The sequence below is a fragment of the Salmo salar genome, chromosome ssa11, assembly GCF_905237065.1.
Source record: "Salmo salar chromosome ssa11, Ssal_v3.1, whole genome shotgun sequence".
Taxonomy (NCBI): Eukaryota; Metazoa; Chordata; class Actinopteri; order Salmoniformes; family Salmonidae; genus Salmo; species Salmo salar.
Genome location: NC_059452.1, coordinates 41,241,655 through 41,385,833, shown reverse-complemented (window position 1 = coordinate 41,385,833; position 144,179 = coordinate 41,241,655). Strand labels below are relative to the sequence as shown.

The window sequence follows — 144,179 nt, the reverse complement described above, 5'->3', positions numbered from 1 at the left end:
GGGTGGTTGATCATCTGACTGATAACCTCATTCAGGGCAACTCCATACATCAAATGTAATTTGGACTCAGAACTAACCATTCTACCGAAACAGCCAATTGCTATTTTCTGGAGTGCGTTAAGTCTAAACTGGACATAGGTGGTGAAGTCGGCGCAGTCTTTTTCAATCTTAAAAAGGCCTTTGATACTGTGGATCATGAGGTCCTCCTATCCAAACCATCCTCCCTTAATGTGTCCACTGAAGTCATTAGTTGGATGTATTCCTATCTGACAAACAGAAGTCAAAGGGTTTGTTTGGGGGACACTCAGTCAGGCTCTCTTTACTATAGCATTGGGGTCCCAGAAGGGTCAATACTAGGTCCCCTTCTGTTTACCATCTATATAAATGATCTCCCACTTGCTAGCCCACAAGTTAACATGCAGATGTATGCAGACGATACAGTTCTGTACGCACACTCAAAAATTAGACAATTGGTTGTTAAGTTAATTGAAGCTATGGTACATGTTTCTAAATGGATGACTAATACTTGCTTGCATTTAAATATCAACAAGACTGTTTGTATGTACTTGATCAAGATGGCGCTGGAAGAAATGGCAGCCGTTTTACAAGCCCCTAACCAATTATGCTATTATGTATTTTCTTTTTCGCGTTATTTGTAACTTATTTTGTACATAATGTTTCTGCCACCGTATCTTACGGCAGAAAAAGAGCTTCTGGATATCAGGACTGCAATCCCTCACTTTGGATTAGACAAATACTTTTTATTCAACAAGCAGGACACACAGGATGTACTTCAGACACCCGACAAGGCCAAAATCCCCGTCATTGGCAGGAGAAAGAGACGCAGGTATAGAGGACACAGGGTGGGGTGCCTCATAAGGATCTGCCGACGGTGACTGGAAATCTGCCCTTACCATCAATATTGCTTGCCAACGTACAATCAATGGACAAAAAATTAGACGAGGTACGATCATGAATACCCTACCAACGGGACATCAAAAACTGTAATATCTTATGTTTCACCGAATCGTGGCTGAATGATGACATGGAAAACATTCAGCTTGCAGGATATACGCTGCACTGGCTGTGTACCGACTGTGTATATTTGTAAACAGCTGGTGCACGAAATCTGAGGAAATCTCTAGATTTTGCTCACCTGAAGTAGAGTATCTCATGATAAGCTGTAGACCACACTATCTGCCAAGAGAGTTTAAGGATCCTGGGACTAAACACCTCCCTCTGCAACTGGATCCTGGACTTCCTTGACGGGCCGCCCCCAGGTGGTGAGGGTAGGTAAAAACACATATGCCACACTGATCCTCAACACTGGAGCCCCTCAGGGTGCTTGCACAGTCCCCTCCTGTACTCCCTGTTCACCCACGACTGCGTGGCCAGGTACGACTCCAACACCATCATTAAGTTTGCAGACGACACAACAGTGGTAGGCCTGATCACCGACAACGACGAGACAGCCTATACGGAGGAGGTCAGGCACCTGGCCGGGTGGTGCCAGAATAACAACCTCTCCCTCAACTTAATCGAGACAAAGGAGATGATTGTAGACTACAGGAAAAGGAGGACTGAGCACGCCTCCATTCTCATTGACGGGGCTGTAGTGGAGCAGGTTGAGAGCTTCAAGTTCCTTGGTGTCCACATCACCAACAAACTAGAATGGTCCAAACACTCCAAGACAGTCGTGAAGAGGGCATGACAAAACCTATTCCCCCTCAGGAGACTGAAAAGATTTGGCATTGGTCCTCAGATCCTCAAAAGGTTCTACAGCTGCACCATCGAGAGCATCCTGACTGGTTGCATCGCTGCCTGGTATGGCAACTGCTTGGCCTCTGACCGCAAGGCAATACAGAGGGTAGTGCGTACGGCCCAGTACATCACTGGGGCTAAGCTGCCTGCCATCCAGGACCTCTAAACCAGGCGGTGTCAAAGGAAGGCCCTAAAAATTGTCAAAGACCCCAGCCACCCCAGTCATAGACTGTTCTCTCTGCTACCGCATGGCAAGTGCCAAGTCTAGGACCAAAAGGCTTCTCAACAGCTTTTACCCCCAAGCCATAAGACTCCTGAACATGCAATCAAATGGCTACCCAGACTATCCCTGCCCCCACCATCCCCTCTTTTACGCTGCTGCTACTCTCTGTTTATCATCTATGCATAGTCACTTGAACTAAACATTCATGTACATTATACCTCAGTTAGCCCGACTAACTGGTGCCCCCACACATTGACTCTGTACCGGTACCACCTGTATATAGCCTCGCTACTGTTATTACTGTCATTTTACTGTTTAAAAAAAAAATCTTTACTTATCTATTGTTTACCTAATAGCAATTTTTTACTTAAAAATTGCACTATTGGTTAGGGCTTGTAAGTAGGCATTTCACTGTGAGGTCTACACCTGTTGTATTTGGTGTACGTGACAAATAAACTTTGATTTGATTTGATTTGATTCTGTAAGAAATCCATTGATTGTTCCCAACAAGCTGTTCTTGTTAGTGGAGAGAATCTGAAAGTTGTGTCTAACTTCAGGTATCTTGGTGTCATTTTGGACTCCAACTTGACATTTAAGAAACATGTGAAGAAAGTGTTTAAACACGGTTAAGTTTGGATGATCCAACTCTAGGTTTATATGACCTTTCCTTCCTCTGGAGGCCCTGCCTCCTGCATGCTATGATCTTCTCACAGCTGAAATATTGCCTCACATGCTGGTCACAATCAGGAGCTCCCATTCTGAAACCAATTCAATCACTCTACAAACAAACACTTAAGATTTTTGATAACAAACCAAACAATTAACGCCATTGTCATATCATTTACAAGCATAACTTATTTAGTCTGGATAGCTTGAAGCAGTATGTAGATGCAAGCCTTGTCTTTAAGATCCTGCATGGTCTGGCCCCTCCACCCCTATACCAGCATATCATGCTCAAGGAAACCACCTTCAGGATGACAAGGGCAGGAACTAGAGGGGATTGCGTTATCCCTCTCGACACAGTAAAATCGGCCAATCGGTTTTCTCTGTTAGAGCTACAGTATACTGGAATACAATGCCCATGGACTTGAGCTGCACGGATTATTGTACTTTACATTTGAATTGAAAACATGTCTAAAATCTATTTAAACCTGTACACATGAGTTATCTGTGCTTCCTCATATGTAAGACGACAGTGTTGTTGTTGTTACTATTATATATTATTGGAGGTAATGTATTAGTATTTGGTATTATTTTAGTGAGTATGTGTATTGTGACTGTGTAAAGGCCCTTAGCAGCCCTGGGACTACGGGTAAAATTAGCTTTTGGCTAACCCCCGGCACATTTACATGTATGCTGCATTATTGTAATATTGATGTTGATTAATGTGCATTGTCCCCTATAAATAAATAAAATAAATATAAAATCATGCGTAGAATTCTGTTTCATCTTATTAAGGGGCGGCAGGTAGACTTGTTCTGCCCCTGAACAAGGCAGTTAACTCACTGTTCCCCGGGAAGTCATCATTGTAAATAAGAATTTGGTCTTAACTGACTTGCTTTGTTAAATAAAGGTTAAATACAAAAAAATGTAAAAATAAGAATGCAAATGCACCTACCAGCATTACAGTACAACCCCCCCCCTACACATCCAAACACATGCATTGTCACACACACACACACACACACACACACACACACACACACACACACACACACACACACACACACACACACACACACACACACACAGACATAACCAGTCCTCCCTCCCGTTCACCCACACACACCCTCCCGGCTGTGTGTGGTGATCTCCCTCAGACAGATAGGTTGGCTTGGCGGTAAGGACAGCAGTAGCAGCAGCCTCAGATGTGGGATGTGGGGGCCTGCAGGAATGTTTCCTGCCTTTGAAGAGCCTGCTGTCTACGCTCCACAAATATCAGATAGCCAGAATGAAGGGAATGTGTCTTCACACGCTGCCATCCGGCCCTGTTTTATTAAGGGATCCTGGCCTGGCCGTTTCATCCTGCTCCCTCTGTTGTTTCTGAGCTAGGCGGAGGATCAATAGGACTGCAGCATACTGACGAGTCTGGACTGGACCCTCTAATGAGGAGGACTGGTCTGGACCCCTCTAATGAGGAGGACTGGACCCTCTAATGAGGAGGACTGGTCTGGACCCCTCTAATGAGGAGGACTGTTCTGGACCCCTCTAATGAGGAGGACTGGTCTGGACCCCTCTAATGAGGAGGACTGGACCCTCTAATGAGGAGGACTGGTCTGGACCCCTCTAATGAGGAGGACTGTTCTGGACCCCTCTAATGAGGAGGACTGGACCCCTCTAATGATGAGGACTGGACTGGACCCCTCTAATGAGGAGGACTGGACCCCTCTAATGAGGAGGACTGGTCTGGACCCCTCTAATGAAGAGGACTGCTCTGGACCCCTCTAATGAGGAGGACTAGACCCTCTAATGAGGAGGACTGGACTGGACCCTCTAATGAAGAGGACTGCTCTGGACCCCTCTAATGAGGAGGACTAGACCCTCTAATGAGGAGGACTGGACTGGACCCTCTAATGAGGAGGACTGGACCCCTCTAATGAGGAGGACTGGACCCCTCTAATGAGGAGGTCTGGACCTCTCTAATGAGGAGGACTGGTCTGGACCCCTCTAATGAGGAGGATTGGACCCCTCTAATGAGGAGGATTGGACCCCTCTAATGAGGAGGTCTGGATCTCTCTAATGAGGAGGACTGGACCCCTCTAATGAGGAGGACTGGACCCCTCTAATGAGGAGGTCCGGACCCCTCTAATGAGGAGGTCCGGACCCCTTTAATGAGGAGGACTGGTCTGGACCCCTCTAATGAGGAGGACTGGACCCCTCTAATGAGGAGGACTGGACCCTCTAATGAGGAGGACTGGTCTGGACCCCTCTAATGAGGAGGACTGGACCCTCTAATGAGGAGGACTGGTCTGGACCCCTCTAATGAGGAGGACTGCTCTGGACCCCTCTAATGAGGAGGACTGCTCTGGACCCCTCCAATGAGGAGGACTGGACCCCTCTAATGAGGAGGACTGGACCTCTCTAATGAGGAGGACTGGACCCCTCTAATGAGGAGGTCTGGACCTCTCTAATGAGGAGGACTGCACCCCTCTAATGAGGAGGACTGGACCCTCTAATGAAGAGGACTGGACCCTCTAATGAAGAGGACTGGTCTGGACCCCTCTAAAGAGGAAGACTGGACCCCTCTGATGAGGAGGACTGGACCCCTCTGATGAGGAGGACTGGACTGGACCCCTCTGATGAGGAGGACTGGACTGGACCCCTCTGATGAGGAGGACTGGACCCCTCTAATGTGGAGGACTGGACTGGACCCCTCTAATGAAGAGGACTGGACCACTCTGATTAGGAGGACTGGTCTGGACCCCTTCTAATGAGGAGGACTGGACCCCTCTAATGAGGAGGACTGGACCCTCTAATGAAGAGGACTGGTCTGGACCCCTCTAAAGAGGAAGACTGGACCCCTCTGATGAGGAGGACTGGACCCCTCTGATGAGGAGGACTGGACTGGACCCCTCTGATGAGGAGGACTGGACTGGACCCCTCTGATGAGGAGGACTGGACCCCTCTAATGAGGAGGACTGGACTGGACCCCGCTGATGAGGAGGACTGGACCCCTCTGAGGAGGACTGGACCCCTCTGATGAGGAGGACTGGACCCCTCTGATGAGGAGGACTGGACCCCTCTGATGAGGAGGACTGGACTGGACCCCTCTGATGAGGAGGACTGGACTGGACCCATCTGATGAGGAGGACTGGACTGGACCCCTCTGATGAGGAGGACTGGACCCCTCTGATGAGGAGGACTGGACCCCTCTAATGAGGAGGACTGGACTGGACCCCTCTGATGAGGAGGACTGGACTGGACCCCTCTGAGGAGGACTGGACCCCTCTGATGAAGAGGACTGGACCCCTCTGATGAGGAGGACTGGACCCCTCTGATGAGGAGGACTGGACTGGACCCCTCTGATGAGGAGGACTGGACTGGACCCCTCTGATGAGAAGGACTGGACTGGACCCCTCTGATGAGGAAGACTGGACTCCTCTGATGAGGAGGACTGGACTGGACCCCTCTGATGAGGAGGCCTGGACTGGACCCCTCTGATGAGGAGGACTGGACCCCTCTGATGAGGAGGACTGGACTGGACCCCTCTGATGAGGAGGACTGGACTGGACCCCTCTGATGAGGAGGACTGGACTGGACCCCTCTAATGAGGAGGACTGGACCCCTCTGATGAGGAGGACTGGACTGGACCCCTCTGATGAGGAGGACTGGACTGGACCCCTCTGATGAGGAGGACTGGACTGGACCCCTCTGATGAGGAGGACTGGACTGGACCCCTCTAATGAGGAGGACTGGACCCCTCTGATGAGGAGGACTGGACTGGACCCCTCTGATGAGGAGGACTGGACTGGACCCCTCTGATGAGGAGGACTGGACTGGACCCCTCTGATGAGGAGGACTGGACTGGACCCCTCTGATGAGGAAGACTGGACTGGACCCCTCTGATGAGGAAGACTGGACTGGACCCCTCTGATGAGGAGGACTGGACTGGACCCCTCTGATGAGGTGGACTGGACTGGACCCCTCTGATGAGGAGGACTGGACTGGACCCCTCTGATGAGGAGGACTGGACTGGACCCCTCTGATGAGAAGGACTGGACTGGACCCCTCTGATGAGGAGGACTGGACTGGACCCCTCTGATGAGGAGGACTGGACTGGACCCCTCTGCTGGAGGCAGTGTATTTCATTCAAATCCATGAAATCCAAAGAACAATGCTTTTGTAAAGAAACAAAAATAAAATGAACTTCAGACTATTTCAAGCATTTCTCGTCGTATAGATGAGAATGCTGTTGTGCCTACAATAGGTACCTACATTCAAAAACAAAATATTAGGAACACCTGGTCTTTCCATGACATAGTCTGACCAGGTGAATCCAGGTGAAAGCTAGGATCACTTATTAATGTCACTTGTTAAATCCACTTTAATCAGTGTTGATGAGAGGAGGAGAGGTTAAAGAAGGATTTTTAAGCCTTGAGACAATTGACATGGATTGTGTATGTGTGCCATTCAGAGGGTGAATTGGCAAGACAAAAGATTTAAGTGCCTTTGAATGGTAATAGGTGCCAGGCGGACCAGTTTGAGTGTGTCAAGAACTGCAACGCTGCTGGGTTTTTCACGACCAACAGTTTCCTGTGTGTATCAAGAATGGTCCACCACCCAAAGGACTTCCAGACAATTTGACACAACTGTGAGAAGCCTTGGAGACGACATGGACCAGCATCCCTGTGGAACGCTTTCAAACCTTGTAGAGTCCATGCCCCGACAAATTGAGGCTGTTCTGAGGGCCAAAGCGGGTGCAACTCAATATTAGGAAGGTGTTGGTAATATTTTGTACACTCAGTGTGTGTACCCATAAGGAATAATACTTCTCATATATGGTATCTAATTTACTTTAAAGCAAAGTGTCATCGACAAAAAGCTCCTCCAACAACCTCCAGTCTATCCCATCCATCGTCCCGTGACATCCAGGGGCTCTCGTTACTGCCCTCTGCCCAGGAGAGGAGCACTATCACTGGCCAGAGTGCAGCGTCTATCTCCCCCCATCCCTCCTCCCCCAACACAGCATTACTTAGCCCTGACTCAGCGTCTCACAGGCCCAGACGCTCGTATTGAACGCTTTTTATCGTGGCCGCACTTTTCCCTCGTTTGAAACAATATATCCTGACTGTTGTTATTGATTTTAGTGGATTGTTCTCTGCTAAGCGCTCCTTCGAGCCCCCGCCGCTATATTAAGCAATCATTCCCAGAGCGGATTACACCCCTCCCATCCATGCAGAATTGGTTTGGCTCTAATGGGGGCCGGTATTAATCCAAGTGTTAATTGATTGGGCGGCAGAAGAGTCCAAGACGGGGGAGGGAGGTGGACATTACCGTCAGTGTGTCTGTTGGGAGCCAGTGCCAAGGAGTAGAGTGCTTAGCTGGAATAACAAGAGATGTCTCTGGTCACTCATTGTCTCTGTCTACCTCTGATAACCAAGAAGAAAAGTGGAGGCAGGCTACTGTACAGACACAGGAGCTAGACTTCCCCAGACGAAAAGAAAAACCCTCACAATCGATCACGTACAAATCCCCTGGACGCAAAACGAAACTTATTCAAAAATATAGATGTGCCTGAATTGATTCCTCCACCGACCCCAACTTTTATTGGGTACGTCTTTGTTTTTAATACGATTTGACTTTATGCTCTGGGGGCCCGTATGAAGTATGTCCCTTTAAATCACCAGGGGCCTGAGAGAGCACTGCAAATGATTTCAGACATGGCTGCTTTTCAGATCAGTTGGGCCTGCTGCATTGAATTCCTGCTATTTCCTCCCTCGTAGCTGAGACCTCAATAAATCAGCACACTTTAAAGGAGGACAGTACATGTTGGGAACATAAACCACGCTGTAGTCACGCATATTTAAATATACAAGGGGCTTGTGTTGCTGTTGATTAGACCACGCATCACAGACCGCCGCCCCCAAGAAGGTGGAAGAAATGGCTGCTATTGGAGAGCCTTTAATGGTGAAACCATCTGTCATGTGACTCGATGGCATTATCCGATTGCCTGCGCCGTGCAGACGGAGTGTGTTTATGCAAGAGTGTGGGCGTACGTGTGCATACGTGTGCGTGTGGGTATGTGTGTCACCACCAATTATTTGCGCAGTGTGTGTATCTTGGAATGATTTGCATTGTGTGTGTGTGTGTGTGTGTGTGTGTGTGTGTGTGTGTGTGTGTGTGTGTGTGTGTGTGTGTGTGTGTGTGTGTGTGTGTGTGTGTGTGTGTGTGTGTATGCACATGTGTGTGTGTGCGTGTTGCTCTGATCAGTAGCCAGCAGTGTGGACAATATGGCCGGTTCAGCAGTGTGCTCGGCTGCACAGCACAGCAGAGCTCTTTATGGAAATCACCCTGGGGTAAAGCACCATTCATTCACAGCATCAGCATGACGCATGGCTTCCTTCCTCTGTCACATGGATGATTAACACTGGCTTGGTGCATTTACTTCATGCAGTGACAGGAGACACACTGTATGCTAAGGAAGAGGAGGAAGGCCTCAGCTGTAACCTAGTCATGGCTGGTTGAAAGGCATCCATGTGAAAATTCTCTGCCTCAAAAGGTCCGAGGGGATGCACACAACGGTCGGGCGAGAGAGAGAGAGCCCCAGCTTAGTGTCGATAGATCACAATCTGCCTCCTGGCTTCAATTATACAGTATTGCCTCTCTCTCTCTCCCTCCCTCTCTCTCCCCCGTCTTCCCAGTGTGGAGTGGAGTATTAGCGCCGAGCCTCATCATGTATGCAGCACGTAATGGCTTCTCTGCGCCTGCACTGCATAGATTAGCACCGCGGGCCGAGGGGAGCTAGCGCTGCGTTGGCACAGCTTTATGAGCGGAGCCATGATGGATGCTGGCCGCGGTGTCATTAGTTGTGTTCTGATGTGAATTCAGCATTAGGCCTGCCGGAAAATCCCCTAAGCATGGCTCAATATCCTGTTATCATAGCGTAGTGGTGGGTCATGTGTTTCCTCCAAGGCCATGGCGCTATAGCTAGCCAGTCCCTGGTGCTAGCCAGGTCTAATTTGGCTAATGGTAACAATATCTTTATACTTTTCATCACCGCTAGCTAGCTAGCATTTATTTTATTTCGGGACTTGTTGTTTTGTTTATTTACACACACACACACACACACACACACACACACACACACACACACACACACACACACACACACACACACACACACACACACACACACACACACACACACACACACACACACACACACAAAGCCCCTTGGGTTAAATGCGGAAGACACATTTCAGTTGAATACATTCAGGTGGACAACTGACTAGGTATCCCCCTTTCCCTTTCCTTTCCCTCCTCTTCTTTTAAAGTGAAGCACGGTTTGTTCTGTTGTAACACATGTAGGCATGTCTCTTCCTCTCCATAATTTGCCATCGAAGTTGGAACAGTGCTCTGCAATTAACAGCAGAGATCATTTACATATTGGCGTAGCTAATTTTCATAATGTTTTCTTTATTATCGGAGAAAGAAATTAACCCAGGAATATATTTACATAGCTGCCGTGAATGGTAACAGCTTGCTAATTGCCTGTTAGATGATTAATAAGCTTACAGCAGATGCTAATGAATCGTGCACTCACTGTTTCAAAGGTGCTCACACGGCGTGCTGGTGTTTTGGCGGCTTAATTATGGCAATGATTATGTACTTCTGCTTTCAAGCAAATACCATCAGACATTCAAAAAGATATCAGAGTGAATGGAGGAGTCGTCATTTTGGAGTGTTGGTACGCTCGGTTGGTGAGGAGTGGAAATGAAGGTCTTCAATGTTCTTTCAGATGGAGGAGGCAAAGAACATGTTATGGACCTGAAGGGATCCAACAGTCAATAGTTGAAGCTGAATAATGTACATTTCATAATATTGCTGTTTTATTTCTAGAGTACATCTACACTGACATTATTTATCAATTTACAGAACGATACACGAGGATGTAGCTCACTAAAGTAAAGCGGTGATGTTAGGTTACTGTAACGGCTGTCTTTGGAAGAAGAGGACCAAGGCACAGCGCGGTTAGTGCTCATCATGACATTTATTTGAATGAACACTGAATCAAAAAACCAAAGTGCAACAGCTAAACAGTTCTGTCAGGTAACAAATTACTAAACAGAAAATAACCACCCACAAAACCCAAAGGAAAACAGGCTACCTAAGTATGGCTCCCAATTAGCGACAACGATGTACAGCTGTCCCTGATTGAGAGCCATACCAGGCCAAAACAAAGAAATACAAACACATAGAAAAAAGGACATAGAATTCCCAAAACCCCAAAACACACAGAAAAACACCCCCTGCCACGCCCTGACCAAACTACAATAACAAATAACCCCTTTTACTGGTCAGGACGTGACAGTTACATCCTGGCTACTTGAAAATGAGACTAAGATATCCCTCAGTTTAGCAAACAAAGTGGTAGTGGACTTTATATATGAACATATCGCCATGTTAATGGGGTAACTCTGTCTCACCTCGTAACTTAACAACACCCTTATGCTTTAGTGGAATATTTCCTCATGTACATTACATGACCAAAGGTATGTGGACACCTGCTCGTCCAACATCTCATTCAAAAATCATGGGCCAAAAATGCTGCCATTAACAGCCTTCACTCTTCTGGGAAGGCTTTCCTCTAGATGTTGGAACATTGCTGCGGGGACTTGCTTCCATTCAGCCACAAGAGCATTAGTGAGGTCGGGCACTGATATTGGGGGCGATTAGGACTGGCTCGCAGTCAGCGTTCCAATTCATCCCAAAGGTGTTCGATGGGGTTGAGGTCAGGATTCTGTGCAGGCCAGTCAAGTTCTTCCACACCAATCTCGACAAACTGTTTCTGTATGGACCTCGCTTGTGCACGGGGGCATTGTCATGCTGAAAAAGGAAAGGGACTTCCCCAAACTGTTGCCACAAAGTCGAATGCACAGAATTGTATAGAATGTAATTGTATTCTTTAGCGTTAAGATTTCCCTTCACTGGAACTAAGGGGCCTAGCCTGAACCATGAAAAACAGCCCCAGATCATTATTCCTCCTCCACCAAACTTTATAGTTGGCACTATGCATTGGAGCAGGTAGCATTCTCCTAGCATCTGTCAAACCCAGATTTGTCTGTCGGACTGCCAGATGGTGAAGCGTGATTAATCACTCTAGAGTCCAATGGCGGTGAGCATCACTCCAGCCGATGCTTGACAATGCACACGTGTCAGCAACGGGTGTGGCTGAAATAGCCGAATCTATTAATTTGAAGGGGTGTTCACATACTTTTGTATTTATACTGTATCTGCATTCAGCACTGTGTTTAAAACATATATATATTTTTCACCTTTATTTAACCAGGTAGGCCAGTTGAGAACAAGTTCTCATTTACAACTGCGATCTGGCCAAGATAAAGCAAAGCAGTGCGACACAAACAACAACACAGAGTAACACATAAACAAACGTACAGTCAATAACAATAGAACAATCTATGTACAGTGTGTGCAAATGTAGAAGAGTAGGGAGGTAAGGCAATAAATAGGCCATAGAGGCGAAATAATTACAATTTAGCATTAACACTGGAGTGATAGACGTGCAGATGATGATGTGCAAGTAGAGATACTGGGGTGCAAAAGAGCAAGAGGATAAGTAACAATATGGGGATGAGGTAGTTGGGTGTGCTATTTACAGATTGGCTGTATACAGGTGCAGTGATCGGTAAGCTGCTCAGACAGCTGATGCTTAAAGTTAGAAAGGGATGTATTAAGACTCCAGCTTCAGTGATTTTTGCAATTCGTTCCAGTCATTGGCAGCAGAGAACTGGAAGGAAAGGCGGCCAAAGGGAGTGTTGGCTTTGGGGATGACCAGTGAAATATACCTGCTGGAGCGTGTGCTACGAGTGGGTGTTGCTATGGTGACCAGTGAGCTGAGATAAGGCGGGGCTTTACCTAGCATAGACTTATAGATGACCTGGAGCCAGTGGGTTTGGCTACGAATATGTAGTGAGGGCCAGCCAACTAGAGCATACAGGTCGCAGTGGTGGGTAGCATATGGGGCTTTGGTGACAAAACAGATGGCACTGTGATAGACTACATCCAGTTTGCTGAGTAGAGTGTCGGAGGCTATTTTGTAAATGACATCGCCGAAGTCAAGGATCAGCTGGATAGTTTTACGAGGGTATGTTTGGCAGCATGAGTGAAGGAGGCTTTGTTTGCGAAATAGGAAGCCGATTCTAGATATAATTTTGGATTGGAGATGCTTAATGTGAGTCTGGAAGGAGAGTTTACAGTCTAACCAGACACCTAGGTATTTGTAGTTGTCCACATATTCTAAGTCAGAACTGATAGAACCCCCTTCTATCAGTTTCAGCAGGAAAATACCATCAGGTTATGTTGTTAGCCCTGGGATAAGAGCCTCTTTAGCCCTGGGATAAGAGCCTCCTTAGCCCTGGGATAAGATCCTCCCTAGCCCTGGGATAAGAGCCTCTTTAGCCCTGGGATAAGAGCCTCTTTAGCCCTGGGATAAGAGCCTCCTTAGCCCTGGGATAAGAGCCTCCTTAGCCCTGGGATAAGAGCCTCTTTAGCCCTGGGATAAGAGCCTCCTTAGCCCTGGAATAAGAACCTCTTTAGCCCTGGGATAAGAGCCTCCTTAGCCCTGGGATAAGAGCCTCTTTAGCCCTGGGATATGAGCCTCCTTCGCCCTGGGATATGAGCCTCCTTCGCCCTGGGATAAGATCCTCCCTAGCCCAGGGATAAGAGCCTCTTTAGCCCTGGGATAAGAGCCTCTTTAGCCCTGGGATTGGAGCCTCCTTAGCCCTGGAATAAGAGCCTCTTTAGCCCTGGGATAAGAGCCTCTTTAGCCCTGGGATAAGAGCCTCCTTAGCCCTGGGATAAGAGCCTCCTTAGCCCTGGTATAAGAGCCTCCCTAGCCCTGGAATAAGAGCCTCCTTAGCCCTGTGATAATAGCCTCTTTAGCCCTGGGATAAAAGCCTCCTTAGCCTTAGGATGAGCCTCCTTAGCCCAGGGATAAGAGTCTCCTTAGCCCAGGGATAAGGGACATTTTAGCCCGGGCCTAAGCGAGTGTTCACACTTGCACATTCTAAAGTGGGCTAGCACCAACCTTAGCCCAGGGCTAGCTGGTCCTGCTCCGGAGCAGGGTTAGCAACGACTTTTCGGGGGTTAGGCCCAGAAACAAGGTGCCAAAATAGCTAGTGTGTAACAGGGTCAAGAACAACAGCTGCACTTTCACTTAATTTACATATGCACGTGATGCCTACCACTCTGTTGTTTACCTGAGAAGTCAAAACATTGTCCAAGTCAACAGGAGAGTTTATTTCACAGAAGATAATAATGTCCCTAGAATTTTATCAGAGTTTAGAATGACAAAAGTATCTAGCTAATTGTCAACTAACAGTGCGCTCATGTCTCATCACTGAGCATCCCAAACAGAGCCGTTGCTATGGATACTTACATGTGCAGAGGAGCGCATGGGGCAACTCAGGGAGCGTGGGACAGACAGAGACAATCAGCTATTTCTAATTTCGAGTTGCGCAATCGGACCTGGTAGGGTAGTGTCGTGTCTTTGGGCACCATTAACCTCTCTGGGCTAGGTGGCACCAAATCGTCCCACCTACGTAACAGCCAGTGCAATCCCGTGGCGCGATATTCAAATACCTTAGAAATGCAAAACCTTCAATTTTTCAAACATATGACTATTTTACACCATTTTAAAGATAAGACTCTCGTTAATCTAACCACACTGTCCGATTTCAAAAAGGCTTTACAACGAAAGCAAAACATTAGATTATGTCAGCAGAGTACCCAGCCAGAAATAATCAGACACCCATTTTTCAAGCTAGCATATAATGTCACATAAACCCAAACCACAGCTAAATGTAGCACTAACCTTTGATGATCTTCATCAGATGACAACCCTAGGACATTATGTTATACAATATATGCATGTTTTGTTCAATCAAGTTCATATTTATATCAAAAACCAGCTTTTTACGTTAGCATGTGACTAGCATGTGACTAGCATTCCCACCGAACACTGCCGGTGAATTTACTAAATTACTCACGATAAACGTTCACAAAAAGCATAACAATTATTTTAAGAATTATAGATACAGAACTCCTCTATGCACTCGATATGTCCGATTTTAAAATAGCTTTTCGGTGAAAGCACATTTTGCAATATTCTCAGTAGATAGCCCGGCATCACAGGGCTAGCTATTTAGACACCCAGCAAGTTTAGCACTCATCAAAGTCAGATTTACTATAAGAAAAATGTTATTACCTTTGCTGTCTTCGTCAGAATGCACTCCCAGGACTTCTACTTCAATAACAAATGTTGGTTTGGTCCAAAATAATCCATCGTTATATCCAAACAGCGGCGTTTTGTTCGTGCGTTCAAGACACTATCCGAAAGGGTAAATAAGGGTTACGAGCATGGCGCAATTCGTGACAAAAAAATTGTAAATATTCCATTACCGTACTTCGAAGCATGTCAACCGCTGTTTAAAATCCATTTTTATGCCATTTTTCTCGTAAAAAAGCGATAATATTCCGACCGGGAATCTGCATTTAGGTAAACAGACGAAAAAAAATAAAGCATTCGGTCGACTCGGGCACGCGCCTAAGCCCACAGTACTCTGAGCGGCCACTTGCCAAACGCGATAATGTGTTTCAGCCAGAGCCTGCCTCGATATCGTTCAGCTTTTTCCCGTCTCTGAGAGCCTATGGGAGCCGTAGGAAGTGTCAAGTTAGAGCAAAGATCCTAAATCTTCAATAAAAACAGCCTAGATGAAACACATCTTGTCAGACAGGCCACTTCCTGCATGGAATCTACTCAGGTTTTGGCCTGCCATATGAGTTCTGTTATACTCACAGACACCATTCAAACAGTTTTAGAAACTTTAGGGTGTTTTCTATCCAAAGCCAATAATTATATGCATATTCTAGTTACTGGGCAGGAGTAGTAACCAGATTAAATCGGGTACGTTTTTTATACGGCTGTGTCAATACTGCCCCCTAGCACTAACAGGTTAAACTGAAGACATGTTTATCAAATAACTCCCTGTAATTATTATTACGTGAATACACTGATTAATCGTTTAACTGTAATTAACTAGGAGATCGGGGCACCAAGGAAAATATTCAGATTACAAAGTTATAATTTTCCTAATATAACTTTCCTATATTATAACATTATATATTATATTATAGTATAGGCCGATTATCTTCTGGTTTAAATGGTGTATTTTACCTCGCGTCCAGTCTCATTCCAAACGTCGTAAATTGTTGTATCTGCACGAATCCAGCCTTTACTAAATCATCCATACATCAATTGTCTTAAAATCATTTATTTACTAAACTAAGTAATTCACAGAAAGCATATAGTAGTTATCGTTACAAAATGGTAGAGGAATGTGCCCTAGTGGGCTAAACCGGCATGGCGGCTTGTTAAACAAAAGAGTAGTGGGGGGTCAGCAGAGAAGGCACAACAGAATTGATAAATATTAACAATTGATATGCTAACCCTTTGCACATGAACGCTCACTCATTCGGGAACAATTGCAATCAATATATATTTACGCTCAGTGTGTCGTCGGGATCCTTGTTGGCGAGTTTTTGTCCTGTTGGAGAGTTTTGTCCGCGTTCTCTCTCTCTCTCGGTTAGAATGGATCTTTCAAAGCGACATTCATTAATGTCGTTATAGAATGGATGTTTCGTCGGTCTTCGCGCTCAATGATACCGAATTTCTAGCTGCAGATTATTAATTAATATCAAAGACTTGTTATCATTCTGTCGGTATCGATAGTCTAAAAGTTTAACCACGTGGTATGGTTAAAGTTAAGTAGAGGGATGCATGGTCAAACCTATTGGCCAACTCGTAATGGAGTGGAGGCCTGGTCTGTTGAAAGAAATTCTGGGTGGGGGTTTTATACTGAACATAGAAAAGCCTGTCACATGATGCCTTGTCCTGTCTGTGTCCCTGGGGGCGTGCCGATGACTTAGTTAAGCTTTTGAACAGAAATACAATTCTCTCACATTAACATCAGTACATAGCATCTCAACATATTCCAAATAGCTTTGTCCTTATTAATACATTTGATACAACCATTTAGATGTAAGTCCCATAGCTGAGGCTATTATAGAAACATTATTATGGTAATATGGCAATATTGTCTCTCATGGGTTTCATAAAATTGTACCAAGCGGACCAGTTCGTAGCTGGATTCTTCACCGATCTTTTATACCTTCTCCAGAACATAAATGTCGTTCGGTTCTCCAATTCTGTGAGGTGGAAGAATCCTTTGTTCTCTCCATGAAAACACTCTGTCTCTTTACTTGGGCCTGTTAGGCAGGACATTCCCTTTGGAATTTTTGACCGCCTTCACACAGCCTTGTGTCAGAAGTATAGAGGTCGGGGGATGGTGCATAGAAAACCCAGAGGGCAACATCATAACAGTAGGTAGGGCCTGAACATTGCAGGCATGGGCAGGGCTCGGGCTAAAATGTCATGACCGTGCAGGACTCTAGATAGAATGTAGCATTGTTCAAATCAAATCAAATCAAATTGTATTAGTCACATGCGCTGAATACAACAGGTGTAGACCTTACAGTGAAATGCTTACTTACAAGCCCCTAACCAACAATGCAGTTTAAAAAATGTGAATAAGAATAGGAAATAAAAGGAACAAGGAGTTAAAGAGCAGCAGTAAAATAACAATAGCCAGACTATATACAGAGGGTACCGGTACAGAGTCAATGTGCGGGGGCACCGGTTAGTCGAGGTAGGTAGAGTTATTAAAGTGACTATGCATAGATAATAACAGAGAGTAGCAGCAGCGTGGGGGGGGATGCAAATTGTCTGGGTAGCCATTTGATTAGATGTTTGATCGATACCATTTGATCAAAACGTAAATAAATATCACCTGGGAGCATGAGCAGCAGTGTGCAGCATTTTCCTTTCTGTTTTCCAGGAGTTTGCCTACAACTCCAGCACCTGCGGAAAGTACCTGGATGTGTGTACGTTCTTCAGCTTTTGCAGCTGGAGTCTTTGACAATTTTTAGGGCTTTCCTCTGACACCGCCTGGTATAGAGGTCCTGGATGACAGGAAGCTTGACCCCAGTGATGTACTGGGCCGTATGCACTACCCTCTATAGTGCCTTGCGGTCAAAGGCCGAGCAGTTGCCATACCAGTCAGGATGCTCTCGATGGTGCAGCTGTAGAACCTTTTGAGGGTCTGAGGACCCATGCCAAATCTTTTCAGTCTCCTGAGGGGGAATAGGTTTTGTCGTGCACTCTTCACAACTCTCTTGGTGTGCTTGGACCATGTTAGTGTGTTGGTGATGTGGACACCAAGGAACTTGAAGCTCTCAATGTGCTCCACTACAACCCCATCGATGAGAAAGGGGCGTGCCCGGTCCTCCTTTTCCTGCAGTCCACAATCATCTTCTTTGTGTTGATCACGTTGAAGGAGAGGTTGTTGTCCTTGCACCACACGGTCAGGTCTCTGACCTTTTCCCTATAGGCTGTCTCGTCGTTGCCCGTGATCAGGCCTACCACTGTTGTGTCATCTGCAAACTTAATGATGGTGTTGGAGTCGTGCCTGCCCGTGCAGTCATGAGTGAACAGGGAGTACAGGAGGGGACTGAGCACGCACTCCTGAGGGGTCCCTGTGTTGAGGATCAGCATGGTGGATGTGTTGTTACCTACCCTTACCACTTGGGAGTGGCCCGTCAGCAAGTCCAGGATCCAGTTGCAGAGGGAGGTGTTTAGTCCCTGGGTCCTTAGCTTATTGATGAGCTTTGAGGGCACTATGGTGTTGAACACTGAGCTGTAGTCAATGAATAGCATTCTCACATAGGTGTTCCTTTTATCCAGGTGGGAAAGGGCAGTGTGGATTGCAATAGAGATTGCATCATCTGTGGATCTGTTAGGGCGGTATGCAAATTGGAGTGGGTCTAGGGTTTCTGGGGTAATGGTGTTGATGTGAGCCATGACCAGCCTTTCAAAGCACTTCATGGCTACAGATGTGAGTGCCACGGGTCGGTAGTCATTTAGACAGGTTACCTTAGTGTTCTTGGGCACAGGGACTATGGTGGTCTGCTTAAAATCTGTTGGTGTTACAGACTCGGACAGGCAGAGGTTGAAAATGTCAGTGAAGACACTTGCCAGTTGGTCAGCGCATGCTCGCTGAACACGTCCTGGTAATCCATCTGCCCCTGCGGCCTTGTGAATGTTGACCTGTTTAAAGGTATTATTCACATCGGCTGCGGAAAGCATGATCACACAGTCATCCGAACAGCTGGTGCTCTCATGCATGTTTCAGTGTTATTTGCCTCGAACCGAGCATATAAGTAGTTTAGCTCATCTTGTAGGCTCGTGTTAATTGGCAGCTCTTGGCTGTGCTTCCCTTTGTAGTCTGTAATTGTTTGCAAGTCCTGCTACATCCGACGAGCATCGGAGCCGGTGTAGTACGATTTGATCTCAGTCCTGTAGTGACACTTTACCTGTTTGATTATTCGTCGGAGGGCATAGCAGGTTTTCTTATGAGCTTCCAGGTTAGAGTCCCGCTCCTTGAAAGCGCAGCTCTAGCCTTTAGCTCAGTGTGGATGTTGCCTGTAATCCATGGCTTCTGGTTGGGGTATGTACGGTCACTGTGGGGACGACGTCTTCAATGCACTTATTGATGAAGCCAATGACTGATGTGGTGTACTCCTCAATGGCATAGGAAAAATCCCGGAACATATTCCAGTCTGTGCTAGCAAAACAGCCCTGTAGCTTAGCCTCTGCTTCATCTGACCACTTTTTTATAGACCAAGTCACTGGTGCTTCCTGCTTTAATTTTAGCTTGTAAGCAGGAATCAGGAGGATATAATTATGGTCAGATTTGCCAAATGGAGGGCGAGGGAGAGCTTTGTACGCGTGTCTGTGTGTGGAGTAAAGGTGGTCTAGAGTTTTTTTCCCTCTGGTTGCACATTTAACATACTGATAGAAATTTGGTAAAACAGATTTAAGTTTCCCTGCATTAAAGTTCTTGGCCAATAGGAGCGCCGTCTCTGGATGAGCGTTTTCCTGTTTGCTTATGGCCTAATACAGCTTATTGAGTGCGGTCTTAGTGGTAGCATCGGTCTGTGGTGGTATGTAGACAGCTACGAAAAATACAGATGAAAATTCTTAAGGTAGATAGAATGGTCTCCAGCTTATCATGAGATACTCTACCTCAGGCGAGCAAACACTCGAGACTTCATTAGATATCGTGCACCAGCTGTTGTTTACATAAATGCATAACCCGCCACCCTTGTCTTACCAGACGCCGCTGTTCTATCCTGCTGATACAACGTATAACCAGCCAGCTGTATGTTGATAATGTCGTCATTCAGCCACAACTCCGTGAAGCATAAGATATTACAGTTTTAATGTCCCGTTGGTAGTTTAATCTTCCTCATAGGTTATCGATTTTATTTTCCAATGATTGCACGTTAGCTAGAAGAATGTTAGCTGAAGGCATGGGGGGTTTATTAGATCGCCTACGAATTCTCAGCAGGCAGCCTGCCCTCCGTCCTCTTTTTCTCCGTAGTCTCTTCACGCAAATGACGGGGATTTGGGCCTGTTCCCGGGAAAGCAGTATGTCATAAACGTCGGGCTCGTCGGACTCGTTAAAGGAAAAAACGAACATAAAAACACAATCGGTTAGGAGTATGTAAAACGTCAGCCATCTTCTTTCTCCGGCTCAAACGTTGCGTTTTTCCGTTAGACCAGGGCTTCGGGATACAAGTGTGAATTCTTAGCCAGGGGCTAAAGCTTAGCCCAGGGTTAACAAATGTGTGTGTGAACATGGGATAGTCTAGCCCAGGGCCAGTCTAAGCCTGGGGCTAAGAAATATGCAGTGTGAAAGGTCTATAGAGACTTCCCTTTAAATAGCAGCGAAACAGGAAATAGGCTACCTGACTTCAGAGGGGGGACTGTAGAACTTCTAAAAGAACACAGCCAGGATTACTATCATCAAGACAAGTGAACAAAGCTAAGCAAAGGCACGGATATCCTAAAGCACAGATACCCTATCCTGTGAGTAAGGCCAAAGCCTCTAAAATAGAATCTCGCTTTAATTTAAAGGAGGGGAAGGCCAAAGCCTCTGAAAAACACGCTTAAGAATTCAGCCTTTTCTTTCCTCCAAACAGCGCTATTGTATGTTTATTCCTTAGCACCGTATGATCATACCCATCCTAATAGACAGATAAGATATTATTTAAATAAGGTATTATCATACCCATCCTAACAGACAGATAAGATATTATTTAAATAAGGTATGATCACACCCATCCTAACAGACAGATAAAATATTATTTAAATAAGGTATTATCATACCCATCCTAACAGACAGATAAGATATTATTTAAATAAGGTATTATCATACCCATCCTAACAGACAGATAAGCTTTGATTTATGGAATAAAAGGAGACTTGCTGTTTGTGATGAAACTAATAAATCCTTCAATCTGATGTTATGCATCACTTATCCAGGCTGTATCACATCCGGCCGTGATTGGGAGTCCCATAGCATGGCACACAATTGGCCCAGCGTTGTCCGGGCTTAGCCGGGGTAGGCTGTCATTGTAAATAAGAATTTGTTCTTAACTGACTTGCCTAGTTAAATAAAGGTTCAATTAAAAAATAAATTTTTTTACAAAATATCTCGTGCTGTTTCAAAGTCTGAACACACACGCACATGCGTACACACACACACACACACACACACACACACACACACACACACACACACACACACACACACACACACACACACACACACACACACACACACACACACACACACACACACACACACACACACACACACACAGCTCCTCCCTCCTCTTCCTTTAAAGTGAAGCACGGTTCGTTCGTTTAACACCATGTAGGAGAAATATATTCCTAATCCCATCTCTTTAAGGCCTTTTACAGTACAGTAAATGGCTGTGATTAAATTGTAGAAGGCTCTCAGTGCGCCTGGTGATTAGCAAGACATTGTCTTCCTAAAACCCAGAGCTGCTGCTCATTTAATTGTCCTTATGATTCATGGGGCTATGCTCTATTTATTTAGCTGCTTAACTAAAACAAAAAGGCTGCAGTTCAACTCTTAGTGGAGGCTCATGCAGTATTGAACAGAGTAAAGGAAGCCTACACGCAGCGGCAGTAGTAGAAGTAGTAGTGCCCAGGGCGCTTCCCTCAACTGGCTGACAACAGAACATAGTGTGCAGAGCCAAGTGCAGGCCTGTGTGCTTTCCAGGGTGTGTGTGTTGGGAGAGAGGGGGGGTGTTTTGGGGGAGCCATGTTCAATGGATGTCTGGGCCAATGTTCTGAATAGCACAACTTTCAGTCTATGAATAATTCCCAGTGTTGATGCTTCTACTGTGTTGCTGTTTTCTAGCCCACGCAGATTTTCTCCTGCTGCAAAGTCAAACTGGGCCTAATGGCATTCACAGGGTGATGTGGAATAGAGTCAAACTGGGCCTAATGGAATTCACAGGGTGATGTGGAATAGAGTCAAACTGGGCCTAATGGAATTCACAGGGTGATGTAGAATAGAGTCAAACTGGGCCTAATGGAATTCACAGGGTGGTGTAGAATAATCAAACTGGGCCTAATGGAATTCACAGGGTGATGTAGAATAGAGTCAAACTGGGCCTAATGGAATTCACAGGGTGATGTAGAATAGAGTCAAACTGGGCCTAATAGAATTCACAGGGTGATGTAGAATAGAGTCAAACTGGGCCTAATGGAATTCACAGGGTGATGTAGAATAGAGTCAAACTGGGCCTAATGGCATTCACAGGGTGATGTAGAATAGAGTCAAACTGGGCCTAATGGCATTCACAGGGTGATGTGGAATAGAGTCAAACTGGGCCTAATGGAATTCACAGGGTGATGTAGAATAGAGTCAAACTGGGCCTAATGGAATTCACAGGGTGATGTAGAATAGAGTCAAACTGGGCCTAATGGAATTCACAGGGTGATGTAGAATAGAGTCAAACTGGGCCTAATGGAATTCACAGGGTGATGTAGAATAAAGTCAAACTGGGCCTAATGGAATTCACAGGGTGATGTAGAATAGAGTCAAACTGGGCCTAATAGAATTCACAGGGTGATGTAGAATAGAGTCAAACTGGGCCTAATGGAATTCACAGGGTGATGTAGAATAGCAGGTAACAGGTATGATCATCTTGTGACGTCTAAAACCATTTTGTGAAGTTATTATCCATTTACTTTTCCAGGAAAATTACCATCGAAACTGTATGCTGTGATTCTTAACCAAGTCCAATGACAAATGGCCTCAAATGTCATGCTCATTTTTTACTGCTGAGGAGACAATGGGTGAAATGGACAGAGTCCTATCTGGACCAAGCAGTTAATGAGCTAATGCATTGGGTCTGTGTCCTTTCTGGACCAAGCAGGTAATGAGCTAATGCATTGGGCCTGTTTCCTATAGCCTGTAGACTAGCCAAGCAGCTGCTGATTGCTGAGCCTGAGGCCCTCCCACATAAATAAAATACTACAGTTTACTATAGAATACTGCAGTACTAACTATAAAAGTCTGTAGTAAACTGTAGTATACTGTAGAATACTATACTACACACTGCCTTGATCATGTGTTGTACAATGTATAGAATTGTGTAGTATACTGTAGAATACTATAGTAAATACTACAGTATTCTCAACCCAAAAAACACTGTAGTAAATACTACAGAAATGTCCGCAAAAACACTACAGTCCGCAAAATCGTGACATTTAAAAAAACTATAGTCCATACTACAGTATTTAATTTGCATATACCCTGTCCATTCCAAACCCCTCCCTCATATCCCAATTTGTGCCACATATAAATGAGAACCCTATATAACACGTAAAGACCATATATTGTGTTCCCTATAATTATAGAAATGGGCAGAAGCTCTGAACTCTCCGTTCAGAACTCAGTCCTACCTACAGGCTGTTTTGGTGTTTCTCTAGAAGGTTTCCTCAAGGAGAAAGATGCCCACTTCTATGTCAAAGATAATAAAACAAAAACACTATAGTAAATACTACAGTAATGTCCCCCAAAACACTACAGTAAATACTACAGTATACTACAGTCTGCAAAAACACAACATGTAAATACTACAATATATTACAGTCTGCAAAAACACTACAGTAATTAATATAGTATATACTACTATTTGTTTTACTACTGTATTTATAGTATAGTAAACTGTAAATACTACAGAATACTGAAGTAAATACCACAGTAAATACTAGAGTATTCACTTTAGTGTTTTTGCTGACTTTTCCTTGAGGCTCCCAGTACTACAGTAAAGTCTGCAAAAACACTACAGTATTCCTACCATAGTTTCCTGTGGGCTGTTTGAACCAATGGGAAGCAGCTAGCCCTGCTCTCTGGGATAGTAGGAGTCCTGGGAGAAGGCAGGTTATGAATATTTGATGCTAATCCTTTTTTTTATCACAGAGTTGAGCACGGACTGGCATCACATTGATCTTCTATTATAATCCCAGATTAAAGGTCTGCTCCCTGAACAAGCGGTGGATTAAAGGTCCATCTGACTGCACTCACTGAAGAACAGTTTGTCAGACACATGGAGGAGACTGAAAGACCCTCCCCTGCCCCAGTAGAGGAACATGCAGACAGAAACACATGTTGTGATGTCACACACACACACACACACACACACACACACACACACACACACACACACACACACACACACACACACACACACACACACACACACACACACACACACACACACACACACACACACAGTAACATACACACACACACACACACACACACACACACACACACACACACACACACACACACACACACACACACACACACACACACACACACACACACACACACTCCCAGTAGCTGCTGCTAGCAAGGAATCTTTGGATCCTTGTCTCAACTCATTAATTTACAAAAGTTGGCCAGAGTCTGCAAAATGTTTCTCATGAAATATTAACGTCAACAAATCTTCAAGGGGATGTACGAAAATATAATAGTGGGACCAATTAAGGACAGTGCCTGGAGTGATGTTTTTACAGCTTATTCCATCACAGGAGATGTAGGTCACATCTCTTTACATGTTAACTCTAGATTGGGGGCGATCACAGCTTGTGAAACAACACATATTTTATATTAGAAGTACTCCCTATCTGAAGTGTAAATTATTTTCTTATTAAATCTAATCTCACCAGCAACAAAGCACCTCCACACACATGTAGGAGAGCGTGCATACACGCGCGCACACACGCACGCACGCACGCACGCACGCACGCACACACACACACACACACACACACACACACACACACACACACACACACACACACACACACACACACACACACACACACACACACACACACACACACACGCTCCTGATGCTCAGATCTGTGCTCCTGTATTTGTCTGTTTTTTGCTTTCTGGCTCCTGCATTATTCATTTATTTATTCAACCAATAGCTGATTCTCTCAGCCGTTTGTCTGCCTCTCTCTTTAAGTGAAAGTGTGCATTAAAAACGGCATCGTCTAAAAACAAGTGTGTCAAGTGTTTCATCCTAGCACATAGGCCTCTCTACATTTAATCTGGGAAGCTTGCAATTTCTATTTTTAAAGCACCTTTAAAAGGATGTGGTCCTGAATCATGACGGTGCACGATATGGCTTTGTGCGTCATAAAATAGCTTTAAGTCTGTGATACATTTGTGTGGTTTGGGAATTCATTTTGGGGGCTAGAGATCAGAGGGCTTTGTGAAGTGAAGGCCCAAAATAAGGGAATTTATCCAGTTTATTGTTTTGAAGTAATCCCATCTGATGTATAAAAATCACTAACAGAAGCCTGAACACGGTATTTATCTTGAGCTTGCTGTCACAGTGCTTTGATAAAATAATCGATGCACTCGATCTATTGTAGCCTACATGACAGAGCTGAATGGATTTTAGAAAGTCATTAATAACATCACACAGTAGATACATTTATGATGATCAAAGGACGCAATTGTATTGCCTTACTACTGTCTCTCCTTGGAGAGTGACTGGTGATTAAGCCTATGTCAGGACCATAGAAATAGAAGTACTGGAACAGAGATTCCCCATTCAAGTCAATGCTCTCTGATGGGTGTACCAGCGGCCATATTGAGTGTAGCCATGAATGCATCAGTCAAAATGCTATTTGTCCCTTCTAGTGATTCTATTGATCATGTGCAGTGTCTATTTTGTATACAGCAGTACGATGTGCCTAAGGCCATTTTTCTCTCAGGGACATATCCTATCCTATTTCTAAGGCCAGGACCACCTGAGGTTAACTCACTTGCTGTGTCTGAGTTGGTCAAGTAAACACCAGGAAGGAAGCTCCACGGGAGGGGAAGGCCCCAATCACGCAGATAGTTATACAGCTAAATCCCTTTTCCAGAGGCATTCCAAATAAGCCTTAGACATTGTTTATCTGCTATTTAAAGAGGAATTGACCCGTATGCGGAAAAGGTCTTTGACAACACTGTAATTCTCATTACTTCTCATTAGCTCTGCGGTGGGTATCGCCACTTTAATCAAAACGTGCATCTATTTAGATGCGCTGTGCGCTTAAGTCATTTATTTTCTTGGCACATTCCTGTACTGGAAGCCAAGCCATGGCACATAAAAGCAGATCATCTGTAAAGCTCCCTAAAACCCTGTCGGAGATGACTTTAGCAGGCTAGTGCTTTGTCAGACACAAAACAGGTCCTTGAACGAAGAACTCTTGTGTTAACGTGACACCAAGTAGGAATTTGTGAAATTGCATAAACATTATTGCAACCCATAAAATGAAGACTCCACTTGTTGCTTACTCCCGACTGGCTTTGGTGTGTATGCAGAATGGAATATATCATGATGTAATATAATTATTTCTCCCTAATTATAAACATCTGGTTATGAAGTATGCGAGTGACGCTAAACAGCTAAGTCTGCAAAAACAAACAGAAAAGTGTCTGACAGCGGTGTTTATTCCTCTCAGTATTAAAAGGCTCTGAACAGAGCTGGAACAACGGTGTCGGCTTGGCACTGGGCCTATTGTCAGACTTCCATTGGTAAGGGTGAATGATTGGTACATTTCAATCTTAATTGCTTCGAAAGATGAGCCAAGCTTAGGGTTCATTTTCCTCTGGCTGTGTGGCCTAATTATAGATATCTGGCTGGCAAGACTCCTCATTTATCTAGCCTCCTGTCTCCTAGACAGTGTACACCGCCCCAGAAGATCAATGTGGTGTTAAGATGGAAAGCCTCAGTGATATGGAACTGATGAAGGGAATGTGTGCACAGGAGCTGGGCTCGGGGAAAACTCAAGCCCCTGGTGAGAGCTGTCAGCAGGCCCGGAGACAATACTCTGGTAGGACATACACACTAAAGGTCATGTAACTGATGTTGTAGAGTCTGTAAGGATGGTGTACTGTATCATTCGCTATCCGCCTAGTGTATCTCTGCTCACGCGGGACACCCCTATGGTAGTATGGATAGCTATAGATAGAATGTGGTTTGTTGTTGCTGATGTTGGTTGTTGGGTCACAGTGATGTAATGTGTAACCAGATGGATAATAACCAGTAGAAGTGGATAGACTGTGAAAAGAAATGGCCACATTTCATAAACATTGTTAGCTACCACTTCAAACTTCTTATCCAATATCTGGTTACTATTTTGTGGTCTTTTAACATGCTTCACTAACATGATAGTTGCTATGTAATAGATTGACCCAGCAATATCACGGCAAAGACATTTGATATGTAAATTAAAATAGCCATTGGGGGTGAAAGAATTATCTGAAACATGACATCAAGGTCTCACTGACAACTGGAAACCTCTCCCAAGACTCCCATCCCTACCTGACCCCCCTTCCTGTCTCTCCTCAGGGACCCAACTGTGTGACAGCCAGGGAAAAGTGTAAGTGTGTGTGCAAGCTAGTGTGTGTAAAGCCTACTTGGCTGACTGTCAGGGTGCAGCCGCCACGGTCACTCAGAGTTGAACCAGTGTTTTCATTAGCACTCTGCCACTAGGCGGCCATTAGGGAGCCTCTCAGCACTCCCAGAGATCCCTCATGTTGTCACATTCCATTTGGAACACTTGGATTTGAATAAATACATGTCCCCCTAGCGCGCTCCCCTTTCGGGATGCTGTTATTTCTTGGTTAGTCATGTTATTGCAGGGATACACTTTCCCTGTGACTGATTACTGCAACTTATAAACTCCACAACTTGCTAAGGTATTAATCCACTGTCATGCTCTTTCTTGGCTCACTCCAGGCCAGACATTAGGCTGTGCAAGCTGCTTTGCCTCATAAAACTCTGACATTTTGTTGGCGGAAGAGGTTACCCGGCTGGACACTGTGCAATCAACTGTGAACTGGTTGAACGGACTACAAACCTCCAAGCCCTGGAACATTGTTGTGGGGAAACTGTGGTCCGTGAACACTGCTGTGTCAATTAGAGAGTCCATCCACTTACTCGGATGTCGTTTTTTGGGTTTGTGCGCACCGTCTCCATTAAGCCGCGATGGGAGGACAATTATGTCAGCTACATTGTGGAGGACACAGGGTTCTGCCATACATCCATTACTTTGATTTTTTGCTGCCTCAAGGGAGGGAGGGGAAATGGAAGAGGAGAGAGTAGAGCGTGGATGGCATGCAGGCAGGAGTGACCTTGTAAACATCCTCGCTCCAGAGCAGGGTGAGGTTACATTAGACGCCCATCAGAGTCTAAGTGGCAGGTGCCAGAGACGGGCTCTTATGTCTGTGTGCCGGCGGCACGCTGCCAGGGCCCTCTGCCCTTGGACCGATGGTGAACGCTGAGTGTGTGTTGTGGAAGGTAATGGTTTCCCAGCGCTTGCTTGTTCATCCAAAATCCCTCTTTAAAGGACGAGGGAGATTAAGAGGCTCTCGGGTGTCGTACCTCTCTCAAACCCGCCGACCTTTTCCCTGATTGACCCGTCAACGGCTAGCCAGTCAGGTAGACGGTTTCCTATTAGAAGGTGGTGCTGGAACCGGCAACTTTAACAAATGAAGACAAAGGCTTTTTGGATGGATGCCATTTTCTTTTCTCTACTCTTCTTTTTGCCAATCTGACTGTGGAAGGCTGGCGGACGGGCCTCGCCACATCTCAATCTGAATGTCCTAAGCAGAAGCAAATGTTCTGGAACAACAGCTTTAGAAGGGGGAAATGGGATAGAATACTTCTGAGCTGAGAGGTTTTTGTTAAATGTTCGAGTGTCTCTTTGGCTCATTGGAGGTTCCGGTCGTTGACTTTCGTAAAGCTTTTCGCTGCAGCTCATTTGCTTTGACGTTTTGGGATGATAGAATGTCTCCAGGAGGAGGATGGGCCCAGATTCCTCTGTGTGTCACTGGGGAACAGAGGGCAGAGAGCAACAAAAAAACATACAGCTTTATGGGGACAATCAGTCCTTGGTTTTGACCTGGAAGATGCTAAGGTAACTGGGGTGACACAATTCATTGTGTGATTTGTATGATATGATATGAATACACAAAGTCAAAGATGAATGCATAAGGCTCCTATGAAATGGTGTCTGGAAATAATACTTTCTTACTCATCCTGACATCCTTGTTGGAAAAATAAATGGCTGAGCTGGCTGTATTCAGAGGGAGACAGTCCCAGTCGGTATTAGATAGAACGTCGTGGCCCCGCCCGCCTGTGGGGCAAACAACCTGTGGTTACCTAGGTTACCCCATTGTCTCACAGCAAAATCTTGAACTTTTTCAAATGCAATTTTCTTGTTGTCGGCTTGTTTTAGTAAATTACAAAGCTGAATTTAAGAAAAGTACAACATGTCTAAAGATGACTTTTCAACATTGCCTCCTTCCGAGTGTTGTCACTCCTTAGAAAAATGTAAAAATGTCCTGTGACGCATTTTGCAAAATGTCTGACCTCAGTGTTGCATCTGAATCTGAAATTTCAGGGTTTTTATCTTGTTCATATAGTTAAATTATTATTATCATGCTCCTCTTCATGGCGGTCCCAGCAGCCATGTGAGTGAGGGCTAGCTAGCTACCGACTGGAACATTAAGCTAGCCAAGAACAACAACACAAACAAATGGACTATACAGCTACAAGTAGTGAGTGGAGTTACAAACGGAATATGCTAAACAAGTTCAACTTCTTACCTGTGATGAAATGTTTTCCACAAACATAAAGCTATGTGTATCCTACTTAGACACGGGGTCTCCACATTTCCCACTCTCCCACCCCGATTAGCCTGAAGCCACAGGGCTCTTCTCGCAGTCCCTATTTCCCTACGTGGGAGCATTTTGAACCGTAGGTCGTGATTTTTTGACCTGGTTACATGTACATTTAACAACACAGCAGCTTTTCAGCATGTTTTGTTATTTCTGTATAACTAAAAACAACGACGAAGTTGGCTCTTTTACAATGGGGGTCAATAGGAAATAATATTTGTTTTCCCGAGTTTGAGGGCGTGGTTTGGGAATTACTTATTATTCCGTGAATATCGACTCTGAGTATATGTTTGGTCTGCTGTATTCAGAGTGAGATATGTTTGGTCTGCTGTATTCAGAGTGAGATATGTTTGGTTTGCTGTATTCAGAGTGAGATATGTTTGGTCTGCTGTATTCAGAGTGATATATGTTTGGTCTACTGTATTCAGAGTGAGATATGTTTGGTCTGCTGTATTCAGAGTGAGATATGTTTGGTCTGCTGTATTCAGAGTGAGATATGTTTGGTTTGCTGTATTCAGAGTGAGATATGTTTGGTCTGCTGTATTCAGAGTGAGATATGTTTGGTCTGCTGTATTCAGAGTGAGATATGTTTGGTCTGCTGTATTCAGAGTGAGATATGTTTGGTCTACTGTATTCAGAGTGAGATATGTTTGGTCTACTGTATTCAGAGTGATATATGTTTGGTCTACTGTATTCAGAGTGAGATATGTTTGGTCTGCTGTATTCAGAGTGATATATGTTCCGTCTGCTGTATTCAGAGTGATATACAGGCCTTTCAGAAAGTATTCACACCCCTTATCTTATTCCACATTTTGTTGTGTTACAACCTGAATTTAAAATTGATTACATTTAGAGTTTTTGTCACTGGCCTACACACTGGCCTTTTTAAAAACAAATTAATAAAACATTAAAAGCTGACATATCTTGAGGCAATAAATATTCAACCCGTTTATGGCAAGCATAAATAAGTTCAGGAGTAAAAATTGGCTTAACGAGTCATTAAAGTTGCATGGACTCTGTGTGCAATAATAGTGTTTAACATTATTTTTGAATGACTGCCTCATCTCTGTACCTCACACAGACAATTATTTTATAACTTTTTTATTTCAACTTTATTTAACCAGGTAGGCCAGTTGAGAACAAGTTCTCATTTACAACTGCAAGCTGGCCAAGATAAATCAAAGCAGTGTGACACAAACAACACAGAGTTACACATGGAATAAACAAGCATACAGTCAATAACACAACAGAAAAGTCTATATACAGTGTGTGCAAATGAGGTAGGATAAGGGAAGTAAGGCAATAAATAGGCCATGGTGGCGAAATAATTACAATTTAGCAATTAAACACTGGAGTGATAGATGTGCAGAAGATGAATGTGCAAGTAGAGATACTGGGGTGCAAAGGAGCAAAAATAATTAACAGTATGGGGATAAGGTAGTTGGATGGGCTATTTACAGATGGGCTATGTTCAGGTGCAGTGATCTGTGAGCTGCTCTGACAGCTGGTGCTTAAAGTTAGAGAGGGAGATATGAGTCTCCAGCTTCAGAGATTTTTGCAATTCGTTCCAGTCATTGGCAGCAGAGAACTGGAAGGAAAAGCGGCCAAAGGAGGAATTGGCTTTGGGGGTGACCAGTGAAATATACCTGCTGGAGCGCGTGCTATGGGTGGGGGCTGCTATGGTGACCAGTGAGCTGAGATAAGGCGGGGCTTAACCTAGCAAAGACTTATAGATGACCTGGAGCCAGTGGGTTTGGCGACGAATATGAAGCGAGGGTCAGCTAACGAGAGCATACAGGTTGCAGTGGCGGGTAGTATATGGGGCTTTGGTGACAAAACGGATGGCGCTGTGATAGACTGCATCCAATTTGCTGAGTAGAGTGTCGGAGGCTATTTTGTAAATGACATCGCCAAATTCAAGGATCGGTAGGATAGTCAGTTTTACGAGGGTATGTTTGGACGCATGAGTGAATGATGCTTTGTGGCGAAATAGGAAGCCGATTCTAGATTTAATTTTGGATTGGAGATGCTTAATGTGAGTCTGGAAGGAGAGTTTACAGTCTAACCAGACACCTAGGCATTTGTAGTTGTCCACATATTCTAAGTCAGAACCGTCCAGAGTAGTGATGCTAGTCGGGCGGGAGGGTGCGGGCAGAAATCGGTTGAAGAGCGTACACTTAGTTTTACTAGCATTTAAAAGCAGTTGGAGGCCACGGAAGGAGTGTTGTATGGCATTGAAGCTCGTCTGGAGGTTAGCAAGGTCCCTCAGTCGAACAGTGAATTTCAAACACAGATTCAACCACAAAGAACAAGGAGGTTTTACAATGCCTCGCAAAGAAAGACCCCTATTGTTAGATGGGTAAAATAAACAAAGCAGACATTGAATATCCCTTTGAGCATGGTGAAGTTATTAATTAGACTTTGGATGGTGTATCAATAGACCCAGTCACTACAATGATACAGACGTCCTTCCTTACTTAGTTGCCGGAGAGGAAGGAAACCATTCAGGGATTTCACCATGAGGCCAAGGGTGACTTTAAAATAGTTACAGAGTTTAATGGCTGTGATATGAGAAAAATTAGGATGGATGAACAACATTGTAGTTATTCCATAATAATAACCTAAATGACAGAGTGAAAAGAAGGAAGCCTGTATAGAATAAAAAATATCCCAAAACATGCATCCTGTTTGCAATAAGTCACTAAAGTAAAACTGCAAAATGTGGCAAAGAAAATAACTTGATGTCCTGAATACAAAGCGTTATGTTTGGGGACAAACCCAATACAACACATCACTAAGTACCACTCTCCATATTTGCAAGCATAGTGGTGGCTGCATCAGGTTATGGGTATGCTTGTAATCATTAAAGATTGGGTAGTTTTCAGGATAAAAAGAAACGTATGCTGAAGCTAAGCACAGGCAAAATCCTAGAGGGATACCTGGCTCAGTCTGCTTTCCACCAGACACTGGAAGATGAATTCATCTTTCAGCAGGGCAAAACCCTAAAACACTGGAGTTGCTTACCAAGAAGACAGTGAATGTTCCTGAGTGGCCGAGTTACAGTTTTGACTTAAATCTACTTGAAAATCTATGGTAAGACCTGAAAATGGTTGTCTAACAATGATCAAAAACTATTTGACTGAGCTTGAAGAACTTTGAAAATAATATTTCTGTATTTCATTTTCAAGAAATGTGAAAACATTTCTAAAAACATGTTTTCACTTTGTCATTATGGGGTATGTACCACAACAAAATCTGGAATAAGTCAAGGGGTATGAATACTTTCTGAAAGCACTGTATGTTTAGTCTGCATGTCCCTCATTATCCTTTGAGCTGAGGCTTTTGTATTAAACCCTGTCTACACAACACACACACACACACACACACACACACACACACACACACACACACACACACACACACACACACACACACACACACACACACACACACACACACACACACACTAGCGTTCAACCTGTCACATTGTTGTTCAGATGCACATTTTCTCCTTGGCAGCCGGTGACTATTCCGTGCGATGTTGTGGCCTAGCTCTTACTAGCGTCGCCTTGTCCCTCGACGACAGAGCTGAGCCAAACAGCCAGGCTAAGTGAGAGAAAGAGACATCCCTCATTGTGAAGTCGAGTCACACACAAACAAGGAAATAGGCTGGTTGTGTTCCAACCTGGAAATAATGGAAAACTGCTCTTTCAATTTAGCCATCCCAAATTTATTTTTTTATTTTTTTCGCCCAGGGCAAAGCAAGGTAGATGGCTTGGAAGTAGTCTGACAAAATACCCCTGAAAAATGGAACCAGCTATAAATAAACAAGCTGCAATATCCCGTGTTATGAATATATAATTTCCATCTTTAATAACTGGCTAGGTCCAGGGGATTATCTACAAATGGCTTGGCCAGCTCTGGTATTTGTGCATAAAATTCCTGTTGAATTATTAAAGCACCTGTAGACTGGCATCTGCTGCAATGACAGGTGATGTGTTGTGGTAGACTGATTTTGTGGGCTGTAGACTACCGTTTGGTTTTGTAGATTCACTACTCTGCTATTTCTACTTATAGGTTCAATGTTGTGGACTTTAATTTAGATACACTATTGTAGACTGCTATTTAGACTGCTATTTCCTCTGTTCACTACTGTTGACTGACTCTCTGTTTTGTAGGTTCACCAGACTACTACTTCCTGTCTAGGTTCACTGCCATTACCTCTGATAGGTTCAGTATTGTAAACTGTTTCCTGACAGTTTCCCCTTGTAGGTTTGATAACTGTCCTGATGACCAGACAGTTTCCCCTTGTAGGTTTGATAACTGTCCTGATGACCAGACAGTTTCCCCTTGTAGGTTTGATAACTGTCCTGATAACTGCTCTACATATGATGGGCTTGATTTCATGTAGACTTACAGAACTTTTTCTATGAGCAGAAGACATTGAACATTTGTATTTTTGTTGAAAATATGTTAAAATGTCATTTATTTCAATGTCTTGGCCTCACTGGGATATAAATAACTTTGGTGAAACCAATACATTTACTTGAGAGGGGTTGAATGGAGCTGAAGGGTGGGACTAATAACAAGATAAACAATGTAAAACATACAGGGTCTGTAAAATGTATATAGGTTCAGAACTTTTGTGAAATAGCACAGTTACAAATAGAAATCAAACTGGATGGACAACAGAAATAGAGGAAGGACTAAAAACAAACAAAAACTAACTATTGTAAAATAGACTGTGTCTGTAAAATGTGTATAAGATGAATAAATTGAAGGTAAAAGCCGAAGTGTTTATTAGTTTACTCCAATTGGGGGAAGGGTGGTAGGGTTTGCGGGGAATAATAATAAAGCTATATTCTTTTAAAAAGTATGTATGTCTATATAGGTATGTGTATGTATATATGTGTATATGTATGCATGCGTGTATGGATATATTTACCCAAAAAATATATGGGGGATTGGAAATGATGCAGACAATTACGTTGATGGAAGCAATATTCTTTCCGCAATATTAAGCTGATCCACCCCTAAAAATGTAAATTAAAAATAAAATTAAAAACATAAAAAAATATTTTAAACATAAAAAAAAAATAACATTTACTTTCATGGCTCAAGGCACATTTTCATAACTAAATGGACACAAATCACTGTGTGGAGGAGGTAGGTACTATATTGTTCTGAGTCAGCCAATAATCATCCAGGTCTGACCTCAAACTGAAAGTATGTGACCTGTGCATGGTGCCCACCCTTCTCAGAATAGACTGCTGGGTACAGGATGTGGCATTCTAGCTGTATGACTGTGAACGGGTGACTGCAAGGCACAGTGGCCCGTTGTGCCCACACCTACATCTTCCTCATGGAAACTACCGCTGTGCTTCGATCATTATCGCTCAAACTTCCCCGCTAGCTGTTTGTCTTTTGGTCTGGGTTCTCGGTGTTCTGTTCAACTACCTTGCTTTCCTTCCCTTGGAATCTCCTGTCATCGCTAAATGGTTGAGCCGTATACACTTGTCTGCTTGTTCAAATCACGACTCACTCCTCCACTTTCTATCTCCAGACAGGCAGACAAACCAGTGTGACGTCTTGTTTCCTCAGTAGCTAGGTATCTCCTACAGGGGGCCAGGAGCTAGGTATCTCCTACAGAGGGCCAGTAGGTAGGTATCTCCTACAGAGGGCCAGTAGGTAGGTATCTCCTACAGGGGGCCAGTAGCTAGGTATCTCCTACAGAGTGCCAGTAGCTAGGTATCTCCTACAGGGGGCCAGGAGCTAGGTATCTCCTACAGAGTGCCAGTAGCTAGGTATCTCCTACAGGGGGCCAGGAGCTAGGTATCTCCTATAGAGTGCCAGTAGCTAGGTATCTCCTACAGAGGGCCAGTAGCTAGGTATCTCCTACAGGGGGCCAGTAGGTAGGTATCTCCTACAGAGGGCCAGTAGGTAGGTATCTCCTACAGGGGGCCAGTAGCTAGGTATCTCCTACAGGGGGCCAGTAGCTAGGTATCTCCTACAGAGTGCCAGTAGCTAGGTATCTCCTACAGAGTGCCAGTAGCTAGGTATCTCCTACAGGGGGCCAGTAGGTAGGTATCTCCTACAGGGGTCAGTAGCTAGGTATCTCCTACAGAGTGCCAGTAGCTAGGTATCTCCTACAGAGTGCCAGTAGCTAGGTATCTCCTACAGGGGGCCAGTAGCTAGGTATCTCCTACAGAGTGCCAGTAGCTAGGTATCTCCTACAGGGGAGCAGTAGCTAGGTATCTCCTACAGAGTGCCAGTAGCTAGGTATCTCCTACAGAGTGCCAGTAGCTAGGTATCTCCTACAGGGGGCCAGTAGCTAGGTATCTCCTACAAAGTGCCAGTAGCTAGGTATCTCCTACAGAGTGCCAGTAGCTAGGTATCTTCTACAGAGTGCCAGTAGCTAGGCATCTCCCTACAGAGTGCCAGTAGCTAGGTATCTCCTACAGGGGGCCAGTAGGTAGGTATCTCCTACAGGGGGCCAGTAGCTAGGTATCTCCTACAGGGGGCCAGTAGCTAGGTATCTCCTACAGGGGGCCAGTAGCTAGTTATCTCCTACAATGGGCCAGTAGGTAGGTATCTCCTACAGGGGGTCAGTAGCTAGGTATCTCCTACAGGGGGCCAGTAGCTAGGTATCTCCTACAGAGTGCCAGTAGATAGATATCTCCTACAGGGGACCAGTAGCTCGGTATCTCCTACAGGGGGCCAGTAGATAGATATCTCCTACAGGGGACCAGTAGCTCGGTATCTCCTACAGAGTGCCAGTAACTAGGTATCTCCTACAGAGGGCCAGTAGCTAGGTATCTCCTACAGGGGGCCAGTAGCTAGGTATCTCCTACAGGGGGCCAGTAGCTAGGTATCTCCTACAGGGGGTCAGTAGCTAGGTATCTCCTACAGGGGCCAGTAGCTAGGTATCTCCTACAGAGTGCCAGTAGCTAGGTATCTCCTACAGGGGGCCAGTAGCTAGGTATCTCCTACAAAGTGCCAGTAGCTAGGTATCTCCTACAGAGTGCCAGTAGCTAGGTATCTTCTACAGAGTGCCAGTAGCTAGGCATCTCCTACAGAGTGCCAGTAGCTAGGTATCTCCTACAGGGGGCCAGTAGCTAGGTATCTCCTACAGGGGGCCAGTAGCTAGGTATCTCCTACAGGGGGCCAGTAGCTAGGTATCTCCTACAGGGGGCCAGTAGCTAGGTATCTCCTACAGGGGTCAGTAGCTAGGTATCTCCTACAGGGGGCCAGTAGCTAGGTATCTCCTACAGAGTGCCAGTAGCTAGGTATCTCCTACAGGGGGCCAGTAACTAGGTATCTCCTACAGGGGGCCAGTAGATAGATATCTCCTACAGGGGACCAGTAGCTCGGTATCTCCTACAGGGGGCCAGTAGATAGATATCTCCTACAGGGGACCAGTAGCTCGGTATCTCCTACAGAGGGCCAGTAACTAGGTATCTCCTACAGAGGGCCAGTAGCTAGGTATCTCCTACAGGGGGCCAGTAGCTAGGTATCTCCTACAGGGGCCAGTAGCTAGGTATCTCCTACAGGGGGTCAGTAGCTAGGTATCTCCTACAGGGGGCCAGTAGCTAGGTATCTCCTACAGAGTGCCAGTAGCTAGGTATCTCCTACAGGGGGCCAGTAGCTAGGTATCTCCTACAGGGGGTCAGTAGCTAGGTATCTCCTACAGAGTGCCAGTAGCTAGGTATCTCCTACAGAGTGCCAGTAGCTAGGTATCTCCTACAGGGGGTCAGTAGCTAGGTATCTCCTACAGGGGGCCAGTAGCTAGGTATCTCCTACAGGGGGCCAGAAGCTAGGTATCTCCTACAGGGGGTCAGTAGCTAGGTATCTCCTACAGTGGGCCAGCTTGGGCACAGTGTTAAATCATTCCATGGCTCTATTCTAAAATGAGACATAATAACCTAGTAACCATATATGGTCATATGAGAAAATAAATGTAATGTTATGTACAGTATGATTACAATTCCATTGTGGGACTATAATGTTGGGATTCTGACTGATGTTATAGAGAAATAATCAAAGATGTCTGGTTTATGTTGACAAAGTATTAGTTTTGATAAACTAGTAGGCCTATGCAAACCATTATAGACAGTATAATCCCACGGCAGCCATTGCAATATGTTTTGTATACGAGAGACTGTGCCCATACTAATAATTGAAGTCATTCTGTGTTTGTGTGGCGCTCAGTCTGTTTTCAGCTCATACGGTTAGCAGTCAGTTTCAGTTTAGCGCTTACACCGTGTGCTTTTCCCCCTAGCACACTACAGATTTACATTTCATTGAGAGTAACCTTTCAGAGCCCACTGAAGTATAAAGGAATGTAATGAAACAGAGCTACATTTATAGCCACAACATTCATATTCATTAGCAGCTAGCATTAACTCATCACACCTGTGACAGACCAGTAAAGCATGTTTTATGACTGCAGTTTACAGTGGACTAACAACGCTAGCTAGGCTAGCTATAAAAAGCCCCTGATATGAGCCAGCCAGATGAGCGCAAGCCGTGAAGGGCTAACTGTGCAACATATTGATTCACCCCAGTGTCCTATTGATTTGTGATGTTTTCGTTCCATGAAGGGCTGCTAATCGCTCTTCTATCTGAGGGGACTAGCCTATCTCTTACCTCTTGGCTCCTGCTATCGATAGCCTACTATAGAGCCGGCTAGCATTAAAGCCTAATCACTGCTAATAGCATTGAATTTATACTTCCTGTGTTTGTCTTTGGCATCATTGGTGGCTGGTAAAATTTCTACACCATTATAGAGATGATAGAAACACTCATCGAAAACTGTCTCCCTTGGTCTGTAACAACTGTGTGGTAACCTTGGACACAGATACAGTGAGGGAAAAAAGTATTTGATCCCCTGCTGATTTTGTACGTTTGCCCACTTACAAAGAAATGATCAGTCTATAATTTTAATGGTAGGTTTATTTGAACAGTGAGAGACAGAATAACAACAAAAAAATCCAGAAAACGCATGTCAAAAATGTTATAAAATGATTTGCATTTTAATGAAGGAAATAAGTATTTGACCCCTCTGCAAAACATGACTTAGTTGGTGGCAAAACCCTTGTTGGTCATCACAGAAGTCAGACGTTTCTTGTAGTTGGCCACCAGGTTTGTACACATCTCAGGAGGGATTTTGACCCACTCCTCTTTGTCGATCTTCTCCAAGTCATTAAGGTTTCGAGGCTGACGTTTGGCAACTCGAACCTTCAGCTCCCTCCACAGATTCTCTATGGGATTAAGGTCTGGAGACTGGCTAGGCCACTCCAGGACCTTAATGTGCTTCTTCTTGAGCCACTCCTTTGTTGCCTTGGCCATGTGTTTTGGGTCATTGTCATGCTGGAGAACCCATCCACGACCCATTTTCAATGCCCTGGCTGAGGGAAGGAGGTTCTCACCCAAGATTTGATGGTACATGGCCCCGTCCATCGTCCCTTTGATGCGGTGAAGTTGTCCTGTCCCCTTAGCAGAAAAACACCCCCAAAGCATAATGTTTCCACCTCCATGTTTGACGGTGGGGATGGTGTTCTTGGGGTCATAGGCAGCATTCCTCCTCCTCCAAACACGGCGAGTTGAGTTGATGCCAAAGAGCTCTATTTTGGTCCCATCTGACCACAACAGTTTCACCCAGTTGTCCTCTGAATCATTCAGATGTTCATTGGCAAACTTCAGACGGGCATGTACATGTGCTTTCTTGAGCAGGGGGACCTTGCGGGCGCTGCAGGATTTCAGTCCTTCACGGCGTAGTGTGTTACCAATGGTTTTCTTGGTGACTATGGTCCCAGCTGCCTTGAGATCATTGACAAGATCCTCCCGTGTAGTTCTGGGCTGATTCCTCACCGTTCTCATGATCATTGCAACTCCACGAGGTGAGATCTTGCATGGAGCCCCAGGCCGAGGGAGATTGACAGTTCTTTTGTGTTTCTTCCATTTGCTAATAATCGCACCAACTGTTGTCACCTTCTCACCAAGCTGCTTGGCGATGGTCTTGTAGCCCATTCCAGCCCTGTGTAGGTCTACAATCTTGTCCTTGACATCCTTGGAGAGCTCTTTGGTCTTGGCCATGATGGAGAGTTTGTAATCTGATTGATTGATTGCTTCTGTGGACAGGTGTCTTTTATACAGGTAACAAACTGAGATTAGGAGCACTCCCTTTAAGAGTGTGCTCCTAATCTCAGCTCGTTACCTGTATAAAAGACAGCTGGGAGCCAGAATTCTTTCTGATTGAGAGGGGGTCAAATACTTATTTCCCTCATTAAAATGCAAATCAATTTATAACATTTTTGACATGCGTTTTTCTGGATTTTTTTGTTGTTATTCTGTCTCTCACTGTTCAAATAAACCTACCATCAAATTCTTTTTTCCCTCACTGTACCCTCTTGGCCTTAAAACCCCTAAAAGTCCAAGCCATTGGGGGGGGGGGGGTCATACTATGGATCATTGAGCTATTTGATTTTGAATTGTAGGACCCCTGTAAGTATCAATTGCATTTTATTTGTATTATTTGATAAAATATTGAATTTGGTCTTTACTACTGTAGCCCATAGAAACGCATTGAAAAATACGTTCATAAATGGCAAAATAGACAGTCAAAAAATAAATCAGAAGGAATAAGGCTTTGAAGTGTCTGTCCTATATCAAGGAGATATCAGGAAATATATCCCGAGTGGCCCACTACAGACACCCTGGTTCGATTCCAGGCTGTATCACAACCGGCCGGGATTGGGAGTCCCATAGGGCGGCGCACAATTGGCCCAGCATTGTTCGGGTTTGGCTGGTGTAGGCTGTCATTGTAAATAAGAATTTGTTCTTAACTGACTTGCCTAGTTAAATAAAGGTTAAATAAATAAAAAATACAGTGCATTTTGTTACATTACAGCCTTATTGTTACGTTACAGCCTTATTCAAAAATGAAATATATGTTTTCCCTCATCAATCTACACACAATACCACATAATGACAAAGCAAAAACAGGTTTTTATACATTTTTGCCAATGTATATGTAAAAAACCCCTGAAATATTACATTTACATAAGTATTCAGACCCCTTACTCAGTACATTGTTGAAGAACCTTTGGCAGCAATTACAGCCTTGAGTCTTCTTGGGTACGACGCTACAAGCTTGGCACACCTGTATTTGGGTAGTTTCTCCCATTCTTCTCTGCAGATCCTCTTACGCTCTGTCAGGTTGGATGGGTAGCATCGCTGCCCAGCTATTTTTGATCAGGTTCAAGTCTGGGCTCTGGATAGGCCACTCAAGGATGTTCAGAGACTTGTCCCGAAGCCACTCCTACGTTGTCTTGGCTGTGTGCTTAGGGTCGTTGTCCTGTTGGAAGGTTAACCTTCGCCCCCAGTCTGAGGTCCTGAGCGCTCTGGAACCGGTTTTCATCAAGGATCTCTCTGTTTTTTGCTCTGTTCATCTTTCCCTTGATCCTGACTAGTCTCCCAGTGCCTGCCGCTGGAAAACATCCCCACAGCATGATGCTGCCACCACCATGCTTCACCGTAGGGATGGTGTCAGGTTTCCTCCAGGCGTGGTGCTTGGCATTCAGGCCACAGAGTTCAATCTTGGTTTCATCAGACCAGAGAATCTTGTTCCTCATGGTCTGAGAGTATTTAGGTGCCTTTTGGCAAACTCCAAGCAGGCTGTCATGTGCCTTTTACTGAAGAGTGGCTTCCATCTGGCCAATCTACCATAAAGGCCTGTTTGGTGGATTGCTTTAGAGATGGTTGTTCTTCTGGAATGTTCTCACATCTCCACAGAGGAACTCTGGAGCTCTGTCAGAGTGACAATCGAGTTCTTGGTCACCTCCCTGACCAAGGCCCTTCTCCCCCGATTGCTCAGTTTGGCTGGGCGGCCAGCTCTAGGAAGAGTCTTGGTGGTTCCAAACTTCTTCCATTTAAGAATGATGGAGGCCACTGTGTTCTTGGGGATCTTCAATGCTTCAGACATTTTTTGGTACCCTTGCCCAGATCTGTGACTCGACACAATCCTGTCTCGGAGCTCTACGGACAATTCCTTCAACCTAATGGCTTGGTTTTTGCTCTGACATGCACTGTTAACTGTGGGACCTTATATAGACAGGTGTGTGCCTTTCCAAATCATGTCCAATCAATTGACTTTACCACAGGTGGACTCCAATCAAGTTGTAGAAACATCTCAAGGATGATCAATGGAAACAGGATGCACTTGAGCTCAATTTCGAGTCTCATAGCAAAGGGTCTAAATACTTATGTAAATAAGTTATTTCTGTTTTTTACTTGTAATAAATGTGCAAACAAATCTAAAAACCTGTTTTCACATTGTCATGATGGAGTATTGTGTGTAGATTGATGAGAAAAAAAAATGTTATCAATTTTAGAACAAGGCAACAAAATGTGGAAAAAGCCAAGGGATCTGAATACTTTCAGAATCCACTGTATACTACATATATTTTTTGGAGGGACACATATTTAACCTTTTTTATTTGTTGCCACTACTTTCATAGATTTTTTAAACCGGTACCAGGTTACCTTCAGGTGAGTCCTATGAGACTTCTGGGGGTCATAGAGCAAAACAGTGAACACAATCGTGTTTGTGGGAGTCTCCCCTTTCCATAGTGGGGTCTGCTTTGCAGATCAAACACTACAGACAGAGGTTGGCACATCGGCGGTACAGGCTTCAGACGAGTCCGTGGGCTTGTGGGGGTCATAGAGCAAAATGCAGAACACCGTCATGAATCTCATCTTTACAAATATATTTTGTAGGCCAAACCGTTCAGACATTTTCACGAGAAGACAGATTTTTGGGGGATGTCTCCTGGTCTGACAAACAGCGCTGTAGCAGATGTGGAAGACATAAGACACAGCCTATGCAAAAAAACAGATATCTCTATTTTAGACGGATTTTGACAGGTGCATCAATCGACTCTTAAGGATTAACATTAAATGCCGGAAGGGATATGTAGTAATGGTCTCCATCCAGTTGACATGCAAACATTTCCATTCGGTCTGTTAATAAAGACATTTGAAGATATACTTCTGCATTAGGAAGCAGATAAATACGCTGCTATAATCTATGAATAAACAAATATATTTGCTTCTTAATTTAGCAGCAGTGCTTCAATTCACAATGGGTCATTTCTGTAATGAATCACCTAATTATCAGGAGTGGTTTTCTCTTCCAATAGGAGCGGATAATGATGATGACAACAAACACCAAAAGGAGAATGGGTATGATGGGAGAGATTAAAAGCAACAACAAGTTGTATCTTGCCCTGCAGCTAACAGCGCGCAGGCTTTTCAGAGCTGATAATGAAGCTTCATTCCGTAAACAATGCTGGAACCAGCTTGGGATTTGCCTAACAATGCCTCATTACGAGTGTATGAGCTTATTTTTTGGGGGGGGGACATAATGTGTTTCGTCAAGGAGAGTAGAGGAGTGAGAGCGATCGAGTGAGGGGCGGGGGAGGGAAGAAAAACACTTATTAATTTGCGCGAAATGGAATTAGCAGCGGGGAGCAGAGCGTCGGAGTTTCTAATTTTACCCTTGCCCCTGTGTGCCGGAGCGCTCATAGTAAATGGAGATTTGTCACACTCCACTTGGCTGCCTCCCCAGAAAGAGGGAGCTTGATGAGCTGTCTCTCCCGCAGGAGGCCCTCGCCGTTAATGCTTTGCTAGCAACGCTGCCGCCACCTCCACTATGGCTACTACCGCCATCCAAAGTCGGGTAAAGAAAGTCATCAGGAGTGTGGAGACAATGGCGCCATATTTCACTGCATCACAGCATCGCGCCTCAGGTGGCTAGAAACCTTCCAGAGACAGGGGAGTCGGAAAGAAGAAGGAGGAAGAGGGACAAGGACAAGTGACTAGAGAGAGACGGAGAGAGACAGTGATGGAGGGATCAATACTATGCATCAGGTGAGAGAGAGAGAGAGATAGAGACAGAGGGAGAGACAGAAAGAGAGGGCGAGACTGAGGGAGAGACAGAAAGAGAGGGAGAGGGAGAGGGAGAGACAGAAAGCATTGGGCGAAGGCCACGCTCCATTACAGGCCCGCCGGCTCCTCCAGCGAGCAGGCAACATGATAAACAGCTTCCTGTTTGATAATAGCCTGTTCTGATCAATACACCCCCAACCTCCTCTACCTCTCTCTCCCGTATCTCTCCCCTCCTCCCCACCCCTCCATCCTCCAGAGAGATGAGCAGGCAGAATAACGCTTTTAACCCCTCACCCCGCTACTCTCCCTCAGAGTTGAAAGGGCGAGGCCACTAGCGTGTTAGTGGACCGCCGTGTATAGAGACCATCGAGCGGACCTGTCAATTCAGCTTTTTCTCCCTACTTAGAGGCTATACGCTGACTGTATCATCCTAAGCCCTATTGCTGAGGAGTGTAATTAGTATATAAAATTCCTCAGCCAGGGATGAGATGATGTATTTTCTCCCCTCCTTGCTCCTTTGATGAGTGTATTGATTATGTGATAAACTGTCAGCAAGCAGAGACTGAGGTTTACAGCCCTATAAATGGCTTATTTTTTTATTTTTCTGTGTCCACTGTAAAACGGAGTGGTTATTGATCATGGTCTGCTAGCTAGCTTCTGCTACTTCTCAGATCTTCCTTTCATTTAGCCTTCTTGTTAAATCCCTCTTTTCCTCCCGTATACCCGTTGTCTTATTCCACATGTTGTTGTGTTACAGCCTGAAATCGAAATTGATTAAATATATGTTTTTTCTCACCCATTTACACACATTACACCATAATGACAAAATGAAAACATGTTTTTAGAAATGTTTGCAGATTTATTGAAAATGAAATACAGAAATATCTCATTTACATAAGTATTCACATGTTTGAATCACCATTTGCAGCGATTACAGCTGTGAGTCTTTCTGGGTAAATCTCTAAGAGCTTTGCACACCTGGATTGTACAATATTTGCAAAAATATATATATTCTTCAAGCTCTGTCAAGTTGGTGGTTGATCATTGCTAGACAACCATTTTTAAGTCTTGCCATAGATTTACAAGTGTCTTGTGGAAAGGAGACTGAACCAGGTTTTCCTCTAGGATTTTGCCTGCGCTGTACCGTTTCTTTTTATCCTAAAAATCTCCCTAGTCCTTGCTGATGACAAGCATACCCATAACATGATGCATCCACCACCATGCTTGAAAATATTAACTCAGTTATGTTATGTGTGATTTGCCCCAAACATAACAATTTGTATTCAGGACATTAAGTGAATTTCTTTGACACATTTTTTGCAGTTTAATTTAGTGCCTTATTGCAAACAGGATGCATGTTTTGGAATATTCTTTTTCTGTACAGACTTCTTTCTTTTCACTCTGTCATTTAGGTTAGTATTGTGGTGTAACTACAATGTTGTTGATCCATCCTCAGTTTTCTCCTATCACAGCCATTAAACCCTGTAACTGTTTTAAAGTCACCATTGGCCACATGGTGAAATCCCTGAGCGGTTTCCTTCCTCTCCGGCAACTGAGTTAGGCAGAACGCCTGTTTCTTTGTAGTTACTGAGGGTATTGATACACCATCCAAAGTGTAATTATTAACTTCACCATTCTCAAAGGGATATTCAATGCCCTTCTTTGCGAGGCATTGGAAAACCTCCTTGGTCTTTGTGGTTGAATCTGTGTTTGAAATTCACTGCTCGACATACAATTACAGATAATTCTATGTGTGGGGTACAGAGATGAGGTCTTGTTAAACAAGATTATTACACACATGCAACTTATGTGACTTATTATGTGACATGTTCAGCACATTTTTACTTCTGAACTGATTTAGGCTTGCCATAACAAATGGGTTGAATACTTATTGTCTCAAGACATTTCAGCTTTTAATTTTTTATTAATTTGTAAAAATGTCTAAACATAATTCCACTTTGACATTATGGGGTATTGCGTGTAGACCAGTGACACAAAATCTAAAATGTGGAAAAAGTCAAGGGGTGTGAATACTTTCTGAAGGCACTGTAGCTAACACTGTCATATTGCTTTTTGAATTGGAGGCGTCACAAATGCGAAGACCGTTATTTCTTATTCGCTGGAGGTTTTTCCATTTTCTTCTTCGTGTGTTTATCAGATCCGTCAATGGAAGTTCCTCAAAGCTGGGGTTAGGTCAGGTAGGCTTTAGGCCACAAGCTTCCCTTCTTGATTAAGCGAAGTAGCTGAAGAGCATGCATGCACACACAACTACATATCCCCCTCCCCCCCACGCATGTGCCCTCACACACACACACACACACACACACACACACACACACACACACACACACACACACACACACACACACACACACACACACACACACACACACACACACACACACACACACACACACACACACACTCGCTGCAGCCTATGGCCTGGCAACAAGGATCCCGGTGTGTGTGTGTGAGGCAGCGGGCTGACTGCAGAGAGTCTTAGGGAATTAGAGGGATTAGGAGGTTATAGAGTACTATGATAGCTGCTGGGATGACGGGGGATTACCTAGATTATCTCTCTCCCAGCCAGCAGTCTGGAAGCTGGCAGATGTGGCACCTGCAGGGAGCACACAACCTCAGGGAAGAAGGGATAGAGAGGGAGAAAGAGAGGAGCGGGGGAGAAAGAGAGGAGCGAGGGAGAAAGAGAGGAGCGAGGGAGAAAGAGAGGAGCGGGGAGAAAGAGAGGAGCGGGGGGAGAAAGGAGGCGTGGGGGGAGAAAGGAGGAGTGGGGGGAGAAAGAGAAGAGTGGGGGAGAAAGAGAGGAGCGAGGGAGAAAGAGAGGAGCGAGGGAGAAAGAGAGGAGCGGGGGAGAAAGAGAGGAGCGGGGGGAGAAAGGAGGAGTGGGGGGAGAAAGGAGGAGTGGGGGGAGAAAGAGAAGAGTGGGGGGAGGAAGAGAGGAGTGGGGGGAGAAAGAGAGGAGCGGGGGGAGAAAGGAGGAAGAGAAAAAGAGTGTTAGGGATCCCCTTAGGGCTTCACTCTTATCCCCTCCAGTCACATTTTGACTCCTTGCTTCAGTTAATAGGGGATTTCATCATGGTGGAGGGTGAAGCTGGCTTTACATTTTCATTTGGGGGTTTTGCTAACAGCTTTTATTCCACCCCAGTAGGATGCATGTACTGTATTATGTACACAGAGTTAGAAATCATTTAGATGGCCAAACACTGTTTGACTGTCTTCGTAGGTGGCATCTCATCATGTTTTGCAACAGATGGGTCTAAAATGGATTGTCTGTGACAGCAGGGACCCCAGACAGCAGGGTCCTCAGACTGCAGAGACCTCAGACTGCAGGGACCTCAGACTGCAGGGACCTCAGACTGCAGGGACCTCAGACTGCAGGGACCTCAGACTGCAGGGACCTCAGACAGCAGGGACCTCAGACTGCAGGGACCTCAGACTGCAGAGACCTCAGACTGCAGAGACCTCAGACTGCAGGGACCTCAGACTGCAGGGACCTCAGGCTGCAGCGACCTCAGGCTGCAGCGACCTCAGGCTGCAGCGACCTCAGGCTGCAGCGACCTCAGACTGCAGCGACCTCAGACTGCAGGGACCTCAGACAGCAGGGACCTCAGACAGTAGGGACCTCAGACAGCACAAACACATGCTTAGTGGACATGCTTTTGGACTTCCTGTTCATTTCATGTCTTTGACAGAATTGAACTGAAAGTATATGGAAACAGATACACATTTACACATGACACGTGTTGCATTGGATGAGGCTATGACTCTGCATCTCAACTTTAATAAAACACATCGGCCATATTGGCATTCCACAGTAGAGCAGTCCTCCATAGGAATGGATGGAATTATACAGTATTTCACTTAAATGTTTCAAGGACAAAATTACATGATATTTAAGCATTTTGATGTTGTCGTTGGGACAGTAACATTAGTATTCTCAACAACAAACAAAAAACATCTTTAAGAAAAATGTTAGTAAATATTTTTGCAAATTTAATTTTCATGTTTAGCTCACCGAATAAAATTGAACAGTATGCATGTGTAACCGATGTGAAATGGCTAGTTAGTTAGCGGTGGTGCGCGCTAATAGCGTTTCAATCGGTGACGTCACTCGCTCTGAGACTTGAAGTAGGGTTGCAAGGGCCGTGGCTTTTGTGGCGCGATGGGTAACGATGCTTCGTGGGGTGTCAGTTGTTGATGTGTGCAAGGGTCCCTGGTTCGAGCATGGGTTGGGGCGAAGAGAGGGACGGAACCTACACTGTTACACATGGAGGTGTCTGTAATATAATAAACATGGAGGTGTCTGTAGTATAATAAACATGGAGGTGTCTGTAGTATAATAAACATGGAGGTGTCTGTAATATAATAAACATGGAGGTGTCTGTAATATAATAAACATGGAGGTGTCTGTAGTATAATAAACATGGAGGTGTCTGTAATATAATAAACATGGAGGTGTCTGTAATATAATAAACATGGAGGTGTCTGTAATATAATAAACATGGAGGTGTCTGTAATATAATAAACATGGAAGTGTCTGTAATATAATAAACATGGAGGTGTCTGTAGTATAATAAACATGGAGGTGTCTGTAGTATAATAAACATGGAGGTGTCTGTAGTATAATAAACATGGAGGTGTCTGTAGTATAATAAACATGGAGGTGTCTGTAGTATAATAAACATGGAGGTGTCTGTAATATAATAAACATGGAGGTGTCTGTAGTATAATAAACATGGAGGTGTCTGTAATATAATAAACATGGAGGTGTCTGTAATATAATAAACATGGAGGTGTCTGTAGTATAATAAACATGGAGGTGTCTGTAGTATAATAAACATGGAGGTGTCTGTAATATAATAAACATGGAGGTGTCTGTAGTATAATAAACATGGAGGTGTCTGTAATATAATAAACATGGAGGTGTCTGTAATATAATAAACATGGAGGTGTCTGTAGTATAATAAACATGGAGGTGTCTGTAATATAATAAACATGGAGGTGTCTGTAGTATAATAAACATGGAGGTGTCTGTAATATAATAAACATGGAGGTGTCTGTAATATAATAAACATGGAGGTGTCTGTAGTATAATAAACATGGAGGTGTCTGTAGTATAATAAACATGGAGGTGTCTGTAGTATAATAAACATGGAGGTGTCTGTAATATAATAAACATGGAGGTGTCTGTAATATAATAAACATGGAGGTGTCTGTAATATAATAAACATGGAGGTGTCTGTAATATAATAAACATGGAGGTGTCTGTAATATAATAAACATGGAGGTGTCTGTAGTATAATAAACATGGAGGTGTCTGTAATATAATAAACATGGAGGTGTCTGTAGTATAATAAACATGGAGGTGTCTGTAATATAATAAACATGGAGGTGTCTGTAATATAATAAACATGGAGGTGTCTGTAGTATAATAAACATGGAGGTGTCTGTAGTATAATAAACATGGAGGTGTCTGTAGTATAATAAACATGGAGGTGTCTGTAGTATAATAAACATGGAGGTGTCTGTAATATAATAAACATGGAGGTGTCTGTAATATAATAAACATGGAGGTGTCTGTAATATAATAAACATGGAGGTGTCTGTAATATAATAAACATGGAGGTGTCTGTAATATAATAAACATGGAGGTGTCTGTAATATAATAAACATGGAGGTGTCTGTAATATAATAAACATGGAGGTGTCTGTAGTATAATAAACATGGAGGTGTCTGTAGTATAATAAACATGGAGGTGTCTGTAATATAATAAACATGGAGGTGTCTGTAATATAATAAACATGGAGGTGTCTGTAATATAATAAACATGGAGGTGTCTGTAATATAATAAACATGGAGGTGTCTGTAATATAATAAACATGGAGGTGTCTGTAGTATAATAAACATGGAGGTGTCTGTAGTATAATAAACATGGAGGTGTCTGTAATATAATAAACATGGAGGTGTCTGTAATATAATAAACATGGAGGTGTCTGTAATATAATAAACATGGAGGTGTCTGTAATATAATAACTTCCTAAATATATTTTTTACAACGGAGGAGGAGTATCAAGATGGCTGCCTGGTGGCTTCAATACAGCTCCCCCTGTCAGTCATCCAGGGTTTATACACATCATTGGTTAAAGCGGGAGAGAGAGAGAGTGTGTGTGTGTGTGTGTGTGTGTGTGTGTGTGTGTGTGTGTGTGTGTGTGTGTGTGTGTGTGTGTGTGTGTGTGTGTGTGTGTGTGTGTGTGTGTGTGTGTGTGTGTGTGTGTGTGTGTGTGTGTGTGTGTGTGTGTGTGCGCGTATCTGTCTCGTAAAAAGGAGATGTGGTGCGCGAGTCATGAGAGCTGCAGAACTAATGAGGACTAAACCAGTTCCTCTTTGATAGAGACTGAGGGGACAGAGATATCACATCACCAAACGTCTGTCTGCTCAACACACACACACACACACACGAACACACACACACGAGTTCACAAACACGCACACACAGGCACGCACACACACACACACACACACACACACACACACAGCTACAGGCACTGCAGAGAAGAAGCAGGGTACACACACAGATGCAGACACACACACACACACACACAACTATTTTTAAGGTATTTTTCCTCTCTCAGAGTGCCTCTTATCTCACAGGCCCAGTTGTGGCTTGAACGTCCTGGATATATGCTGACTGGGAAAGTGAAACGCTGTATCTCGAGCGAAAGCCCACAAACCAAAAACCACAAGTAGCAGCTTCTCAAACCCAGCTTGACTTCCAGCTCTGTAAAACCTTCAGAAGATCCCCTTTCTGTCAGCTTCAAACAGGCTGGGATAACATTTAGCCTCCGTATCTGTCTCCCTGACAGGTTATAATTGCTTTTAAGGGAATGTAATGAGGAATGGGGAGACTCAGAACTAATAGCATTAGTGTTAGCAGATGCCTCATTCCGGATGCTTGACACGCATGGAAACTGTATGTGGTAGCGCTGCATGCAATTGTGGCTTGTAGGCCCTATTCTCCGGTGGCCTCCTATCTACACAGGATGTGACGCTTTGTGGAGGGCTGTGTTTGTTGCAGACAGTGTGTGTTTTTTTGGCCTTCCTCAAACCATGCCGTGACAGCCTTCCTGTGTGGGTACAACGGTCGGTTCCACGGCAACTTTTGCATGGATTATTAAGTACACCGTGTTGTTATGGCAACCGTTTATTTTTTCTTCACTGTGAAAAATACACATCATGGTGTCATTACTGGAGGTTGGCCTTTTTTTGTCTGTTTTAGTGTGTGTTTGAAAATTAATATGATTGTTTATCGCAAAAATTATCAATATTACTTTAACACCATGGGACGTAAACATGGACAAATAAATAATCACATAGTAAATATAAAAAAGGTATGACCATTGAAACAGTTGGAAAAGTTTCTCTCTCCCTCCCATTTTCCATCCTTCCCTCCCCTAACCTGAACTATGTCCACTTGGCCTGCCATGACCTGTGTAGATATCTTATCCCTCTATCTCATTTCTGTGTCTGTGCAACACTGTCAAAGTGTCAAGGTGTGTGGTAACAGGAAGAAGAGCTGTCCTTATCTCTATCCTCTAAGTACAGCCGTTTGGCTGGCTGGCTGGCTGGCTGGCTGTGAAGGTGTCAGATGAGTTTCATGCCACTCGCACACACACATATACACACACACAAATATCTGTAATGTTGTATGTGTGTCTGTGGTTGCTATTGTGTTCCGACACTTGGAAACTGAACATGTACACACAGTGCACAAGGTGTTGTTTGCCCTGGTTTGTAGCTCTTGCTAACCACATACTTGAGTCACGTGACAGGGGTCAATCAGCTATGACAGGATGTAGCTGAAGCCGACGAGGTGTCTGGGGCTGAGCCGAGGTACTCTCTCATACACACCATGCTCTTGAGGATTCAGGGAAGGAAGGAGGGAAGAGAAGTGTAGAAATGGGTCTACCACGACACATTTGCACAAGCGTCTCCCTCTATGCACCAGACTGAAGAAGCGAAAAGAAAAGCGGAATGGAAAGTGTCTTCTTTGAGACTCTGTGGGAGATGAGGGGCGTTACTTGTCCTGTTTGAACTTATGCGGTGTAGAAGCATTAAGCATGTCTCTGTAAAGCATGCTCTGCAACTGCAAAGTTTACAAGTAACCATTTTCCATTATTTTGCAAGCAGCACGCAGCACCCTCTGAATGTGGCGATAACACATGGCTACTACACCCACATGGAAAGAAATACAATAGTTGATCAGTTGTCGACATTAGCTACAGCTATCGTTTATGATGTTAGACAAATACCCAAGAAGGCAAAGGTAACTGAACTAACTGAACTAAATGACTACCGCCCCGTAGCACTCACTTCTGTCATCATGAAGTGCTTTGAGAGGCTAGTCAAGGATCATATCACCTCCACCTTATCGGCCACCGTGGACCCACTTCAGTGTGCATACCGCCCCAACAGGTCCACAGATGACACAATCACCATCACACTGCACACTGCCCTATCCCATCTCGACAAAAATAATACCCATGTAAGAATGCTGTTCATTAATTACAGCTCAGCATTCAACATCATAGTACCCTTCAAGGTCATCATCAAGCTGGAGGCCCTGGGTCTCAACCCCTCCCTGTGCAATTGGGTCCTGGACTTTCTGACGGGCCACCCTAAACACTGGGGTCCCACAAGGGTGTGTGCTCAGCCCTCTCCTGTAATCCCTGTTCACCCACGACTGTGTGGCCATGCACACCTCTAACTCAATCATAAAAATTGCAGATGACACAACAGTAGTGGTTACCAACAATGACCAGACAGCCTACAGGGAGGTGGTGAGGGCACTCGGAGTGTGGTGTCAGGAAAATAACCTCTCACTCAACGTCAACAAAACAAAGGAGATGATCGTGGACTTCAGGAAACAGCAGAGGGAGCATGCCCCTATCCACATCGAAGGGACAGTAGTGGAGAAGGTGGAAAGTTTTAAGTTCCTGGGCATACACATCACGGACAAACTGAAATGGTCCACCCACACAGACAGTGTGATGAAGAAGGCGCAACAGTACCTCTTCAACCTCAGGAGGCTGAAGAAATGTGGCTTGTCACCCAAAACCCTGACAAACTTTTACAGATGCACAATCGCGAGCATCCTGTCGGGCTGTATCACAGCATGGTACGGCAGCTGTTCCACCCTCAACCACAAGGCTCTCCAGAGGGTGGTGCGGTCTACACAACGCATCACCGAGGGGCAAACTACCTGCCCTCCAGGACACCTACACCACCCGATGTCACAGGAAGGCCAAAAAGATCATCAAGGACATCAACCACCCGAGCCACTGCCTGTTCACCCCGCTATCATCCAGAAGGCGAGGTCAGTACAGGTGCATCAAAGCTGGGACCAAGAGACTGAAAAACAGCTTCTATCTCAAGGCCATCAGACTGTTAAACAGCCATCACTAACTCAGAGAGGCTGCTGCCTACATTGAGACCTAATCAATGGACACTTTAATAAATGGATCACTCATCACTTTAAACAATGCCACTTTAAATAATGCCACTTTAACAATGTTTACATATTTTACATTACCCATATCACATGTATATACTGTATTTTATACTATCTACGATAGCCGTAACTAATGTCGACAACTGATCAACTACTGTATTTCTAAAACATCATAAACGATAGCCGTAGCTTGTTAGACAAGTAATTTAACAATTCCCAACAACTGCTTAATATACACAAATCTAACAAGTAATCAGCCATCGCTCATCCATATACTTAAATGTACATATTCTCATTCACCCCTTTACATTTTTGTGTATTAAGTAGTTGTTGGGGAATTGTTAGATCACTTGTTAGATTTGTGTATATTAAGCAGTTGTTGGGAATTGTTAAATGACTTGTCTAACAAGCTACGGCTATCGTTTATGATGTTTTAGAAATACAGTAGTTGATTGGTTGTCGACAACATGGGGACACTTTTAAATATCAAATCATTTTGATGCCTTTTAGATGAAGTGGGCTGGGAGATTCTTGACTGATACTCCTGCCATATTGATGTTCCCTGACTAATTTTAAAAAAGAGAAGAAAAATCTTTTCAACAACTCCCTGCACATCTCTATGTTCAGCTCCTTTTAACATTTTCCCTCAGGCACAGATCTAGGATCAGCTAACTCTCCCCATACTCTAACCTTAACCATTAGAGCTTAACATGCAAAACTGACCTTCGATCAGATCTGTATCTAAAATAGCTGTTGGTGACCTGACCTGATTACAAAATGGAGGAGGAGGAGACCGGGCCAGACCACCCAGGTTGTTCTGTGGGTCCTCTCTAACCGAATGTGGACTGGATTAGACGGAGCGTTGGAACCGTTAGATTGGGGTTTTATTAACCACACAAGAGCCATTTACATCTGTTCAGTGTTTTGACTTCTTCTTTTGACTCTATAAAACGTATATGCTTTCAATATCACGGAAGTTGGTTTCAAACTGTAGATTAAGAGTGGGTTTATTAGAGGGAGAAAGGGGTTGTGTGTTCATAGATGTGGGAGCTATGATGTTATAGGGAGTGTGGGTACTGTCATATGGCTGCCATTAGGTTACAATGTGGAGGCAGTTGGGTTTGTGGGTTAGTGTGTGCATATGTAAAATAGTGTACACACACACACACACCACTAAATGCACAGTTTGCCTATGGCTCAGCTCCCTGTCTGGTGGGAAAGGTCAAACCACAGGGGCTGAAACCGATCTGGACTGCTGTGTGACAGCGGCTTGGGTGAAACCACATTTCAGGCCCACACACACACCGTGCCCGATAGTGGAAAATTACTGGCAGGGCCATGCACGGCTGGTTTTGTGTGGCGCTCTCGATGGAAATGGAATGGGTTATTTGTGGGCTGTTGAAAATGGCTGTTTTGTTTCCTCCAGACCTGTGGCTAGGCTTCAAAGAGAGGAGCGCTGTGTGATTAAGGCTGGTGCTAAAGGCCTGTCTATGGCCTGGTGGAGAACCACAGCAGCTACACCACTCTTCATTACAGGCCCAGCATAAGAGCTATACACTTCCCTCCAATCACATGGGGTGTATACAGCCTCACCATTAGAAGAGTACCAATGTTAGTGTGTGTGTGTGTGTGTGTGTGTGTGTGTGTGTGTGTGTGTGTGTGTGTGTGTGTGTGTGTGTGTGTGTGTGTGTGTGTGTGTGTGTGTGTGTGTGTGTGTGTGTGTACATGTGTTCTTGTGCAAATACACACACACACACACACACACACACACACACACACACACACACACACACACACACACACACACACACTGCAACCCAATCTTATTCTCTGTCTAATTGTCTAATCATCTCCAAACAACAGTAGCTGATAGCCTGTCCGTCTATCTAAATGAACCTAGTTTCTAGCAAGCTGATGTATAACTATGAGCCAGCCTCACAGCCTCACAGCCTCACATCCTCACAGCCTCGGCCCCTTGGCTAACAATAACAAAGGCTAAGAAACAACAACCCGTGGAGATGTTTGTGACGGTATTGATTTTAATAGGTGGCCTCAGCGTCTATGTTGCTTGGACTGTTTTTATGGGCATGCAGTAGAATAACAGAGAGGAGATGGGATGGATGTTTTCCATGTAGTGCAATCAGAATGTATAAATTGCTCCATTACCTTCGTTTCCACTGGTTACTCTTGGAACATTAGCAATTATTTTCACATGGGCTTCGCTCATAAAACCAATAATCTGGTGATTTAGTGCCTTGCAGCTCTGTGCGACTCTCGGGTTTAGCTCGGGTCCTTCGTCTTTTATCCATTCATCTTGGCTCCGATTAGCTTTGCTGCCTTGCCTCTGCTTTGGTGGGACAAATTGCTTTTGGGGTTTTGGAGAAGGAATGTGGGTCAGTGGATGTGCTGTGGGTTGTCTTCCAGGTTTGAGAGATGAGGTGATGGGGAGAGATATGTGGATGTATATTAATGTGTGTATTCTTGTGTGTTGAAGAGATATCTAGATGTTAAATACAGGAGCTTTCACAGATAATAGTAGGCTTGGAAGAATGTACTGTACCTTTAAGTGTGTTGTTATGTTGTGTGTGTTGTCTATCTCTGTGTTTCTTTGTGTTTCTTTGTGTTTCTTTGTGTGTGTGTGTGTGTGTGTGTGTGTGTGTGTGTGTGTGTGTGTGTGTGTGTGTGTGTGTGTGTGTGTGTGTGTGTGTGTGTGTGTGTAGCTGTCTGTTTGAAAATACCCATGAATGTTTCAGTGAGCTATTTCTCTCTCTCTATTACTTTTGTGTGTGTGTGTGTGTGTGTGTGTGTGTGTGTGTGTGTGTGTGTGTGTGTGTGTGTGTGTGTGTGTGTGTGTGTGTGTGTGTGTGTGTGTGTGTGTGTGTGTGTGTGTGTGTGTGTGTGTGTGTGTGTGTGTGTGAGTAGTCATAAGGAGTTGGGGTCTGCTATTGCTTTCTAGTCAATCTGTGCTTATGGAGATGGATGGCTGGGGGTTGGGGAGGTGTTGGGGAGGTGAGAGGCCCTCTATTGCACTGCAGCCTCCTGACTGCTGCCCACACACTTCCCCTCTATCATCCCATTACAGCTCCTCAGACAGAGGGAGAGAGATGGAGAGAGAGAGAAAGAGGAGAGATGGGGAAGAAGATGGAGGAAGGGATAGATAGAGAGTGCAGATCAAATAATGTACTAAAGGTAGGGGAGGGTGGAGGTGGAAAGGGGAGGAGGAAAGTGGAGGGAAGAGGGGGAAAGGGGAGGAGGGAAGGGGAGTGAAGAGGGGGAAAGGGGAGGGAATAGGTGGTAAGGAGAGGGAAGTGAGGGAAAGGGGGGGGAAAGGGGGGAAAAGGGAGGGAAGAGGGGGAAAGAGGAAGGAAGAGGGGGGAAGAGACAGCAGATAAAGGAATGTACTATAGAGAGAGAAATGAGAATTGAGAAAATAATTGAGGCTGAGGTAAGAGAGAGAGCAAGACAATGTGATAGAAAGAGGAGAGAGAAAGAGAGAGAGGATAGAGGTAGAGAGAGGTGTAGGCGTCTGAAAGGCCTGCAGATAGGCTTAGATGAGCTCATAAATCACAGCGATCCAGGGACAGCTCTAGTGAGGGAGCGCTGACATCACTGGCCCGCCGCAGGCCTCCCCTATTCACTTACACTGACTGACAACTCCAGATGATGGGTTGGTGGTGCCCCACACACACACACACACACACACACACACACACACACACACACACACACACACACACACACACACACACACACACACACACACACACACACACACACACACACACACACACACACACACACACACACACACACACATATACACGCGCACACATATACACACACATACACTCACACACAGGTGCGCACATACAAAAACACACACACACACACACACACACACACACACACACACACACACACACACACACACACACACACACACACACACACACACACACACACACACACACACACACACACACCAAGGGACCACCGCGTCTAGTCTTCACAGACCACACACCTGGTTCAGTTAAAGGGATTGTTGGCCCAAATTGCAAAATTGGTTACCTTACCCTGTAAGCAGTGTATGGACAAGGTATGCCAGCAATCCATGCTTTGGTTGGCACTGTTTCCAAATGCTAACGTTTTAGCAATTGTGGCACAAATCCCAATAAAATCATGGGACCAATATTAGCATTTTTCGCACATTATGTTCAAATAATCTATATGTGACATTGGTTAGCTTCACAATCAATTTTAGATACTTTTGGATCATTTGGACATGATGCCTGAAAAATTCTAAAATTGGTCCCATGGCTTTAATGATATTTGTGCCACAAATGCTAAGTGCAACAAATGCTAAAACGTTAGCATTTGGAAACAGTGCCAGCCACTGCCAGGAAAACTCAATCAAAGCATAGTTTGCTGGCATACCTTGTCCATAGACCACTTACAGGGTAAAGAAACCAATATGTAATTTTGTCATTTGGGTGAACTGTTCATTTAACCCCACAGCCACCTTCTGTCTTCTTCAATTGTTGCTAAAATTACACTGTTTCATCATTCGATTCAGTTGAATATCCAAATAGAGTCTTCAACCCTTAGAAATAGAAATATGCCATTTACCAGACACTTTTGTCCAAAGTGACTTACATTCTTAGAAAAAAAGGTGCTATCTAGAACCTAAAAGGGTTCTTCAGCTGTCCTCGTAAGTAGGAGAACCCTAAGGAAGAACTCTTTTTGGTTCCATGTAAAACCCTTTCCACAGAGGGTTCTACATGAAACTCAAAAGGGTTCTACCTGGAACCAAAAAGGGTTCTTGGATGGGGAAGTCGAAGAACCCTTGTGAGTTTCATGTAGAACCCTCTGTGGAAAGGGATTTACATGCATGCTCTACCAACTGAGCCATACATAACTCTTCTAGTGCTGTTGCTGAAAGGTCTACAATATTCACTCTATAATATTTGACACTAGACCGGGAGAAGCCATAGTGATGCAACATGAACATTCCTGAACTACAGTGTAGCCCAAAACTGCCAGTCACTCACTCTGAGCTAAGACAGTAGATTAGAGTTGTCTCTCTCTGGTTGTTTTATTTAAGGAAGACTGTTCTATTTTCTACTCTGATTGTTTTATTTAAGGAAGACTGTTCTATTTTCTACTTTGATTGGACTAAAAGAGAGAGGCAAGTCTCCTCCTCACTTGTGTGGAACTCTATAAACCAACTGTAGGAGTTATTTTCTTCTTGTTTGAAGCCTTTAGTGGCACACAGACTGTCCCCAGTGTGGTCCGACCTCTGGCTCGGTCAGCCTGTAATAAGGCCTGTGGCTCTAACAGGGAGGCTGGAGCAGCCAGCCAGCCAGGCCTGCGGTGCCCACCCAGACATCCACCTCACCTGAGCCAGCAACCCAGGCTGTGGTGCTCGGTCCCTGGGTGGGATGGTCGGGGCGACTGGGGCCAGAGGAAGGAGGCTGGAGGTTGTTTGGAGAACTAGGTCCAGATGTGGTCACTGTGGGATGGCCGTGAATGCAGGGGAATAAGCGGTCACTTTTCTGGCCTACCAAGGGCACAGTCAGCCATTGTTGCTTTTTCTGGTCCACTCTCTCGCTGACCATGTTCTTTGCCACAGACAAGACATGGTGAGACCTGACATAGTCTCTGTAGTCATCGCAACGCTGTCATCTCCTTGTTTACCCAAAACCATAAAAAACAACAGATGGGCCTCGAGGCTATAACTCCGAGATGATTGGAGATTCTTCAAGGGGTGTGGAGTGCTTCTATTCAGTTTGGCTCACCACCGACACACCACCACGCCGCAGCCCAGCATCTCCCTGGCACACAATACACCCACCACAGTGACCTGGCTCACCCAGCGCCATGCCAGAACGTATATTTATCCTTCAGCAATTACCCCTGAGCTTTGACAGCTCATCGTTTCTACCACTGTGGCGAACTGGATGTCTGCAGAGCAGAGGCACTTCCTGTCTGTCCTCCTGTCAGCTCCATGGCACACCGCAGCAGGGAGACGATTCAGGCTTATTATTTGAAGTCAGGGCCTTGTTTCCCTTATCTATTCCGTTCTAGTGTCTTTAACTTTAAGACAAACATTTTTAAGGCAATTTCACCCTTAAATTAAGGTAAAAAGTTAAGGGTGCAACCATTAATGGAAATCGGGGGCCACCTGGGCGCAAAGCCTTTGGGAGAGGACTTGGTTCAGTCAGTGTACGGTGTTACGCCTCTCAAGACACACCTGTACCTCATATATGGTCTAAGCCTTTAAGCCTTTAAGGGAATCTCAGGACACACCTGTACCTCATATAAGGTCTACGTCTTCACAGCGACACTCAAAAATACATAAAGGGTTTAAAAAAGGATTGTTAATAAACCCTAATAAAGGGTTGTTAAACCAACCCATCATTTCAGGGATTAAGAAAAACAGCTTCAGGACACAGCAGAGCAGTATAAATATTCTAGTCTGGGAGTGTGTACTGACTTCGGCTTTGTCAACGACCATTAAAATTCCAACATCAGTCCGTAAAAAAACCCTGAAACGTCATCGGTCTTCCAAAACAGGTGAAATATGATTCCTGCCGATAAAGACTTAGTAATAACCCATACTCTGTAGATATAGGGAGGTGAACCTGACTGGAATCAGACAGCAGCCAGCTTCTCTCTCTCTCCCACACGGCTCGTCAGCAGTGTCTGGAGGCCATCTAACAATTGGCCCCGAGCATCTCTGAATGTCTCATTGATATAATTAGCCAGGTTTAACCTTTAGTCTCACAAATTACACTGCCTCGTCAGACAACCAGCCCCTGGCCCGTCTCAAACTTGCCATTTACGTCTTTCATACGGAAAATAGGGACCAATTTTATCCCTCTATTTCTTTCACTGACTTTTTTTCTTCAACGATCTCTTTTCTCTCTCGCTCGCTGTTCTAGTGGCTAACTGGAATGTCAGGGAAGGATGGATGCTTTTGTCTGACTATAATTGCATATTTCATAATGACATCAGGCAGACAAAGACATTGAGAGAGAGAGAGAGAGAGTAAGAGAGAGAGAGAGACAGAGCGAGAAAAATGAGAAATAGTGTCCCCAAGGAACCCATGTTTCAAACCTAATTGATGACAGTCACAAGTGAGCCATATAGCTAGGTGTAGTCCCCTGTACACTGGTTGTCAAGGTTTCAAGGGAAGAACAGAAGCAAGAACTGGAATCATATGAAAAACATGACTTGAAAGTATAGGCTAAGCAGTATATGTCTCTATCCACTCTGACCCATATCCCATACTGTTTTATACACACATCAATCTGCAGGAGGCTAATTTAAAGCTAACTCGCTTCACAGTAAACACAGCTATTACAGTGTGAGTGGTGTGGTAGCATTCAGAGCAAGGCAACAATAGTTCCCTATGCCAGTAATAACGAGTGAAATTAAAAAGGAGCCCTCTCAGAGCTTATAGAGACGTTGTAATCCAGTAACGAGTCATTTATAGGGCTGGAGATGTCGCTAGCTAAGCTAGCGTAGCGCTCAACCACACCGCTAATGCCAAGGCTAAAAGTCAAAGGCACCACTTCCAGCAATGAAATATAAAAGAGAGGCCATGGAGGGAGAAAAAAAGACATAGCTCTTTTGAATTGGTGTTGCCTAATTCTCCCTGGGTCTGGCAACCCAAGCCTGATGTTAAGTGGCTTCTCAAGTTTATCCAGCGAGGTCAGAGGGAGAAGAAAAACATCATACGAAAGCTACAATTACAGCCCTCGAACATGACAAGTGTCTGTTTTTGTGCTTTGACTGAGGGCCCATTTTTAATGGCCGGTTCCGTGTGCTACATAAACAAACAGTCATGGGGTTGGTGTAACCTCGTCTGTAAGCCTAGCCAGCCTCAGACAATGAGCCAGCCAGCCAGCTTCAGCCAATGAGAAAGCCAGCCAGCGGTGCTAGGCAGCAGCAGCAGCGGTGGTTTTGGTGGCGAGGTGAATTACAGCGTGGAGCAGAGCTGTGGTTTTGAGGATGGTGCGTACACACACATGTATGCACAGACACACAGACAGACACAGAGAGGAAACTAAACTGCCGACTCGTGGCGGTTCAGTTGATCAGCTCTCCCTCTCATATTCATGTAGGGTTCTTGTTCTCACAATAACCCATAATGCACCACACAGTGCCATTCCTTGTGGACGCACGCACACACACAGTCACTTGGGTGGGCTCTTACCACAGGTGTACCTCTAAAGTTGTCCTCCTACCAACAACACTACTGCCATATACATAAGCCCAGTGACCTCAAACAAGATGCTAGTAACAGTGCAGGCAATTGGTCTAAACCCTATGTGAGTGACCTAAGCCAATGGGATCTCATTACTCTCATCCTAAAAAATAAACTCCCATCGGGGCCCATTGACATGTTACATCACCATGCCTTCTCACCCTTTTCTGAGGCTTGAGGACCTCATATTATGACATCACTAACCAAACAACGTATCATAAAGTAGGTTTGTGATGTCAGAGCTGATATCCTTTCAGTAGTGATGTGTCACATGCTGAATATTGATTAGGGGGTTAGGTGGTGCTGCAATATGGTCAATTCAATTGCAATACTGTAGATGCTAAAATGTATCCACACTGGACTTGCTCACCAAGAAGACTGAACGTTAATGAGTGGCCGAGTTACAGTTTTGATTTACCAGTCAAAAGTTTGGGGTCACTTAGAAATGTTCTTGTTTTTGAAAGAAAGCACATTTTCTGTCCATTAAAATAACATCAAATTGTTAAAATTGTAAATGTTTATTGTAGCTGGAAACGGCAGATTTTATATTGAATATCTACATAGGCGTACAGAGGCCCATTATCAGCACTCCTGTGTTCTAATGGCACGTTGTGTTAGCTAAGGCTAATTGATCATTAGAAAGCCCTTTTGCAATTATGTTAGCACAGCTGAAAACTGTTGTTCTCATTAAAGAAGCAATAAAACTGGCCTTTAGACTAGTTGAGTATCTGGAGCATCAGCATTTGTGGATTCGATTACAGGCTCAAAATGGCCAGAAACAAAGGCCTTTCTTCTGAAACTCATCAGTCTATTCTTGTTCTGGGAAATGAAGGCTATTCAATGCAAGAAATTGCCAAGAAACTGAAGATCTTGTATAACGCTGTACATTAGAGTGACTAGTTTGAGAAACAGACGATTCACAAGTCCTCAACTGGCAGCTTCATTAAATAGTACCCACAAAACACCAGTCTCAACGTCAACAGTGAAGAGGGGACTCCGGGATGCTGGCCTCCTAGGCAGAGATGAAAAGAAAAGGCTATATCTCAGGCTGGCCAATAAAAAGAAAAGATTAAGATGGGCAAAAGAACACAGACACTGGACAGAGGAACTCTGCCTACAAGGCCAGCATCCCGGAGTCGCCTCTTCACTGTTGACGTTGAAACTGGTGTTTTGCGGGTACTACTTAATGAAGCTGCCAGTTGAGGACATGTTTTCAGCTGTGCTAACATAATTGCAAAAGGGTTTTCTAATGATCAATTAGCCTTTTAAAATGATAAACTTGGATTAGCTAACCCAACGTGCCATTAGAATGCAGGAGTGATGGTTGTTGAGGACCCCAATCCTTTGAACGGTAGTGGAAATGTACTTGAAAATCTATAGCAAGATCTGAAAATGGTTGTCTACAATGATCTACAACCAATCTGAAAGAGCTTGAAGAATTTTGAAAATAATAACGGGCAAGTGTTGCACAATCCAGGTGTGGAAATCTCTTAGAGACTTACACAGAAATACTCTAAGCTATAATTGCTGTCCAAGGTGCTTCTACAAAGTATTGACTCAGGGGTGTGAATACTTCTATAAATTAGATATTTCTGTATTTCATTTTCAATACATCTGCAAAAATGTCTAAAAACATGTTTTCACTTTGTCATTATGGGGTATTGTGTGTAAAAATATTTAATTTTGAATTCAGGCGGTAACACAACAAAATGTTGAATAAGTCCAGGGGTATGGGGTATAGGGTATGGGGTACGGGGTAAGAGGTACGAAACTCTACCGTCATGACATCAAAGGACCTGGTTGTAATCCAGAACGCTCTACTACCCCTGTGTGTGTGTGTGTGTGTGTGTGTGTGTGTGTGTGTGTGTGTGTGTGTGTGTGTGTGTGTGTGTGTGTGTGTGTGTGTGTGTGTGTGTGTGTGTGTGTGTGTGTGTGTGTGTGTGTGTGTGTGTTGACCATACACTGAGAGTAGAGATATCCAGTTGGAGGAGGGATGCTTTAATGCATGATTGGCTCTGAATGTGTAAACACTCTGAACACAGCCTCGTCTTTGTTTGTGATGCGTGATGCTGCGTTCACACTTGCTGCTTTGAGAATATCCTGTAGCAGCTGGGTGCACGTTTCCCCTGCTGCAGGGTCAACGTGCACACACACACACGCATTCTCTCATACGGGTACTGTGTACAAACACTTGCATATAACGCATGTGCCCTCATACACATGCACACACACACGCACACACACACACACACACCTGCTGCTGTGTTAATGAATGGGAGCCTAATTACTGTTCTCACACTGGGACTCACTGCTCTCTCCCCTGATATGGTGTGGGTGGTGTGGGGGATTTTAGCTGCTGTCAGCACAGATAACACACACACACACACACACACACACACACACACACACACACACACACACACACACACACACACACACACACACACACACACACACACACACACACACACACAGAGCTCATTAACAGGCTGTGTGCTCTTCCTCTCACTCTCGCTGTGAGACACACATACACACTCACCCCCACACACACTGAAGCAGCAAGATCGTAAACATTGTTGCAATTCATCATAGGTGTAGTTAGTCAAGCCCCTTTACATCTGAAATAGCTCAGTAATTATCACAATAAATATTTCCCCCCAAAATATATTGGATGGAAACAATTTAAAAAATAAACCCAACACAAGACTTTCATTTAACAGACACAGCTCTGGTTAGATTTACACAGGTGACTGTAAGCACAGTGTAACTCTCCCACACTAACTAACTGCAGACACACACAGGTTTAGTTTGCACACATTCTGCCGACCGTGCGGTCACTGAGATATTCCGAGGCTCTGTTTTGACACGGCCTTGTCTGTGACGCACTCTACTCACTCAGGGTTGTACCATAAACTGTTTGTGTGTCGCGTTGTTGACCTTCCCCCACCACTTCCTGTGTCTGCTATAGGTCTCGTCTGAGTCTCTTCTCCCTGTGGCTTTGAGGCTAAGCGAAGCTCAGAGGAGCTGATGAGGACGTCTTCAGAGAGAAGAGGCTGACTGAGGCACACAACGGCAGCTAGGACACCTGTCCCCAAACGTGAGGGACATGTACAATTATAGTGAGACACACAACGGAACAAGTGAGATCCATGAGCTAGTGACAAAGGTCTGCCCTCCGAGGACTTAGTCAACGTTCCGCTAACGTGTTATTAACGATGAACAGACGAGTTGTAAACGTTGAAATGAACCGTTCTAAAGCGTAACAGTAACATTGGATCATATCTGCGCTCCGAGGCTTAATGAAGGATGCTATTCTTTTATTTCTACTGATGTGGTTCTAATGATTGATATTATATTAATAAACCAGTAAACAATACAGAAACAGTCAAATGTATCAGCCTATACAGCCTCTTCAGGGCTTAATGCTCCAAATACTTCACTCTAGCGATGAATTGATCAGCTGTAGTGTTGAACCTAGTTACACACCACTTGTGCTAGTACATCATTAATGACACCGCCGGTTTGGAGTGACAATGACCCCCGATAGCTATCTCCGGCAACTATTTCTCCTTTACATCCAGTCATCTCAATGTTTTGACTGTTTTATGACAGTTTAATGACTGTTTAATGACTGTTTAATGACTGTTTTATGCAGGGGCGCAACTTTGGTTTTAGAAGTGGTGGGGTAAACACTCCAAACAGCCTACCCGACCGCTCGGAGGCGTCCTCGTGGTCCTAAAGCTCACCGTTGCCACTTTTTGTATCACATTCCAATGATAAAACTGCGGGGGGGACAAAAATGTAATTCCAGAATGTGGGGCCGGGGGACATGTCCCCTCCGAACCTAGTGAAAGTTGCGCCCCTGGTTTAATGACTGTTTTATGTCTTTGGGTTGGTTGCTTCTCGTTTGTTGTGCGCTGGCTGTGTAGACTGTCTTTGTACAATGATCCTTACAACACATAGGGGTCTACACAATCTCTCTGTGTCCACAATCCATCTGCCTGTCCTACAACACGTCTAGCCGTAGTCACCCTGCTAAAGAGGCTGAGAGGCAGAGAAATAAAGAAAGAAGTGAAGATAGAAAAACAGGAGTTGAGTCTTAGAGGCTGCCGTGCCAGAAGAGTATGGATTTATGTCCCTGTCTCTCCGACCTTGCAGGGCTGTAGCCGGGGGGAGACGAGAGCGGGGACAAGCAGCCAGGCGGCCGGGCCAGTCGATTGTTCAGTGGAGCTGAAAATGTGTTTTCAGATCTCTGGCTGACATGCTGTCCTATGGGGGAGGAGAGGAGCTGAGTGGCAGGGATTCACCATCATCGTCCAGGGGCCAACTAGATATGATAGTGGGGGATAGACAGGCAGGGTGTGTGTGACATATTATATGGATATTTTGTGTGTGTGTGTGTGTGTATGTATGTATGTATGTATGTATGTATGTATGTATGTATGTATGTATGTATGTATGTATGTATGTATGTATGTATGTATGTATGTATGTATGTATGTATGTATGTATGTGTGTGTGTGTGTGTGTGTGTGTGTGTGTGTGTGTGTGTGTGTGTGTGTGTGTGTGTGTGTGTGTGTGTGTGTGTGTGTGTGTGTGTGTGTGTGTGTGTGTGTGTGTGTGTGTGTGTGTGTGTGTGTGTTATTTTCATCTGTGAATTTCCAGGTGTGCTCTGAGTGTTTTTTTGGCTGAGCCAGGTGTTTCAACGTGCTCTACAGTGGATGCCCTTGCTAGCCTGCTTCCCCTTCTGGAACACAATGTTAGAAATGAGTGACCTTAGGCAGACAGGCCTGGGAGTTCACTGGACCCAGATCAGTCAAAATGTGTGTGTGTGTGTGCGTGTATGTCCCAGTCCCAGGGCAGAGATCCATGTTGACAGTCCGTGAGACCCATCACATCACTGTCACAGCCCCGGGCCAGTCAGAACAGTGATGGAGTGACTCCAGAGGGAGAGAGGGAACAAGAGAACGACAGATCACATCGGACTCATCAGGAAAAGTGCTGTGACACGCTGTTCTGCTGGGGATAGGATGAGGGCGCCGGACAGAGGATGAACAAGCCAAACCAAAACAACTTCCCCTGATCTGGCTGGATTTCCTTAATTGGAACTCTTCCATGGATTTTTCAGCTAAGGTAAACAGCGCACTGCTTTTCTAGTACCTCCAAGGTTCACGCTGTGAGCGATATTGACTCGACATGTACTCAATGTTACATGATGAAACCAGAACATTCCTGTTTAGAGAAAACTAACAAGATACCAAAGGTATCTACAGTGAAAGACATTCTGGTTTGAATCGTCTTTGAGAACAGTGAGAATGTTACATGAGGAAACCAGCACATTCCTGTTAGGAGAGAACTAACAAGATGCCTATTTATATAATGAATATGAGTTTGGGGGGCTAACATTATTAAATATTAAAGCTTTAAACCTCTCACTAAAAGCTTCACTCGTACATAACTTACTTAAACCCAAAATGATTCTCCAGTAGATTATTAAGAAAGGCTCATCCTTTGTTCAAAAATGGCTTTTTTGCCTTCATACAGATTACAACTTCTCATTTACGACTAATTAAAAATGACATTTTGTTTAAAGTATCGCCCTTTCTTAAACAAGAGCTGGTTACAATTTCAGTTTTATCCTCCAGAAAAGATAGAACAAATATTACAACAAATGTTATGGTGAAACTCAAATATATTGATTAAATAAAAAACATTCTTTACGGAAATTTTCTTTAAAAATTGTATTATATTTATTAATGATATTATGAATAGGAATGGAGGAGTTATGTCACATACGCAGTTATTGAAAATATATGGGAATGTCTGCTCAATCCAAACTTATAAACAACTGATTACAGCACTACCACAAAAATGGAGGAGGCAAGTGGAAAAGGGAGGAGGTAGGGAACTTGTTTGTCTCTGTCATGTATACTCCCTCTCCAGCCTCTAGGTCATCAGGCTGCTGATTATACCGCACACCTGTCACCATCGTCTCACACACCTGCGTCTCATGACACTCCCCTGGACTCCATCACCTCCTTGATTACCTTCCCTATATCTGTCACTCTCCTTGGTTCTTTCCTCAGGGGTTATTGACTCTGTTTCATGTCGGTGTGTTGGTTGTGTTATTGTTTCTTTTATTTATTAAAACACTCACTCCCTGACTCCAGAATAAGAATAAGATCACTTATTCTGGTATTGTCCCTATGTAGCTCGTTTCTGGTCCCATGTTCAGGAATGGTTCAAAAATGTATCACAACATGCATTTAAAATGAACCTTACAAATAGCAGTGTTGGGTGACTGGAAGTCAACTATTAATATAATAATACTCGTAGGAAAGGTTTTCATCTTTAGCTCACAATCTGTGGATACTATACAATTAGAAAGGTTCAAATGTTGTAAAACATCACAGTACAAATTGAAAAATATATGGTACGTGGAAACCAAACGAGGATGGTCTATGGTGATAGGTGGGATGGGCTGAGAGTGGCTGAGGGGTGGGATTAAAGAGTTTGTTTGGTAATTTTATATATAAAAGTACCATGTATGTAAAATGTATATGTAAAATGTATATGTTAAATGTGTATGTAAAATGTACGTATATGTAGCAAAAAAGCTGTAAAAAAAATAAATATGATATTTGTCCTCCGAAAAGGGGGAGGTGGGTGGTGGTGGAGGGGTTAAATAAATAAAATATAAAAATATATATAAAAATGATACCAAAGGTATCTACAGTGAAAGACATTCTGGTTTGAATCGTCTTCGAGAACAGTTAGAATGTTACATGATAACACGTTTACTTTAATGCAGTTCACCAATGATTTATTTGTCACAGTGCTTTGTTTAGCTGACTGTGCCTAGTAGCTACCCCCTGGGGATATGTCAGATGTTATCTGTCAACCCTCATCTCAACAGACAGACATGAGACTAGCAGTGCTTTTATTGCTGTTAATGGCTGATGTCTGATGACAACGTAAACGTGCTCACTATGACAGGTATTGAAAACCTGTCGTTGACTACAATACACTTTTTATCTGGTAGTTTCTTATAAAGTACACAATAACTTGTGTAGTAGTGTTAAGAACAAACAGAGGATAAACTGATACTAACAGGTTTTTAACTCCGCATCTGAAACACAAACATCTCTGTTGTGCTCATAGAGATAGATAGAGGACTCATCTATACAGACCATCAGGACCATGGTACCACAACACCAACGTTAGAACAGGGTAGTATCCATAGAGATAGATAGAGGACTCATCTATACAGACCATCAGGACCACGGTACCACAACACCAACGTTAGAACAGGGTGGGACTTATCTTTGTTTCTGTGCCATTATAACATCTGTGACAGCATGGAGTCAGTTTCTTCTTCACGATTGGCTGATTCCTCCTGATGACCTGGTTGGACATGACTCCCACAGGGTCACTATGAAGGATCAGCCAATGAAGTTGGAAGTCCCACCGAGTTGACAACATTAAAATGGTGGAAGCACTCAGTGGCGTTGACCATGCTAAAGGTGTCAGCATGCTTCAGTTTGGCTGGTGCCTAGCCGAATTCAGCTACCCGAACGAGTGTGCTAGCATATTCCCTTAAATGTCCTTCTCTTGAAAAACAAGAAAAAAGCGGCAATAGTACTGTTTATCCATTTTGAGACAGTATACACTTCCTCAAAATAGTCAGAATTAATCTAAGATAACTCAAGAAATCTATCATTAATTTGGACTCTTTTGCTGAAGAGAACTTAGTCACGCAATTTGACATCTAACTAAGATGTTTGGTGCAATATTTTTTGATGAAAACGAATCGTATCTCTTTATTGAAGATTCCCTACTGTTGACCAATCACCGACGAAGGGGCGTTGGCTTCGGCTCCGAACTTCGGCTTGTATCCAGAAAAAATGTTGTGTGCCCGAACAGCCGAACAAAAACGTCATCAAATGTCGTCATAATATATGCACAAACTCTACCGAACTGTTTCGTCTGGGACGCCTTAATGTATCCTTTTGGCCACTAGAGGCCTCTATCCTTCTCTATGGTTGTGTTACACTGTTTCCTCATTGTATAGGTGCCTCTCTACTGCCGGAGCAAAAATCACAACAAACTGATCCACCCTGTTCATAGTGGACACATGTTTTTTGTGTTTAACAGAATGCACCCCCGCAATAGACTCAATAAATGGAAAGTGAGCATAAACAAATCCATATACATTTTACCCTATCGGCGTTTGGCCATTCCCAGTCTCACATCGGGAAAGGAGAGAAAAATGCTGGAGATAAGGGAAAATGAGGTTCCATGAGGGATCTTGATAAAGAAAATATCAATAGTTGACATTGAGATTTAACCACAGCCATACATAAAACGGGGAATAAGAAAACCAAACATATTTGGAACTCCTGTGGTGGGTCATTAAGTGTGAAGGCTCAAGCCTTCACATGGAACAGAGGTGTATTGCTCCGTATGACTTCGCTGGGTGCTACTACTCTATTCCAAACACTACTGCTGAGCTTGACATTGAGATGAATCTGCTATTTTCAAAGGACATGTTATTTTGAGTATCAAAGTTAATAATGCTGTTCATCTTTTAAAACCACTTTACTCAAATTCGGCCTTGAATATGTGCCTTGAAAATAATTATTTTTATTTTTATTGTATAGGCCTAATCAGGACTTACATGACTTTCTTGTATAGGCCTACTCAGGACTTACATGACTTTCTTGTATAGGCCTAATCAGGACTTACATGACTTTCTTGTATAGGCCTACTCAGGACTTACATGACTTTCTTGTATAGGCCTACTCAGGACTTACATGACTTTCTTGTATAGGCCTACTCAGGACTTACATGACTATGGTTTGAGAGGGAGCTGGAAAGGCTGTCATTTGAAACAGTGTTTATGAGAATAGAGAAATTGATTTTCTACATTATTCTGAATATCTCAGATCAGATCTAGATTTATATCTTCTTATGCTATCTCGTATATCTCTTACAGCTTAGTGAAAGACACTACTTACAGCTTAGTGAAAGACACTACTTACAGCTTAGTGAAAGACACTACTTACAGCTTAGTGAAAGACTCTACTTACAGCTTAGTGAAAGACACTACTTACAGCTTAGTGAAAGACACTACTTACAGCTTAGTGAAAGACACTACTTACAGCTTAGTGAAAGACACTACTTACAGCTTAGTGAAAGACACTACTTACAGCTTAGTGAAAGACTCTACTTACAGCTTAGTGAAAGACACTACTTACAGCAATAATTTTGTGCTCCTGTTTTCTATTACTGTACATGTTAACTGAGCAAAAACTCTCTCTCACGCTCTCTCTCTCACTCTCCCTATCATTGTCTGTCTGTCTGTCTGTCTGTCTGTCTGTCTGTCTGTCTGTCTGTCTGTCTGTCTGTCTGTCTGTCTGTCTCTCTCTCTCTCTGTCTCTCTCTCTGCCAGTCTCTCTGCTAGTCTCTCTCTCTCTCTCTGCCAGTCTCTCTCTCCCTCTCCCTGTCTCTCTCTCTCTGCCAGTCTCTCTGCCAGTCTCTCTCTCTCTCTCTGCCAGTCTCTCTCTCTCTCTCTCTCTCTCTCTGCCAGTCTCTCTCTCTCTCTCTGCCAGTCTCTCTCTTTGCCAGTCTCTCTCTCTCTCTCTGCCAATCTCTCTCTCTCTCTCTGCCAGTCTCTCTCTCTGCCAGTCTCTCTCTCTCTCTCTCTCTCTGCCAGTCTCTCTCTGCCAGTCTCTCTCTCTCTCTCTCTGCCAGTCTCTCTCCCTCTCTCTGCCAGTCTCTCTCTCTGTCTGGAGATGTGTATGAAACTCCCCTGCTCATTTGTCCTAGCCTCTCTAGGCAGCTGTGTAACCGTGGCGACACCTGCATGGATCTTATTAAGATCTTCGACAGGGGAGTAGCTCGCTGAGCCTTGGCAACGGGGCTAAGTGGTCCTCCAAGGAGACCAAATTATAGCTTTGTCTAAGGACACCCGAGTGGAAGCTAGCAACCCACACCACTCCAACCCTCAGGAGCCTAATGCCTGAGTTCTTCCACGTCATGATTGTTTTCTCATCATGGAGGTCTGTTCTCTCTCTTTACTCCTTTCTACCTCACAAACTGCCCATAAACTGCACAATGACTTAACAAGATCCAGCTCCGTCTAATATGAATACCTGGTTGTGGATGGAGTTTATGGATCCCAAACGTGATGTTTGGCCTTCCCCGATCAGCGCCGTTTCAAGAAAATCTGATCTCGCCATTTCGGAGTAATGATTTATGAAACCGCACAGCGTAAACTTTCATGACATCATTTCCTTTTCTGGCGCGCTGTCTCTCAGCTGTGAATGTAATCAGTTGCATGTGCAATTATACTCAAAGTCGGTCGTCTATCGCCGGGCCGAGATCTGAAGCATGACGCTGATTCTCTTGGCTTGTTCGTTTTGTTGACTGCCTCCTTTAATGGAAACTACCTCGTGAAAAAGCGTCCAGATTGCGCCTGCACCTTTTCACCCAATCCTTTCATGTCTCCCATGTGCCTCGAAGAACACAAGGAACATCTCCAGGAATACTCTTGGCTTTCTCAACCTTTACTGAAAATGTGGAGCACAGATGGCCAATCATTATTTCTGCGTGTGTTTATTGGTCCTGGCCAGGTTCCAGCTCTTCTAAAAGATTGGTGTCATTTTTTTAACCATTTAGGATTGTCCAGAAGTTTGGATCTGAATTCAGTCAGGGCAAGTAGTGGATGAGGAAGAAGAAAACAAACTGCCTGGGAATGGAAGATGATATCAGAAACGGAGTTCTGGAGCTGTGAACTTCTTCAAGAGAATTTCACAATGACTTAATCCTATTAGTAGGGAACTAAATATAACAATTTGTTTCAAGCTTGCCATCAGGGCTGTTTATGGTAATTGGGTATGGGGAGCTACAGGCTTGTTTGAGGCCCATTTGCAAGGCGAAAAGCTCATAATTAGAGCATTAAAAAGAGAGTCCATTTGAAATCTTCATTGGCATAGACAAATGAGACTATTTTCCTTTCGCACACAGAGATGTATTAGTTCCATTCATTTGTGTTGATTCGGTTAATCATCGTCGGTCTCTGTCAAGCCCAGATTATAGGGAGATGTTTATGGCCTCCGTGCTTGGCAAACAGAGATGTTATTGTAATTCCGAAGCCGGATAATCATAGCCGGAGCGCCCGGATGCTTAATGAGGTTAAATAAGGAATGGGGCAGCGTTGCAATCAATGAGTCATCAATCAGGAATTGGCAGAATGCACATCTGGGAATGATCCGGCCGAGCGGGGTCCACACACGTCAATATTTATCGAGCGGGCAAAGAGACGGACACCCCTGCTTTGCCTTCTGACCAGTGATGGGGAGAGAAAGAGATCTGTGGGCGAGAAGCACAGCCTTCTGGGAAAGCCGCCTCTGGCTCTTCATGTTGGGCCGTTGAAACCCAACCCTCGTCTGTTTGATATCTCCATGTTCTTCAGTGTGTAGCTGTTCTCTCGTTCCTCCTTTCACTCTTTCCCTCTGTGCCTGGGAACGCTCGCTGACAGGACGCTTCTGCTCTAAAGCCATCCATCGTTGATAGAGAGGGTTATTTTCAACAGGCCCCATGTCAGTCACCGAGCCTGGAAGTGCTTGTGTGAAGTCAATTTGTGCCTGGAGGGCCAGTGCTTCTGTATCTCTGTAGCAGCAGAGGAGAAAAATAAGTTGTCTTTATGTCAGGAGGAGGGCATGGAATTAACATTCAGAAATGAATCAAAATGAATCATAGGAGTGCCTAGATCGACATATAGCCTTTGTTGTTGGTTGCTATAGGTGGAAATATGATGGATTAGAATGGCCTGTATTACTGCCTCTCCTCTTGTCTTCGCTGTAGGGTTCAGTTGAGGGTGCGGACGTACCAAAATGGTCTAGAGAAAGTGGGAGGAAAATAACAATTACATTTTAAATGTTCACAGCTGGAAACAGTCTTATTGTGAGACAAAAAGCTGTGAGAACTAGAATCTGATTGGTTAAAGTGTAATACCTTAAAGACTTTTGTTTTCTTCCAAACTTATTTTGAGGAATGTAGGATTGTGTTCCAGAGGGCCATGTGTACACTCTCTGGAGGTAAGAAAATACACATTTGATACCCTAAAAAGGTAAAGCTCAATCTGTATGTCACTAAAGGCTGACTACATTTCTTCAAGCCGTATCGGGTTCCAGGAGTCTATTGGTCCTCTATTTTAACATGTGGAAGTAGTCAATGTTCTCTCTCTCTCTCTCTCTCTAATATACTTGTCAGGACTCCAGTTGGCTCTCATCGAACAATTTAAATCCAACCCCCCCCCCCCCCCCGGGGGGTTTGCATAATTTGACATTCAGTTTCAGTTGTCCACATTCATCTTCAATAAATCATTTCACATGCAATGATTCCCTGTGATTTGTTTCTTCTTCATTGTATCACAATCATGCTGCGCTCAAAACAACTGTTCACTCAGAACTGGGAAATCTGACAGTGAGTTCAAGACAACTGGGAAATCAGGAAAAAACTAGCTCCAAATGGGAAAATACGTTTTGAACGTCATCCAACTCGGAATTGTAAGTCGGGATCTCGGTCCTCTTTCTAGAGCTACGACCTAAAGATCACTGACGTCATCATGATTCAACCTTGTTTTTTTCCGAGTTCCCAGTTGTCTTGAAAGCACCATAAATCCAGAGAATGCCAGACTTTGATGACAATTTGCCACCTTCCTGTTCAAGTGAGCACAGCACAACAAGGTGAGTCCAAAAATGTATTGTATGCTGCTGCATAAATTATGTAAAATGCTAGGGAGATATGTATACTGTAGCTGTTAGTAGCCCATGTGCCTCGCCCTAATAATTTGGTCTATTTTCACCTCTTAATTTCGCCTACTGATCTTACTTGGTGGTGCACATGTAGCCTATAACCTGTTTTAGGGATATGTAATCATCTAATATTGTAAGAGCTTTCATTGTGTGCAATATGCCCCCTTTATTTATCCTACGGTTCTGACTTGGTGTACAGGGAGAACACCGTAAGAACGGCCCATGTTCTGAATTCTATTGATGTACATTTCAAAAGTGCTGAACAAATAGTTATATTGACTACGTCCGTCCTAGCTCGCACATTAATGTCTTTATCGAAATTACGGATTATCTGCTTGTCGTCCACTTATGCCATAGTTTGTACATCTCAATTGTCAGTAGAAACCACATTTGTTTAAACAAGTCAGCCATATCAGCTGTTTTCTTAAGTCAGTAAATGAGGCTGAATTAACTGTTTCGCTGCCAGACAAGGCTCTGCTGATAGCCAGGTGTAGCAGAGGAAAGCTGTTGGGACTCTGCTGTAGCGACAGCCTTATGCAGTTTGTGGGCACAGCTTGTCACCGTTATAGTACAATTAATGTATTGTTTAGTGTTGTGTTGTGTAGTGGCTTTGCTGGCATGCATCCCCTCAACATTATTTAGGTTTGCCCCACCAAGATTTACATGCCAAAATCACTACTGAACTTGGCATTGAACATACAGTGATATACTCCAACAAACGGAGTTGTCTGCCTCATGTTCTTTTTAAATCTATTTTTATCCATTTGAAACTCATCCTTTTCCACGTCTCTGTCTTCATCCAGAACACCACATCACAGACCCTTATTTCAATGTGCGCCAGAATTTCCCCCTGCACATGAATACAGCAGTGGCTGCTAATGCCCCTCTCATACTGATTAATACGGAATCAGAATGGATGGGGTGTTTTGTGTGTGCTCTCTGAATAAGAGACTATGTGGGATGTGTTTCGGTGTGTGTGTGTGTGTGTGCGCTGGGTAGTGTGTGTGGTTGGATGGGGTTGGAGAAGAGTGTGTGTGTTTCTGTGTGTGTGTGTGTGTGCGCTGTGTAGTGTGTTTCTGTGTGTGTGTGTGGTTGGATGGGGTTGGAGAGGAGTATGTGAGTGAGTAGCCTCTTTGTCGTGACCCCTGGACTGTTGATCACGTTTTGTCACAAACTCATCTTCTCAGCCGGGGTGCTGGAGAGGCCGTGGAGTACCTCTGTCATTCACTGACAACACTTGAACCTGAGGCTGCCGCGTAGACAGAGGTCCCCCCCACAGAAAAAAAAAATCGCAATTAATGAGGGAAAGGTTTGAAGAGGGTGCCCTTGACTCTGCCTGTGACGGCTTAATTGTAATCGCCCACAAGCCCCCTGGCAACAACCTTCCCCGTTCAACGGCCCCCTGCACTTCTGATTGAACTGAAAGGTGTTTGGCATATTAAATGTACCTCTCACGTATGAGGTATAGCAGAACATCTGTTCTGTTCCGAGCCTCTGTACATTGTCAGGTAGCGAGGATAAAGAGGCCTTGATGCGACTGTATAGAAGCTACTGCTCGAATGGACTGTTAGAACCGCGGGAGGAGAACCGCTGGTAGAGGATTTAATACACATCTGTTATAGAAATCTGTATTTACTCTTGAGGGATGTGACCTCGGGGTTAATACTCTCTAGGTCCATTATTGCAGAGAGGAACAGCAGTGCTTCATGTCATGTATGTCTCTATACTTTATCTTGTCACTCCCAGTAGAGAGCTATCCTACAGGGACCCTCGTCTTCATTTAAGCCTGTTGTGACCACTGGGCCATGTTAATGTGACGGTGTGACAGGCGGAGGCACATCCTATGTGGAGGTACCCTGCTACATACCATGTACAACGCTCATTAGTGTCTCTGTATTCAGTAGAAACCATCATGCATTGCAACCATTATAGTTATCATACTGCATATCATTATTATGTCTATGCATAGTATAGGACATCTGGAGCGGGATAAATATGGTTTTGTGGAGTTGTGGCTATTCTGAGAAGAGATGCATGCATGTTTCCATGTCTAATGAATTACGTGTCTGTGTAATTTCCCCTCCCTCTCTTCCACAGTCATTTCTAAGGACTGCGATCAAATATGACCTTTATTAAGGCCTGCGATATCTGTACAGTGGGCTGCTGTTCTTCCTGCTGGCTCTCTGTCTGACTTTTGCAGATTCAGCAGTGTGTGAGGAAATTGTCTCCGGGACACTTGGGGGGGAAAAAAACTAATTTCAACATCCCCATCTCCAGCAGTAGATCATGCACACCATCTTAAAGTAGCATATCAAAAGGCCATGGATGAACGCCAGAGTCAGCCCATGTGTTGTAATCGAGGAGCTAGCCTAGCACAGTGCTGGCTGAGGTAGAGTGCATGTTGTGTTGTAGTCAAGGAGCTAGCCTAGCCTGCTACAGTGGTGGCTGATGTGTTGTAGTCAAGGAGCTAGCCTAGCCTGCTACAGTGGTGGCTGATGTGTTGTAGTCAAGGAGATAGCCTAGCCTGCTACAGTGGTGGCTGATGTGTTGTAGTCAATGAGATAGCCTAGCCTGGCATGCTACAGTGGTGGCTGAGGTAGAGTGGATGATGTGTTGTAGTCAAGGAGCTAGCCTAGCCTAGCCTAGTCTGCTACAGTGGCGGCTGAGATGATGGATGTGGATGATGCCCCAGTCCCTGCTCATGTGCGGTTCACAGAGGTGCCATCTGAACTCGACCAAAGCTCTTATCTCTAGCCTGATTGCTTTGTTCATCCCGTTCTCCGCATTGGTGTCTCAGAGTGGAGCTTGTGGTGGATTTCACGCCGATTGTGGGTCGGCGCCGATGCAACACTCCCGGGACTTTGCGTTCCGGACCTGACAGTATGGGCCATTATTAATCGCAGGGCATGCTGGGTAAAGAAATTAAGACAGGGCAGCCATGGTAGAAGCAAGACGCATTAAAGGGAGGCTTTTCAAAGTGAATGAAAAGGTGACCATTCAAGAATTCTCATCTTGTTAACATAATGCCGCCTTCAAAAAAAAAGAGGGGCTGAAAGCATTTCTCCTGCATAAATAATGCAAATGGGAGAAATACATTTTGCAACAGGTTAGGGTTCTGCTCATTTCTATTCAAAGCCTTGCAGCCTTCCCCCTCATATACATGAGGTTCCTAAAAGCCTCTCCTGGGAGTGCAAAGAGGTGGATGGCAGAGCGGAACAGAGGACCTTTTGTAGAAAAGATGAAAGATGAGAAAACTATTAGGTGCAGTCACAATTCTATTTTTCCTGTGTTATATATCATATTGTTTCAACAGCTGATGAAACTAACACTGTAAAAGTGTGAGAAAAAAAATGTAAATCAGTTTTATTTCCTGATAGTTGCTGGTTGAAAATAAAATCTACACAGAACCTTCTAATCAGCAGGTTTACATGGGCAGGAATTTCGGCTTTACATGGTGACATCACCATGTGGTAAATTGGTTGCTAGACCAATGTCAGCTAGTTTCCAGTTTTCTCCTCCCCACTCAGACCCCTCCTAGACAGACTGAGCAAAATTCCTGCTTGAGAAATAGTGTTTTCCCCTAAATAGCTACTTTTGCCCATTTTAATGGAAATCTATTACAGTAAGGCACTTAATTGTTACCCAGAAATGATTTGATATCGATATAAAAATGGCTGCATTGGGCCTCTACTCATTGTTGGGAGAGGGGACTTGGTCAGCCGGGGAAAAGCAATCAAGAAGCAGGGGCGAAATCTCCGCGGTTATTTGAGAAGTGGCCAAAAGCACTCGACATGGCAGGTCTCACCAGGTGCTCAGTGCTTCCCTCCAGTGGTGGGACACTTACAAGCATGTTTGCTCTTTCTATTCCTGATTCTCCCACAGACAACAGAATAGCTTACATTACCTGTCTCTCTTCCTTTTCATCAAGACCGCTAATTGAAAGGGAGATACCTAGTCAGTTGTACAACTGAATGCCTTCAACTGAAATGTGTCTTCCGCATTGAGGTACTTACATTTACATTTTAGTCATTTAGCAGACGCTCTTATCCAGAGCGACTTACAGTAGTGAATGCATGCATTTCATTTCATGCATTATTTAGTTTTTGTTTTGTACTGGCCCCCCGTGGGAATCGAACCCACAACCCTGGCGTTGCCCACACCATGCTGGCGTTGCAAACACCATGCTCTACCAACTGAGCCACAGAGCCAGATAGATCATGAAGGAAACTTGATAGATGCCGTGTACATGGTGGATACAGAGACACATAGTGGATGCAGAGCCAGATAGATGCAGTGTACATGGTGGATGCAGAGCCAGATAGATGCAGTGTACATGGTGGATGCAGAGCCAGATAGATGCAGTGTACATGGTGGATGCAGAGCCAGATAGATGCAGTGTACATGGTGGATGCAGAGCCAGATAGATGCAGTGTACATGGTGGATGCAGAGCCAGATAGATGCAGTGTACATGGTGGATGCAGAGCCAGATAGATGCAGTGTACATGGTGGATGCAGAGCCAGATAGATGCAGTGTACATGGTGGATGCAGAGCCAGATAGATGCCGTGTACATAATGGATGCAGAGCCAGATAGATGCAGTGTATATGCTGGATGCAGAGCCAGATAGATGCAGTGTACATGCTGGATGCAGAGCCAGATAGATGCAGTGTACATGCTGGATGCAGAGCCAGATAGATGCAGTGTACATGCTGGATGCAGAGCCAGATAGATGCAGTGTACATGCTGGATGCAGAGCCAGATAGATGCAGTGTACATAATGGATGCAGAGACAGATAGATGCAGTGTACATGGTGGATGCAGAGCCAGATAGATGCAGTGTGTACATAATGGATGCTGGATGCAGAGCCAGTCATCTCCAAGATCATGAAGGAAAGGAGACAAGGATCAGAACAAGGAAACCAGTTTACAGTATGGGAACATCGTTTCTCCCCCTGGAACTGGACAGACAGTATCCCCCCTGACTCTCAGAGCTTGTTTGGTGGTGGTGCTGCTGGATGTTTGCATGGTTTCAGTTTCCTCTCAGCGGGCCGTGTGATGAAACTTTGTAACCCCCACTAAGCCCTGGATGGGGTTATCAGCTGCCTCTCCAGGGGGGAGCTAAAGAGAAGTGCTGCCGGGGCCAATGCATTCCACCCCTGTGACATCATCAAATCCTGACAGCCTCCGCACTCCACTCCGTTAACTCTCCGTTGTCAACAACTGATTGAGGGTCAGTTCTCGGCCACCCTACTTCTAATCAGTTACCACTGTGAGCTGAACAGCTGAACTGGCCCATGGCCAGTTGATAAGCATGTGCAAACACGTTTCGCCCTTGCATTAGCGCCGGGTATCAGCATGGTGGCAGCATAGCCAAAGACCTTCAGCGGCGCATGGAGGGAGACACTCCACACACACTCCCTGTGACGAGACGACCCCAACTCTGAGAGTTAATTAAGGAGTGTTTAACCTCATCTGGGCTTTTATGACATGATGGACTGCGGAGTGACGACACTTTGGAGTGGCGGTCTGTCCAAGTGTCCTACACGATACTCTCCGGCAGCGCTGTTACACACACACACGCAGTAGAGACCCTTCTGTCTTCTGATTAGGCCTTGCTGTCGAATGCGCTAAGTGGGCTGCCACCACACAGGAGAGGGGCTTAAGAGGTTGGCGGCTGGTCTGCTGTTTAAGCTGGGCACCAACCATGTGGAAGAGATAGGAGAGAGATGTGTGAGAGAGGGAGAGAGAGAGAGATAGAGAGAGCGAGCGAGATGGGCCTTGGTGCAGCTCTCCAGACCAGCGATAAGTGGACCATGAAGTTAGGAGGGGCGTGAAAACAACCTGATAGCAGGATAGAAGCACTCAATGAAGTCAACATGCAACAACAAAAAGAAACCCCTGACAACAGCATTGCTTTTAAGAGGGCAGCTTGAAATGATCAACGCTGGAGGCCGTTGGCTGTGTGTGTGTGTGTGTGTGTGTCAGCGGGCTTGAGGTGTCAATGATGGGACAAGAGGAAGGGATGTAGAGGAAGCTTCCTCTAACTAACACGCTATTGAGGGAGTGGGGCACTACTCTGATTGATCCATATCAACAACACTAGTGTGTGTGTACTGCACTATGCTTGTGGGTGGTCTACATGATAAATACTAGGTCTTTGATCGCCTCACCAGATATTAGTGGAGATAACAATAGCTACAGTCATTATCCTTGTGTATTACAGATCTTCCTAATTTGTGATCCCAACTCCCTGGGGATGCTTGGGCGGTCTGAGATTACTGCCATGGAATAGTTGGTCATTAGTCGCTATTGATCGGCACAAATGATAGCCTTCTCGTTGGGCCGGGGGGCATGTGCCTGGCAAGTCTCAACGTTTACTGATGACCCATGAACAGCCGGACCAGTTGTTTTTACCCCAGGTGAAGTTCCCTTCTCATTTATCTCTCCCCTGCAAAACTCACTCACACACACATCTCCATTCTCTAGCCCCAGGCCTTAGGGGAATTGGTGCTGGGGCTTGTTCCCTTGGAAACCCCTTTCAGGGCTGTAATGACCTCACCAGTCTGGTGACCTGTGGAGAGAGAGTAATCTGAAGATGAGACCAGGGAAAGTGACAGAGATACCAGTGATATGTCAAGCTGTACTCACATACTGAGAAGATCACTCAATATCTAATACCATTTGACCGATCCAGATGTATTAGTCATGTTTTGTAGTGACAAAGCTGGATAAACAGAGATAATATGATCGCCAAAATATGGGATGGTAAACAACAGGGTGTGTGTACGTGTGTATGTATCCATTTGTGTATCTGTGTGTGTGTTTGTGAGTATAATAATTTTATGTGTGTGTGTCTGAGTGGGAGTATTTGTTTGGGTATGTGTTTCTACACACTCTCTCACACAGATTAGCTCCATCAATCCTTTGGCTTTGTGTGTCTATGGAACTTCTGCCTCCTCTTTTTAGCTGTGCCCCCTACCGTGTCACCGGGGGCTGTCAAATGGGGGGTGAGATAACCTGTTTGCGCTGCATTGAGGCCTAATTGATCCCCGAGGCCGTGGAGTTAAGCTCTTCTCAACATTGCTTGACTCCACAATGACTCGTCTGGGAGGGAGAAAACACCTGCTGGCTCACACCAGGGTGTTCCAATGACAGGCAAGACAGAGGGGGGGGGTGTAAGGCCAGTAAAAGGAGGCCTCATCTGTCTTTCACATACAGATATAAGGGACAACATACTGAATGTTGATCTGCTGTTCGTTCGGTGCGGTCGTCTGCTGTTCGTTCGGTGCGGTCGTCTGCTGTTCGTTCGGTGCGGTCGTCTGCTGTTCGTTCGGTGCGGTCGTCTGCTGTTCGTTCGGTGCGGTCGTCTGCTGTTCGTTCGGTGCGGTCGTCTGACTGCTGAAATTTTCACGAGATACTACATGTAGAAATCGGTTTGCAAATTAGACAGCACTCTGTTCAGAAGTGCTAAGTACTCTCGGCCGACAAACACTAGCGGTGTGTCCGTGCCTTAAGGGGATTGGGAAAGGGAGAAAGAGGGGAGTCTTTACAATGGGCCTTGTTCCACAGGTGTGGGGATTGTTACGCGTTCACCGCAGGGGCTATTGAACTGCCTGCCAGGCTGGATGGGACCCAGGGGGACATGCTGGAAAAACAGGAAGAGATCAGGTGAGCCAAGGAGGTGCAGAAAGGGAAAGAAAGCGAGAGAGCTGTGTGCTGAGAGGAGAGGGGGTGGTGACAGACATGTCCCAAACACACCCTCAGTTCTGCTCAACCGCCCCGTGATTAGCATACCTTTGAGTAGGATCCATAAAAATTAAAGCCAAAGCTATTGAACGCCTGAAGCTTTCAATGTAAAGACGTTTTGAAACAACGGTGCACCAAGCGTTGCAAAAGCGGCCGCATTCTAAAGTGGATGTGTGGGTGTCGAGTGAGAATGTGTCGGCTCTCCAGCACCCGTACCCCCGCCCCCTCGCTCTCTGCGTTGCCGGCGGCGATAGCAGGGGTTGGCACTCCGGTATCGTCCCTGGCAAGTGGGTGAGGTGCTCCACCACCATCACACACCAGCTCCCTTTCACACTCCAGCTGGAGGACAGGAGGGTCACTTTGTTGACCTGCTTTTAAAGCCCCACCACTTGGACAGTAATCACCAAAAATAACACTGGCGCTCTAAAGAGCCTAACGCCCATTGGCCTGTGAATCGAGTCACACAACAAGCACTCCCAGAATGACTGTATTAATCACCAGCAACAACAGAGGTGGACCCTTTTGAAAGCATACATATTCAACTGCATTATGCTAAAAAGTCATTGAATGACCTGGCGCCGGGGCCCTGTGTGTTTCGATATCAAACCAGGGGAGGGGGTAAACAATAGTGTGCAAATAAATCAAATATGGCCGCCCAAGCCTCTGCAGTGCCAATAGAATTATTGGAATATAAAACTCATCCCCATATAAATGACATTGTGTTGAAGTGTTAAACACCATGATAGACCCCAATTCTACTCTATTATACAATTTGACAGTTTATAAAAAAGAACTGACTAAGGGATTCATTAGTAAAACAAAAAAGTAGCCAATTGAATCTGGGCATCTTGAACGTGTGAGACTTTGCACTTCGACCTCTCATTGGAGAATGTTGTTGCAATCTGAAAAAAAGTGTCTCGCTGAGAGAAAAATGAACATCCGAGTGAGCCGACCCCCCATACCAGCTAGAATGGAGAGTCTTCTCTTGCTCTGTGTCTCCTGAAGCAGCAGGCCCCATCTGAACCGAGGGCAGCTATTGATTCCTCTAACGATGTGGGAAAGAGCTCATTGTGACAGAGTTTTTCCAGGAGCCTCTTGTCCCCGTTTACCTTTAGTGCCTTAACGAATTGGCCTGATAGGCAGCTGTGTTTTCAAAAGGCTTACACGCCACAGGTTTCTTTGGAGAGGACGGCCTCTTTCATGGCAGGATTAGAGGCAAACCCATCAGCCCCAGATAGGATTCTCCGAAGGGAAATTCCTCAAGAACTGGCTTCACTTTTTGCGGCGTCTGTTTGTGAAATCTGGCCGTGTAAGATTAACAAATAGAGTCTCTCTGGTTGTTTTTTAAAATTTTATATAGGGATTTGATACAATCCGCACAGTGCACAGCCTTTGTAAAACATTTTTGGCAGTGAGGGCTTTGATAATGCTACTCCTTGTGTTTTTAAGATATGGCTAAGTGGCTGTTGATGTCAGAGAATGAGAATTGCAGAATGATAATTGGCTCCATTCCCCTAGTTCGCTCGACAGCAGCATTCGAACCAATGCGGGCCTGGGGCTTCTGCCAAAAGCCTCCATCTTTATTTTTTCCCCCTCCCTCCCTCGCTCACTTTTTTGTTGTTGTTTGGCGACACTGCTCATGTCTGCATTTGTCCCTTTTGATAAGGCTCTTTCATCCTGTTTGCATTGATTACTGGCTGACGAGTCACCCTGATACACTCGGGGCCCTATTCAGGCCGGCCTCGCTGCACACTGGGCCCATTGTGGCCAGGAATGTGTCTCCTTTCAGGGCCTGAGCCCGCCTATGAAAGCATGTCAATAATCCTGAGACAGCGGTGCTCCACAATACCCCGACTCGCCATGGAAATAAGGCCCTCATTTTCCGCTCCACTAAGGGGAGAGTGCTGGCTGGATAGGAGAGAGCAGACGGATGGACGCGAAACATCAAACCCCCAGCTCACCATCCCTGCTTCTGGGTGGGGGCGATAGCCTAGCTAAAATGGCATAATGCTAGCATTTAGCTAAATGAATATGTGCATGATCCACAGAGCGAGAGTGTATTGTGTGTGCTCTCGTAAAAATGAATCCAAAGTCCCCATTTGGTTACGTAATAAAAATTGCGAGAAATGTTGCATGAGTTAACGTAGCCCCTCCTACACTTCACAACTGAGGTCTCAATAAAAAAAATGTAAAAAAATGTTTTGGGCCTCATTTCAGGAAGTATCAGTTCTGAGATGATGGTAGTAGTGGCTGGAAGGAACCAGCAGTAGGCTTGGCCGTGAGACTGTGCTTTCGGCACCGGAGGTTTGTTTGAGTAGAGAGCGTAATTCTGCAGGCAGAACAAATGGGATTCTGGTCTTTAGCGGCCACTAAAACCACTGAAAACAGACATCTGTTCTATTAATTTGGGGGCTGGTTTGCGGGGGCCAGGTAGGGCTGTGGGAATCCAATTGTAAGCCTGGAGATGGAGTGAAAGAGGGAGGCCGATCATCGCTCTGCAAAGAATTAAAACCACCTCTGCAAATAGCCCCAGTGTGTGTAGAGCCCCGGGGTGGGAGTTTCACAGCGTCCATGGTTCCAGTGTAAATAAACAGTGCAGAGGTCTGCGAGGGTGGAGGGCCTCTTCTCCCAGAGGTGAAGCCCTGGCCTTTGTTGCCTCCTAATTCAGGCCACTCTTTATTGAGGATGAGGGAAAAGTGGGTCTCTGTGTGTGATATTAGAATGCAAGGTCCACCATGTACTTGTGTGTGTGTGTGTGTGTGTGTGTGTGTGTGTGTGTGTGTGTGTGTGTGTGTGTGTGTGTGTGTGTGTGTGTGTGTGTGTGTGTGTGAGAGAGAGATCAAGACTTTTAGGTCTTCTCCATGTTTTGAACTCCAACCACAGCGCACTTATGGCCAGGTAATGGTTTTCGTTGATCGTGCTTTTTTTTAAATGGAAACTGATCTGGGTTATTTACATAGTTTCTTTCCCATACTTTAGTAAAATTGGTAGACTAGCAGCCCTTTGGCCCAGTTTTACTATTTGGGGCCTTTTGTTATGCATTCGACCTCAGCCCAGAGTCTTTGTTCCAGCCCTCAACTAGCCCACGTGGGCCAGTCCAAAGTTTACAATGAGGTAGCCAATGAGGAGTGGTCATTTGCTCCCTCCTTTGAGGAATGACCCTGCTAGTCTCCCTGAGCGTAAACGTCTGAGGCATCCAATTAAAGTGGTGATATCTTCAGGCGTTTGAAGGTTCATCTGAAGCAAATGTCTTTAACTTAGAATTTACACATAGCTTACACTTTAAAATGTATACCATGTTTATTTTTCCTGCTTTCAGGTCTGCACAGATGTGGTAAAAAAAAAAAAAAAAAGATGGATTTTTCACATAGTGGAAAAGTCAGAATGAAATATTAGTTTGTTAACCATGTAAACTAGGTCGTTTTAGTGATGAAAAATATAGGCCCATTCCATATTTGACTTCTAGCATAATTCGCACTACTCTCTAGCGCGATGAATAATTTATTGATGTTGAGTAAACAGGAGCAATAATTAGGTTCACAGAGATGATGTCGACTTTGGTAATAAATCATTACCGTTATTTAGCAAACATGCTTATACCCTATATTTACATTTCTATAAGGCCATGAAGAACACTATCACGGCCTCATCCTGCTTGCTTATAGGCTAGCTTTCCAAAAACAAGGGATTAAAATGCATATAATCTCAAATTTTTGTTCTACGGAGGGAAAAAAAACAAACCCCAATGAAGACAGAAACTGTTGGCTGCAATGAGCCAATGTTAGAGCGAGGTAAATGCTTTGTTTTGCGGTAATACAAATGTATTCGGTGGAGGAGGGGGGGAATCAAACTGATATTTAGCCCCTACTAACTCCACCTCCCCCCCCTCTTTTGTTTTATGCAAGGCTCTTTTTACCACATGGTAGTGACAGATTGTTTGAGCTGGAAGGAAAAGCCATTCGAAGCTAATTAAGCAGCCATTCCAGGGACTATTTGCAGGCAGGAGGGAGAGAAGCACAGGCATTTGTCAGCGCTGAGCCCCGCGTGGTATTGATTGACATCATGGGATCCTGACTGACAGCATTTGCTGCCTCTGGCCAATTGTAAGCGAGGAGGTAAGACAGCTGCACATCCATTGGATAACGAGCAGTGACGAGAAAGGGGAGCCCCACGTGGGGCTGAGTATAGCGAGCAACACGTGATAGGCTGACTTCCTCGGGGGCAGACATGTTGTACCTTTCAGCGTTGCCGATAAAAAAGCTTGTTGATGGTTGAGGTCTTATTAAAAATGTAGGTCGATCAAATCAGTCTGATCAATGAATACATTTAATCCCATTTTCTAGTATTCATATTAGACTTATTAAATTCAATCGTTCTTAATTATAGGCTTTCAAAACTATGTGATGGAGAAAAACATTCATTAAACACTACAGTCCTAAATGATTAAGCTATTTGTAGGCTGGATCTTCTAAGATAAACTATAGAACACATACTTTCTTCAGAGCACATTTAATGTGCTTGTGAGTTTCAGATTTCATAAACTGCAGTATAGCCTATTCTAAACGTTTAAATGAGACAAGTAATTAGCTGATATAGAAAAATAGTTGCTTAACTGCTAGGACACTTTTTAGTCCAGAAACGGCATGCTAGGCATTCAATTTGATTGTTACATTGTATCTAACATTATAGGAGATTTAAGCATGTGTGGCATGCTGCACATGCCCATGTCTGCATCACATGAGGGATTTAATATATCAATGATTAAAAGTCAAACAGTATATTCTGACATTTGTGGCAGAAACATTTATAATTACCTTTGTTTATTACAAGTTCGTCAATTGAATACCAGTTTAGATCCAAAATGGCGAATATATGATGTCATATATCACAGTCCAATGGGAACACAAGGGTACTATGTTCCCCACGTGGGACATCCCTCTCTGATAGGCCAATGCAGATAAACTCCTTCGGAGAATCCGATTGGCTTGTGAGAGGCCTTCTCGCGGCAGTTGAGTCCTCGTGTCAGTGCACAGTCTGTGTGTGGTACAGCAAGCGTTGGAGAAACTGGGTAAATCGAATGCAAGCAATTGCTTCGTTACAACATCCAACTTTTCTACGATTTAACATCTTTTAACTTACGAAATTGTATTTGGATTTACTAGAAGACTCGTCAATAATTGCATTAAGCCAAGAAAGGATTTCTTGGAAGTTTTATGCGGTCAACAACTCGTTCTAATCGACGGCTCTCCGACGTCGGATCGGAAAGGCATTGTCGAGGCAGGTCGTGCGGCGCCACGAGATCACCGAAGTTCCAAAGGGCTCGGCTGGGACAAGGATTCCATGTAACCAGCGATTACTTTTGGATCATTTTTTCATTCTCATAAGGAAGGTTACCAGCCGTGGATTGTGAAAATTCGTTCAACAGAGGGATTATTGCCGTCGTAGGGGAGGGGAATCAATCGAGACAAAGGTAAAGAAGAAGACCCGAGAAGAGCCCGCTAACAAGACGGGTGGTGTAGCTTTCATAGCTGGGCTACTTTGAAAACAGCAGTGTGTTTTATAACCAAGCTTGGTGGACTGAATGTCATAATCCCGCAGCCCGCTTTGTCAAATATTCAGTTTTCCAGTTGCGCTCGAACACTGCAGCTCGGCGAACAGCAAATTGTTACATTTGTTGCATAATACAAAACATGATACAATGTATCAACTTTGATTGTAGCGAGGCTGGTCTTTTTGGTTTGGGATAAATTGTTACCCGTGTTACGCGGCTATTGTATTTTTTCCGTCTGCTAGTGTAGCCTATTATCACTCTAGCGTGAAGGCTTGACACGCCAACAAACCTGTCAAACAAACCCATTTAGATATCACCATTTCCCAACATGCCGGAGAAATATTTGCAAATCAAGAATAGCGGCTTATTATGACATGTATTTTTGAGAGACGGACCAGGCGATGATATTGAGTTTAATTATAGAGGCTATAATCTGCATATGCCATTGACTAAATTCAGCAAGTATTTCCTTGCTGTCGTCACGAACATATTTTGAAGCTATGTGCGTGTTCCTATTGCCTACTCCATTAATTTGGCTAATATCCATTCTGTTGTGCTTTTTTGTTATGTTTGTTTGTGATGGTGAAGGGAAAGGGGCTTAAAATCAACATTAAAGATCGAGAGATCGGAGGGTCGAAGTGTTTTCTCCGCCGCGGAGGATTGGCATTGTCCGACCGCTTGTGCGCACAGGGAGGGGTGGCGGACTATCGCACATCTACTCGGATTACTGAAGTATCCCCCGATTTCCCTCAAAAAAGGATACATTCAAGATGTATCCACAGGGCCGGCATCCGGTAAGTATCCCAGCTCTTGAGATTATTCTGCGAATTAATGCAAATGTACCGCCTTCAAAATAATGATCTTGTCAGACACGAGCTCGTGATCTGCACCTTACTATTTATGGTCTGCACGTCGAGTAGCCTAGTCCCTCTGTTTATGGCACTCGACAACACGTTTCGACAGGAAACTGCAAATAAACAATCGATTCACGTATCATTATTATTATGAGCAGTTTTAATAACGAAATATGTAAGAGGGAAAAAAATATTTTCTGAGCGATTTTTTTAATTTTTTTTTACCCTCTAAATTCCTCCAAGCTGCTGCATTGAAGCAGTAGCGGATATGCTGTAATTATCAAGCTTACTGCACGGCATCATTGGCATGCATTGAATTCCTCACAAATCAGGTTGTGATTTCCCCTCCCTCTCTCGCTCTCCGCTCACCCCCCCTTCCCGTGCTCTTTGAGGACGGGCGCACTGACCCGCCTCTGTCATCGCACTCTTGAGTGATAGTGGTTCTTCCCACCATTATAAAAGTGGCCACCAGGCAGGGCTCAAGGGAACGTTTGGGTACCACACTGACAAACCACCATTCAGCAGCAGCAAAAATAATTTTACACGGAAGAGAGAGGCCTATAGGAGAGGGAGGCTAAAAAAGCATGATGAAGGATGGTGATACTATTTTGCCATCTTTCTGTTGCTATTGATTATAAATAGACTGTTATGCTATAGAAATGGGCTGAGCTCTAGGCGTTATGTGTTATAGTCTGTTATGTTATAGAAATGGGCTGAGCTCTAGGTGTTATAGTCTGGTATGTTATAGAAATGGGCTGAGCTCTAGGTGTTATAGTCTGGTATGTTATAGAAATGGGCTGAGCTCTAGGTGTTATAGTCTGGTATGTTATAGAAATGGGCTGAGCTCTAGGCGTTATGTGTTATTGTCTGTTATGTTATAGAAATGGGCTGAGCTCTAGGCGTTATGTGTTATAGTCTGGTATGTTATAGAAATGGGCTGAGCTCTAGGCGTTATGTAATGGGTGTGGCTGCACCACCACTTCATTGGGGTTATTGATATCAACACTGCTTTTCTCTAGGCACCACACCAACCAGGGCAGCCTGGCTTCAAGTTCACCGTGGCCGAGTCCTGCGACAGGATCAAAGACGAGTTTCAGTTCCTGCAGGCCCAGTACCACAGGTAATGACATCCACTTTTAGAGGATGTACTTCAACTGAAAGAACTGGGCTAGGCTACTCATGATCAATCTAGTTAGATATCTGCTAACACTGGGTTTTACATGGCATGTTTGTTATGGGAAATGTGAAGGTGCTGTTGGTACTATCAAGTTGATTTTGGGTATGTAGAATTTAGATTTTGCACATGGTACAATTATATTGAGTGATTATGGTGTATTGTGTTTTTAACCTTAGATTTCTGTGAATTGGACTAGCACGTATTAATTATGTAATAAAGCATAAATATTGGCTAATAATAATGGACCATATTTCTCCTCTTTCAGTCTCAAAGTGGAGTACGACAAACTGGCCAATGAGAAGACAGAGATGCAGCGTCACTATGTCATGGTAAGAATATCACACTACATACATGTACAATAACTTCCTGGAACTAAAACCCTGCATGTGATGGTTAGTAAGATGTGTTATTATTTTCCCTCGGATGAAACGTTAGCAACCGTGTTTGTTTGCAGAGGCAATTTGAGTGATTATTTTTGGGTGCATTTGAGATTGTTGATCATCCCTGTGTGGTGATTGGCCAGAAAGGGACATTGGGCCTCCTGTGATTGGAGGAAATGTGTGTGTGCGCCTATGGGGTTTGTTGTGAATCTCCACCAGAGGTCAAATGTCCGGCCGTTGATAACAGGGTGTGATTGGGGCGGGTCATAATGGCTCCATGGCCTCTTTTATGCCCCTGACCCCCTAAGGGTTAATGACTGGCCTGCTGGCTTTGTGTGTGAAGCTGATTATTTAGGGCAGTATTGTCCCAGGGTGAGCTATGGCCTATGGGCCTTCACATACCCAGGGCCTTTCTGACACATCCAGGGCCTTCTAAGACACCCAGGGCTCTCATTAAGGATGGAGAGAGGGGGGGTAGAATGGACCCCCCTGGCAAAGTAGACAACTAGTTAGTCAAGGTGGAGTATGACATATTTTAGCCTAGCTGTTTAGCGGTGGCCTCTTATCTGGGATGACTTGCAGACAATACTGTGGCCTATGGCTGAATGACCTCATCAAGTAGAGGACATAGTAAAGTATTACCATTAAAAAACAAATAGCAGTATTAACCTTTACATTGTTGCCATTTTAGAACGTGACTTAACTCTAAAACAACAGCTCCAGCTGATCCACGTTCAAACATTCCTTTTTTAAATCATTTTTTCATTTTCAAAGCCCCCATGATCAAATAGAACTTGTAAGTGTAGATGGTACAAAGTTATTTGTGCCTGAGTATTTACTGTCAAGCTACAACATTGATCCAACTCAGAGCCTAGCTGATGTTCTGGGTAACACAAGAAGGGCTGGTGAATGAATGGAAAATAACCAGTCAGTCCCTAGACATGATGTAACAGAGGCCAAACTCTGAGCTGAAGCCCCGCGCATATAAACTCCTCTTATCTTATTTGTCCACGCCAGGATTGACTTTAACCAAACGCACTGGTACTTTAGTTAAACATTATTTCTTTATTCTGAGGAAACACATGCACCGGTTTAGCGGTAGTGTGTGAGAGGGGGGTTGTTAGATAAACAGGATGGACTAACTAGGCCTCATCTGGCAGCCGCCGGTTCACGCCCTCATAGTGCGTATCGCTACAGATGTCTAATCTACGATTGACAACAATCTATTTGTTTTGAAAGACTCGTATTTCACCAGACTGATTGAGTTAGCAACTTAGCATTTTCAAATCGGACTGTGCTCAAAAGAAGTGGATTGGTGTCCTGTAGCTTAGCATTTACCCTATCCTCTCAGACACGGTTCACCTTGCTCACCCCCTAGACTCCCAAAAAGAGCTGGAAGAACAAAGAGAGGGATAGAAATAGAGGGATCACTACAGCCTTTGAGCCGGCCTGGGTGGAGGATTTGAAGTGTTAATCAGTAACGGCTAGGACAGCTAGTTCTCTCCCCTAGCCCTGCTCAGGAGTCCAGCATTCTGACATGCACACTGGCTCCCATGGAAAACTCAGCTTGTTTTCATTTGTCCACTATTTACCTTTTTTGATATTCTAACTAGTAAATGAATGGGATATGAATGTTTCTATATGTGACTCTTGTCTTTTCCAGTACTATGAGATGTCCTATGGGCTGAACATTGAGATGCACAAACAGGTATGTAGCATTATCCTCATCTGTCTACTTTGAAAGAGTGGTTGTTAGCGTATGGGGCCTCTATCAGTCCAGCGTATGGGGCCTCTATCAGTCCAGCGTATGGGGCCTCTATCAGTCCTGGTGTCTGTCAGTTAAATGAAGGAAGATGGGGACATCAGCTTGTGAGTCATTGGGTATGTTTACATGCACAGTAATAATGTGATATTAAACTATGTCAGTAGGCACATGGTTTTCTGAGCAATCTTTAGACTTATTAGGACATGTAAACACCGGTGTTCCAGTGGTGTATTTGATCTGCGCCTGTGCTGGCACCAGCCGAGAGCCTCCCTCTTTAGCGCCAGACAAGTGAGTTCTGAACAACTGAATGCATCTGTCTTAGAAGTAGTTTTCCCATACAAACTTTATGTCCAAACTCAGAATCAAATCTGCTTCCCAAAAATAACATGGTCGCTGTGGTATAAGGTTTATTTTGATTGGTGATTTTCTGCATTTATCAGAGTGCCATCAGGTAGCCTGATTTGATGGCTCCATGAAAACAGGATTATTATTATTATTAGGGAAATTAGTTTTTCTTGCAAAGCATGTAAATGTTTTAATCAAACTATTATATTAATCTGATTATTCCCAAATAATCACACAGTGTGCATGTAACATACTCATTATGTCTGACACATTGTGGTCTGTCTGTCTGTAGGGGATTGGAAAACAAGAGCTTTGACTGTTCAATGACACAGACACACAACCTTAGTCGATCCCCTCAGTCTTAAATGCTTCTCAGTCACAGACAGACACCTCACGTTCTCATTGCCTCCTGACAAACACACGCACACATACAAGACCTTAGTCTATGCCCTCAGTCATATACACTCCTCAAAGTAACACATGCACACACACACACACACACACACACACACTGACTCCCTTCCTGTCTGTGAAAACGCTGACGGGCTAAACAGCGAGCGGGGCAGGCGGCCTGATGGGGCTGCTTTGATAAGATTAAAGTGAAGTCTGGCAAGGATTGAGTGTGTGTGTATGTGTGTGTTTCTCCCAGTGACGAGTCTGACTCACTAAAGGCAGCATGCAGAGCCAGCCAGCCAGTCTAAAACCTCATTAGGTCAGCTGCCTCTCAGCAGAAAGTATTAATCAGCAGTAGAAGCCAACCAGAGGGCTGCCTCCCTCAGCCTGGCTGTGAATGGAGGAGACATTAGACCTGCCTCACTACTGGAGAAACAGCCAAAATGGCCGCCTTAGAGAGGAAGGGGGAACAGTGCTCAGTCAAACAGTCTGTCAATATCCACCGGGCCGTGAAGCGGGCTTTTTAGTGGCGAGGTGATTTGTGGCATCTATCACAGTCTTCTCTAGTCTCCCTCTGGTTCCTTTCATCTCTCTTCTGTCTTTTCTAGTTTCTCGCTCTTTCCTTGTTGTTTATTTTTCTCCTCTTCACCCCCCACCCCACCCCCTTCTCAGTGTGATGTGACGTGAGAGATGGGCTGTGCCAGTGTGTCATTAGCACTGTAATATGATGTATGAACATGGCCTTTAGGCAGGCTGGTCGAGGAGGAGGGGATGGGCTTTAGGCAGGCTGGTCGAGGAGGAGGGGATGGGCTTTAGGCAGGCTGGTCGAGGAGGAGGGGATGGGCTTTAGGCAGGCTGGTCGAGGAGGAGGGGATGGGCTTTAGGCAGGCTGGTCGAGGGGATGGGCTTTAGGCAGGCTGGTCGAGGGGATGGGCTTTAGGCAGGCTGGTCGAGGGGATGGGCTTTAGGCAGGCAGCATATTATTCCCCCTGCTCTGAGTAGGATTTACTTGGTAGTGGAGGAAACATGGTTATCTGTCTTTGCCCCCTTTTTCAGTGGAGCTAGTTTGTGTGTGTGTGTGTGTGTGTGTGTGTGTGCTCCTTTCAAACACACATGGATATGTGTATATACAAAGCTGCATGTACATAATATAAATATAGTCTAACACATCCTGGCGGCGCCCCGGGTGGGTAGGCGGCGCCCCGGGTGGGTAGGCGGCGCCCCGGGTGGGTAGGCGGCGCCCCGGGTGGGTAGGCGGCCATGGGGGTGATTTTGTTTTGACAGAGCGCTTATGATGTGGCGGCGTGGGGTGTCAAGGGTGTTGCGGGGCAGAGATAATCACCCTCGCTTCGCTGTCAATAAGTGATTTTAATTAGTGCAGCTCATTAGGCTGCCACGGCAACGAGGCCCGCTGAGCGCTGTGTCTCTGTGTGTCAGTGTGAGGAGTTCAGAGGTTACTCCATCTTATTCGCTGCTTAGTCTCTCTCTCTCATATTTTCTCTCTCATATTTTCTCTCTCATATTTCTCTCTCTCATATTTTCTCTCTCATATTTCTCTCTCTCATATTTCTTTCTCTCATATTTCTTTCTCTCATATTTCTTTCTCTCATATTTTCTCTCTGTTGCTCTGATTGACAACCTGGGCTTTCTTCCTCAGGCGCTCAGTTTTTCCACTGTGTTTGCTCAATTCCTCCCCTGCTTGTCGATAACGAGGCTTCACAGAGAGGGAGCTTTATTTAGGGAAGTCCTGTTTGTGGCCTGAGTGGGAGGGAGAGAGGTGTGTGTGTGTGTGTGTGTGTGTGCAAGGGAGAGCTTGTTCAAATGAATAATTTCCACAGGATTCTAGGAATTGTTTGCCAAGGTGATGATAGTCGACTTGTCTGTGAGCCAAAACAAACGGCCTGGGAGAACACACATGGATGGAGGTTACTAGTGTCTGTGAAACGTGCTTCATCATTCTGGTCAGCCTGGATCTGCTGCTACACTCCCACAAGACCATGAAGGTCTCGTTGAAGCCGTTTTGTGTTACAACCACCCCACTGGGTTTTATGTGTCAGTCAGAATGCTGATCCAGTGGAATGGACAAGTACCTGGTTGCAGGGATAATTAAAGGAAATATTGTGTGTCTGTCTGTTCTTCAGGCCCCTAAAGAACTTAGTGATTTGTAGAAAAATAGCAACAATTTTATTTGCTCCGTGTGTGTGTGTGTCAGTCAGGTTCCAGTAGCATCTGTTTGTCAGGTCTCAGTCGTGTGTCCCTGCCTATTAGGAGTAGCCCCTGGCCCTGCTCCCAGCCAATCAACAGGGAGGTAAATGCATACATCAATAAACTGTTAGTCCCCGATCTACTGCACATGAACAGTGAGGGGTTGGGAGGAGGGATCTGCTGCACATGAACAGTGAGGGGTTGGGAGGAGGGATCTGCTGCACATGAACAGTGAGGGGCCGGGAGGAGGGATCTGCTGCACATGAACAGTGAGGGGCCGGGAGGAGGGATCTGCTGCACATGAACAGTGAGGGGCCGGGAGGAGGGATCTGCTGCACATGAACAGTGAGGGGCCGGGAGGAGGGATCTGCTGCACATGAACAGTGAGGGGTTGGGAGGAGGGTTCTGCTGCACATGAACAGTGAGGGGCCGGGAGGAGTGATCTGCTGCACATGAACAGTGAGGGGCCGGGAGGAGGGATCTGAGGGGCTGCTACTGCGGCAGAGGATTGCAATGATGGCCGAGTAGCGTGACGTCTTTGAGACGGATAGGGAAATGTGTGTGTGGATCATAAACCACTGTGGCTCTCTCATTCAGCGTGTGACACTGACTCCCTGTCACCAGTTGTTTTCCTGCCAATTGAAACCTCATCAGTCTCGTCCTCTCGCCACTCGGCTAGCGGCTTCCAGCGACAAACAGGCAAATGGTTTTCAACACAGAGCTATTGACAGGGCCATCCTCTGAGAGGCCTCTATACTAGCAGCACCAGACAGCTCTGAGCCAGAGTACCTGTAATTGTGGAGCCGGAGTGAACAGCCTTTACCGCCACGCCGCTCAAGGGCTTGGTTTTCATTGGCTTAAAGTGACAATACCCTATTTTATCTGCCTCCTGGCCTAAAAGCTGTTGGTGTTGAGTCGACGCCGTGCGTGCGTACACTCTGGAAATTGGACCCATTAGGTGCTCAGCAGTCTGTCTTCCCACGTCGTCAACACTCGTTGGCACCATTTTGTTTCTCTGGTCTCCAACATATGAATGTGATGGGGGGGTTCTATACAGTTATGTATTGGGATAATATTGTATTAGAAGGTCCCTGGCAATTCCCAGCCCCTGGTGTTATGAGGTAGAATTATTTACTGAACGAGTGTAGTGAAACCATAAGTAGATCTTCGACAAGTGTTCATAAAATGACATCTGACTAGTATTCTACTGAATCTCTGCTACTTGTCCCTCTGTGTTTACTGGGTAGTGATTCTCTCCTGACATCTGAGTAGTATTCTACTGAATCTCTGCTACTTGTCCCTCTGTGTTTACTGGGTAGTGATTCTCTCCTGACATCTGAGTAGTATTCTACTGAATCTCTGCTACTTGTCCCTCTGTGTTTACTGGGTAGTGATTCTCTCCTGACATCTGAGTAGTTTTGGCCTTTTGACAGCCGATATAAGTGTTTCTTTCTGTGTCTCTTTTGAATGGCGTTCCCTGGATGCTTTTGGTCAGTCGGTATCTTAGGCCTTTTCAAAGGAGAGAGGATGCCTGCCTCTGGAGAAAAGACAAGATTAGTGACAGTTGCTGCTCAAGGATTTCTTACCCCTGGTTTGTGTTTGAGTATTTATAGAGTACTTTCCATACATTCTGTTCATACATTTTTCTACTTTTTCTACATTCTGGTCGGAGCCAGGAGTACCTCACCAGCTGACCAGAACAGGAACAGGTACTCCAGAGTCGACGTTAAGGTCGGGAGAACGTTCCAGGAATGTTGTAACCTGGACGAACCCTAAAGGCAACACGCCGTTGGTGAGGTCACGGCTGTCTGAGCACCTGGTGTTCCAGCTCGGCTTGTGCCAGCGAGCCGCTCATCCAGAAAGAACAGCATGTTTACTCAACTCAGAGCGCGTTCCAATTCCAATCCATGCAAGTCCCTTTATATGAGGAGTAGTGAATGAACAGTAGAAAATGGTGGCTGTTTTGTCTATTGTGCATGTTATGTGTAGTGTGGTTGAATCGCGGAGGATATTTGGTTGTTAGGTTGAGTCAGCCTCTACAGATCTAGCTGTGTGTCTCTTCTTGTTTCCAGGGATGAAGACAAGTCACCCCCCGCGCTCCCCTCCTCCTCCCTCTTATCCCCCATTCATTTCTCCCTCTGATCTGATCGACAGCCCAGAAAAATTCTATTTAATGACCTGCCTCTGCGCGTAATATGATTTTACAGCCTGCTATGGTCAAGCCCAGGCCCAATTTACATAATGATCACCACCGCCAGACAGGGCCTGCTGGGCCGCCGTTGCCCTGGCAACAGGAGAGAGAGGGGACAGGAATAGGAGGATGTAGATGGAGGGATTGGAGGAGGGGAATGAGATGTGAGGGGAGTCTGCCTGGGGTTAAGGGGGTTGTGAGTTCCTGACAGGTCAGAATGGGTCTCTCTCCCCCCACACCCTCTTCTTTCTTCCGTCCTTCCTTCCTTCCTTCCTTCCTTCCTTCCTTCCTTCCTTCCTTCCTTCCTTCCTTCCTTCCTTCCTTCCTTCCTTCCTTCCTTCCTTCCTTCCTTCCTTCCTTCCTTCCTTCCTTCCTTCCCCGAGTCAAACAGAAGTGACACCACAGCAGGGCAAAAGGCCACTACCACCCCCTTTTTCTTCCATCCCCTCTTTACTATTAAACGAGGTAAAATGAGAGGAATGCGTGAAGAAACAAAGGAGAAAGCCCCCGTCTCTCTGTCCCACGCTCACATACACCTGCTGGGCCATCTGCCCCACAATCCATTAGTTCTTCTCTCCCCAACACAGTCAAATTAGATTAGCTTAGTGTCAAGTCTCTCCCTCTGTTGCTCTCTGGAAATAAGTTAGGAGGAAAAGGGTTGTGTTTTGGCGACTATGTCTGTGGATATCCAAGAGCAGCAGAACTGTATCCAGCCCTCCAAATGTGGGGCTCTAAAGTGCTCTGTCTGAATCAGGCCCGAGGTATTGTCCCCCCCCACCCGCTCTATACCAATGATGTTGGTGATAGATATTGCTAGTCAGCCAGCCTCCCCTCTCCTTTCTCTCCCTGTCTTCAGTGAAATGGCTGTGTAGTAATTGTGAAGTATTACCCTGGTTTGTCTTCCTCCTCCCAAATGGTATTATCATATTTCAAACAGCTAATGAAATAAGGCCAGCTGTCTAATGGATGTGGGATAGAGGGAGACCAGATCTGGTTTGTTTTAAGGAGAGCTTCTCTCCCATTCATTTCAGTCAAGAGTAATGGGACATCCGGGGTCTAGATGGACTCTGTAGTGGACTGAGGGATTTAAGTGTGTGTGAGGCCCTTGCTGTGTTATCAAGCATAGTGGTGTGTGTGTGTGTGTCTGTCTATGTTCAACCAACCAAAACTGAAATGGTTTCTTGGAAGGTGCGGTGGAGGTGTAAACATTGACATTGTCATCTTCTCTGTGTCTGTTAGTAATCCAAGCTGGCTGCTGATGTAGTCCTCTCTCTCTCTCTGTTAGTAATCCAAGCTGGCTGCTGATGTAGTCCCCCCTCTCTCTCTGTTAGTAATCCAAGCTGGCTGCTGATGTAGTCCCCTCTCTGTTAGTAATCCAAGCTGGCTGCTGATGTAGTCCCCTCTCTCTCTCTCTCTGTTAGTAATCCAAGCTGGCTGCTGATGTAGTCCCCTCTCTCTCTCTGTTAGTAATCCAAGCTGGCTGCTGATGTAGTCCCCTCTCTCTCTGTTAGTAATCCAAGCTGGCTGCTGATGTAGTCCCCTCTCTCTCTGTTAGTAATCCAAGCTGGCTGCTGATGTAGTCCCCTCTCTGTTAGTAATCCAAGCTGGCTGCTGATGTAGTCCCCTCTCTCTCTCTCTGTTAGTAATCCAAGCTGGCTGCTGATGTAGTCCCCTCTCTCTCTCTCTCTGTTAGTAATCCAAGCTGGCTGCTGATGTAGTCCCCTCTCTCTCTGTTAGTAATCCAAGCTGGCTGCTGATGTAGTCCTCTCTCTCTCTCTGTTAGTAATCCAAGCTGGCTGCTGATGTAGTCCCCTCTCTGTTAGTAATCCAAGCTGGCTGCTGATGTAGTCCCCTCTCTCTCTCTCTCTCTCTCTCTCTCTCTGTTAGTAATCCAAGCTGGCTGCTGATGTAGTCCCCTCTCTCTCTCTCTGTTAGTAATCCAAGCTGGCTGCTGATGTAGTCCCCTCTCTGTTAGTAATCCAAGCTGGCTGCTGATGTAGTCCTCTCTCTCTCTCTCTCTGTTAGTAATCCAAGCTAGCTGTTGATGTAGTCCCCTCTCTCTCTCTGTTAGTAATCTAAGCTGGCTGTTGATGTAGTCCCCTCTCTCTCTCTGTTAGTAATCCAAGCTGGCTGTTGATGTAGTCCCCTCTCTCTCTGTTAGTAATCCAAGCTGGCTGTTGATGTAGTCCCCTCTCTCTCTCTGTTAGTAATCCAAGCTGGCTGTTGATGTAGTCCCCTCTCTCTCTCTGTTAGTAATCCAAGCTGGCTGCTGATGTAGTCCCCTCTCTCTCTCTGTTAGTAATCCAAGCTGGCTGTTGATGTAGTCCCCTCTCTCTCTCTGTTAGTAATCCAAGCTGGCTGCTGATGTAGTCCTCTCTCTCTCTCTCTGTTAGTAATCCAAGCTGGCTGTTGATGTAGTCCCCTCTCTCTCTCTGTTAGTAATCCAAGCTGGCTGTTGATGTAGTCCCCTCTCTCTCTCTGTTAGTAATCCAAGCTGGCTGTTGATGTAGTCCCCTCTCTCTCTCTGTTAGTAATCCAAGCTGGCTGTTGATGTAGTCCCCTCTCTCTCTCTGTTAGTAATCCAAGCTGGCTGTTGATGTAGTCCCCTCTCTCTCTCTGTTAGAAATCCAAGCTGGCTGTTGATGTAGTCCCCTCTCTCTCTCTGTTAGTAATCCAAGCTGGCTGTTGATGTAGTCCCCTCTCTCTCTCTGTTAGTAATCCAAGCTGGCTGTTGATGTAGTCCTCTCTCTCTCTCTGTTAGTAATCCAAGCTGGCTGTTGATGTAGTCCTCACCATGTTCCTTCCTCCTCTCTCTTCCAGACTGAGATTGCTAAACGGCTCAATGCAATTCTCGCACAGATCATGCCTTTCCTGTCACAAGAGGTGAGTGCCCCACACATCCATCCTAACATTGTCTTAACATTAAAACAACTTCTGGTGTTCCCATGGTTGTGTATGCCTGTTGTATAGAGCCTTGTTTCAGGCCCTATATTATTATTAATCCCTGTTCACAAGGTTTTGATTAGTTTAACCCAAGATGAGCCTAATTCTGTCTTAATAGATGTGTCTATGAAACAGGCTCTATAACCATGGAGACTTGCTGTACAGTAGCCTAGCTGAAGTTGGCTAAACCTTGTCTCTGTTTCTCCCCAACAGCACCAGCAGCAGGTCGCTCAGGCTGTTGAGCGTGCCAAGCAGGTCACGATGACTGAGCTCAATGCCATCATCGGGGTACGTGGACTTCCCAATCTGCCTCTCACCGTGTGTACCCCTCTTACTTTACTTCATTCAGCCAGAGACGGGGGTAAACCTGCATGTACGGAGGGGACCGGTAGTCCACTAGCAATATACTGTCTCAACTCTCATTTCACAAAGATTTAGGCCCCTCTATCTCATAGATCTCTCTCTTGTTCAAAGTACACTACATGTTGTTTTATATATATATATATGTGGAGTTAGTAGCTAGGTAGAGGATGTTACTGTAGGGTCCTGGTAGGGGATGGTTACTGTAGGGTCCTGGTAGAGGATGTTACTGTAGGGTCCTGGTAGAGGATGTTACTGTAGGGTCCTGGTAGGGGATGGTTACTGTAGGGGATGGTTACTGTAGGGTCCTGGTAGAGGATGGTTACTGTAGGGTCCTGGTAGAGGATGGTTACTGTAGGGTCTCCTGGTAGGGGATGGTTACTGTAGGGTCCTGGTAGGGGATGGTTACTGTAGGGTCCTGGTAGGGGATGGTTACTGTAGGGTCCTGGTAGAGGATGGTTACTGTAGGGTCCTGGTAGGGGATGGTTACTGTAGGGTCCTGGTAAGGGATGGTTACTGTAGTGTCCTGGTAGGGGATGGTTACTGTAGTGTCCTGGTAGGGGATGGTTACTGTAGGGTCCTGGTAGGGGATGGTTACTGTAGGGTCCTGGTAGGGGATGGTTACTGTAGGGTCCTGGTAGGGGATGGTTACTGTAGGGTCCTGGTAGGGGATGGTTACTGTAGTGTCCTGGTAGAGGATGGTTACTGTAGTGTCCTGGTAGAGGATGGTTACTGTAGGGTCCTGGTAGGGGATGGTTACTGTAGGGTCCTGGTAGGGGATGGTTACTGTAGGGTCCTGGTAGGGGATGGTTACTGTAGGGTCCTGGTAGGGGATGGTTACTGTAGGGTCCTGGTAGAGGATGTTACTGTAGGGTCCTGGTAGAGGATGTTACTGTAGTGTCCTGGTAGAGGATGTTACTGTAGTGTCCTGGTAGGGGATGGTTACTGTAGTGTCCTGGTAGGGGATGGTTACTGTAGTGTCCTGGTAGGGGATGGTTACTGTAGTGTCCTGGTAGGGGATGGTTACTGTAGTGTCCTGGTAGGGGGTGGTTACTGTAGGGTCCTGGTAGGGGGTGGTTACTGTAGGGTTCTGGTAGGGGATGGTTACTGTAGGGTTCTGGTAGGGGATGGTTACTGTAGGGTCCTGGTAGAGGATGGTTACTGTAGGGTCCTGGTAGGGGATGGTTACTGTAGGGTCCTGGTAGGGGATGGTTACTGTAGGGTCCTGGTAGGGGATGGTTACTGTAGGGTCCTGGTAGAGGATGTTACTGTAGGGTCCTGGTAGAGGATGTTACTGTAGGGTCCTGGTAGAGGATGTTACTGTAGGGTCCTGGTAGGGGATGGTTACTGTAGGGTCCTGGTAGAGGATGGTTACTGTAGGGTCCTGGTAGAGGATGGTTACTGTAGGGTCCTGGTAGAGGATGGTTACTGTAGGGTCCTGGTAGAGGATGGTTACTGTAGGGTCCTGGTAGGGGATGGTTACTGTAGGGTCCTGGTAGGGGATGGTTACTGTAGGGTCCTGGTAGAGGATGGTTACTGTAGGGTCCTGGTAGAGGATGGTTACTGTAGGGTCCTGGTAGGGGATGGTTACTGTAGGGTCCTGGTAGAGGATGTTACTGTAGGGTCCTGGTAGGGGATGGTTACTGTAGTGTCCTGGTAGAGGATGGTTACTGTAGTGTCCTGGTAGAGGATGGTTACTGTAGGGTCCTGGTAGAGGATGGTTACTATAGTGTCCTGGTAGGGGGTGGTTACTGTAGGGTCCTGGTAGGGGATGGTTACTGTAGGGTCCTGGTAGGGGATGGTTACTGTAGGGTCCTGGTAGGGGATGGTTACTGTAGGGTCCTGGTAGGGGATGGTTACTGTAGGGTCCTGGTAGAGGATGTTACTGTAGGGTCCTGGTAGGGGATGGTTACTGTAGGGTCCTGGTAGAGGATGGTTACTGTAGGGTCCTGGTAGAGGATGGTTACTGTAGGGTCCTGGTAGAGGATGGTTACTGTAGGGTCCTGGTAGAGGATGGTTACTGTAGGGTCCTGGTAGAGGATGGTTACTGTAGGGTCCTGGTAGGGGATGGTTACTGTAGGGTCCTGGTAGAGGATGTTACTGTAGGGTCCTGGTAGGGGATGGTTACTGTAGTGTCCTGGTAGAGGATGGTTACTGTAGGGTCCTGGTAGAGGATGGTTACTGTAGGGTCCTGGTAGAGGATGGTTACTGTAGGGTCCTGGTAGGGGATGGTTACTGTAGTGTCCTGGTAGGGGATGGTTACTGTAGGGTCCTGGTAGGGGATGGTTACTGTAGGGTCCTGGTAGGGGATGGTTACTGTAGGGTCCTGGTAGGGGATGGTTACTGTAGGGTCCTGGTAGGGGATGGTTACTGTAGGGTCCTGGTAGGGGATGGTTACTGTAGGGTCCTGGTAGGGGATGGTTACTGTAGGGTCCTGGTAGGGGATGGTTACTGTAGGGTCCTGGTAGAGGATGTTACTGTAGGGGATGGTTACTGTAGGGTCCTGGTAGAGGATGGTTACTGTAGGGTCCTGGTAGGGGATGGTTACTGTAGGGTCCTGGTAGGGGATGGTTACTGTAGTCTCCTGGTAGGGGATGGTTACTGTAGGGTCCTGGTAGGGGATGGTTACTGTAGGGTTCTGGTAGGGGGTGGTTACTGTAGGGTTCTGGTAGGGGATGGTTACTGTAGGGTCCTGGTAGGGGATGGTTACTGTAGGGTCCTGGTAGAGGATGGTTACTGTAGGGTCCTGGTTGGGGATGGTTACTGTAGGGTCCTGGTAGGGGATGGTTACTATAGTGTCCTGGTAGGGGGTGGTTACTGTAGTGTCCTGGTAGGGGATGGTTACTGTAGTGTCCTGGTAGAGGATGGTTACTATAGTGTCCTGGTAGGGGGTGGTTACTGTAGTGTCCTGGTAGGGGATGGTTACTGTAGGGGATGGTTACTGTAGGGTCCTGGTAGGGGATGGTTACTGTAGGGGATGGTTACTGTAGGGTCCTGGTAGGGGATGGTTACTGTAGGGGATGGTTACTGTAGGGTCCTGGTAGGGGATGGTTACTGTAGGGTCCTGGTAGAGGATGGTTACTGTAGGGTCCTGGTAGAGGATGGTTACTGTAGGGTCCTGGTAGGGGATGGTTACTGTAGGGTCCTGGTAGGGGATGGTTACTGTAGGGTCCTGGTAGGGAATGGTTACTGTAGGGTCCTGGTAGGGGATGGTTACTGTAGGGTTCTGGTAGGGGATGGTTACTGTAGGGTTCTGGTAGAGGATGGTTACTGTAGGGTCCTGGTAGGGGATGGTTACTGTAGGGTCTCCTGGTAGGGGATGGTTACTGTAGGGTCTCCTGGTAGGGGATGGTTACTGTAGGGTCCTGGTAGGGGATGGTTACTGTAGGGTCCTGGTAGGGGATGGTTACTGTAGGGTCTCCTGGTAGGGGATGGTTACTGTAGGGTCTCCTGGTAGGGGATGGTTACTGTAGGGTCTCCTGGTAGGGGATGGTTACTGTAGGGTCTCCTGGTAGGGGATGGTTACTGTAGGGTCCTGGTAGGGGATGGTTACTGTAGGGTTCTGGTAGAGGATGGTTACTGTAGGGTCCTGGTAGGGGATGGTTACTGTAGGGTCCTGGTAGGGGATGGTTACTGTAGGGTCTCCTGGTAGGGGATGGTTACTGTAGGGTCTCCTGGTAGAGGATGGTTACTGTAGGGTCCTGGTAGGGGATGGTTACTGTAGGGTCCTGGTAGGGGATGGTTACTGTAGGGTCCTGGTAGGGGATGGTTACTGTAGGGTCCTGGTAGGGGATGGTTACTGTAGGGTCCTGGTAGGGGATGGTTACTGTAGGGTCCTGGTAGGGGATGGTTACTGTAGGGTCCTGGTAGGGGATGGTTACTGTAGGGTCCTGGTAGGGGATGGTTACTGTAGGGTCCTGGTAGAGGATGTTACTGTAGGGTCCTGGTAGAGGATGTTACTGTAGGGTCCTGGTAGGGGATGGTTACTGTAGTGTCCTGGTAGGGGATGGTTACTGTAGGGTCCTGGTAGGGGATGGTTACTGTAGGGTCCTGGTAGAGGATGGTTACTGTAGGGTCCTGGTAGGGGATGGTTACTGTAGGGTCCTGGTAGGGGATGGTTACTGTAGTGTCCTGGTAGGGGATGGTTACTGTAGGGTCCTGGTAGGGGATGGTTACTGTAGTGTCCTGGTAGGGGATGGTTACTGTAGGGTCCTGGTAGGGGATGGTTACTGTAGGGTCCTGGTAGGGGATGGTTACTGTAGGGTCCTGGTAGAGGATGTTACTGTAGGGTCCTGGTAGAGGATGGTTACTGTAGGGTCCTGGTAGAGGATGGTTACTGTAGGGTCCTGGTAGGGGATGGTTACTGTAGGGTCCTGGTAGGGGATGGTTACTGTAGGGTCCTGGTAGGGGATGGTTACTGTAGGGGATGGTTACTGTAGGGGATGGTTACTGTAGGGTCCTGGTAGGGGATGGTTACTGTAGGGTCCTGGTAGGGGATGGTTACTGTAGGGTCCTGGTAGGGGATGTTACTGTAGGGTCCTGGTAGGGGATGGTTACTGTAGGGGATGGTTACTGTAGGGTCCTGGTAGAGGATGGTTACTGTAGGGTCCTGGTAGGGGATGGTTACTGTAGGGTCCTGGTAGGGGATGTTACTGTAGGGTCCTGGTAGGGGATGGTTACTGTAGGTTCCTGGTAGGGGATGGTTACTGTAGGGTCCACACTATGTCACCACCATACCCCTCCCACGTGCAGCGTTGCCTCTGTCACCACTGGTTTTTCATTATGAGTTGATGTACCTTATGTGATGCACTGTCTATTTGATTTACCAGTTACCATGGTGGTTTTGATTCATTTATCTTCAATTCTACATACGTCTGACAGTTATATATACTTTCCCACTGGTCAGCAGCTTGTTGGTCAGTCAGCAATCAGTCCTTCAAGGGGCCCCCCTCCTGCAATGGCTGAGAGAGTGGCAGGTGTTGGTTGTGAACTGAGAGAGAGTGGCTGGTGTTGGTTGTGAACTGAGAGAGAGTGGCAGGTGTTGGTTGTGAACTGAGAGAGAGTGGCAGGTGTTGGTTGTGAACTGAGAGAGAGTGGCAGGTGTCGTTGTTAAACTGAGAGAGAGTGGCTGGTGTTGGTTGTGAACTGAGAGAGAGTGGCAGGTGTTGGTTGTGAACTGAGAGAGAGTGGCAGGTGTTGGTTGTGAACTGCGAGAGAGTGGCTGGTGTTGGTTGTGAACTGAGAGAGAGTGGCTGGTGTTGGTTGTGAACTGAGAGAGAGTGGCAGGTGTTGGTTGTGAACTGAGAGAGAGTGGCAGGTGTTGGTTGTGAACTGAGAGAGAGTGGCTGGTGTTGGTTGTGAACTGAGAGAGAGTGGCAGGTGTTGGTTGTGAACTGAGAGAGAGTGGCAGGTGTTGGTTGTGAACTGAGAGAGAGTGGCTGGTGTTGGTTGTGAACTGAGAGAGAGTGGCTGGTGTTGGTTGTGAACTGAGAGAGAGTGGCAGGTGTTGGTTGTGAACTGAGAGAGAGTGGCTGGTGTTGGTTGTGAACTGAGAGAGAGTGGCTGGTGTTGGTTGTGAACTGAGAGAGAGTGGCAGGTGTTGGTTGTGAACTGAGAGAGAGTGGCTGGTGTTGGTTGTGAACTGAGAGAGAGTGGCTGGTGTTGGTTGTGAACTGAGAGAGAGTGGCAGGTGTCGTTGTTGAACTGAGAGAGAGTGGCTGGTGTTGGTTGTGAACTGAGAGAGAGTGGCAGGTGTTGGTTGTGAACTGAGAGAGAGTGGCAGGTGTTGGTTGTGAACTGAGAGAGAGTGGCTGGTGTTGGTTGTGAACTGAGAGAGAGTGGCAGGTGTCGTTGTTGAACTGAGAGAGAGTGGCTGGTGTTGGTTGTGAACTGAGAGAGAGTGGCAGGTGTTGGTTGTGAACTGAGAGAGAGTGGCAGGTGTTGGTTGTGAACTGCGAGAGAGTGGCTGGTGTTGGTTGTGAACTGAGAGAGAGTGGCTGGTGTTGGTTGTGAACTGAGAGAGAGTGGCAGGTGTTGGTTGTGAACTGAGAGAGAGTGGCAGGTGTTGGTTGTGAACTGAGAGAGAGTGGCTGGTGTTGGTTGTGAACTGAGAGAGAGTGGCAGGTGTTGGTTGTGAACTGAGAGAGAGTGGCAGGTGTTGGTTGTGAACTGAGAGAGAGTGGCTGGTGTTGGTTGTGAACTGAGAGAGAGTGGCTGGTGTTGGTTGTGAACTGAGAGAGAGTGGCAGGTGTTGGTTGTGAACTGAGAGAGAGTGGCTGGTGTTGGTTGTGAACTGAGAGAGAGTGGCTGGTGTTGGTTGTGAACTGAGAGAGAGTGGCAGGTGTTGGTTGTGAACTGAGAGAGAGTGGCTGGTGTTGGTTGTGAACTGAGAGAGAGTGGCTGGTGTTGGTTGTGAACTGAGAGAGAGTGGCAGGTGTTGGTTGTGAACTGAGAGAGAGTGGCTGGTGTTGGTTGTGAACTGAGAGAGAGTGGCTGGTGTTGGTTGTGAACTGAGAGAGAGTGGCTGGTGTTGGTTGTGAACTGAGAGAGAGTGGCTGGTGTTGGTTGTGAACTGAGAGAGAGTGGCTGGTGTTGGTTGTGAACTGAGAGAGAGTGGCTGGTGTTGGTTGTGAACTGAGAGAGAGTGGCTGGTGTTGGTTGTGAACTGAGAGAGAGTGGCAGGTGTTGGTTGTGAACTGAGAGAGAGTGGCTGGTGTTGGTTGTGAACTGAGAGAGAGTGGCTGGTGTTGGTTGTGAACTGAGAGAGAGTGGCAGGTGTCGTTGTTGAACTGAGAGAGAGTGGCTGGTGTTGGTTGTGAACTGAGAGAGAGTGGCAGGTGTTGGTTGTGAACTGAGAGAGAGTGGCAGGTGTTGGTTGTGAACTGAGAGAGAGTGGCTGGTGTTGGTTGTGAACTGAGAGAGAGTGGCAGGTGTCGTTGTTGAACTGAGAGAGAGTGGCTGGTGTTGGTTGTGAACTGAGAGAGAGTGGCAGGTGTTGGTTGTGAACTGAGAGAGAGTGGCAGGTGTTGGTTGTGAACTGCGAGAGAGTGGCAGGTGTTGGTTGTGAACTGCGAGAGAGTGGCTGGTGTTGGTTGTGAACTGAGAGAGAGTGGCAGGTGTTGGTTGTGAACTGAGAGAGAGTGGCAGGTGTTGGTTGTGAACTGAGAGAGAGTGGCTGGTGTTGGTTGTGAACTGAGAGAGAGTGGCAGGTGTTGGTTGTGAACTGAGAGAGAGTGGCAGGTGTTGGTTGTGAACTGAGAGAGAGTGGCTGGTGTTGGTTGTGAACTGAGAGAGAGTGGCAGGTGTTGGTTGTGAACTGAGAGAGAGTGGCTGGTGTTGGTTGTGAACTGAGAGAGAGTGGCTGGTGTTGGTTGTGAACTGAGAGAGAGTGGCAGGTGTTGGTTGTGAACTGAGAGAGAGTGGCTGGTGTTGGTTGTGAACTGAGAGAGAGTGGCTGGTGTTGGTTGTGAACTGAGAGAGAGTGGCAGGTGTTGGTTGTGAACTGAGAGAGAGTGGCTGGTGTTGGTTGTGAACTGAGAGAGAGTGGCTGGTGTTGGTTGTGAACTGAGAGAGAGTGGCTGGTGTTGGTTGTGAACTGAGAGAGAGTGGCTGGTGTTGGTTGTGAACTGAGAGAGAGTGGCTGGTGTTGGTTGTGAACTGAGAGAGAGTGGCTGGTGTTGGTTGTGAACTGAGAGAGAGTGGCTGGTGTTGGTTGTGAACTGAGAGAGAGTGGCTGGTGTTGGTTGTGAACTGAGAGAGAGTGGCTGGTGTTGGTTGTGAACTGAGAGAGAGTGGCTGGTGTTGGTTGTGAACTGAGAGAGAGTGGCTGGTGTTGGTTGTGAACTGAGAGAGAGTGGCTGGTGTTGGTTGTGAACTGAGAGAGAGTGGCTGGTGTTGGTTGTGAACTGAGAGAGAGTGGCTGGTGTTGGTTGTGAACTGAGAGAGAGTGGCAGGTGTCGTTGTTGAACTGAGAGTGGCTGGTGTTGGTTGTGAACTAAGATGTTCACAGAGAGGGTAACGTTAAGACCTGGCTGAGATTAGAGCGGTAACACTGATCAGATCATGGGGCTTTGCTCTGATTCCACTTTGCCAGTAAGGATGTTTTTAATTGGATAAGGGGCTCCAGCCAGTGCAGTCTTCATCGCTACCTCTCAGCCTTCTTATTCCTCTACAGGCTCACCAGTAGTGTCCTGAAGCTGAGATTACACTTACTGTTATAGCCTCTCCCCACCCCCACACACACACACCATCTTAGAGCTCTATGGAAACTAGGCTATAGAACTTAACCATGTTGTGGCTGAATCATAATAAGACTTTACCTGGTAATCCCTTCCTTAACTCTGAAAGTCAAAGCTCTCCTCATTCCACTTATTTGATCTATTCCAGTCGTGGCACACCTGATCCAGTTAACCAAGGGCTTGCTGATGAGTTGACCAGATGCACAGTATGTTGTGTGTTTCTAGGAGCAGTCAGATCTATCTGGGAATCTGAACACTCTGAAATGATAACACCTCGTCTTCCTAAGTTCCTAGAACATCTAATGTTCCTCCCGCCCTATTATATAAAGCTAACATGCTAGCTGTTTTTACTAGTTTGAGCTAGATGACCCCTTAGCTGTCCGTAGCTATCCTGAAGCCCTTAGCGGTTAGCTAGCTGACCCCCTAGCTGTCTGTAGCTATTCTGAAGCCCTTAGCGCTTAGCTAGCAGTTAGCCAGCCCCATAGGTGGGGTCAAGCCGGCCGGAGGCAGATATTGGAATTCAATTAAGGCAAATGAGTCAAGACTGTGACCCCTTTTCCAAGGTAATTACTTCCTCCTCTCCTCCCAGCCACCAGGCGGTTTAATTTTACTGTCCAGTGGACAGACAGACACACACGCCTTTGCCATTAAGCAGGGGCAGGGCTGTTGAGCTCGGCAACTTGGCACACATACACACACGCACACTCACTATGAAAACAGGCTTTTATTTGTTGGAGGAAGAGATGGCAGGAAATCAATCTCCATGCTTCCACTGTGTGGGGGAGAGAGCAAGGGATAGAGGGATGGAAGAAGGGAGGTCATTAAATATCTGACGGTAATCAGAAGCCAGCAGGGTTTGGCTAGTTGATATGTGTGTCTGACTAAACGATGTCCAGTGTCAAACGGAGGCACATGCACACAATCACACACACACTTCTATCAGAGGGAGAAACTACATTGACAGGGAGAGGGACAGAAGTGTACACTTAACCCTGTTTTCTTTAAACCTCAGGGACTCAACTATGTCATCTTTACACTGAGGGACAGACATGCGGACTAGTTTGTTTGAGAAAGAATATCCATAGACTTAATTCAGCCCTGATGAAGAGGAAGAGAGACGCAAATATATATATCACACACACTCAAGTATATGTGGATACCCCTTCAAATCAATGGATTCGGCTATTTCAGCCACATCTGTTACTGACAGGTGTATAAAATCGAGCATGCAGCCATGCAGTCTCCATAGACAAACATTGGCAGTATAATGGTCTTTCTAAAGAGCTCAGCGACTTTCAATGTGGCACTGTCATAGGATGCCACCTTTCCAACAAGTCAGGTTGTCATATTTCTGCCCTGCTAGAGCTGCCCCGTTCAACTGTAAGTGTGAAGTGGAAAGGTCTAGGAGCAACAGTCTCAGCCGCAGAGGGGTAGGCCACACAAGCTCACAGAATGGGACCGCCAAGTGCTGAAGAGCGCAAAAATCGTCTGTCCTTGGTTGCAATACTCACTACAGAGTTCCAAACTGCCTCTGGAAGCAACTTCGGCACAATAACTGTTTGTTGGGAGCTTCATGAAATGGGTTTCCATGGCCGAGCAGCGGCACACAAGCCTAAGATCAACATTCGCAGTGCCAAGCATCAGCTGGAGGGGTGTAAAGCTTGCCGCCATTGGACTCTGGAGCAATGGAAATGCTTTCTCTGGAATGATGAATCACGCTTCACCATCTGGCAGTCTGATGGACGAATCTGGATTTTGCGGATTCCAGGAGAACGCTACCTGCCCGAATGCATAGTGCCAACTGTAAAGTTCGGTGGAGGAGGTATAATGGTCTGGGTCTGTTTTTCATGGTTCAGGCTAGGCCCCTTAGTTGCAGTGACGGTAAATCAAATTGCTACAGCATACAATGACATTCTAGACGATTCTGTGCTTCCAACTTTTTGGCAACACTTTGGGGAAGTCCCTTTCCTGTTTGAGCATGACAATGCCCCCATGCACAAAGCGAGGTCCATGCAGAAATGGTTTGTTGAGATTGGTGTGGAATAACTTGAGCGACACACATTCACACACCCAGTCCTCCAGAAAGGGAGCGACACACACACACACACACACACACACACACACACACACACACACACACACACACACACAGCACCCTGACCCGTCCGGGGCAGAATTCTTTTTCCCAGTAGTCAGTCAGTCTCCCCTCCCCAGGCCAGTGTTATCTCAGGAGATATACTACCTGCTAACCTGTCCTCTTCCCCAGGCACAGAGTGACCTGAGAGAGAGAGAGGGCGCTCCAATAAACAACATATTCCAACAGGGTTTACAACCCCCAATACAACACTGCATACCTGCCAGTTTGTATACAAACTGTTTATATGGTTTCATACAGTAATATAGCTCTGCACAGATAACAGTTTACACACTGTTTCCCATTGCTTCCCATAACACAGGTGCACTAATCTAGCTCTCCAGACAACCAGCACAGTTGGTGTACAAACAGTTCGCACATGATGTTCCAGAACGTTAACCCATTCCAAAGTAATCACGGATCTGTTAATTGTTAATCTTACCAAGTAGACAAACTAGGTGCCCATTATTTTAGGTAGTGTGTGAAGCTACTAGCTTTTTAGCACCACCTTGTTCTTAGATAATGGTTAACAGGACAGGGTGAAGTTGCCCCCAGACACTGATCTAAGACCAGTTTAGAAAGTTTCCACCCCAATGGTTAAAGTTGGGATTTGGGCAGGGAAAGCTGATCCTAGATTTGTACCTAAGGGCAACATCAATGGTTAACAGATGGGTTACTGTTGGTGTTTTGCATATCTGATCTAGTAAAACCTACGTAAATGGTCATCTGTTGGACACCTGACACACGATTCATGTAAAACATGTATTACAGCACCCGTGTTGTTGTTGTTCTGGGCCAAACATTTGCTATTTGGAGGACCCACTCGCTCACTTTGCATGTTTTTATTTGCTGCAGATTTGAGTGTCAAATTCACATTTCCATTTGGTTTGAGTGTGTCCCTTTTTTCACACAGAGGGCATTTGTCTGCAGTCACATTGGCTCAAACCTCTGTGTACATTTTAGTACCTCATTATTTACATATTAGATGTCTTGTAGATATGGCTTTGGTTTTCATCTAGGTGGAGCGTAGCAAACTGGCTAAATGGACACTACACAGTCTGTAAAGAATACAGAAATTAGACTGATTTTAAGACCAGACTTTTATATTGCCCTATACGTCAGTATGTGTAGGCCTATCCCTCTATTTAATGAGTATTTAAAAATATATATTTTTTAAATGTATTTTTCTACTCAACGAATTAATACAAGCCACTGCAATTCTGACATAAGAACCTCAGCCATTGCAGGTACCTCAGCCCCCTTGAAGGACTCTCATACCGCTGACCAACGATGTGTTCTCACAGTTCATTTCACTTTGGACATTGTGTTATCGTAGCCTTACCACTCAAACTGTACTGCATTGCATGCACCTGTGGTTAGCCTCCTAGCATTAGCAAGCATTGAGCTATAGCTAGCATTGGCAAGCATGGAGCTATAGCTAGCATTAGCAAGCATGGAGCTATAGCTAGCATTAGCAAGCATGGAGCTATAGCTAGCGTTAGCAAGCATGGAGCTATAGCTAGCGTTAGCAAGCATGGAGCTATAGCTAGCGTTAGCAAGCATGGCGCTATAGCTAGCGTTAGCAAGCATGGCGCTATAGCTAGCGTTAGCAAGCATGGCGCTATAGCTAGCGTTAGTACTGAGCTAGATCTAGGGAAGGTCTCAATTGCGTACTCTTTGCGTCCTCTCTCCTCATCTCCTTAAAACCCATTAGATGAGAAAGCCAGAGGGGCCTCCCCTCTGACCTTCTCCTCAATGGGTTTTGAGAAAAAGAGGACTTGAGTGTGCAATTGAGATCTTCCCTAGCCACAGCTACCTCCTCTTACCACCCTTTTTCTTTGACTCCTACAGCAACAGCAACATGCTGTCTACCCAGCCTTCATGGTCAGTGTTTGGGAGAGGGATGGATGGAGGGAATGAGAAGAGATGTTGTGGTTGACGTTTGTTTGAATTGCTGCCACTGTTAGCATGTCAAGTGGTTTTGTAACGACAGTGTGGTAGGAAGTCGGGAACTAAAGCATGCATTGGGTGTCTCGATACTGAAAATTGGCTTCCTTCCCTTTGTTTGCTTTCCTTGATCCAAAAAAGGTCAGTGCAGGAAAGGAAGCACTTTAAAGTATTGGAACCCAGCCTTGTTTGTTTCTATGCTCTTTAGTCAGGTTGTCTGCCAGCCAGTCTGCCAGTCAGTTATTCTTTCATAGTGTTGATGTTGGTTCCAGCTGACTAACAGTCTGTCTGTGGGAGCTGTGATTTGCCCAGTTAGCTTTAATAGTCTCTTCTCTGCTCATCCCCTCCTGACAAAACCCAGCTAAGATTTGGAGTCATTTACACAGATGAAAACAGATAAGTGTGAAAGGAGGTCGGTCACCTCTTTGTCCAGGAATATTGAATCGGAGGCAGTTTATTTCCCCCATCCCTCACTCCACTCCTCGTCTGCCTCGGTGGCCCCTTAATGAGTCTTCTTGATGATGCTTCTCTGCATGCTTCCCTCATTAGGCACCCTCAACAGGGACTTCTCTGCTCTATCCTTCCCTCCCTCCCCTCCCTCCCTAACACACATAGGCCCCTGCTCCACACACCACCAGCACAATATTGATTAACAATCCTGCCTGTCTAAGTGGGTTCCATCCATTCTATACCGCCAGCCCCTCAGCTCCAGATAATGAGCCTACTGGATAATAGGCCTATTGTTAAGAGACCAGACTTGATCAACCTTTACTGTTAAAAGGCTTACAAGCTCTGTGTATGTGTTTCCCCCTCTTCTAATGAGTAGTATGGGTCAGGGCTATAATACTCCCAGCTAGCTATCAGGAAGGTCAATAGATTGGTTTGGGACTGACTGTTGATGGATGTGCTAAGTGTTATTTAACCTCGTTTTAAAGCACTCGCTTCCCCTTTTCAGCTGAGTGGCTATTTAACTCCCGCCTGTTAGTCTGGATCCCTGAGTCGATCTCGTCTGTCTCTCTCCCTCTCGCTCTCCCTCTTCCTCTCTGTCTCTCACTGTCTCTCTCTCGGCCTCTCTTTCTCTCACGCTCTTTCTCTCTCTCTCTCTCTCTCTCTCTCTCTGACGTTGACAGGCTCTTGGGAGGGCTAAGTGTCTGTGTCCCGCCCTCTCTGCCTGTTAACAGGCTTTGCCAGAGGGCCAGGAGGTGGGCGGCTGACTTTGCTTGTTGGGTGTTGAAAGGTTTGCAGTTTTTATTTTCACCTGCGGTCATGCCGTGTGTGAAATTAACCCTATGTGCAACCCTCTGGGAATACATCCCCAGCCATGTTCTTGTCTGTAGTGTCTGCTAAAACAGTCCACATAGAATAGAGATCTTCGAGTAGGAAGCCTGCTTTGAAGGACGGATAACTAGCAGTTGTTGTGTTGCCGGCTGCTTCTCACTAATTGCTGCAGGCAGCTGGTGTTTGGGCGCAGTTCATCCAGTATTTATCAAGTGTATTCTGTTCATAAAATGAGGTGGACTTTCTTTAGTGCGACGTGTTTGTAGGATACGTGTGTGTGTGTGTGTGTGTGTGTGTGTGTGTGAAGGATACGGGGTGTGTGTGTGAAGGATACGGGGGGTGTGTGTGAAGGATACGGGGTGGGGTGTGTGTGTGTGTGTGTGAAGGATACGGGGGGGTGTGTGTGTGTGTGTGTGTGAAGGATACGGGGTGTGTGTGTGAAGGATACGGGGGGGGGTGTGTGTGAAGGATACGGGGTGGGGTGTGTGTGTGTGTGAAGGATACGGGGGGTGTGTGTGTGTGAAGGATACGGGGTGTGTGTGTGAAGGATACGGGGGGTGTGTGTGTGTGTGAAGGATACGGGGTGTGTGTGTGAAGGATACGGGGGGTGTGTGTGTGTGTGTGAAGGATACGGGGGGGTGTGTGTGTGTGTGTGAAGGATACGGGGGGGTGTGTCCGACCTCATACCCAGGCCCTCATAATAGTCTGAGAATGGTATTTGTGAGGAAGATGGCCTTATTGCTAAGGATGGTTCTTACCTACTGGCCTCTAACAAACATTTGCTAATTAAATTCAACTCCCCAATCCTTCCTCCTTCCCATGGTTTAGGACTGTTATTGGGGAGGGGAGGGAGACTAACAACTTTATGTACTGGGACAGTGGTTCTCAAACCTCTCCTCGGGACCCCCAGCCGGTCCAAACCTCTCTTCGGGGACCCCCAGCCGGTCCAAACCTCTCTTCGGGGACCCCCAGCCGGTCCAAACCTCTCTTCGGGGACCCCCAGCCGGTCCAAACCTCTCTTCGGGGACCCCCAGCTGGTCCAAACCTCTCTTCGGGGACCCCCAGCCGGTCCAAACCTCTCTTCGGGGACCCCCAGCCGGTCCAAACCTCTCTTCGGGGACCCCCAGCCGGTCCAAACCTCTCTTCGGGGACCCCCAGCCGGTCCAAACCTCTCTTCGGGGACCCCCAGCCGGTCCAAACCTCTCCTCGGGGACCCCCAGCCTGTTAATGTATTTGATCTATTCCAGAACTAGCACACATGATTCAACTTGTCAACTAATCATCAGGCCCTTGATTAGGTAAATCAGGTGAACTAGTTCTGTGCTAAAACACAATAGTGAAATGTCTGGGGGTTCCTGGAGAAGAGATTTGAGAACCACAGTACCAGGGCTTGTTATCCAATGGGGTGCCACATTTAGACCGCTGCAGATAGAAATGTGGCATTGACATCAGCTCTTGACAGTACATATTTCTATCTGAGAGTTTCTGTAACGTTGTGCCCACCTTAACTAAGCCCCCTCCATGTGTTGTATATCCAGTCCCCCGGTCTCTTCCCAGCCGACCCACTTGTCGTATGTCTTTTTCCCCAACAGCAACAGCAGCTCCAGGCTCAGCACCTGTCCCACGCTGCCCACGGTGGGCCACCCATCCAGATGCCCCCGCACCCCTCGGGCCTGCAGCCCCCCGGCATACCCCCCATCCCGGGCGTGGCGGGCTCCGGTCTGCTGGCGCTGGGAGCCCTGGGCAGCCAGGCCCACCTGCCCTCCGTCAAGGACGAGAAGAACAACCACGACCTGGAGCACAGAGGTGAGGCGCTTGAGGGTGTGGATAGTTAGGTGGTTCTGCTCAATGGGCAGTGTCACTTTGCATTGCGGCCATTTTGGATCCATACAATAGGCTTTGTGGTTTGATATTGCGGCCATTTTGTCCCTGCTCAGTGGGCATTTGTGGCTCTAAATTACAGCCATTTTGGTTCTGTGCTGATTTTGTTTGAGTATGAGTTGGGTGGCCTGATGTCCATGCACTCTCAGACCACAGTGGCTGTAAACACTTATTAAATTAACTTGTCTGAATGTGAAACCAAAGTATTTAAAAATGTATTTTTCTCGTGAATGCAGGCCCATTAAGTCACAATACATGTTGCCATTAGTACTAACTTTCTTTTCACTTTCTCCCTCTTGGCCTGTCATCCTTTCACTCCCCCCTGGCGATCCCTCTGGTAAAAGAACGAGAGTCGAGCACGGTAAGTTGTCCTTTATTCTTCTGAGGTCCCCCCCATCTCCAACGCCCCCTCTCTCACCCTCTCTCACCCTCTCTCAACCACCTTGCCCTCCCTTGACATTGACTTTGCGCCAGTCTGTTTGGTGACTAAGGCACTTTGCTTAGACTTTAAACACCACACCTTGTTGGAAATGTAAAATTCCTGATCCCTGCAGTAGAACACACACGTTTTGTCTGGTATAAGCTGTTCTGCAATCAAATAATGAATGGGGGGAGCCGAGTCTGCCTCATAGAGCTGGTGCTGCTTCCCCCTCTACACTATCTAATCCAGGTGGAAAATGACTCCAGTCACCAGGCGAGGATTAGCCCGCTCTATAATTTCATCACAATTAAAAGAGACTTTGACTCTCGTCTCTCCGCCTAAGAGGATTTACTGTAGCCCATCTATCCACCCCTCCACCCTCCTCTCTGCCTTTTACTCCTTCCATCTTTCTCTCCAGCCTTATTTTGCCTCTTTGTTTTCTAATGCGCTCCTTTTCGGTTTGTCTGTTTGTTGTAATCATTCTCTCTCTCCTTTCTTTGTTCATACTCAATCGTTTTGTCTGTCTCTCTGTCTTTCTCTCTCTGCCTACTTCCAGTAAATATTTCTGAACACAGATAGTGAATAGTTTCCTCCCTCCTTCCCCCGGGCTTCTTCTCTTGTTAAAGCCTCTGTTTATTAGACTGGATTAAATCTCTCTGATAGCCAGGGATAGCGACGCGGTGGCGGCTGCGCCAACGCAGGGATTGGGTTCCCAATGACTGGGCAGCGTGAATGGGTGCAGTCATGTCTGAAGGGAACGGAACTGGGCCCCTGCGATTAGCAGTGCTAATGCTAACTCCACTCCCCTCCCTCATCTCCCTCTGTCGCTTCCTCCCTTCCTGTCCTGTTGTCTCAGGTCACCTGATAGGGGGCGTCTGAGGTTATCCAGTCTGTTAGTCATGCCTTAAAAGGCCACTGTGTATTAGACAGACAGACACACACATTTGTTTTACTATCCTTGTTGGGACCAAGCAATGTATTTCCATTCAAAATGATATTTACCCTAAACCTAATTCTAACCTTAAACTTAACCCATAAGCCTAAAATAGCCTTTTCCCTTGTGGGGGCCGGCGAAATGTCCCCAATTGTCAGAATTGTCGTTGTTTTTACTATCCTTGTAAAGGTGTCCGCATGCTTCCCAGACGGAACAGTCCAGAAGAGTTTATACATAAGTTTATACATATACTATGACAAAATGTTGGGGCTTTTCGGGCACATTTTTTTTCTCGAGGCCAGTTGGGAGCCGACGTCTTCGCCCGTGATTGGTCAACTGTAGGGATTCTTCAATAGTCTTTGTTGTTGTTCAATGAGAGACGACTCAATAGCACATTTCTTCATTGAGAAATAATGCACCAAACATAGTTCATGTAAAATTGCGTGACTAAGATCTCCTTGGCAGCAAAGTCAAAATGTAATGTAATTACTTTTTTAATTCTGACTTTTGAGGAAGTGTATACTGGCTACGGCATCTCAAAATGGACAAACTGCACTATTGCCGCTTTTTTTTTTTCAAGGGAATGTCTTTAAGGGAGTATGCGAACACACTTGTCCGGTTCACCTAGTCGACTTCAGCTCTCCACTAGCCGAACTGAAGCATGCTGACACCTTAAGGACTTCAGCTCTCCACCAGCCGAACTGAAGCATGCTGACACCTTAAGGACTTCAGCTCTCCACCAGCCGAACTGAAGCATGCTGACACCTTAAGGACTTCAGCTCTCCACCAGCCGAACTGAAGCATGCTGACACCTTAAGGACTTCAGCTCTCCACCAGCCGAACTGAAGCATGCTGACACCTTAAGGACTTCAGCTCTCCACCAGCCGAACTGAAGCATGCTGACACCTTAAGGACTTCAGCTCTCCACCAGCCGAACTGAAGCATGCTGACACCTTAAGGACTTCAGCTCTCCACCAGCCGAACTGAAGCATGCTGACACCTTAAGGACTTCAGCTCTCCACCAGCCGAACTGAAGCATGCTGACACCTTAAGGACTTCAGCTCTCCACCAGCCGAACTGAAGCATGCTGACACCTTAAGGACTTCAGCTCTCCACCAGCCGAACTGAAGCATGCTGACACCTTAAGGACTTCAGCTCTCCACCAGCCGAACTGAAGCATGCTGACACCTTAAGGACTGCTGATATCCACAAGGATAATAAAACCAAAAACGCACACAACCTCAGAGAGAGGGGGGGCCTGGGAGGTAGCTAGCTAGTTACCCACCCCACCACCCCTCCTCTTTCAACCCCTCAGGCCAATCCACCTCTATTTGTCTCTCTCCTTTTATCCTCTCCAAAAGAGAAGCTGCGCATTTTGGAGCCACAATGGCAACATTCATGTACATATTTAGAGCCGGGATGGGGGGAAAGGGAGGGGGAGAATGGAGGGTTTGGCTTAGAGTCACGAGGAGTCAGATTACTTTGTGCAGCAGCCAAGACGAGGGCATGTTGCCTAGAAAGCCCTTCTGAAGGGGGCACCCCAACGCTGCCCAACCACATCCTCCTCCTCTCTCTCGTTCTGTCTGTCAACCACAAGGCCCCGTCTTTTCTCTCTCCTTTTATTTCTTTACTCTCTCGCTGTCGTTCCTTTCTTCTTTCTCAGTGGACATGGGTGAGGGGTTAAAATGGGCAGCTCTTGTCCTCTCTTTAGTCTCTCTGTCTCTGTGGGTAATGAAAGGCTGGATGAGTGTGTGGGCTTGGCATGGAGGGCCCAGTGTACCCAGTGCCACCCTGGCAGTGCCAGCCTAACCCCCCCAGCCTGCCCAGCATGGGCACAAGTGGGGAGCTCAACTCAGTGCCTCACTACTGGCCTCTCATTGGATGCCAGCTGCCTTTTTCTATTTCTTTCACTCCCTCTTTTTCGACAACTTTCCTGCTCTACTTTTTCTCGCCGTTTCCGTTTGCTCTTTGTCAACGTTCCTTCTGTGCTCTCACTCACTCACTCACTCTCTCACTCTCACTCACTCACTCACTCACTCACTCACTCACTCACTCACTCACTCACTCACTCACTCACTCACTCACTCACTCACTCACTCACTCACTCACTCACTCACTCACTCACTCACTCACTCACTCACTCACTCACTCTCTCCTGTCATTCAATCCCTGTGGTTTAGGCAGTTTCCTGTCCCTCCCTCGCTACTTGTTTATGTACTGTATAACCACTGAGTGGTCCTGGCAAGGTGCCGACCTGTGTGAGGTCAGAACTCACCACACCAGCCCACTCTCCAGCAGTCATCCGTTCAGCCCAGCAGCTCTGGAGAAAGAACCACTGTTCACCTGGTGTTTTCCTTTCTGATGGTGTGTGTGTGTGTGTGTGTGTGTGTGTGTGTGTGTGTGTGTGTGTGTGTGTGTGTGTGTTTGTTTGTTTGTTTGTTTGTTTGTTTTTGGAGGGATAGCAGGAGGAGGACAGGAAAACAAGTTCTGCATTGTTTGCGTTGTGTGTAAGCAGCCTCAGTCAATGGAAGGCCTGGGAGAAGATGAGTCTGTGCAGTTTGTCTCCTGGGCTCACTGTCAGGCTCACTCCCTGTCCCTCACTGATGCATCATGGTGCGTGTTGAGCTAATATCCTCTAGTCTGAGGGGAGGTTTAGCTCTGTCAAGGGGTGTGTGTTTGAAGGACTTTGGTAAAGCCCCATCGGCGGCCTGGCAGCTCTCCCCTCTAAGATGTCTGTCTCTACAGCACAAAGACACACTTCAAGACCTAAACTTGCAGAGCACATTTCTCCTAGACGTTTTGTTACGTGGGACGACTCCTGTGACTGACATGGTTCCTCGTCTGTCTGCGTGTTGTTCCAGAATAACTCAGTGTCTCCGTCGGACAGCCTGCGTGCAGCCAGCGACAAACACCGCAGTTCCTCTGATTATAGCATGGACTCCAAGAAACGCAAGGTGGAGGAGAAGGACACTATGAGCAGATACGTGAGTGGGAGCACACACACACACACACACAAATAATACAGTCAGCACCTTTAAACAGGAGAAGTACTGCTCTCACACACTGATATAAGTGTGGTCACTGTCTAACACTGTCTCTCAACAGGATAGCGATGGAGACAAAAGTGACGACCTCGTCGTGGATGTGTCCAATGAGGTAAGAGCAGCTGGTCGCTTGCATGTGTGTGTTTGAGTGGACATACGTATGAGTGTGTTGGTATGTTAGTGTGGTTGAGTTGCAGAGCCACATTCCACCCCGTCTCTCTGGTAGCTAGTGACTGAACACTGGTGTCTTTGTTGAGGAACCAGAGCTGACAGAGACCTTAACAGCTGTCACACCCTCACTAAGGTCACCAGGGAAACGGCCCCTAAAATACAGAAGGAAGCAGAACTGTGTGGTTGTGTATAACATCCACTTATGTGTATGTGTACCAAATAAAAGCTTTATTTGTACGGAGACATGCTTATACAAAGAAACCTGGATGGAACCCCTAGGGTGACGGAGACAGAGGACAAACAAAGTGTGTGTGTGTGTGTGTGTGTGTGTGTGCACGTGGCCTGGGTTTGTTTGACCTTCATGTACATGTTCCAGCGTGTTTCCACTCCTCCATTTACTCATTCTCTCACTCTCTTCCTCTCCCTCATCATTTTTCTCTTTCTCTTGTTCTCTCTCTCTAGGACCCAGCCACTCCCAGGGCGAGCCCTGCCCATTCTCCTCCAGAAAACGGTCTGGACAAATCACGGGCCCTAAAGAAGGACGCCCCCAACAGCCCCGCCTCCGTGGCCTCCTCCGGCAGCACGCCCTCCTCCAAAGCCAAGGACCACGCCCACGTGAGTGTGTGTGTGTGTGAGAAACGGGAAAGGAGGGGGTAGGGGAAAACAATAGACAAGGGGTGAGTGTGAGGGGCTCATACATGGGAGGAAGTGTAGCTATTAAACTGCTGAAGGAGGGTTGGGGGTTGGAGAGGAGACTCACAGTGCTCTGCTCCTTTCAATATCCTTTATGGCAGGCAGAATAAATGTTCATTGCTTTCCCAGCCCCGGATCGTAAATAAACCGGGACAATGACAGGGAGATTGCTCTGTCCCACCCTCCATCTCTCTCTCCCATCCCTCCTTCCCTTACCAGGCCCCATGTCAATGTGCTTAATTACTGGTCTAGTCAGGGAGCAAACTACAGAGATCTCCCTCCCTCACCAGTCCTATCTCCTTGGCTGTGGTAATGTGCTTAACTAGTCAGGACTCATGTTTCTGTCCGGGGGTGGGGTGGAGGGGTGCAGATTAAAGGGAAATGAGGGCTAAAGAAGGACCACCATCTTGGATGTTAGGGCTCTGACAAGCCAGTCTCTAATAGAGTTTTATGTGGCTCCACAGGGTTCTAATGAACTGGCACTAGTAGATTGGATTATATTCAGCTCACCACTCAAATTGTCACTGGATTTTGGGGGAAAGTGGTTGTTATTTTGGGATTTGGTCTTTGGTTTCTATTTGTCCCTCTCTCTCCCTGTCTCTCTCATACATGTTCTATTTGTCCCTCTCTCTCCCTGTCTCTCTCATACATGTTCTATTTGTCCCTCTTCTCTCCCTGTCTCTCTCATACATGTTCTATTTGTCCCTCTCTCTCCCTGTCTCTCTCATACATGTTCTATTTGTCCCTCTCTCTCCCTCATACATGTTCTATTTGTCCCTCTCTCTCTCTCTCATACATGTTCTATTTGTCCCTCTCTCTCCCTGTCTCTCTCATACATGTTCTATTTGTCCCTCTCTCTCCCTGTCTCTCTCATACATGTTCTATTTGTCCCTCTCTCTCCCTGTCTCTCTCATACATGTTCTATTTGTCCCTCTCTCTCCCTGTCTCTCTCATACATGTTCTATTTGTCCCTCTCTCTCTCTCATACATGTTCTATTTGTCCCTCTCTCTCCCTGTCTCTCTCATACATGTTCTATTTGTCCCTCTCTCTCCCTGTCTCTCTCATACATGTTCTATTTGTCTCTCTCATACGTGTTCTATTTGTCCCTCTCTCTCTCTCATACATGTTCTATTTGTCCCTCTCTCTCCCTGTCTCTCTCATACATGTTCTATTTGTCCCTCTCTCTCCCTGTCTCTCTCATACATGTTCTATTTGTCCCTCTCTCTCCCTGTCTCTCTCATACATGTTCTATTTGTCCCTCTCTCTCCCTGTCTCTCTCATACATGTTCTATTTGTCCCTCTCTCTCCCTGTCTCTCTCATACATGTTCTATTTGTCCCTCTCTCTCCCTGTCTCTCTCATACATGTTCTATTTGTCCCTCTCTCTCCCTCATACATGTTCTATTTGTCCCTCTCTCTCCCTCATACATGTTCTATTTGTCCCTCTCTCTCCCTCATACATGTTCTATTTGTCCCTCTCTCTCCCTCATACATGTTCTATTTGTCCCTCTCTCTCCCTCATACATGTTCTATTTGTCCCTCTCTCTCCCTCATACATGTTCTATTTGTCCCTCTCTCTCCCTCATACATGTTCTATTTGTCCCTCTCTCTCCCTCATACATGTTCTATTTGTCCCTCTCTCTCCCTCATACATGTTCTATTTGTCCCTCTCTCTCCCTCATACATGTTCTATTTGTCCCTCTCTCTCCCTCATACATGTTCTATTTGTCCCTCTCTCTCCCTCATACATGTTCTATTTGTCCCTCTCTCTCCCTCATACATGTTCTATTTGTCCCTCTCTCTCCCTCATACATGTTCTATTTGTCCCTCTCTCTCCCTCATACATGTTCTATTTGTCCCTCTCTCTCCCTCATACATGTTCTATTTGTCCCTCTCTCTCCCTCATACATGTTCTATTTGTCCCTCTCTCTCCCTCATACATGTTCTATTTGTCCCTCTCTCTCCCTCATACATGTTCTATTTGTCCCTCTCTCTCCCTCATACATGTTCTATTTGTCCCTCTCTCTCCCTCATACATGTTCTATTTGTCCCTCTCTCTCCCTCATACATGTTCTATTTGTCCCTCTCTCTCCCTCATACATGTTCTATTTGTCCCTCTCTCTCCCTCATACATGTTCTATTTGTCCCTCTCTCTCCCTCTCATACATGTTCTATTTGTCCCTCTCTCTCCCTGTCTCTCTCATACATGTTCTATTTGTCCCTCTCTCTCCCTCATACATGTTCTATTTGTCCCTCTCTCTCCCTCATACATGTTCTATTTGTCCCTCTCTCTCCCTCATACATGTTCTATTTGTCCCTCTCTCTCCCTCATACATGTTCTATTTGTCCCTCTCTCTCTCTCATACATGTTCTATTTGTCCCTCTCTCTCCTGTCTCTCTCATACATGTTCTATTTGTCCCTCTCTCTCCCTCATACATGTTCTATTTGTCCCTCTCTCTCCCTCATACATGTTCTATTTGTCCCTCTCTCTCTCTCATACATGTTCTATTTGTCCCTCTCTCTCCCTGTCTCTCTCATACATGTTCTATTTGTCCCTCTCTCTCTCTCTCATACATGTTCTATTTGTCCCTCTCTCTCCCTGTCTCTCTCATACATGTTCTATTTGTCCCTCTCTCTCTCTCATACATGTTCTATTTGTCCCTCTCTCTCCCTCATACATGTTCTATTTGTCCCTCTCTCTCCCTCATACATGTTCTATTTGTCCCTCTCTCTCTCTCATACATGTTCTATTTGTCCCTCTCTCTCCCTGTCTCTCTCATACATGTTCTATTTGTCCCTCTCTCTCTCTCATACATGTTCTATTTGTCCCTCTCTCTCCCTGTCTCTCTCATACATGTTCTATTTGTCCCTCTCTCTCCCTCATACATGTTCTATTTGTCCCTCTCTCTCCCTCATACATGTTCTATTTGTCCCTCTCCTCTCCCTCATACATGTTCTATTTGTCCCTCTCTCTCCCTCATACATGTTCTATTTGTCCCTCTCTCTCCCTGTCTCTCTCATACATGTTCTATTTGTCCCTCTCTCTCCCTCATACATGTTCTATTTGTCCCTCTCTCTCCCTGTCTCTCTCATACATGTTCTATTTGTCCCTCTCTCTCCCTCATACATGTTCTATTTGTCCCTCTCTCTCCCTCATACATGTTCTATTTGTCCCTCTCTCTCCCTCATACATGTTCTATTTGTCCCTCTCTCTCCCTCATACATGTTCTATTTGTCCCTCTCTCTCCCTCATACATGTTCTATTTGTCCCTCTCTCTCCCTCATACATGTTCTATTTGTCCCTCTCTCTCCCTCATACATGTTCTATTTGTCCCTCTCTCTCCCTCATACATGTTCTATTTGTCCCTCTCTCTCCCTCATACATGTTCTATTTGTCCCTCTCTCTCCCTCATACATGTTCTATTTGTCCCTCTCTCTCCCTCATACATGTTCTATTTGTCCCTCTCTCTCCCTGTCTCTCTCATACATGTTCTATTTGTCCCTCTCTCTCCCTCATACATGTTCTATTTGTCCCTCTCTCTCCCTCATACATGTTCTATTTGTCCCTCTCTCTCCCTCATACATGTTCTATTTGTCCCTTTCTCTCCCTGTCTCTCTCATACATGTTCTATTTGTCCCTTTCTCTCCCTGTCTCTCTCATACATGTTCTATTTGTCCCTCTCTCTCCCTCATACATGTTCTATTTGTCCCTCTCTCTCCCTGTCTCTCTCATACATGTTCTATTTGTCCCTCTCTCTCCCTGTCTCTCTCGTACGAGAGGGTTGCCAGTGTTCTAGTTGGATGGGTTGCCAGCGATCTAGTTGGATGGGTTGCCAGCGATCTAGTTGGATGGGTTGCCAGCGATCTAGTTGGATGGGTTGCCAGCGATCTAGTTGGATGGGTTGCCAGCGATCTAGTTGGATGGGTTGCCAGCGATCTAGTTGGATGGGTTGCCAGTGATCTAGTTGGGTGGGTTGCCAGTGATCTAGTTGGGTGGGTTGCCAGTGATCTAGTTGGGTGGGTTGCCAGTGTTCTAGTTGGGTGGGTTGCCAGTGTTCTAGTTGGGTGGGTTGCCAGTGTTCTAGTTGGGTGGGTTGCCAGTGTTCTAGTTGGGTGGGTTGCCAGTGTTCTAGTTGGGTGGGTTGCCAGTGTTCTAGTTGGGTGGGTTGCCAGTGTTCTAGTTGGGTGGGTTGCCAGTGATCTAGTTGGATGGGTTGCCAGTGATCTGGTTGGGCGGGTTGCCAGTGATCTGGTTGGGCGGGTTGCCAGTGATCTGGTTGGGCGGGTTGCCAGTGATCTGGTTGGGCGGGTTGGGGTTCTATTGCTTTGTGATTAGCATCATTTAGAATAACAATGGAACACACTGGAATAAAGCAACATTAATCACATCTAGTCTCTCTCTGTCAGAATGATAAGTCATCCACACCAGGCCTAAAGTCTAACACCCCCACACCTCGTAACGATGCCCCCACACCAGGCACCAGCACCACCCCTGGTCTACGGCCCATCATGGGCAAGCCCTCGGGCATGGAGGCACTGGGTAAGTCCTCACACACATACACACTCATACCCACATGTATACAAACACACTCGCCCTCTAACCACAAATGGATTAACACGAAAATAACTTCCTTGTAGGTCTGCCCATTTGCCTATGACAGAATCAGTTGTCCTTACCGTCTCTCTCTCCTCCCTCTCTCTAGCAGCTCCAGCCCTGCGTACCCCTTTGTCCATAGCTGGCTCCTACGCCACGCCCTTCGCCATGATGGGCCACCACGAGATGAACGGCTCCCTGACAAGCCCCGGGGTCTACGCTGGCCTCCACATCTCCCCCCAGATGAGTGTGGCCGCTGCTGCGTACGGACGCTCGCCCATGGTACGCTCCCCTAAAACTCCACCTCATGAAGCCACATACTCACATTCAGCCCCTCAGCCCTATACACAGGCTACAGTTACTAATACAGCACAGTCACACAGGCTACAGTTACTAATACAACACAGTTACACAGGCTACAGTTACTAATACAACACAGTTACACAGGCTACAGTTACTAATACAACACAGTCACACAGGCTACAGTTACTAATACAACACAGTTACACAGGCTACAGTTACTAATACAACACAGTTACACAGGCTACAGTTACTAATACAACACAGTCACACAGTCTACAGTTACTAATACAACACAGTCACACAGGCTACAGTTACTAATACAACACAGTTACACAGGCTACAGTTACTATTACAACACGGGCTACAGTTACTATTACAACACGGGCTACAGTTACTATTACAACACGGGCTACAGTTACTATTACAACACGGGCTACAGTTACTATTACAACACGGGCTACAGTTACTATTACAACACGGGCTACAGTTACTAATACAACACGGGCTACAGTTACTATTTCAACAAGGGCTACAGTTACTATTACAACATGGTCACACTCGGCTACAGTTACTAATACAACACAGTCACACAGGCTACAGTTACTAATACAACACAGTCACACAGGCTACAGTTACTAATACAACACAGTCACACAGGCTACAGTTACTAATACAACACAGTCACACAGGCTACAGTTACTAATACAACACAGTCACACAGGCTACAGTTACTAATACAACACAGTCACACAGGCTACAGTTACTAATACAACACAGTCACACAGGCTACAGTTACTAATACAACACAGTCACACAGGCTACAGTTACTAATACAACACAGTCACACAGGCTACAGTTACTAATACAACACAGTCACACAGGCTACAGTTACTAATACAACACAGTCACACAGGCTACAGTTACTAATACAACACAGGCTACAGTTACTAATACAACACAGGCTACAGTTACTAATACAACACAGGCTACAGTTACTAATACAACTCAGGCTACAGTTACTAATACAACACAGGCTACAGTTACTAATACAACACAGGCTACAGTTACTAATACAACACAGGCTACAGTTACTAATACAACACAGGCTACAGTTACTAATACAACACGGTCACACAGGCTACAGTTACTATTACAACACGGTCACACAGGCTACAGTTACTAATACAACACGGTCACACAGGCTACAGTTACTATTACAACACGGTCACACAGGCTACAGTTACTATTACAACACGGTCACACAGGCTACAGTTACTATTACAACACGGTCACACAGGCTACAGTTACTATTTCAACACAGTTACACAGGCTACAGTTACTAATACAACACAGGCTACAGTTACTAATACAACACAGGCTACAGTTACTAATACAACACAGGCTACAGTTACTAATACAACACAGGCTACAGTTACTAATACAACACAGGCTACAGTTACTAATACAACACAGGCTACAGTTACTAATACAACACAGGCTACAGTTACTAATACAACACAGGCTACAGTTACTAATACAACACAGGCTACAGTTACTAATACAACACAGGCTACAGTTACTAATACAACACAGTCACGCAGGCTACAGTTACTAATACAACACAGTCACGCAGGCTACAGTTACTAATACAACACAGTTACACAGGCTACAGTTACTAATACAGCACAGTGACACAGGCTACAGTTACTATTTCAACACAGTTACACAGGCTACAGTTACTAATACAACACAGTGACACAGGCTACAGTTACTATTACAACACGGTCACACAGGCTACAGTTACTAATACAACACAGGCTACAGTTACTAATACAACACAGGCTACAGTTACTAATACAACACAGGCTACAGTTACTAATACAACACAGGCTACAGTTACTAATACAACTCAGGCTACAGTTACTAATACAACACAGGCTACAGTTACTAATACAACACAGGCTACAGTTACTAATACAACACAGGCTACAGTTACTAATACAACACAGGCTACAGTTACTAATACAACACAGGCTACAGTTACTAATACAACACAGGCTACAGTTACTAATACAACACAGGCTACAGTTACTAATACAACACAGGCTACAGTTACTAATACAACACAGGCTACAGTTACTAATACAACACAGGCTACAGTTACTATTACAACACGGTCACACAGGCTACAGTTACTAATACAACACGGTCACACAGGCTACAGTTACTATTACAACACGGTCACACAGGCTACAGTTACTATTACAACACGGTCACACAGGCTACAGTTACTATTACAACACGGTCACACAGGCTACAGTTACTATTTCAACACAGTTACACAGGCTACAGTTACTAATACAACACAGGCTACAGTTACTAATACAACACAGGCTACAGTTACTAATACAACACAGGCTACAGTTACTAATACAACACAGGCTACAGTTACTAATACAACACAGGCTACAGTTACTAATACAACACAGGCTACAGTTACTAATACAACACAGTCACGCAGGCTACAGTTACTAATACAACACAGTCACGCAGGCTACAGTTACTAATACAACACAGTCACGCAGGCTACAGTTACTAATACAACACAGTTACACAGGCTACAGTTACTATTACAACACGGTCACACAGGCTACAGTTACTAATACAGCACAGTCACACAGGCTACAGTTACTAATACAGCACAGTTACACAGGCTACAGTTACTAATACAGCACAGTTACACAGGCTACAGTTATTAATACAGCACAGTTACACAGGCTACAGTTACTAATACAACACGGTCACACAGGCTACAGTTACTAATACAACACAGTGACACAGGCTACAGTTACTATTACAACACGGTCACACAGGCTACAGTTACTATTACAACACGGTCACACAGGCTACAGTTACTATTACAACACGGTCACACAGGCTACAGTTACTATTACAACACGGTCACACAGGCTACAGTTACTATTACAACACGGTCACACAGGCTACAGTTACTATTTCAACACGGTCACACAGGCTACAGTTACTATTTCAACACGGTCACACAGGCTACAGTTACTATTTCAACACAGTTACACAGGCTACAGTTACTAATACAACACAGTCTACAGTTACTAATACAACACAGTCACGCAGGCTACAGTTACTATTTCAACACAGTTACACAGGCTACAGTTACTAATACAACACAGTCTACAGTTACTAATACAACACAGGCTACAGTTACTAATAGAACACAGGCTACAGTTACTAATACAACACAGTCACGCAGGCTACAGTTACTAATACAACACAGTCAAGCAGGCTACAGTTACTAATACAACACGGTCACGCAGGCTACAGTTACTAATACAACACGGTCACGCAGGCTACAGTTACTAATACAACACGGTCACGCAGGCTACAGTTACTAATACAACACGGTCACGCAGGCTACAGTTACTAATACAACACGGTCACGCAGGCTACAGTTACTAATACAACACGGTCACACAGGCTACAGTTACTAATACAACACAGGCTACAGTTACTAATACAACACAGTCATGCAGGCTACAGTTACTAATACGACACGGTCACACAGGCTACAGTTACTAATACGACACGGTCACACAGGCTACAGTTACTAATACAACACGGTCACACAGGCTACAGTTACTAATACAACACGGTCACACAGGCTACAGTTACTAATACAACACGGTCACACAGGCTACAGTTACTAATACAACACGGTCACACAGGCTACAGTTACTAATACAACACGGTCACACAGGCTACAGTTACTAATACAACACGGTCACACAGGCTACAGTTACTAATACAACACGGTCACACAGGCTACAGTTACTAATACAACACGGGCTCACAGGCTACAGTTACTAATACAACACGGGCTACAGTTACTAATACAACACGGGCTCACGGCTACAGTTACTAATACAACACGGGCTACAGTTACTAATACAACACGGGCTACAGTTACTAATACAACACGGGCTACAGTTACTAATACAACACGGGCTACAGTTACTAATACAACACGGGCTACAGTTACTAATACAACACGGGCTACAGTTACTAATACAACACGGGCTACAGTTACTAATACAACACGGGCTACAGTTACTAATACAACACGGGCTACAGTTACTAATACAACACGGGCTACAGTTACTAATACAACACGGGCTACAGTTACTAATACAACACGGGCTACAGTTACTAATACAACACGGGCTACAGTTACTAATACAACACGGGCTACAGTTACTAATACAACACGGGCTACAGTTACTAATACAACACGGGCTACAGTTACTAATACAACACGGGCTACAGTTACTAATACAACACGGGCTACAGTTACTAATACAACACGGGCTACAGTTACTAATACAACACGGGCTACAGTTACTAATACAACACGGGCTACAGTTACTAATACAACACGGGCTACAGTTACTAATACAACACGGGCTACAGTTACTAATACAACACGGGAAGAGGAAAGAAAAGGTGTTCACTCATACACACACACATGCAAATGTACATCAGACTCACTTCTCACTATATATTACATGTCTCAGCAGCGCTACCGTTGAGTTAGCCAACACGGCTGCCGGCTAAAAGACTTATGGTAATATGACTAGCAGCCAATTTACAATGAACTTCCTATTTCAATAATTCACTTTTTCAATATTTCTTTAGAAATGCGTATCATTTTTTCTCTGCTCTCTGTGTAAAGTGTTAGCTAACTCCAATGTTGCTATTACCTAACTCCACTTCTTTGATGTCTGGTGCTACAAGGGAGGGGAAAATAACAACTCTGTCAAAACACTTCTCTGTGTGTGGAAATCTCCCAGGCTCTCATTAGCATTAGCAAGTGGGATTTTGTGTAAAGCTCCCCTTTACACCGTTATCACAAACCTGGGCAAAGGCTCTGCCTTTAAAGGAATGTAGAATCCACAGCACTGTATGAAATGATAGTAAGAATACCTCTTATGTCCCCCATACTCATAACTGGTTCAATACAGACCGCGGGTCTCTACTAGTACTACTGAACTAGGTCAGGCTTCGACCCCTGGTATCGTATAATTAAGCAATAAGACCCAAGAGGGTGTGGTATGTGGCCAATATACCACGGCTAAGGGCTGCTCTTATGAACGACGCAACGCGGAGTGCCTGGATACAGCCCTTAGCCGTGGTATATTGGCCATATATCACAAACCCCCGAGGTGCCTTATTGCTATTAGAAACTGGTTATCAACGTAGTTGGAGCGGTAAAAATGAATGTTTTGTCATACCTGTTGTATACGGTCTGATATACCACGGCTGTCAGCGTCCAGGGCTCAAACCACCTAGTTTCTAAACGCACACAAGACCTGGAAAAACACCTACAATTGCAGGAAATTAGCTTTAAAACAGCAACAAAAATCTCTGCCCAATGCAACATGTATAGAATTGCGAAAAATGTAACTTAAAACTGCAAAACTATCTCTCTGCCAGCAAGAATGGTGTGAATAGTTTTGGGTAGCGTTGGGTTGCGAGGTGGGGGTTTGCCACATAGGATGTTTGTGTGATCGAACCTTCTCAAATAATACTTGAGTACCTCTGCCTTATTTGACGCTACCTTATTTGACGCTACAGAAGCAGCGATGCTAAGTTTCCTGTTTGAACATTTAACTTAGCCTAGTAGGCTGCATGGATAGGCTTTCCACTGTTTGTTAGGCTATGGTGTTAACATGCTGTCTGTCTGTGCTGTTTTCCCAGGCGGGGTTTGACCCTCACTCCCACATGAGACCAGGCCTGCAAGCCAGCCTCACGTCCATATCTGGAGGAAAACCGTAAGTCTCCAAACCCACTCTTTGTTTGAACTGTTCATCACGAGAGCCTGAACATCACAGGTCAAGTCCAACGTTTTGGTTCCAGGTTTCATTTTGACTCAAAACAACAACTGTCCTTTCTCCCCACGGTAGTGCCTACTCCTTTCATGTGAGCGCCGACGGCCAGATGCAGCCAGTGCCCTTTCCCCCGGACGCTCTCATAGGCCCGGGCATCCCACGCCACGCCCGCCAGATCAACACGCTGAGCCACGGCGAGGTGGTGTGCGCCGTCACCATCAGCAACCCCACGCGCCACGTCTACACCGGCGGCAAGGGCTGCGTCAAGATCTGGGACATCAGCCAGCCAGGCAGCAAGAGCCCCGTGTCCCAACTGGACTGCCTGGTAAGGAGCCATTTTTGTTTTAGAAAATCTGGATATACAATACTAGTCTAATGTTTGGGGACACCTACTCATTCAATGTTTTTTCTTTTTTGGTTACTACATGATTCTATGTGTGTTATTTCATAGTGTTGATGTCTTCACTATTGTTCTAAAATGTAGAAAATATAAAAAATAAAACCCTGGAATGAGTAGGTGTTTCCAGACTGTTGACTGGTACTGTACGAAGGCTATAATTTAGGTTGGCTGGGCTGTATGCTAGCTAACAGGATAGCCAAGCTGAACAAGCTAGCCATGTATCTGAGATGGTACTGTGACGGTTATCATTTGACATGGACTGAGATATCAAGCCTACTCATGGGCACAGAGGATGCTCTTCATTGGGCTGATGTAGGACCAGGGATTTTCTCTAAGTGCTTGAATTAGACCATTTTCCTGTCCTGCTAAGCATTGAAAATGTAACAAGTACTTTTTGGGTGTCATGGAAAATGTATGGAGTAGAAAGTACGTTATTTTCATTAGGAATGTAGTGAAGTAAAAGTTGTCAAAAATATAAATAGTAAAGTACAGATACCCCCAAAAACTACTTGTATTTTTACTTAAGTACTTTACACCACTGCCTTCAGTCCCCTGAACCCCACATCCACCCTCTGAACCAGCCCTCTGAATTAGAGGTCGACCGATTAATCGGAATGGCCGAATAATTAGGGCCGATTTCAAGTTTTCATAACAATCGGTAATCGGTATTTTTGGCCACCGATTTTGCTTTTTTATTTATTTATTTATATATATATTTTTTTTACACCTTTATTTAACTAGGCAAGTCAGATTAAGAACACATTCTTATTTACAATGACGGCCTAGGAACGGGGGTTAACTGCCTTGTTCAGGGGGGATTTGTTTTTGCAACCTTCGGTTACCAGTCCAACGCTCTAACCACCTGCCTTACATTGCACTCCACAAGGATTAACAGGCTGACTACTTGTTACGCGAGGGCAGCAAGAAGCAAAGGTAAGTTGCTAGCTAGCATTAGACTTATAAAAAACTATCAATCTTAACATAATCACTAGTTAACTACACATGGTTGATGATATTACTAGTTTATCTAACGTGTCCTGCGTTGCATATAATCGATGCGGTGCCTGTTAATTTTCATTGAATCACAGCCTACTTCGACAAACGGGTGATTTAACAAGCACATTTGCGAAAAAAGTGCTGTCGTTGCACCAATGTACCTAACCATAAACATCAATGCCTAACAGGAATATTTAGACTTAGTCACCCGTTAGATAAAATACGGAACGGTTCCGTATGTCACTGAAAGAAAAAAACGTTTGTTTTCGAGATGATAGTTTCCGGATTCGACCATATTAATGACCTAAGGCTCGTATTTCTGTGTGTTTACTATATTATAATTAAGTCTATGATTTGATAGAGCAGTCTGACTGAGCGGTGGTAGGCAGCAGCAGGCTCGTAAGCATTCATTCAAACAGCCCTTCGCTGTGCTTCAAGCATTGCGCTGTTTATGACTTCAACCCGGGTGGGTATAATTTGTGGAACGTTCCAACAGGAATCTATTCCAAAAACTTCGTAAATAACAAGGTTTCCAAAAAACAACGCATACAAAGTTGTATAGCGGCAGAATAAGATACCGGGTAGGGAGTGGTCTATTTCATAGCGTTTTTCACTCATCACGTTTATTCTGAAAAATGTCTGTCCTCACTCTGGTTGCCTATGGACAAACATTAAGAATAAGCTACGTGGTGAGTTGATGCCTATTCGGCAGCTAGTTAGCTAGGTTTGTATGCATTGCTACTTTGTATGCGTTGTTGGTTGGCAACCTTTTACTTTACATTTTTTGGAACAGATTCCTGTTGGAACGTTCCACAAATTATACCCACCCCTTCAAGCCTATCAACTCCCAAGATGAGGCTGGTGTAACCAATGTGAAATCGCTAGCTAGTTAGCCGGGTGCACGCTAATAGCGTTTCAAACGTCACTCGCTCTGAGACTTGGAGTAGTTGTTTCCCTTCCTCTGCATGGGTAACGCTGCTTCGAGGGTGGCTGTTGTCGATGTGTTCCTGGTTTGAGTCCAGGTAAGAGCGAGGAGAGGGACGGAAGCTATACTGTTACACTGGCAATACTAAAGTGCCTATAAGAGCATCCAATAGTCAAAGGTATATGAAATACAAATCGTATAGCGAGAAATAGTCCTATAATAACTACAACCTAAAACTTCTTACCTGGGAATATTGAAGACTCATGTTAAAAGGAACCACCAGCTTTCATATGTTCCCATGTTCTGAGCAAGGCACTTAAACATTAGCTTTCTTACATGGCACATATTGCACTTTTACTTTCTTCTCCAACACTTTGTTTTGCGTTATTTAAACCAAATTGAACATGTTTCATTATTTATTTTAGGCTAAATTGATTTTATTTATGTATTATATTAAGTTAAAATAAGTGTTCATTCAGTATTGTTGTAATTGTCATTATTACAAAAATAATAATAATAATAATCGGCCGATTAATCGGTACCGGGGTTTTTTTGGTCCTCCAATAATCGGTATCGGCATTGAAAAATAATAATCGGCCTACCTCTACTCTGAACCCCACATCCACCCTCTGAACCAGCCCTCTGAACCCCACATCCACCCTCTGAACCAGCCGCCTGAACCCCACATCCACCCTCTGAACCAGCCGCCTGAACCCCACATCCACCCTCTGAACCAGCCCTCTGAACCCCACATCCACCCTCTGAACCAGCCCTCTGAACCCCACATCCACCCTCTGAACCAGTCCTCTGAACCCCACATCCACCCTCTGAACCCCACATCCACCCTCTGAACCAGCCCTCTGAACCCCACATCCACCCTCTGAACCCCACATCCACCCTCTGAACCCCACATCCACCCTCTGAACCAGCCCTCTGAACCCCACATCCACCCTCTGAACCATCCCTCTGAACCCCACATCCACCCTCTGAACCCCACATCCACCCTCTGAACCAACCGCCTGAACCCCACATCCACCCTCTGAACCAGCCCTCTGAACCCCACATCCACCCTCTGAACCAGTCCTCTGAACCCCACATCCACCCTCTGAACCAGTCCTCTGAACCCCACATCCACCCTCTGAACCCCACATCCACCCTCTGAACCAGCCCTCTGAACCCCACATCCACCCTCTGAACCATCCCTCTGAACCCCACATCCACCCTCTGAACCCCACATCCACCCTCTGAACCAGCCCCTGAACCCCACATCCACCCTCTGAACCAGCCCTCTGAACCCCACATCCACCCTCTGAACCCCACATCCACCCTCTGAACCCCACATCCAAGCTCTGAACCAGCCCCCTGAACCCCACATCCACCCTCTGAACCAGCCCTCTGAACCCCACATCCACCCTCTGAACCCCACATCCAACCTCTGAACCAGCCCCCTGAACCCCACATCCACCCTCTGAACCAGCCCTCTGAACCCCACATCCACCCTCTGAACCAGCCCTCTGAACCCCACATCCACCCTCTGAACCCCACATCCACCCTCTGAACCAGCCCTCTGAACCCCACATCCACCCTCTGAACCCCACATCCACCCTCTGAACCCCACATCCACCCTCTGAACCCCACATCCACCCTCTGAACCAGCCCTCTGAACCCCACATCCACCCTCTGAACCAGCCCTCTGAACCCCACATCCACCCTCTGAACCCCACATCCAAGCTCTGAACCAGCCCCCTGAACCCCACATCCACCCTCTGAACCAGCCCTCTGAACCCCACATCCACCCTCTGAACCAGCCCTCTGAACCCCACATCCACCCTCTGAGCCCCACATCCACCCTCTCCCTCCATCTGCTCTTGTAAATGTAATAAGTCAAGGCACAGCGTCTTGTTCGTCGGCCCTGTGTGTGACGTTTTGGAAAAAGTTCTAAAGTAATGATCTTCTGATCGTCCTGCCCCGGTTCACCATTACCCACCCCATTAGTCATTCTCCCATCCTCCCCATTCATCAGTTTGATACTGTCTCCTGGCCACTTTGGAGAGGGGGAAGGAGCAGAGGGAAGAGGGAGAGTGCTGGCTTTGTGACCAGGTCTTATATAGTCATCAGCAAGCTGTTTAATTCATCTGAGAGCCCCGGCCCTCTATTGATCTGTCATTCACATCACCCGCCTCATGGACCCAGTCCAGCTAACACTCTTCTGCCCTTGTTAAAGCTGAAAATGAGTCTCGCTCCACACACCACAGCTGAGGGAAGCCACACTCAAACACACTCGTGATGCTTTTATCGTCATACCTGCTTCAAAAGGCACTCGCATCTGAGCTTTTAACAGCTGAATAAGATGACAAAAAAGAAGAAACCGGCACACTGCTCTCGCTAGGGCCACGGCTCTCGCTAGGGCCACGGCTCTCGCTAGGGCCACTGCTCTCGCTAGGGCCACAACCAGCATCCACAACCAGCATCCCTATGGAGATACTGCTCCACCCACATCCATTCAATTCATCCAATGGGGTTGGAGTCGCCATACTTGCTTTTGTCGCCACACCTGCTTTTAAATCAAATCACATTTTATTGGTCTCATACAATATTTAGAAGATGTTATTGCGGGTGTAGTGAAATGGTTGTGTTCCTAGCTCCAACAGTTTAGCAATACATTTGTGTCTCTCACGATACCTGCTATTATCACGATAACTGTCTGAAGCCCAAATCTTAACTGGCGCCCTCTGTCTCCAGAACAGGGACAACTACATCCGCTCCTGTAAGCTCCTCCCTGATGGCCGCACCCTGATTGTGGGTGGTGAGGCCAGCACGCTGACCATCTGGGACCTGGCCTCTCCGACGCCACGTATCAAGGCGGAGCTCACCTCCTCGGCCCCAGCCTGCTACGCACTGGCCATCTCCCCCGACGCCAAAGTCTGCTTCTCCTGCTGCAGTGATGGGAACATCGCGGTCTGGGACCTGCACAACCAGACCCTGGTCAGGTGACTGATCCATCCTCATAGAGTAGATGACTGCTTGGAGGCTGGGAGGGATGTTCTACTACCCATATGATTTTAGCAGTAATGATTGGAGTGGGTTTACATTGAAATGTCCAAAATGTGAGTGGAATCACTTGACTAAGTCCACGGTGTTTGTTGGGTGTTGCAGGCAGTTCCAGGGCCACACGGACGGAGCCAGCTGTATTGACATCTCCCATGATGGGACCAAGCTGTGGACCGGAGGTCTGGACAACACTGTCCGCTCATGGGACCTGAGGGAGGGACGCCAGCTCCAGCAGCATGACTTCACCTCCCAGGTACGCACATATGTTTGAACACACACACACACACACACACACACACACACACACACACACACAGGGGATGCAACGGTACAGTGGGCCCACAGTTCGATACGGTTTCGGTATCTTTATATTTAAGAAAACAAATAAACACATCACCCTTTAAACAATAAACTCTTTTATTTTGCCTATAGACAAATGAAACTCTCCATTCAGAAAAATGGCAACATGTCTCTACTGTATGACATCAAGGGGAGAATAAAATGAAAAGTGCTTCTTAGCTTTGACAAGCTGAAGGTTTATTTTAAATAAACGGGGTACATACTTTTATAGGCAATATTACATGTAAAAAATAACAAAATGCAACATCAAGTTGGTATCCTATATGAGATACCTATTCCTTTATGTTGAGGTTCTTCTGTAAAAAGATAAGCATGTCAACATTCTCGGAAGCAAGACAAGAACGGCTTGCACTGATCATGTCCCCTGCGGTGGAGAAAACTCTGATTTACAACAGAGGTTCCTGGGGCACTGAGGCCCTGTGCATGTTTTGCAACATGGGGAACTTTGACTGGTTTGTTTTCCACCACACAAAAGGATCAGCAGCCACATGAAGGCAATCTGCTGTCTTGTATGAGGGGACCACCACCTCAGTCATTTTGGAAAAGAGCTTGGTCTGCTCCTCTGGAAAGCTCCCCAAATAACTCTGACACGGGAGTCTTTTGAGGAGGGGATAATGAGGATGGATTTTGTTCCCTGTGGATGGACCTGCTTGCACTGCTTGAAACTACAAGAAAAATGGCAAACTTATTAAGTGTAAGTGACACATCTCATCAAAAAAACATATCTCATCACATTTTAACACACATGATAAAAACAATATAATGAAAAAGTATTTAAAAATGGATGAAATCCCTGATGTTTATGCTGTTGCAGCAGGCTGGCAGGGATTTAAACCTTGGCTCAAGGGCTGTAACTCTGTAAAGGTAGATCTGGGTCTGTGTATCTTCTCTCCAAGTCCTGAGTGATGGCTGCCTTGGCCTCCCTGATGGTTGGACTGTCCTCAGGACCTGGTGCCATGGATTTGAGAATCATTGTCTTTAGAGGGAGAATCATTGATGAGGTGGGACTTGTTTCACTGCTCATGAGAGTTGTCATTGTCTTTAGAGGGAGAATCATTGATGAGGTGGGACTTGTTTCACTGCTCATGAGTGTTGTCATTGTCTTTAGAGGGAGAATCATTGATGAGGTGGGACTTGTTTCACTGCTCATGAGTGTTGTCATTGTTTTCAGGCGGTTGAGTAGCTCAATGAGTTCTTCTGCCAGCTTCAGTTCACTGTCTGTCAGCATGGCTATGTCTTTGACCGACTTCCTCACAGCCTTGTCCAATACAGCAGAGCAGATGGCCGGTTGCTGTTCCACGGAACGTTCCAGCATGTTCTATATGGTATTCCAACGGGTTGTGACATCATGGATTGATTTGTGTTTTGGTATATTCAGCATCTCTTGCTTAACTGTCAACTTGGTGGGAGGTGGTGCTTTTGTGAGAGACAAGAAAGTCCCCACTTTTCTGACCTTCCCCAGGAGGTGGGACACTGCCTTGAGAGAGACTGCCCTCTTGGCTGTGAGGTTCAGGATGTGTGCAAAACACCCAATGTGGGGCCCAACCCATCAGCGTCACGGATGGCGTTCACTATGTTTTGTGCGTTATCTGTAGTGGCTGGGATTGTGATATTAGGTCTCTCTAGCTTCTACTCAGTCACAGCATTCATTAATTCTAGGGCTAAGTGTGTGCTTGTATGACTCTCATACAGGGGCCGTACTTTGCAACACATTGCTCTTCATCTCCCAGACCAGTACATAGTGAACCGTCACAGTGAGGTAGCTTTGAGTTGCTCTGGAGGTCCAGCTACCAGTGGAGAGAGCTAGATAGGGTGTCTGTGTCAATTCCTTTTCAATGTCTCTCTGTGATGCTTCATAGAGTTTGGGAATTACTTTGCTGCGGAAATGTGTGTGGGAGGGGACATTGTAACGCTGTTCAATTGTTTTAATCAGGTGACGAAATCCCGAGTCAGACACCACCGAATAGGGCTGCAAATCTTTGGCTATGAATACTCCCACTGCTTTCCTTATTTCTTAGTTTTTCTGAATTTGTCACGTTGTTGAAGGCAGCAGTGAGATTGTTGTGTTTTGGCTAAAGAGTGGACTCCCCTTGCTCCACCTGCAAGGGATACGGCCGAGTGACGGCCACGTAAATGACACATCATGTTAGAAGTGTTTCCACTCCAGTAGCCGACAGTGGCAAAGCAATGCTTGTTTACGGTCTTCTTACCCTCGTCATCATATTGAACGCTGAATCCAGAATGTTCCCACATAGCGGATTTGAAAGACGGCAGTGCCTCTTCAAATTTGCTTCTCTCTGTCTCACTAGCGCTCCCATTGTCACGTTGGAGCTGAGAGAATATTTGTTTTTAGTTTCCCCTCTCTTCATGGGGCCCCTTTAGGGAGGTTTCCTACTGAGATGTCATTGCAAATCGTCCATTGGTTGTTTAAGGGGGAGGGGGTTGCTGTCACTGCAGTTGCCACATTTTGAGACATTGCTGTTGAGTAAAGTTTGTCAGCCATCAGGAGCCCCTTTACGGCCACAAGCTGCGTGTCTGGTTCTGTGGATCTGAATGTACAACGTGCGTGTAGTCTGCAGCGCAATAAGCACGTTTAGGAAATTCTAGGAAATGACAGGCGGGTCGCAATTCCGCGGTTCACGTGCGCGTATTGAACCGTAGGGGGCGTACCGGCCAGTTCAACAACATACTGTGTACCGTTGCATCCCTAACACACACACACTCTCTCTCTCTCTCTCTCTCTCTTTCTCTTTCTCTCTCTCTTTCTTTCTTTTGTCCTGGTTCACCCCCGTCTCCTCCCAGATCTTCTCTCTAGGCTACTGCCCCACAGGGGAGTGGCTGGCAGTGGGCATGGAGAGCAGCAATGTGGAGGTTCTCCATCACACCAAGCCTGACAAGTACCAGCTCCACCTGCATGAGAGCTGTGTCCTCTCGCTTAAGTTCGCCTACTGTGGTAAGAAACATGTCCAGGCTGCAACAAGTCATTTATAACCTGGATTTATGTAGTTCATGTGTAGAAACCTTTTTTTCCCAAGGAATTGAAGCACATTGTTTAGTTGGTACTTCTACTGTACCAACAAGTAATACCAACTGCCCCACATCAGTTGTTTTGGGTTAGCTACTAAATCTTAAACCACGTGGACTTGCATTTTGGTGCTTGGAGAGTCTTGTGCAGCCCTGTCCTGCTTGGTAAGGACAACCTGGACCCTGAGCTCATGTATCATGTCCTGTGTTTAAAGGTAAATGGTTTGTGAGCACGGGGAAGGACAACCTCTTGAATGCTTGGAGGACTCCGTACGGTGCCAGCATATTCCAGGTACGCCAATCAATAACACACACATCAATATACACACTCTGACACATACATAGATGCTCAGTCCTGTGACATGACCAACAGCATGGAAACCCCAGCTACCACTGTCAACTGTAATCTGTAAATCAGAAGGAAACACTATTGTTCAGAGAATTGTCTTTCAGACCAATCAAACCAGCTGGTCACTTTGGACAAGGTTAGTTCAGGCAAACAAATGACATGCTCTGAATAGGATCGCTAACATGTTTTTTTACCCTTCAACAGTCAAAGGAGTCCTCTTCCGTCCTGAGCTGCGACATCTCTGCAGACGACAAGTACATTGTGACGGGCTCCGGAGACAAGAAGGCCACAGTGTACGAGGTGATCTACTAGAAACACCAGTTTGACCCGTCCTACTGGCCTGACGAGGGGAGCTGCTAGCCCCTCCTCCTCCTCTTACGTCACTCACCACACCCCCTAACCTCAAAGACCACCAGGGATTGGACTACAGACAATGTCGGCCGATACCACTCCCGGATTGGTGCTCAGAAGGCACTATGAACTGCGATTGGCAGTTGACCTGGCCATGATTGGCTATCGGTGCAGACTGTAACCCTATGGGCACTGAAGATGTACATTTTCTTGCTGTTTTTTAATCTGTTCCTGGGCTTGTTTTTTTTTAGGTTTATTTTTTAACGTGATGAATGTTTCTGTAATGTGACTGGATGAAGCGGCGCTTTGTCTTTAAAACAGTTGCTCCCTGGACGTCTTGTGAAAATTGTACATAATGGAGTAATAAAGACATTTTATATATATATTATAAATATATATATCTATTTTCATGTCCTGGTGTACTTGTGACGTTTTTGCTTTCGGCCTCTCCCTTCTGCTTGATATTCAAGGGAGAACAGAAAGTAGAATAAGCATTTTTTTTTCTTTATTTTTAAGGATTTATTTTTTGTTTTGGGGGTGTTGAAGCACGTTCTCCAGGCTGACCTTTTTCCAACTCAAATGGAAATGTCTCTCCAAAAACTAAATGGTCAACCAGAACACTTTGTGGAGATTCAAATGAGAGTTTTGGGATGGTGCCCTTTTTTTGGAGATACGAAAATGTCTGGGAAGTGGAGCCTGCCGGCTCAGGCAGAGCCACGGAAATCCGTGGAATACCACAGGACCCCCGCTTGGACCGGCCTATCAGAGGAGACTGGGGGATCAGTGAGAGGAGGAGAACAATGTAAATTAAAACGATATTAAAGAAACTAACTGTACTACTTTCTCTGTGCTCTTTTTGACCCGTCTCTTTTACGTCTTGGATTATTTTTTGGGTGGTCTGGTTGTTGTTTATTCTAACGATGGACTTTAATTCTACTGGATTATTACTAATACGGGGTGACAAACCATGCTTTGGCTAGCCTGACACAATCTGAACATTGAGTCTGGACCTGAATCTTGCCGATGTAGAACAACCCACAGGGTCATCTAGACTGGGGGTTAAGGAGAACATGCTTCTATGGAATCCATTGATTTGATCCTCATTTATCAGTACATAATCTTGGACTAACCGGACTTGGATGGAAGTCAATCAAACTATTGGATTCCACTCAAATGATATACAGTGCCTGTTAAGTGCTAGGGTTGGCTATTAGGATCTTTCAAAATGTAAAACAGAAGTTAGCATTGTGACCAGCATCTACATAATGTTCAGTACCGAGTAGGATGAAGTTGCCCCTAGACACTGATCTGTTTTGTCCCCAAATGGTGCTGAGGGTAAGATGCTCTGTGTCTAAGTGGAATTTCTTCTTTCACCGTTCAGCTATTGGGGTGAACACTCAAATTCTCCACTGCGCCCCAATACCTGCCTTTCCTTCAGTCATAACGAGGGGTGAAATGTGTGGGGTGAAATTCACAACCAAAGTATGTAGCAAAACTGTCAGCACTGAACACAATGTACAGCTGATGATAATTCAATAAACGGTGTTTTTTTTGTAGAAAGACTTCCTAGTTCATTTCAATGCAAAGTATTGTTGAGGAAGCGCACAGTCGTTGTATCGAAGAGCGTTTGAGTACTTCTACGAGAGCCGTGGGTGTCTGTGTCTGTCTGCCCTGACATTAACTTCCTCTTAAAAGGTTTGAAAGTAGATACATTTGAGTGGAGTGTCTAAACCACTGGAGTCTGCCACTTATACCCCACACTTGATGTGGTACTTAAACACTTTAACTGTTTCATAATGAATTCCTAACCTCAGACATATACCTGGTGATTCCTTCTAGTTAACTGGAGGCTGTATATGACGTGTGTGTGTGTGAGGCTGTTGAATAGCAGTGGAGGAATCAGTAGACTGCTGTCCAGGCGTGGCATTGTGGTCGCAGGCTGTTCAAAAGACTAATGCTGGGAGAGGAGACACATTGCTGAGGATCTGGGTGTGTTGCCAAACCACCCGTGTGACTTAGTGTCACACACTGCTGCCTCAGCGCCTCGCTGAAACCACAGGCACGACACACACACACACACACACACACACACACACACACACAGTCACAGTAGCTGCCACAGACTTACTACTGGATTATGGGGTCTGTGCATACGGCGGTGAGGATGAAACTGTAGTCTACTCAAGATGGCAGTGTGGCAAGCCAACGTTTTCCCTTCATTGTCTGTTAGTTGAGACCCTCCAGTTGTTAATGGTTTCCTGTGAATTTCTTGAAAGAGAGCGAAGACGAAACTACAGGACTATCCACACCTGATCAGCTGCAGTGGCGTATGGATACGTTATGTTCTTAAATCATGTAGTTATTGGGTCCTAAAGCCCTCTCTCTCTCTTCTGTCCTGGATAGGAAACAACATGTAGTTATTGGGTCCTAAAGCCTCTCTCTCCTGTCCTGGATAGGAAACAACATGTCGTTATTGGGTCCTAAAGCACCTCTCTCCTGTCCTGGATAGGAAACAACATGTAGTTATTGGGTCCTAAAGCCTCTCTCTCTCCTGTCCTGGATAGGAAACAACATGTTGTTATTGGGTCCTAAAGCCTCTCTCTCTCTCCTGGATAGGAAACAACATGTAGTTATTGGGTCCTAAAGCCTCTCTCTCTCTCCTGTCCTGGATAGGAAACAACATGTAGTTATTGGGTCCTAAAGCCTCTCTCCTGTCCTGGATAGGAAACAACATGTAGTTATTGGATCCTAAAGCCCCTCTCTCTCTC

At 45.6% G+C, this 144,179-nt stretch overlaps 1 protein-coding gene across 9 annotated transcripts; it reads left to right on the top strand.

Annotated features, from left to right (window-relative positions):
* Window positions 1-87,248: 87,248 nt before the first annotated feature.
* Window positions 87,249-142,967, top strand: LOC123725164 (transducin-like enhancer protein 3-B). 9 transcript variants are annotated; one of them, XM_045689571.1, is made up of 22 exons: window positions 87,249-87,702; window positions 88,372-88,577; window positions 89,657-89,757; window positions 90,080-90,143; window positions 91,858-91,902; window positions 99,914-99,976; window positions 100,250-100,324; window positions 112,619-112,651; window positions 115,585-115,798; window positions 116,218-116,234; window positions 120,090-120,212; window positions 120,334-120,384; window positions 120,906-121,058; window positions 125,545-125,677; window positions 125,841-126,013; window positions 131,825-131,898; window positions 132,031-132,280; window positions 137,019-137,266; window positions 137,433-137,580; window positions 140,490-140,640; window positions 140,927-141,003; window positions 141,265-142,967. In XM_045689571.1, the coding sequence occupies exons 2-22, from the start codon at window positions 88,554-88,556 to the stop codon at window positions 141,370-141,372; spliced, it is 2,325 nt and encodes a 774-aa protein (XP_045545527.1). In that variant the 5' UTR covers window positions 87,249-87,702; window positions 88,372-88,553; the 3' UTR covers window positions 141,373-142,967. The 9 variants fall into 9 exon arrangements, with proteins under 9 accessions (XP_045545527.1, XP_045545525.1, XP_045545523.1 ...); XM_045689569.1 differs by having other exon boundaries at window positions 116,173-116,234; window positions 125,844-126,013; XM_045689567.1 differs by having other exon boundaries at window positions 116,173-116,234.
* Window positions 142,968-144,179: the final 1,212 nt, after the last annotated feature.

Excerpts from the sequence above, each read along its gene's own strand:
- LOC123725164 (XM_045689567.1), top strand. The coding sequence starts at position 88,554 with ATGTATCCACAGGGCCGGCATCCG. Across the intron at positions 90,144-91,857 it reads TGCAGCGTCACTATGTCATG|TACTATGAGATGTCCTATGG; the intron begins GTAAGAATATCA and ends TGTCTTTTCCAG. Across the intron at positions 121,059-125,544 it reads AAGCCAAGGACCACGCCCAC|AATGATAAGTCATCCACACC; the intron begins GTGAGTGTGTGT and ends TCTCTCTGTCAG.